Source organism: Periophthalmus magnuspinnatus, chromosome 10 (assembly GCF_009829125.3).
Source record: "Periophthalmus magnuspinnatus isolate fPerMag1 chromosome 10, fPerMag1.2.pri, whole genome shotgun sequence".
NCBI lineage: Eukaryota > Metazoa > Chordata > Actinopteri > Gobiiformes > Gobiidae > Periophthalmus > Periophthalmus magnuspinnatus.
In genome coordinates this window covers 26,293,278-26,420,847 of record NC_047135.1, presented here as the reverse complement: position 1 = coordinate 26,420,847, position 127,570 = coordinate 26,293,278, and the positions used below count along the sequence as shown (strand labels likewise).

The 127,570-nt window shown below is 40.2% G+C and overlaps 3 protein-coding genes across 5 annotated transcripts; all 3 read left to right on the top strand.

The window, feature by feature from the left end:
- The first annotated feature begins 23,515 nt into the window (after positions 1–23,515).
- Positions 23,516–44,585, top strand: tlx2 (T cell leukemia homeobox 2). 3 transcript variants are annotated; one of them, XM_033974694.2, is made up of 5 exons: positions 23,518–24,536; positions 35,979–36,191; positions 36,469–36,706; positions 42,466–42,646; positions 44,092–44,585. In XM_033974694.2, exons 1-5 carry the CDS (start codon positions 24,035–24,037, stop codon positions 44,101–44,103), a joined length of 1,146 nt encoding a protein of 381 aa, XP_033830585.1. In that variant the 5' UTR covers positions 23,518–24,034; the 3' UTR covers positions 44,104–44,585. The 3 variants fall into 3 exon arrangements, with proteins under 3 accessions (XP_033830584.1, XP_033830586.1, XP_033830585.1); XM_033974693.2 differs by lacking the exon at positions 44,092–44,585 and having other exon boundaries at positions 23,516–24,536; positions 42,466–42,969; XM_033974695.2 differs by lacking the exons at positions 35,979–36,191; positions 44,092–44,585 and having other exon boundaries at positions 23,516–24,536; positions 42,466–42,969.
- Positions 44,586–49,052: 4,467 nt separating this feature from the next.
- Positions 49,053–66,940, top strand: npm1b (nucleophosmin 1b). The gene is made up of 11 exons (XM_033974633.2): positions 49,053–49,138; positions 49,409–49,494; positions 49,834–49,953; positions 50,040–50,133; positions 50,311–50,402; positions 50,633–50,691; positions 50,823–50,895; positions 56,541–56,624; positions 60,690–60,785; positions 60,881–60,955; positions 65,081–66,940. Exons 1-11 carry the CDS (start codon positions 49,090–49,092, stop codon positions 65,132–65,134), a joined length of 882 nt encoding a protein of 293 aa, XP_033830524.1. The 5' UTR covers positions 49,053–49,089; the 3' UTR covers positions 65,135–66,940.
- Positions 66,941–89,794: 22,854 nt separating this feature from the next.
- On the top strand, positions 89,795–102,723 carry fgf24 (fibroblast growth factor 24). The gene is made up of 5 exons (XM_033974682.2): positions 89,795–90,268; positions 90,436–90,472; positions 96,138–96,315; positions 98,801–98,907; positions 100,859–102,723. The coding sequence occupies exons 1-5, from the start codon at positions 90,237–90,239 to the stop codon at positions 101,129–101,131; spliced, it is 627 nt and encodes a 208-aa protein (XP_033830573.1). The 5' UTR covers positions 89,795–90,236; the 3' UTR covers positions 101,132–102,723.
- Positions 102,724–127,570: the final 24,847 nt, after the last annotated feature.

Below are 127,570 nucleotides of genomic sequence, written 5' to 3'. Positions count from 1 at the left end.
GAGACAAGCCGGGGCCACCGCTATGCCAAATTACAGGTCAAATCCATGGAGAGAGAATGCCTGTTTTTCACGGTAATATTACGGCAATTAAAACACCTGTAACAGAAAAAAATGCAAGCAAGATAGATCAGTTTAATGCAGTACTGTGGAACATTCCCAGCAAAATATTAACATCACTGTGGAGACGAGCAGTTGGTGAACCTCTATCAGAAAAGTTACAACGTGCACCTGTAAAACAACCAATAGAACACACATGTGATTATTTATGATGGTCCTAGTACGAGGACTGTAAGATTTGACCTGTTTTTTAGCTTTAGGTTGTAAAAGCATTCTCAAACTTCATTGTTGCTGTAAAGACCCTGAAAATGGACCATACACCTCTATACCAGCAAATATGGCTGAGAAACTCCATATTTATAATGCATTTTTGCCTCTTTTTGCTAAACCTACTGGTGCCTTAGGAAGAGTCCTTTTGCTGACTAACCTCAAAAGTTATTCATTCAATCAATTTGAGTGTCAAATATAGTCAACTACTATAATAGTTTTACAGCAGTGGGAAATAAAATATATAGCCTGGATATAAATGGAAAGAGATCTTGTTTACTTTTATATGCATTCAGTGCTGTCTCGCTGACTAGGCAATCTCACAAAGGCAGTCAGCCCAAATAGAGAGAGCATCTTTAAATGTATGGACACAAGTCTTTCCTGTACAAGAAATACAAAGTGCCAAATATGCAACAATTGTATGAGAATTTAGTTTATTTTGCTCTAAACTTTTCAATATGGCATGTTTTTCAGTTGACTTGATGGTTCATACACCATACACTCCATGTTCATACGCCGTATCAGATTTGCCTTATACACTTTGCTTTGAAGACAGCAGCTATTGTTTTTAGCCTAATTTAAACTACTTCTCATTACGACATCTGTTGACTTTCAAATCTCTGAAAGAACTGAATAATTTAACTGTTCTTTCCATGCAGTTGAACGTGTCCAAAAGTAATTCTGAAATCCACAATAATGCATACTGGTCCTTAACCTTTCACAGCAGAAGAAGAATAATGGCAGATCTTTGCAAGTTTAATTTTCAAATAAACTGCAAAAGATAAGTTCAACTTCCAGAAAAATAGCTTTCTTGTGGGTACATTGTCCTTGCATTTTTCATGGGATATTTGGTGCTGATGACATGAGTAGAGGTATTCCATTGTAGCGCTCACTTTTCTTCACAAATTGCCACTTAACTGACGTAAAACTATGATACATATTTACTCCAGGTACTATCCCACCAAACCAAGTAATTATTAGAAAAAAACATGAAATTCTGTCATATGCACTGGAGCAGAGCCACCCATGCCTGAAGTGTATGAATGATGGTACTTAGTGAGAAGGGCCCATCCACACTCCATTTAGCCCCGTCCCTCATGCAGGAGATGGCAGGATTATAGGCCCAGTCACTGCCCCTATGCTCCAGCCTGTCTCTGCTCTGACGGAGATGATGGAGGATGATGCTGGCTGTCCGCGGTATACTGTGGCATAAGGGTACTTCCTCCACATGGGTTGCATTTCCTCCTTATCAAGATTCTCCCAGTAATATAAACTAGTGTTTCAACTGTCAAGAAGTCCTGATAATGTATATGCTGTGAATTAATTTGTTATTTTTTCTAGAAATGCATGCTTGCTATTTCTGTATGAAGACTTAAGAGGTTGTCTGCAAAGTTTACTTGCTTCAGGTTATATTAGCAAAGTGGTTAGCGCTCTCACCTCACATAAAGATGGTCCTAAGTTCAACTTCTGAACCTGTCATCTGTATGGGATTTGCATGCACTACACCTAGCTGAGTCTGTTTTCCGCACAAGTACCTCAGATGGGTCAAATGCAAAAGACACATTTCTGTATTTCAACATTGTTTAATTAATCAATCACCAATCATCACCTTACAATAACGTAAAGGCAATCCAAGACATACACATGCAGTATACAGGCTTGAGCTTTACCACCTGCATGTGATCGTTTTGCTTGGAATGTTTCACAGTATGGTATTAAAATCTCTATTGCATTAATTCAATTCAGTACAGGTGTTTTTTATCACTACAAAATACATAAAAAAACATGGATTCTTCACATCAGCAGGCTTGCCTTCTTACAGATCTTACATGTAACTTCACCTGATAGTGTAACGTTTCTCCATTGAGTAATGCCATATTGTGGAACATTCAATAACATCACCACTGTAAGCAGAAATATCATGTTCAGATTTGTCAAAAGCACATAATTACCGATTGGACACAGTTGCTTTGACGCACTAGCTGACCGCATCTCCTCAGTTGACATGTACAGTACAAAGGAACGGGCGCGACACAGCTGTTTTATTATTAGTGACACGCAAAGGCTGAGAAAAAGGCACTATCTCCCCTCATCAAAGCCTCTTTACAGTTAATATCCATTAATCTGCAGATGTGTCATTGAGGAAGGCTGTCTCTGTACCCGATGAGTCTCAAGCACCAATACAGATCGACAGATAAACTCAACACTAAAAGGGCTTTATCTGAGTGCATTGAAAGTGGAGCCATGCTGGTACAGTATATTTATATTCTACCGCTCACACACACTTAGCCCTCTCTCCATAGTATTATTATGGGCCAACTTCAAGGCTTGGTTCTCATACATCACCTGTGTGCGGACCATGCGGGCTCCTTCACGCGCTTTGAAAGAGACATCCTGTGAAAATACACCATTAAGATCGCTATCATCAAGTTGTAATGTTATCTTTTTGCTCTTTATACAATGCCATGCCATATACTTCAAAATATTTTTTGGTAACTTTAAACTTTTTTCTAATTTTAGAATCATTTAGAGTTATTATTATTAGCATAAGTAGTCTGAGGTGGACTCACTATTTTTGAAAGAAATATCAAAACATATTATTATTATTATTATTAGTTAGTGGTGTTGTCACAATACTAATATTTCAAACTGGATTTCGATACTAAGGAGTAGACGTGATACTCAGTACTGATTCCAATACTATAAAGATAATTAAAAACTCTTTCTTTTTATATTACTATGTGATCTTACATCTGTGTAATCCCTCAGTCATCCAGGTATATTCCATAGTGGTCCATGAGCGTATACTAGTCTATAGTCTTATACTTGTTCTGATACAGCTCAAGATCATTCTTAAGATGTTCGGGAAACATTTCTGTCCTATGAATGACTTTTTTTTTCCATCTATACCTGCTGAAATGAGTATCTAGTTTCGATTTTAGTTTTAGTAAAGTTTTCAGTACCTTTGACCACGCTATTAGGAAATTCTAAAAAGACAACACAGCACATCTTTGGGTTTGAATAATGGCACAATGTTATTTTCATGTGAATAGGCCCAGTAATTACAGATATAAACCAAAAAACAGGTGTCCAAATTTGACAGTTTAGCAAAAAATTGACAGTTTAACAAATTCAACCATAGAATTCATACCTGTCCTCCAGATGTTATGATGTTACATAAATGCAACCTATCAGGACAAGCCTCCATTTTGACAGTTCTGTAATTAGTTCATCAGTGACCATTCCTTTCCTTGTTGAATTTTTGTATTATTGTATGAAAAATACTACTAAAAAAAAACAAAAAAACAAAAACAAAAAACAAATCATAAACTCTAATAAAAAAAACATTCTTCCCATTTCTATGTCCATCACCACCACCACTCCATCTGAGCATCTTCAACCCAGCACCAGGTCAAACTTATTTCCCTCTTGACTTCCTAACGCTAAATCCTGTCCTGTTCATTATACCTCAAATATCTGATGATGAGATTATAGACATTATATCTGCCATCACGCTGCGTTATAGGTTGCAGTTTTGCCCCTAATTGTCCTTCTTTGATGCATCGTCTTTCCACCGAGGAACCATGGCAAAAACAATTTGCTGTCACCTGCAGAGCGACTGGCATTAAAATTTTGCTTATTCTATTTCTAATTATTCCTACATGGGACATTTCAAATAAGACTGCCATGTAATGCACTTTGTTCATTACCCCAAACTTCTAGATTTTGCAGTTAAGCTACTTTAAGCTGGTAATCTTTTGGGCTAAAATGGCACCCATGGACATCCCGCACTGTCGGACATCTTGCCAAGCGCGTGTCAACCAGATTCATACCAGCAAACTGCCCCCCATTTGTACTAATTGAAATACTCCGCACCCTGTTGCCCAAATGTAATTATAGCATCATGTATGGGCACTAGAGAAAACAGCAAGAAACAAATTGAAATTTAAAAGTGAAATATAAACTGTCTCCAGCAGTGAACAAATGCTTATTGCACCCACAGGACCCACGCAGTGCCGTCACGTGACCAGACATATTCGGCTTTTAACTTCGACAACCAATTACATTAAACAGGTAAGATGTGTTAATTCACCTCAGAGGAAATAATGGAGTTTAATATAGTAATGCAAATTAAGATGTTTTTCATACACTAATCGATGAAAAGCATAGTTTGGCAGTTGTCCCCAAAGAGTCATTTCAGTTAAGAACTTGTGATAGTTTTAGACGCACGTTGATTGATTAACGAATATTAATGCTCTGGAAATTACTGCAGGAAAAAAGGAGATACATTATGCAAAATCAACTTTCATAAGTTCTTAATCATTGTATATTTGTGTTTCTATGTAACATTAAGCTGTATTTTCATTAATTCATGCATGTTTTGGTAATCATGTGTTATCCTGTATTTGAGGTTTCAGTGCTTAGACAATTTCTGTAATACACTGTGAAATTCCACTACGGCCTATCAGTTCCCCTGGAAGTCACCGGATTGGTCATTTACATACGGACATTGGTTTTAGATCAATGTTGCGGTTTACCTTTAAAAAAATGTACAACACCAGGTTGATAGCAAATGCAATATGAGCAAGATTCCAAAGTATTTAAAATCAATGTGTCCTGTAACACTGATTTCGGAACATTGTAGATGCTGATCTGTGGAAAGAATCCGCAACAAATCTATTTTTCCCGGACGCTGCAGCACTCTGCAGCAGTTTTCAGGTAATAGATTGGGTTCACGTGACATCACAACATTGCAGAATCCCTATAGTTTAGAATTGAGCAGGAGGGCAGGTCAGAATTCGATGTTGGAACTGTAAGAATGCAGATTTGTTGACCTGGTTTGTCTGTAGTTACATGACCTATCTACAGAAACTGGTACAAAGTTCAACATCCTCTCTCTCTCTCTCTCTCTCTCTCTTATTCAACACTAAAGACGTTAAGTGTTGTCAGTTAAAAGGACTTTAAGACAATTAATATTGCAGGTTGGTGGACCCATTTTGGATATTTCTTTCAAAAACCGCAACTCTCACATTGAGTTTTATACAGGCCCTTGCCCACCATCTGAGTTTATGACATAATTAAATTCTAGAAAATTAACTATTAGCGTGTTATTGTGTGAACCCACTTGAATCTCAGTTGCTTTTGTCAAATCCGCTTCGCAATACTGTACACTGTAGTTGGTGTAACAGGCAGTTCGCAGGTAACCCACTGAAAATACGTCGCAAACTGTATCGAGTGTAAAGCAAGGTGTAATACTAAATACCAAAAAAATCACTATATATCTTTGTTGAATAACCTTGTTTTTGTTAGACCGCACAGTATAAACTTTATTCGTGCAAAAGGCCTATAATTATGTATATTGGATGGCATTAAATAATCAACAATGTAATTAAGTAGGTTAATCTTGCACCAATACAAGTACAAAAAGTTCCTTATACGGTCTATTTTATCTCTCACTTATAAAACATATTGTCTTAAGCACTGTGAGTATATAAACAGACGCTATTTCAGTTAAAAAGATTAAAGAGGAACAGTGAAACTAAACACTATAGCTTATACTTTTCTTTGCATGTAGAATTACTTAAATATGCCTTACCTCATGCAAAATATTGTGACGTTCTGTTGCAATCTGCTTAAGTATCGTCAAAAGGAAGCAGGCAACAACATTCAGACATAAGTCCCAGCAGTATATTTATTGTCAGTGGTATAGAGTGTATTTTATAGCAAAAAAAATATATAATTCTATATATATTATAATGAATCAAATAAATTAATTTGTCCCTCACAGAGCACACACACACTTTCACAGTATCACAGTATATCAAAGCTAGCCAAACAGCATTTTGTTACTGCAATAAAAAACATAAGCGAATAATTGTACTTCCAAGTATAACATGTCATTACTATTAATACACCATATAACTATTACGTTCTATTGCCAAATGCTACTGCTAATGTTGCAATGCGGCGATCCATCATGTCCTACATAAACAGAATACCAAATACTATCACACCAACACAATCACTTTACCTTCTTAACTCTGTGCCTACTTCAAAGTCCTCTCACATGCTACAGGCTCCCCTTGCGTCTGACTCGCAGTGTGACGGGGTTGGCGTTCAGGGAGCTGTCATCACGTTGGCCTGACCCTCCGAGTGCAGATGACAGGTGGAAGAGCAGAGCCCGCGCTGCCGCTGCTGCAGGAATGAAAATGGCACCGGCCGGACAGCATGGCGACAACACTTTTCAAGAGGCTGCGCAGGTCTGGAGATGCTATCCAGATGCTTTCACGAGTCAACGTTTCACTCTTTCTGACTTCTCAAAGATAGAAGGGAATGCGCAGATATTAGGACAAAACTCGAAAACGTGCTCAGACTTGTCATGAGAAGTTCAAGAGTGTCACGCTCATGTCTTGATGGCTGAGTGAGAAGCGTGAGGAGGGCCGTGTACGTTGATCTTCAGTGACTCTTGTAAGAGGAGCAAACTTGTATCAGCTTGTGATGTATTTGTTTTTCCAATGTCCTCAGGCTTAGGCAATAAAAGATCATTACTCTGACTGGCATCAACTTTATGAGACCGCTAATAAGGCTGCTGTTTCTCACACAAAGTCATTCAGTAGTGTATGTCGTTATTCAGGTGTTCAGTGCTCCTGTAGAAATCTTATCCTGTGATGACCGATGATTGATATCCTTGTGGCCTAACCTTTCACCAAATTTCATTCACAATGTATTTTGTCAATTTTGATACTACGGAGGCTGTATTTTGCATCATTAGTCAGAATGCATGCATGTAGGTCTATGTAATGTTTAGAGTGCTTGGTGCTGAAGAAATTATTTAAATTATTATATTAAAGTTAACTAAATTATATTATAAAGTGTGCAATAATAAAATAACTTATTTTATGGGAGACACTGACAGCCCGTTTTCCTGTCATTTTGTCTACTTAGAATTATACGGTTCCTTACCCTCTGAGAAGTATTGTGAGCTGTATAGCAAAATAAATATCAATACCAAACCAAAAAATTTTTTATTTAAGTTTGTATGAATGTGAATATTAACAACTAAATTATGACATAAGAAAACTATGAATCTTAGGGGATAATCTGCAGGTTCCTATGAATACCAGTCTAAATAATGGTGTCATCTGTAACTTGCATTTTATTTAATCCTGGTAACTTTCATATACTTTTGTGTAATGTCATTGTTTCTTTTTTTTTTTTTTTTTTGTAATACAATATATTATTATTATTATTATTATTATTATTATTATTATTATTATTATTATTATTATTATTATTAAATGAACATATTTCAGATTTGCCCATATGATGCACAATTTAGTTATAGATTGCGAATTGTTATGAAGTCTAACTCCACAACACTTGCTTCAACATTAACATAAAAAAACAGGTTCTTTTTGATCGAGGACATAAATTCACGTGTGTCTTTCCTAATAAAGCCGCCCCTATCTGGTTTCCGTAGTGTTACCACGTATTTGGGCCTCATGCGTATCCCCTCTGCACGCACATTTTACCCAAAGGCTCCAAAATGGCCGCCGCTTCTCTTCTCGCTTTTTAATCCCCGATATTTAAATTTTTGACACTTTTATGAGCAGACTGTCCAAAAGCAAAGGAGAGTCGGAATCGCACCAGCACGAAACACAACAGTCCCCTTGGTTACAGTAGCTAAGTATTCGGATATGGAGCAGAGGCACAGATTGCATTTCAGAAGATAACAAGTTCCTGCAGTGCACAAAGGTATGTGCTTGGGCTTCCACGGACGATCAACTTTTTCTTCACCGAACCGAATTTGAGTTTTTTTTATAAGCTTACATTTCGTCACAAGTTCTTGAACCATTTTCATAGGGCGCGTCATGACAGCTGACAACTTCAAATAGCTCAACAGGCTACGCTAGCGAGTTTCCATCCACTTACAACACCCTCACCGCTAAAAATCTAGTCACCACAAGTGGATTGACCTCGCTTTGTAACCGGAGCTGCAGTTTTGCTTTGGAATTCGCAAACTTTCATCTCTCCAGTCAAAACCTTTCATCACAAACGGCTTGGTGCGTCTTGATCTGCCGTCACTTATCTGCCAAGGAAAGGTAAACACGGACTAAAAGAGCTAGCTTACAGAAACACAAGGTAAGGTTAGTGCTGAGAAACATTTTAATTGTGAAGGGATTAGGTCATGTTTTACTTGTTGAAGTGATTCACAAGTCCGGGAGTCTCTGAGTAAACATAGACAGGCAGTTTCGGAGCGTTTGGGATGACAGATTCCACACTGCCAGCAGAAGTGTGATGGATCATATCTGTGCATGCATTTAGACTGCAATAAATACTGGTTTATTCGTCGTTTGTCTTGGTAGGAATGAAAACATGACAGTCACAGTGTATGCCATGGTCAGGTGTGCTGACGACAGAATCAAAGTCTCTTAAGAAAGCAATTTTGAATTCCATATAGTCCCATTTGTCTTTTTTACTGTAACTAAAAGCTTGTTTAAGTTTGATACTGGTTTAAGCTCTGGATCGAAAACTTAACATTATTAGCCAGTGTCCCAACTCTCCATAATCATTACATGCAATTGGATGCAAAAAACAAATTTAAAAGAGCCACGAAACAACATGAGAAGCTGCGGCGTCACTACTGGTAGATACATTTATCACACTCTAGCATCAGAAAGCTTTTGAATGAACGGTAAATTTAGTAATCTCTATTTGGTTAACATAAAGCTCACTGAAAATTCTCTTGAGATGTGACAACACATTCCCAATCTCTTCAATAGTTGCACATACACTTAATGCAATATTTTAATGGCTTCCAGCATTTTGTTTCTCCACAAGCCTGCAGACACCAATCACAACTCTTAATGCAAATCTAATAGCACCTAAAGTTATCCTTCAAACTGCCCTTAACAAGAACCATTTATCAGCAGCTCGGATCATTATCTTGAGTTCATTTCATTCTCTACTAACAAACTCCTCTTAATGCTCTCCAGCCCAACCTTCCTCCTCTATAAGTCCACTGTTAAATAATGCACCTAGCTCATTTGTTGCCGACTCATTTCGATAACGACCGTTCCAACATGTCCGACGCCTTAAGACGCTTCTCCACTTCCTTCCGTTAAAAAAGGGGAGCAATCATTTCTTCATTAGCCTTTTATTTGTTTCGAACCGCAACACTTCAGGGCTAGCGAGCGCAGTTTATTTGGCTACTCTTAATTACAAAAGGGAGATTGTGTGCCCTACTCGTCTTTGCCTAGTCACTCCCAGAGGGCACTACTACCACTACATCTGATTGCATTTTGGACGATTGATGAAGTTATCGAATAGTGACCCGACTGACTTTTTTCTAGCTTGTGAAGTCTTTAACCTATGTCTCCAACCCTTGAGCTCACTGCTATTAAGAGGAGAGTAGCCTTTATTTCCTATTTGTTACATTTGGCGATTTTTTTCCCGCTTATTTTCTGCAAAGGTTGCCTCAGGGTTGGGAGAGCGCACTCCGGTTAAATTGCATTGCGGTGCTGTATCTCTCCGGATGGCCGTTGAGCAGGTATAGCTACCTCCAGGATCTTTTCATTTCTGCCGCTGTTATTAAACACAGTGATAGAATCGCTGGTCCTAGTTGATTCAGCAGTGTCAGGGTTTACAACAGGAGAAGAAATATTGCCCAGTTTGCACAAGTCTTTCTTTTGCCGCAGCCACGAAAAAAGGTCCTGAACTTTTGAATGTCCTGTGAAATTGGCGTTGATGTTTCAGGTTTTAGAACTTAAAGTAATTCATATGTCTAGAAAACAGGTTAAGTCATTCAGTTATAATATCTGCACTGTTGTTGCCAGGAGAGGATGCAAGAACCGGAATGAAAAGACTTTACAAATTGCTGCTGGCTATTAGCAAGACATGTAGAGTTGTCAAGGAAAGTGAGCGCTGAAATTATCATAATAAACAAATGTGTGCAAGTGTCTACAATGGACAGAAGCACTTGAAAAAGGAGGGCACTTCATGACATCAGCTGGTGGAACAGGGCAATTTCAGCTCTCAGGAGGGAATCATTTAAACATAATATGGGACCTTTAATTGAGCAGTTGGGCATTATTAAATTCCTCAAACAGATTCACAAGCACTATACAAATAGTAGCCTGTTTCTAAATTGAAAATCTATATTTGATAGTTTAAGTTTTATGAAGGAAAAAATAATGGTTAACAATGTATGGATATATGTATGTATATGTATATATATGGCATATATATCATAGGTTGGGTTGATTGGTAGCGGTGATTTATAGGCTAATTCAAACAGGTTTCTTATGTCAGTGTAGGTCATGGATTGATTCCTAATGAGTAGAAACATTGGAATTTGCATGCAGGACACATTGCAAATAGTTTGTAACAGAAATGAATAGTGTGGTCTATGCCTCAGTAGTACACATGCTCCTCAAAGTCAGTGACCCACCACATCAAGGTCAGCCTTAATGGACTCGGCAGTCAGCAATGGACTTGGACTTCAAAGATAAAGAGCTCTGTTTTGACAACATTGAATATTTTGACCAGAGCGATGCCAAGTGGTGAGTGATACTGTCAAGTTTTCTTTTTTGGCAAACATATAAGCTAACATACATAGCATTGTAAATAATGTGTTAGCTATCCCATATGTGCAATGCCTTTCAAGTCCAATTGCATAGAAGAACATGCCTACTCCAACCTCAATAAACCACTTATACCTTGAACATATTACATAACTTTGATGAGTCCATTTGTTATATGGTCCATTGCACAGATGCATCCAAACACTTCCAGGGTTTTCTGGATGGCCCATTCTTTAATATCCATCCAAAATCTTAGAGGGTGTGGCTAAAAGGCTTTAAATCTCATCCACAATTGATTACGAGCATCAAACTCAGTGTACATTAATTCAGTTTATGGCCATTAAAAGGAGAAGAATGCTTGGGCTTGCAAATGGCAAACTACGACTGTCAACGGCATGATGTATGGTAGCTTATTATATTGCCCTCATTATGATTAATAACATAGGAAGGGATCCTCCATTCTTGTCGGGATGGAAAATGTAATTAGCTGTCTTGGCCGGTGCTGCAGGCTGGCTTCCTCCTAGCTGCTTTCTCCTTCCATACGAGAAAGCAGCCAGTTCACCAGAGCATGAGATTTGCAACTACATAAAGATTATTAGGCAACACTTTGTAAAACCTACACCTTAGTTAGCCTTTAAAAAAGTATCAAGAAAGACTTAAATCATAATGAACAAATAGTTTATTAAAGAGAGGGGTTTTTTTTATTAACTGTTAACACATAACATATATAGATCATCACGTTACCTTGTATTGTTTTGTAAATCCTATATTCACCAAAATATCACCAGTATTAACATGTTATATAAGTTTTACTTTCATTTTGGAAGCTCTGAGTCTCCCCTCCCTTTCCTCCAAGCGTTTACTCCTCCTTCAGAGCGCTATCACAACACATTCAGCACGCATCCCACTAATGAAAATACTGCACATCGCATCAGGTTTGTCAACTTGCTGAGTGATTTTAAATTTTTTTTTTTTTTTTGATACATGATTTTGTACATTTATGGAGAATTGTCATGTGGGAGCATGGATGATGAAGACTTGTGGACTGAGGTTTGAATGGGGCCTGGGAGAGTTTGCTAAAATGCTCAATCATGTATGGATGAAAACTATAACCTCTTCAGGCATGTTTTGATGAGGCAACAATATTATAACTAGAGATCAATCGATATGGGTTTTTTCATGGCCGATGCCGATACCGATTGTTTAGAATCCAAAGCAACCAATAGCTGATAAGGCCAATTTTGATTATTTTCCTCAAATTGTGTCTATTGTATTGTATTGTATATAATTGTCAAACTTTTTACCACAAACTGTAAAGTGTATCACATTTAGTGCAGTTGTCTTTTCGTATTAGAGTGTTAATATAAAGCATTGTGTGTATGTTCTAGACAATAAATCGACCAAAACAAATTATCGGCCTGTGCTGGAGATTTGGTGCCGATAACCAATACCTTTAAAAGTCCAAATATCGGCTAATCAGTTTATCTCTAGTTATAACATGGTAGAAAGCTAAAATTTTGCTTTAAGAATGATTCAGGCTTACTTAATCCCCTTACCCCTGAACTAAGTAGTTACTAAGCCTGCATTATTCATAAAATATTATTTCATTAAGTCTTTATCCATCCTTCATTACGGTTGTAAATAGTGTAGTTATTTTGAAATTTTACTGATCATTTAAATGTTTCAAATACAACATGACAAATAAGTTGTTCTGGGCCTTTTTAGAAAACCAACAGCATTTGTGCTAATGTGCCCATTGATACTATCTTGCAAAACGTTTGTGTATTTTGGCAATTGTCTGTCAAATAAAGTCATTCTTGTTCAATTTGGGAGACTTTGACCATTGTTGACTGCTAGCTAATGTTGACAGAAAACGTGTACCAACTAATGAAACACCTTACAAGATTCTCTCAAGCCTTGGTTAGTTGCATCAGACACCCACTGTAACAAAATGGTGTTCAAATTAGTCTACTTTAGTGCCCCTGCCCCACAGTTTGAGAAACCCTGAGTGGGAGAATAGGGAACAGCTGGATGTGGTGCCGTGGCTAATGCTGGATAGCCTTCTCATCACTTCTGCAGCTGCACCTGAACTCAGCACCTATGAGACACATTCTGCTAAATATCAATTAATGCAGAAATACGCTCCCGGAGACCAGCGCTCACCTGGACGCACCTCGCTGGCCTGGAGAGTGGGAAGAAGGCATTTCACCAAAACAACCTTGTATGGAGCGAGAAACAATTTGGCGGTGCATTCTATCATTTATTCTTATAGATGTGTGCGTTACTATTTGTTCACTCCTCAGTCTTACTTGACGGTAAGTTCTCTAGCTCCAGTTGCCCCGGGGCAGACTGACAAATGAGTTCCTGCAAATCGCTACTTAAGTAATCAGTAAAAATGTTAAAATGCATTGATATTTTGTGGTTCTTGTGTCTGTAATGTCTTTTATATAGATCTTAGAAAGTCTATAGAGGTATTTATAACATACAAAGAATATGAAAGCAGTGCGAAGAGATAGGAGGTAAGTAAAAACAGAAAGAAAGAAAGAAAGAATGCAAGACAAAACATAATTACTCAACCATGCAAGAAATGAAACCATCTATCGAAATACAACTTTAACACAGTTACAACATGGTTTAAAAGCCAGTTTTGCATAATATGTCCCCTTTTATGTAACTTCTCAAAAAAATGAACCAAACCAACTCACTTTTATTATAGAACATCACTTCATTTGAAAGCACTGCTACGTCTGGACCCTGCAGTTAAATGGTTTCTAATACACTGAGTAAATGATCAAGGCTAAACTAGTGAAGACTGGGCTGTCCAGTGGAAAAGCACCATAATCAGATTACATATTAGAGCTGCTGAGTCCAAATGGTTTAAGTGGATGATTAGACTTTCACACAGGTATTCATAACTGCATTACAGCGAGAACTGTGAGGAGGAAAAGAGAAGGAAGGCAGGTGCATCTTTGTCTCCTTATGCATCCTCAGCAAGAGAGCCATTTTGTCTCCATGTCTGTAGAACTGCTTTTCACAAATATCTGTTGCTAAATTTGCTACAGTATTATTGATACTCTTAGTTGGATAAATGATTGAATGCTGTCCTAGTGCATGCAGGTGACTTTTTTTTTCTTTCCAATCTTCATAATACTTTCAAAAAACACTAAAAATGCTTGGATAGTGATATACAATGTTTGAGTGTTTGTCTGATTAGGTTCATTAGGTGTTTTGATGAGAATATAACTGTGGTTTCTTGTTATCATGACCTCTGTTTTTGCCCAGCAGACTGTAAATCGGGACAAGGGGACATACCAACTCTCTCACACCTGGGATACACTTCTAGTCAAGTTGGATTGCAAATGTCGTCCTGCTCCAACTACAAAGACAGTCCCGAAATCGATTTGGATCAGTTAACATCACCATAAAGTCAACTCTGAAGAAGGCAGAGTGCAGAAATCATAGTAAAGATGCAATGTCAGTTCTTCAAACATTTATCCACAACAAAACATATCAAAACGACTTATTTTATGACCAGAAAACAGGATTTGACATGTAAACTTCAAAATAGCCTTCGATTAAACACTGACTTTCCATGTTAGAACAAGAAATGATAGACTATTTGTATCAGTCATGTACAGCAATGAAATGTGACAATGTGATGATGGAAAATTTAACTTGTTGGCGGCTTATATTCGTCATGTGACCCCAGCCTCAAATAGAACTGAATTTGTGAGACACTATTTCTCTGACAGCATGAACACAAGCCTTTTCCAGTCTGTATGACCCTTTCTGGTTATCTGCAAGTTAAAGACCCTGTACCAAACTTTTCTTTTCCATATATTTGCGCAAAATATGTCTTGCCTCTGTACAGAGATATTTTATAAGCAGCTCTTGAGGTCAAAATAAGTCTGCTGTGTACAACCTGCATTTAATTATAAAGCATTTTCTTGTCTGATAATGAGGATGTGCACTGTTAGCATGCCAGTTGTTAGCATTACCTTGATGGCGGAACTTCGCTCTGGCTTCTGAAAGTTGGGAAAATCACTTATAAACTCAGCGTGGTGAATAATTAGGATGCTTGGAATGCATAAGATTAGTGATGAATAACTTTGAACCACTGCAAATGTTTCAAATGAACTAATTATCTTTTCATGTTTTTAAGAAAGTAAAAACTAGGTATCTGTACAGCGCTTTTTAAAACATGTGTTCACACAACTCTGCAATAGATAGTAAGAGAGAGAGAGAGAGAGGACAGCAAAAATGGCAATCAGCGGATGGCAACCTGAGATGGCACGTGCCCATCCATCACCTGCCACGTTTGCCGACGCCATATGAAAACACAAACAAGCAATCAATTGTGGTGCTCACAGCTAGGGGCCTGCTAATCGAGCGCATTTATCTGACGCCGCGGTGGTAGCCCCAGCAATACTTTAATTTGCAAGACATTATGTTGAGTTAATGCCTACCAGGTTGTGCCGTTCAACCAGAGGGACTTGGCACACTTAGCCTTGCAAGAAAAAAGAGAATCCGCCATTGCTATGTATTGAACTGGGGATGTAAACAATCTGGCATCTGTAATAACCAGTGAAATGAATTTATGTGCAGTGAAATATTGCAGTGTATCATGGGGTAATTAGCCTGCAGGAAGTGAAGTGTGTTGCCTTATATGGAAGAGGCTAACTGTTCTATGATTGGATGAACAGAGAGTGAAACAGAGAGCTGGGTGATAATGATACAGCCACGGGCCTAATGCGCTAACTCTGACGTTGTCTTTCTGCACAATTCTAGCTAGCAAAAAACACAAACACACTCTTTTGACATGTTTGGGGCACCGTACATCCACTGACTTCCTGGAGACAGAGGCTAGCCACAACAAACTTAACCTTTACCCCAGCATTGAAACCAGTCTTCTCTTTATGTAGGACTATAGAACATTGTAATGATGTTAATGTGGCCTTACATGGAATGTTGGAATCGTTTTGAACAAGGAGACGATTGTACAAAATGGCATGACCTTTAAAACTGAAGATATCAATCAAATTTTTGCTTTCTTGTCAAACTTCTCTTTGCTTTGGGTAGGAAAATACAATATCAAATCCATTTCTTCTTAAAACAAAAGTGACTTTGTGCACATTTTATATTCGGTATTTTTTATGTTACCAAATATTGTACATTTTATGAACTAACTGTACACAGCTGACTTTCTTAAGAATCTAAAGATGCAAGGGAAATGAGATTTTGAAATGATCGTTACCAGTTGTGTCATAATGGGATTTACATATTATTCTGTAAAGCACTTTGAATTACTTTGTGTACAAATTGTTCTAGTCAAATAAACTTGTCTCGATTGATTTTTACATTTGTCATAATGGGATCATTTATTCACATTTTTGGAATACATGTTATGAGTCTGATCACAGCCACGTTTTCACATTTGCAATCTTAATGTAAGGCAACCAATACAATATATCCTAATACCATAATTGTCACTATGGCCTGCAAATCCACTGCATATGCGTTTTTCTCCATTTACAAACAATACAGTAATTTGCAAGGATTTATCTCTAAGATGATCCTTCCTTAGGTCCCATCTGTTAGCAACTTTGAGAAGATTTCCCCTGTTATGCAAAAAAAAAAAAAAAAAAAGGGAAAAAAAGTGGGCAAACACATTAATAAATACATTAAACTAAAAAATAATGTCATAACAATTATTAATAAATAATAAATCGGCTAATTAATAAATTAAATATATACATAAATTAAATAAACACCCAAATAAAAATAAAAAATAAAATAAGACAACAATAGAATAAATTAAAATATATTAACATATTATCTATTGTTGCCCTGTATTATTAAAAAGCCAATATTCCCAATAATTCAATAAGCCTGCTTTGATTTTAGCCTTCAACCCAGCGTCCACTCATTATGATAGATAGCCCTCTAATGTTTCTCTTTATGGAGGAGGCAGATGTCGATTGTTGAGCCTGCCTCCCCGTGCACCTCCCCTCTCCTCTCTCCTCCGCTCATCCCCACACAGCAGCAGCAGCAGCTTCGCCCCCGGGCCACGCTCCAGGCCTGCGCGCCCCCGCCAGCACCAGCACAGCACCAGCACAGCCCCTTCCCAGGACCGGGCCCCCGCGCATGGGTCTCCGCAGTAGCCTGTACTCGGTCTGTTGTGTTGGCTGCTGCTGCTGGTGGCTCTTGAATGCGTACGGGCCGCGGGGGGAAATTGAATTATCTCTCCTGTTGCCGCTTTGTAAACAAGACAAAGCCAATGATACGGCCAATTACCCTCCAATGCGACGCGTGTTACGGTGACTCCAAACGGAAAAGGAAGAACAGCAAGAAGTGGCCTTTAATCCTTCAATAAACTCCTCGCTTTGAACAGCCAAATATTGACATTGCAGACAGTGTTATTATTATTATAGTTATTGTTAGCCTACCTTATATTACCTTGCAGACAAAGAAATGGGAATAGACTTAAAAACAGCACGTGGGCCTAATCCCTTTACGCTTACGTCAAATAAACCCAGGACGTTACGTAGCGTGCTATTGAGATATAAAAGAAATAAAATAAAAATAATAAAAATAAATAAATAAATAAGTAAATAAATAAATAAATAAATAAATACATAAATACATAAATAAATAAATAAATAAATAAATAAATAAATAAATAAATAAATAAATAAATAAATAAATAAATAAATAAATAAATAATACGTCTACATTTATTGCTGTTACTGGGTTGTTGTTATTATTAGGCCTATTAGCAGGTCTTATGTGCCATTTAAAGATCAGTTGGTAAGCTCCATAGTCTCAAAAAGCCCCCAATGAAAACTGCGTGGAAAGTAAATAAAATAGATGGTGTTTATTAAAGTAAATTAGATTGACCTAAATAGTTCACTGGAGGGGCAGAGAGCAGTTTCTGTAATTCACTTTAAGGTTCACCAACTTACTCAATAAAGCCCGAGCTCGGAATCTCTCTGTGGCCTAATCGATAGCATTATTTGAGGCAAACAGCTCCAAGAAGAGGCACAATGAATCGAGCTGCGTTTAAAAGTCTAGACAAAAAAAAGTAGCCTAACACCTGAGATAAATAAAGTGAGTGCTACAGAGGGACAGAGCTATAGCCTATTAACTGCAAATAATAGGCCTAATATAATCATCATCATCATTGCTATAGGCCTAATAATAAATAAATCAATAATAATAAAACATAAAAAAAATAATAAAATATATATATACAGAGAGAGAGAGAGATGTATTAATACGACTCTCTGTTTTGGGCTGTTTTGTCTCTTGCCTTCTCTTGTGCTCTCATCCGTCTGCTCTTCTTTCTCTCCTCCTCCTCCTCCTCTCCTCCTCCTCCCTCCGTCCAGTCAGTCGTCTGATCCGGCCAGGAGGCGCCAGGTTTTCCCCGGAGGCAGGCGAACAGTCAAGGACTGAACCTCCAAATGCACAATAATGTCATTCTACACTCGCAATAAAAAGGGTTCCACTATTAGGAGCGGTTCTGTTTGGCTGCGGCAGAACCCTGGTGATTCATTATAGCCCCACTTACATTGTCTGCTTATCTTTGCGCGCAGTTATAACTTTAAAGTCCATTCAGTTTGGACAGATGACGTCGTGTGTTGCAAACATTAAGCAGTGACTCTAAATATTTGATTATTTCACTTTGAGGGATCACCTCACTATTTGAATTAGGGTTAATTGCATCAATTGCTTTTTAATAGAATATGGAAAATCGTTCTTTAAAGTTAGGGCTACATGCAGATCAGAATCAAAAGAGTTTTATTCCCACTGTGAATGAATTATATCAGTGTAACGCAGTGAGAGTCTGTAAGGCATTATTATTTTTAGGTACTGTAATGGTAACATATAAACTATGATAAAAATGGCATGCATAAATCTTAGAATAAAATACACTTAAATATAAAATATGGGCAATAAATGATCGTAAATATAAATAGGCTAACGTTTGTATTGGTAAATGTGAATATTAATAGGCCAATTATTAAAGTTCAGACCTCTGTTCACTTCCAGACCAGACTGAATTATTGATTTTGTATTGTGTGTCTATTTTGTCCCATAACCAATGCTCATTCATCACAACATTATGCCAATTAAGAGAAGGCTGTGAATTGTTTTACAGATTTAAATCAAACCCTTGGCTGTTATAACACCAGGTCGCCATCTCGAGTGAGAAACATTCTAACATTTTTCTTGACCTTGTTTCATTATTTGTAAGCCACGACTTGATGTAACCATCCATCTCCATCGTGAACGAGTATGGGACCAGATTTGACCGTTTCTGGTTTGAAAGGCAACTCAGACACATGCGTACACCGAGAGCCCACAGCACCGGGAGGAGGAGGAGGAGGAGGAGGATGACAGCCTTCGTCACAGTAATCTCCCACATCCTTGATTGCGAAGGCATTTTTTCCTCCCAAGTCTGGCCTCATTTCAGCTGTCACTTTAAATGTGTCTGTTATCGGACAACTTAGCAGCTAGACATCAATTATAGGACGCACCTACTGTCTGCTTTGCCTTTCTCAATCTTTAATCAGAAGTTACACCAGACTGGAAAAACAACAAGCTGTCACTGTCCATCTGAAGACACTGTAGGCCTATTCATTGTAATATAGGCCTAACCTAGCCTGGGTTTCCCATCATTACGCACGTAAATTACTACCGATTTTAGAATAGTTTGAACTAATTTGGATTAAAATTGACATTCAAGTAAACCACAGTAACCCTCAAAGCAATAGTATGACGGATTAGGACCAAAACTAATGACTAGTCAGCAATATTTCTGTTTATTATTATTATTATGATTATTATTATTACAATTTGTATTACTATTATTATTATTATTATTATTATTATTTACTTTTTTAATTTTACATATAGCCTATTTTAGACCAAGGTTTTAAAAAAAAGTGTGAAGGCTCCTAGATAGAGAATATTTACCTATGAATAAAGTGTACAGTTGATAAAAATAAAAATAAAAAATCATTCTTTCTAAGTCTAAATAATGGTGCTGTTCTAGTGATAAAACGTATTTTGACATGTGTTTTACAGATAACGATTAGCAATTACTACACTATAGTTAACGATTATTTTAGTAGTCGACTAGTCACAACTATTCCGACTAATCGTTGCAGTCCTCTTAGTAGTAGTCTATTTTCACAGTCGCTAAATGAAAACTGCGGCACATTATGGTCCGTTGTCTTTTACGCACAATAGTTTAAATTAGATGCAAGCTAAATGCAAAATCCGCGTCTAATTGCGCTTCTTGGATGGTGAAACCCCTCGTGTTTTCGTCTTGTGAGCTTACACCTGCACCATTGTGTTCTTGGTTAAAGCTATCCATCAGGCTTTTTTTGCACACAGCTTCGTTGGCGCTCATCCGTAACTCGCGTGTTGCTGAGTTGACCTCTTTGTTTTAATTTTGCGTTCGCACATGGACACTAGGACCCAAACTAAAGCTAAACGAAGCGACAGAGAGCACTAATCCATCGGGGAGGCTGGTGTGACAAATTCCCTTTGTCTGCTCTGCGCTGGTACTTTATTACCCAGACGAGCAGCGTGGCCTGGAGATAACGATTCATCACGCACAGCCGGCAGCCCCTTGCGCACTACGCCTTTGGGCAAAGCAGTGGCGCAGGCAAAGACGTGTGCGTGCGTGTGCGTGTGTGAGAGGGGCCTTTCCGTAATTAGCCTGTTATTGCATTAGTAAAATTGCTGATTACAATCCAGCGCGGCTTCATCATGTCAACTTTGCATTTAAAGTCTATATGCAGACCTCCCGTTGACCTACTTTATAACCACTCTTAAATTGGGATCTCAAGTCAGGGATCTATATTTAAATAATAATCATTTAAATTCTCCGCTATAGCTTATTAGATATAGTTTTAATGACGCCCAGGGGAAGTGGGTCACGAGACGGAGCGATGCGTAAAAATAAAGCAATGAGCTAATGAAGATTCTCTAACAAGCATCTAGTGCAATGGACCAGAGCGAGGCGCCTAAATGTGCGGCATATAAGAGCGCTTTAGTAGGCCTATTTATTTAGTTAGTTATTTTCCCATTTATTCATGTATTTACTGCATTGTTCCGAAGCATAAACGCAAAATAGCACCATGCAGGGTTGGGATTAGCCTATAGTATTTTTGTCAAATATTGGACATTTTCTAAAATCGAAGTTACATGGTAGTAAGATTATGGCTCTAACTGCAAGCATCCTGTTCAGTAGGCGGATGGTGTCAAATTCAATAAAGAACAATAACCATTCGCAGGTCTTAAATGCTTAAGTGTTTTGATGAGTAGATGTGCGCCTCACTGTGAGCCAAAAGTCTGTGCTGTGAAAGCCCACACGTGTAAATTATAAGAGCGTTTACGCGCGTGAGTCTGACGTGAATGTCTCGGTTAAAAATGGCAATACCTCAGTGGATGTCTTCAGAGAGAGGTGCTCCGTTTGATGGTCAGCTGACAGGCCTGGCTCACACACACATGGAAGAAGTAAGGGTAGCGTAAAAATAGGCCAAATGTGACCTATGTGCGTGTGCGTAAAATCTGTTTTACGCACAGATCTAAACTGGAACAAACATTCCGACAGTTAATATGGATATATTACACCATTTATCTTTATATTTTAAAGAAGAAAGACTAGTGATAGGATATTGCTATTCAATAGTGCATTATCACTATCTCACAACTGTTCCAAATAGTAAATAAAAGCCATGACTTCACTGCCAAATTTCAAAGTAGGGCACCTGTTTGCAAGTGTGACAGCTTAACTCAAATCAATTTTTTAAAGTTGTTTTGGTAGCAAAAATGTGTACATTTGAATTTTGAACAAATAGCATAGGGTCACATTTTTGTTAAAATTAAATTAAAACAGTGTTGTGTTTAATATTTTATAGTAAAGGACCAATGTCTTGTTGCTGACTTAACCACAAACAAGAGAATAGTTGTTGGCCCAAAGAGCCTTGCAAACATTGGTTCCCGCCCTCGTGGCCATAGATCTTTCTGCTTTTGCATAAACGGCCAATTATGTTGTCAGTGCAGTGCTGAGGCTGCGCATCCTCTCGTCCCTATTCATTTGATTGTAACGCGCGCATCTAAACAGGCCTAATAGCAGCTCCACTCGTGCTCATCTCGTCCCGGACCGTTATTGATATGGCCTTGAATTCACACAATTGATTTTTATGCTTCCCTCTAGCCACCTTGTGCAGTGGAGAGATATCTTTATTCGCACAGAAAGTGAAATAAGTGCGTAATAAAACGGTGATATATTAAATTCGTTTTTCCCCGTGTCGCGCTTTTATTATGAGCCATTTTTCATTTTTATTGAATTGAGACCCTGGCGATCTGCGTCAACGCTCCGGGCGAAGAAAGGTGAAATCATTTGCGCAAATCAGCAACGCCACGTTTCACACTCGTGATCTGACGCCAACTTGTGTGCATCTATCTCATTTCCAACCCCGTCTCTTTAGACTATTGCACCGTATAGCCCCTATATGACATGTCGTGCGTGCGTGGGTCAACATATCTTCTTGTGATCCGATTTCTAAGACTATTGTAAATAAAAGCATTTCTTCAAATGGACGTTATTTTGGACTTAAGTGCACAATTGAGTTTATGGCTGCTTTATGCGCCGCCTATTACAGCTTCAATCAAACATTAATCCTTTCAGAATTTATAGGATGCAGCTGCACTGCAGTGCACAAGTGTAGCTAAGCTTTTGGGTCACATTTCGCGTGTTATGTTCACGCAGAGGGAACAAAACAACTGTTCTTACAACTGTTAAAATTCTGAGATATTCTTAGACTAATTGTATAATTTTATTTATTAAGCTATATTGCTACATGTATTACTTTTCATTCAACAAGGCCTATAAATATTTCCATGTCATGTTATTGATGTAAATTGTCATTGGCTTTTGTTGATCAAAACAATGAATACATATTTATCTGTGCTAGCTTTATATAGTCATTGAAGGCAAATCGTGATGACCTGTATGAATGACCTATATCTCAATGCAGTTACATTTTACGCACAAACGTGCAATAATTTTCAATATGTTTTTATGTCAGGTTAGACTAATTGCCAACATGCTTTGATTGATTGTAAAAAGGTTTCAGTGTCTGAATGACTCGATATGAATCATGTATATTCTATGAAATAACTTGGTTCAAGAGCAACTATACTTCTTTTAAAATTTTCAGTAGTAGTACCAATAGATAAGTACATAGTATAATTGCTGTTGATACCATAGACCACAATGCTCTCTCACAAACAAAGGAGGTGCATACAAAGTCGTTGCTGCATCCCTCGTGCGTATTCTGACAATGAGTGAGAAATATCTTTTAGTCCAAAATACCGTAACACCTAATGAAGAGCATATTAAACCCTTTATCTGTATCAGCTCCAAGTGTTGACAAGCTGCGGCGAAATGTTCCAAAAGCGCTTTGACCCGGGGCCCGAAGCGCCAGTGACGCTGCGGCTTCTTTAAGAGACGAGAGCAAAAAACAAGTGTCCTCGCTCCGGGAGAGGGGTGGAGGAGGATGAGAAGGAGGAGGGAGAGAGGGGGAGTCAGAGGGAGGGAGGCTCTGGCTGGATGGATGACCGAATGGCAGCCTTTACGCAGAGGCTCGTCTCACCTGCTGAAACGCACTGCTCCCATTCACGCTCCACACGTCCCGCGCGTCCTGCTCTTCAGTCGTGCTTTTACTCCATTATTTTGGCCGGTTTTGGTGTAGCATTGGGTTTATTTGTCAATGTTTTGTGCTCACCTCGTGGATTGTAGACGAACAAAGCGCGTCAAGGCTCTCCAGAGAGACACCTCGGATGTGTGAGCGCTCCGGATAAACACCTGCTCGCGCTCGTTCCCCATTCTGCCTTTTGTTTGGTCCGCTGGATACGTGTTTACGATGGATTCACAAAGTAGTCCCACGGAGGAGCTCTTCCTTTAGGGACCAGCGTTTCCACAGATGAAAATAATGGGCAGGTTTGGGGTCGCGCTGTTGGTTTCCAGGGAGTAGAATCACTGGGCCTGTGTCGGCACTTATCCTTTTACAAGTCTATTCGTTCAAATTCACTGACTGAAAATACAGGCGATGGAGCACACCGGGATAGAGGAGGTGAGCCAGACGCACCAGCAGCAGCACGAACCCATTAGCTTTGGCATCGACCAGATCCTCAACAGCTCGGATCAGTCCAGCGGGTGCATGCTTCCCAATCGGACGGGCGAGTCGGATTACGCGCTGGCTCCCAATGTGTACAGCAACGGCTACAACAGCGTGTACAACCCGGCCTGCTCCATGGCGGCGGCGGGCTTGGCTGGCTCCTACAACGTCAACATGAACATGAACGTAAGCATGAACATGAACATGAACGTTAACGTAAACTCGGGGGGCGCCGGGGGAGTGATACGGGTGCCAGCGCACAGACCAATGCCGCCGCCTCCTCCGCCTTCCGCCGCAGCAGCCGCACCACATCCGCCGCCTTCCGCGCACCCAGGGATCCCGCCTGTGCCCGCTATGGGAATGGGCAACGCGGCTAACTTCACCTTCCCGTGGATGGAGAGTAGCAGGAGATTCGCCAAGGATAGGCTCACAGGTAAATACTATGTAACTCCACTCACAACGCATCTCATTCACGTAAATCCTGCTTCAACTACAGAGCTCAATGAATCACGAGATCAATGAATTATATAGTCTATTGTAGTGAACAAGTGGCACTGGGGAAAAGGAGCATTGGCTGACTGGAGTAAAAGTAGTTGAACATTTTTTGGGGCAGTCTTTTAGCCTATTAATAAGCTATAACACCAGATAGAAAAGTCAAATCAACAGCCTAATTACGCAGCGGGGTGGTGTGTTTTGGAGTGGGCCTAACTATACAGTTATCAACTAAATATAGCCTATTCAAAGAAACTGCAGGAAATCTAAAAATAATAGGCGAATAATAATAATAATAATAATATATATATATATATATATATTTTTTTTAATCAGCTGCATATCCGATCATAGGGAGCTAAATAATAATAAAAAATAACACTACACCGTGCTTTGGTGTAAACTATTTTTTACACTCCAACAAAAAAAACCGACAATTTTTTTAACATTACACGAATAATTGTGATTATACCACTGCATTCTAAAAATAAAAGGTAAAGAATACACTGCTCCTTGACGAAACAACACAAATTAGTCACGTTTATTTGCTCTTTCTGGAGTCATAACCTACTCTCCTACAAGAATAATTACGCTATGAATTTCACTATGGAATTGTATAATTGTGTGCACACCAGATAAAGCATAAAATGCTACAGTAAAATGCTACAGTACAGCCCAGTGCTTTCTGTCTGAGTGAAACGCACTCATTGAAAACCATGTGATTCTGCACTAGTGAAAGAGTGTGTTGATCGCTGGCTCCCGCGCGCGCAGTGTGTAGTGGAACATGGCTGATGTACGAGCGCACAGATTGACACGGACGTGCTGATGAATCAGGATTGGACTATCACTCTCCATTTGCAGCGGAGCACGGATAACGACGCTGCCCAGTGTTTCAGGTCCACGGGTTCTGACTGAAACGGCCAAATGACACAACCAACTTGTATCACAATAATACTGGACATTACAGCGCATGCGTAACCCCATCGATATCACTGTTATGAGCGCTACAAAAGGGGAATGCAAAAACAATTAGATACAGCATAAGTATGCTTTTGCAGTTAATAAACCAACCCACTTCTGCTGTTGTGTTACGGATTTCAGCTGGGCCTGTACCATAAAATAAGTGTATAGACGGGCTGATCCTTTTTAAAAAACAAATGCCAACTTTATTTTACGATGTACAAAACACGTTGGAGATAGTCAATAGTCTAACAATACTGCATTAAGTTACTATGTTATTATAAATTATAATTTCTATCTATAAATATATTTTAAAATAAACTGTAATTGAGTTTTACTGTGAATGGCTAGTCTCGGCTTCTTAAAGCTCCTGTTCTGCGTTGGTGCGCAGACGGTTAAGAAACGTTTAATCTTCTAAAGACATAACATTGTATTTTGGCTCTTAAACAGTGGCTCTTTAACAATGCTAAACGACGCACAACATTATGGTGAAGATCGAGTTGTGGCCATTTTAATAGACATGTCTTGGCCATAAAAGCTCCTGCTCTGATTCTTATGAACAGGAGAATGAAGCGCGTGCACGTGCCCCTCCCTTGCCTTTCCATGCATTAAAAATTCACTATTCCGTCCTTTATACCTGATTAATTATTAAATACTGGGGGACGATATGTCAACTGCAAAAAGATACAGTGTAAATAGGCTTATCAATTTTACTCATAGGCACCGAGGGCCCTCGTTTAATTTCTCTCGGCTTTGTGTCGCTGTAATTATTTCGCATCTTATATCTCTCGACTTTATTGATCAGCAGTCGCTTCAGTTACACTCCACACACACGCACACATACTTTCAGCATTTGGCCCGCTCGGTTTCCTATAAAAGGCCGTAAATCAGGCGCACTATCATCTGTCTTGATGGCCAGTGGAGGCTGCCATTTTAACCGTCCCACTTTCGACCTGATTTCCAAGTTGAAACCGGAGGAGAGGGGATCCGCGCTGCAGCCCTGACAGCTCCACACTTTGCCTGCATGTGGCAGACAGGCTCACTGTACAGACGTCACATTTGTATTGCATTTTAGCCTTTTCTCATTTTTCACAATGGCACAGTGCTCTTATTGTCCTCCCATACATCTCCCTTTGTAAGATAAATTGCTTAATGTAAATTGATTGTTTGCTTGAATCAAATGAAATAGGATGTAGCCTATAGGCTATGCGAGGCCTTTAATGTTTAAACACTGTATCCTGTGATCTGTAACAGTGTATACATTACCCAACAAGAGGGAGCACCGTGTTCTATTAGGGGATTTTGATGTTTTAGCCTTTTTATACTATTGCTACTTAAAGTGCAAATATCTTACTTTCAGTTGTACGCCTTGTACACGTTCTTCCCTATTAAATTTGGAGATGTGAGTAAAATATCGAAGATAATATATTTATTTTTATATAGTCATATCCTTATAAAATTCATAAAAAGAAAAAAAAGTGGCAATAAGTTCCGAAATGGTCAAATAATTGCGTGCGTAAACCGTGCGTAAAGTGTGCGTTATGGAGAATGTATATCTTAGCCAATAATAATAATAATAATAATAATAATAATAATAATAATAATAATAATAATATGTCGTAACGGTGCGGATAGGACCAAAGGATGCAGACCAGAGCAGTTTTAACAGTGTTTATTTACAGCGGTGAAAATGCAGTCTTTAAACAGGTCACAAGAGCAGGTACAGGAATCGGGGAGCGGGAGACGGGTCAGGCGGGTGCGGTGCAGGTAGAGGCGGGCAGGACAGGACCAGGACGGGGATAGAAGCAGGTGCGGTACCAGGGCGGGCGGAGCAGACGAAGACCAGAGCGGGGAGCGGGTGACAAACCAGAGACCAGGACCGGACAGGAGACGAGACGAGCAGGAGACGAGACGAGCAGGAGACGAGACGAGCAGGAGACGAGACGAGCTGGAGACGAGACGAGCAGGAGACGAGACGAGCAGGAGACAAGACGAGCTGGAAGCGATACCGGGACTGGAACGTGGCGGCAGGAGCTGGGCGAGTAGAGGCAGGAATCTGGAGGGTGCATAAATCCAAATGAGCATTTGCAGGAAGGTACCATATAACAAAGCTTAGCAAGAAACATTCACGTTTTACACGCGGACGGTCTGGCACCGAGTGTAGACTGCCAAGCCTTCTTGTACTCAGCAGCAGGTGGTGGTGATTAGGCTGATGCACCCCAGGTGTGCACGGGAGGAGTCAGGCACTCCACCCAGCTCCAGACACACAGGTAGGGGAGGGGGAGAGAGCACGGGAGGACAGGGAAAACTGACATCATGACAGTACCCCCCCCCTAAGGTCCACCTCCTGGTGGACCCCCAGGCTTGTCAGGATGAGCGCGGTGGAAGTCTCTCACCATGTCGGGGTCCAGAATGCGTGCCCTGGGCACCCAGGATCGCTCCTCCGGACCGTAACCCTCCCAATCGACGAGGTACTGGAGGCCCCTACCACGGCGACGAACGTCAATCAGGCGGCGGACGGTGAACGCCGGGTGGCCGTCAATGACTCGGGCGGGCGGTGGGGGATCGGCCGGAGGGCACAGGTCGCTGGTCCGGACTGGTTTAACCTGGGAGACGTGAAAGGTCGGATGAATCCGGAGAGACGGGGGTAACTGGAGGCGCACCGCCGATGGATTTATGATCCTCATGATCTTAAACGGTCCCAGGAATCGGGGGGACAGCTTACGGGAGTCCGTCTTCAGCGGGACCGTCTTGGCGGAGAGCCAAACCATCTGGCCAGGTTGGTATACGGGCGCCGGGACACGGTGGCGATCGGCCGTCGCCTTAGTGCGCGCTCCAGCCCGAAGAAGGGCCGCCCTGGCCTTCTTCCAGATCCGGCGACAGCGCTGGAGATGGCGCTGAACAGACGGGACGGCGAGGTCCCTCTCCTCCGTGGGAAAGAGAGGGGGTTGATATCCCAGCGATGCCTCGAAGGGAGACATACCAGTGGCGGAACTCACGAGGGAGTTGTGAGCGTACTCTATCCAGGGCAGGTGAGTACTCCAGGTCGCGGGGTTGGCGGAGGCTGTGCACCGTAGGGCCGACTCCAGGTCTTGGTTGGCCCGCTCCGTCTGCCCATTAGATTGTGGATGGAACCCGGACGTGAGGCTAACCGTGGCCCCCAAACTGTTGCAGAAAGACCGCCATACCTGAGAGGTGAATTGGGTCCCTCTGTCGGACACGATGTCCACCGGGATGCCGTGGAGTCGGAAGACATGACTGGTCAGCTGGTCGGCAGTTTCTTTGGCTGTGGGGAGCTTAGGCAGGGCAACGAAATGGGCGGCCTTGGAGAAGCGGTCCACAATGGTGAGAACCACCGTGTTCCCCTGGGAAGGGGGAAGGCCCGTCACGAAGTCCAAGGCGATGTGGGACCAAGGGCGACGAGGAACTGGGAGAGGATGCAAGAGACCAGAAGGGGGTGAGTGGGAGGCCTTGGCCCGAGCACATACCTGGCAGGCGGCGACATAAGCCCGGGTGTCTGTGTCCATCGTGGGCCACCAGAAGCGTCTCCTGAGGAGGGAGAGAGAGCGACCGGCACCAGGATGGCAGGCGAAACGGGAGGCATGGACCCACTGGAGCACCTGAGACCGGACAGAATCGGGAACAAACAGTTTATCTGGAGGGCCGTTACCTGGGTCGGGGTCGTTGGTCTGGGCCTCTCGGACGGTGTCCTCGATATCCCAATGGACCGCGGCCACCACACACGAGGAGGGGATAATTGTTTCTGCGGTGACCGGGCTATCCTCCAGGGCGAACTGGCGGGAGAGGGCATCTGGTTTGACGTTCCGAGATCCGGGGCGGTAGGTGAGGAGAAAGTTGAAGCGGCTGAAGAAGAGGGACCAACGAGCTTGACGGGGATTGAGGCGCCTGGCGGACTGGATGTACTCCAAGTTTTTATGGTCGGTCCAGACGATGAATGGTTGCTCCGCCCCTTCGAGCCAGTGGCGCCACTCCTCCAAGGCCAGCTTTACGGCAAGGAGCTCCCGATCCCCCACGTCATAATTGACCTCGGCCGAGGACAATCGCCGGGAAAAGAAGGCGCAGGGACAGAGGCGGTTGTGGGGGTCGAACCTCTGCGAAAGCACGGCCCCCACTCCCGAGTCGGAGGCGTCGACCTCCACGATGAATTGCCGTGAAGGGTCGGGCTGGTGCAGGATGGGAGCGGAGGTAAATAGTCTCTTAAGCTTCTCGAAGGCTGTCTGCGCCTCAGGAGACCAGGCAAACTGCAAAGCAGGAGAGGTGAGTTTAGTTAAGGGCGAGATAACCCTACTAAAATCCCGGATGAAACGTCTATAAAAATTGGCAAAGCCGATAAATCTCTGGAGCTGTCTCCGGCTGGTAGGAACGGGCCACTCAGTGACAGCCTGGATCTTTTCAGGATCAGCTCTTACTTGGCCCCGCCCCACAATGAAGCCCAAAAAGCTGACCTCCTCTGCGTGAAACTCGCATTTCTCAGCTTTCACGAACAGTTTATTCTCGAGGAGGCGCTGGAGAACCTGGCGAACGTGCTGGTGATGCTCCTGGGGGGACCGCGAGAAAATCAAGATGTCATCCAAGTAAACAAAGACGAATCGGTTAAGGAAATCACGGAGCACATCGTTGATGAGGGCTTGGAAAACGGCAGGGGCGTTGGTGAGACCGAAGGGCATAACCAAGTATTCGAAATGTCCCAGGGGTGTCTTGAAGGCCGTCTTCCATTCGTCTCCCTCCCTGATGCGCACCAGGTGGTACGCATTCCGCAAATCCAACTTGGAGAAGATGGTCGCACCGTGGAGGGGCGTAAATGCCGAGTCCAGTAAGGGAAGCGGGTATTTATTCTTTACAGTTATATTGTTCAGACCCCGGTAATCAATGCAAGGCCGCAGGGATTTGTCCTTCTTAGCCACAAAGAAGAACCCCGCTCCCACGGGTGAAGTGGACGGGCGGATGATTCCGGCAGCCAGGGACCCACGGATATAGTCCTCCATTGACTCGCGTTCAGGTTTAGACAGGTTATATAGCCTGCTAGATGGTAGTGGGGCACCCGGCAGGAGGTCAATGGCGCAGTCATATGGGCGGTGGGGCGGTAAAGAGAGGGCCTTGCTCTTGCTAAAAACCTCCCCCAGGTCGTGATATTCAGCAGGCACCGAGGACAGATTGGGGGTGTCTGGGGACGGATCAGCGACAGGAACGGACCTCCCGGCCGGAGGGAGGGCGGACCGAAGGCACTTGGCGTGGCAATCGGGACTCCAGCCCGAAACTCCGCCCCTGGCCCAATCGAAAACAGGGTTGTGGGCGCGTAGCCAGGGGTAACCAAGGACCAGAGGAGAAGCGGAGGAGGACAGGACATGAAACTGACGGTTCTCTTGGTGGTTGCCGGACAGAATCACGGTGACAGGTTCTGTGATGTGAGTGATGTGCCCCAGAAAACGTCCATTGAGCCCCTGGGCATTTAAGGGGCGTTCGAGGGGCTCCAGGTAGACCCCGAGCTGCTCCGCGACTTGGGCATCAATAAAGTCCCTCTCAGCCCCGGAGTCGATAAGGGCGGAAACGCATAAGGTCTCTGTGCGAACGCACAGGGTGGCGCTGAGCCGCAGTCTATTAGAAGAGTCCAGGATGTGTTGCTCGCCCACCAGTACTCCCAGCGCTACTGGTGGGCCCCCCCTTTTGGCCGAACTGGGCAAGTGACCACATAATGTCCGCGCTCACCGCAGTAGAGGCAAGCCCCGGCCAGACGACGCCTCCGTTGACGCTCCTCGGCCGACACAAGGGTCCTGTCGAGTTGCATGGGCTCATCTGGCGGGGGCGGGGCAGCGCGTGGCTCCGGCGGGGCCGGTGACCGGCGTCTCTCTCGGCGACGAGCCCGTAGGCGGTTGTCTATACGGTGAGTGAGGGAGATGAGGGTCCGCAGGTCGGGGGGTTCGTCCCGGGAAACCAATTCATCTTTCAAAGTCTCGTTCAGGCCCCGCACAAACACAGCCCGCAGCGCGCTGTCCGTCCAGTCCAGCTCCGCCGCATGTGTCCAGAATTCAATGGAATAATCCGCTACCGTCCTGGAGCCCTGGCTGAGAGTCAATAACCGGGAGGCAGCATTGTCCTGGTAGTGCGGGTGGTCAAACACCAGCTTAAACGTGGACACAAATTCATTAAAATCCAGGCTATCCACAGACGTCTTCATTAGGCGCGCCTCTGCCCACTGGAGAGCTCTGCCCCGGAGTAATCCACATATATATCGGATCTTGGTGGCCCCCGAGCTGAAACGAGAAGGGCATTGCTGGAACATGAACTCGCACTGGAACAGGAATCCGCGACAGAGGTGAGGTTGTCCAGCATACGGCTCCGGATCCGTGCCTCTCGGCTCCGGGAGGCATGGTGGCGCTCCAGCTGCAGCAGGCGGGGTGACGAGGAGCGCGGCCACCTGGTGGTTAAGCTGTGCCACCTGCTGGGACAATGTCTGATTTAGCTCCAATAGAGTTCGAATGGATTGTTCGTGCTGACCCAGCACCGCCTCGGGGTGAGAGTGCGTGAGGCGGCGCATCTGGTCCGGATCTGAGCCTGCTTGGTCCATAGTGGCCAGACCGATCTGTCGTAACGGTGCGGATAGGACCAAAGGATGCAGACCAGAGCAGTTTTAACAGTGTTTATTTACAGCGGTGAAAATGCAGTCTTTAAACAGGTCACAAGAGCAGGTACAGGAATCGGGGAGCGGGAGACGGGTCAGGCGGGTGCGGTGCAGGTAGAGGCGGGCAGGACAGGACCAGGACGGGGATAGAAGCAGGTGCGGTACCAGGGCGGGCGGAGCAGACGAAGACCAGAGCGGGGAGCGGGTGACAAACCAGAGACCAGGACCGGACAGGAGACGAGACGAGCAGGAGACGAGACGAGCAGGAGACGAGACGAGCAGGAGACGAGACGAGCTGGAGACGAGACGAGCAGGAGACGAGACGAGCAGGAGACAAGACGAGCTGGAAGCGATACCGGGACTGGAACGTGGCGGCAGGAGCTGGGCGAGTAGAGGCAGGAATCTGGAGGGTGCATAAATCCAAATGAGCATTTGCAGGAAGGTACCATATAACAAAGCTTAGCAAGAAACATTCACGTTTTACACGCGGACGGTCTGGCACCGAGTGTAGACTGCCAAGCCTTCTTGTACTCAGCAGCAGGTGGTGGTGATTAGGCTGATGCACCCCAGGTGTGCACGGGAGGAGTCAGGCACTCCACCCAGCTCCAGACACACAGGTAGGGGAGGGGGAGAGAGCACGGGAGGACAGGGAAAACTGACATCATGACATAATAATAATAATAATAATAATAATAATACGCCTACTGTTATTATTGCATTTGCTTGTGTCGTATCCTTTACAGGTCACGTAGCGACGATAAAAACATAATGAAAGCGTTCGCCATACTAAATCACAGAGTGGCAGTTAATGGCAGCAGAGCCCACATCAGATTTGATTTGAGCTGAACTCGTCCTGTTTCCACCTGCTCCGTGTCTCCTCTGCGCCATGGCCGTGTCTTTCTACGTGACAAAGCACAGTGGCCCGGCTTCTGTCCCGTATAGTGTAATAAATAGCAATATATGTTCATGTTATATTTCAATATCCCCCTTAGAATCCTTCACGGCTATATTTATTAGATTGCTACAAAGGTAATATCCGCAGTGGGGAAGGGAGGCGCTGTCACAGAGAACTGTTATTAAGTACAAGTGCTTTCATTATGGGAAACGTGTTCTCTACGGTAGCATTTTATTTTGTGATAAGCTTATGCCAATTGTATTACCCAGGCAGCAGATTTAGTATCGCCTCCTGCTTTATTTTGCATTAGTGGAAGCAATACAGAATATTATTTTTGCAGGAAAAGCATAAATAGGCTATATGATTTTGCCGAGAAGTGCATTTATGAAAACTTTTCTCTTGGTCAGTATTTCAAGGGGAGCTACTTGTATCAATTAACAATGGTATTAAACAATGTCAGATTAATAGGCCTAGGTTTACCCTCAATATGGTCATTAGGCTATAACTATATAAATATGCCTATAGGTTTAAACGTATACAAAATATGCTAAATAAATATACATAAATAACCACAGTTAATAGGCTATTAAGTTGCAACGTTTATGTCATTTTGAAAAGTATTTTTGTTAAGACATAAGTTGACATTGTATGTTATGTCAGGACCAGTATAAAGAAGCCTATAAAAGACTAAATAAATGAAGTAAGAACATTGAATAGGACAATTTTTAAAACGTTATGCTTTATGTAATTTGAAAATAAGATTTTTGTAAATGGTTGTGTTTATTTCAGGACAGGTACAGGCCTACGGTGGGAAACGTGTCTCAAAAATACCTTACATTTATATGCGGTGTGTGAGTTTTACAGTAATAGCTCTGGGGTGAATGTGAGAAGATATGTGGTTCCTTAAAGGTCCAGTCAAAACAGAAAGGCCAGACGTGCCGTATCCATAGCATTTGGTAGATCATATTTTTCAGCTTTTTGGACACCTTGGGGCCCGGTTGACTGCAGTTGTCAAGTATAAGGTCCCCTCTAAATGCGTGTGTGCCCTGGTCCATTACTTAGTCTGCAGATGGCCCGAAATAGCAGTCTAATGCGGTATTATTTAGCACGAGCGTCAAAAGGAGCCGTACCAGATGAACACCGTGCGCAACCTGCAAAGTGTAGCCAAGGGGAATGAGACAGCCAAATCGTAACCTAAGTCTATCTCTAAATATATTGCCTGTAATATAGCGGATATTAAGTTGTGGATAAATCACAATGTGTGGGTGATTATGTCAAGCAAAAGGGGCATTGTAAAATATCAACTTATTTTTTTTAATATATAAATAGTTGCAGCAATACCTAGGTTGAAAATAAAACATATATAATCAAACAAACAAAAAATGAAACAAAAGTTTGTCAATAAGGATGAGGTACAAAGCAACAACTTCAACGTAAACATGAGTAATTGACAACAAAATATGCATAGGCTACTTTTGTTCTGACTTAAAAGAAATAAATAAATTAGCAAATTATACAAATGTCACACAGCTCGCTATAGTTGTGTCACTGTAAACTCATTACAAAGAGTCATACACGTCCCTTAAGCCACGTTAAAAAAGATACAATTAGCATTTTACTATTAGTGCACATCAACATCTGGACAATTACCATAAATGCAAATTACAGACAAAGATTAAAACAATATTAAAATCCGGCCCACAAATGTTACTCAAGGACTGACAATAAAAGTTTATTTCATTTTTGACATATTTATAACATCAATATTAAACGTGCTAGTGTTTATGTAAGCTTCAGTGTTTGTTTGTTGTTTTTTTTAAATTTCATTATTACATTATTTTTGCATTTTTGTTATTTTGTGTGCCAAATTCTCTTCCTTGCAAATTAATTTCTTTGAGCAGAATATTTGTAGTTGGGGGAAGTATTGCGGTTCCCCCTGGAGACACCTATATGCAGATGTTCCATATTCATTTTGGCTCATGGTGCGTTTTCCGACAGAGCAAACACAACTGAACACAGTGTCAGACAGGGCACAACAGCTCAGTGAAGAGGGAGGGGTGATAAACGCAGACTTTTCTTGTTGATTTCCATTTGGGTTCGAACAAGACTGTGGCCGGGAGTGGATCCATGGCCAAAAGCGATCCTGTTACGTTTATTGATCTTCTGTTTACCTCTGGCTGACAAAATAGACAGGATTCATAGATATTTTATGATGCTGCAGATAAGTTGTTATTAATACCCAGAAACAAGGATACAGGAAAAGGCGGACAGTGTGACAATAAAAACATAGGACAATTAGACAAAATCAAGGGATAGTAAAAAAGGGTTTTATTTTATTCGTGTATCTTTGTTTAATCAGGAATTCTGATTGAGGTTAAAGAGAGACAACACAATCAACACAAACACAGAATGTGACAAAATACTTCTCTCAAGAAAAAAAAACTTCTTGAAAAATGCAGTTGTCTCAGCCACCACAATTTTGACCATTTCTTCAGTTCAAACATTATAACATACAGAGTTGTTGTAGTATATCGAATGCTATATTTGGAAGTGGATAAATATTTTCTCAGTGTAAGAAGAAATTGCAGGTTGTGTGTATTCAGTGAATAACACTGACATGATGCAGTTAAATTGTGTGGATAGACGAGGGCAGACAGGAGCTGCAGGGTTTGGCCCTCATGTCCAGGTTTGATCCATGTTATGAGTGCTGCTGTTTGTCACTGATTCTCTGATGGCAGTTGTCCTGTATTGGCACAGGGCTGTGTATAGAGCTATATTAAACCTGTTAAAGCCTGTGTGCTCATCGCTGTGGCTTCTTCATGTGATTAGTGTCTGTGAGATCGCCGGCTGCTCCAGACAGGACCTGACTGTGTCTCCCTTTCCTTTAGGGGAGCAGGCAGAGGAGAGTCGAGCCGCAGAGGCCACAGGGGGGCCGGGAGCCGCCGCGCCCCTCTGTCCTCTCCCAAAGGGAGACATCGGCAGGGTGCCTGTCTGGAGCACTGTGGAGACACTGGCCAAATGCTATTACCCCGAGCTCGCTCACCTGCGAGACAGCAATGGCCTTCTAGCAGATTATGCTTTCGCTAAGGGGGCTTACCCAGGTGAGTCTCCCTCCCCCACTTCTGTCTCCTTTACAGTATTCATCTCACTTCATTGTTTTACTAAATAATTGCCTCCAAACATATTCATGTGATCAATCTCAAATGTTTGTGTCTCTATTTTTGTTTTAAAAAGTGATAAGGGACTTTTATTAACTTCTTAATATAAAATAAAGCTTTTGTATGAGGCCCAGTTGACTTGAATGAATTGGGTATAACTGAAACAGCAGTTATACCCAACCTGTCTATAGATCTACATAAGTCTTTCTTGTGTTTGCAGCAGCCCTGTCGCCCTTCTCAGTGACCCGGCGTATTGGACACCCGTACCAGAATCGGACGCCGCCCAAAAGGAAAAAGCCGCGGACGTCCTTCAGCCGTGTGCAGATCTGTGAGTTGGAGAAGCGCTTCCACAGACAGAAGTACCTGGCCTCCGCAGAGAGAGCCACTCTGGCCAAGGCTCTGAAGATGACTGACGCACAAGTCAAGACCTGGTTCCAGAACAGACGCACCAAATGGAGGTAAGATCAGATTTTGAACATTTAATATTAAAATATTTTTTTTCATATTACTCTGGGTGTTCTCAAAAACTAATCAGAAAAAAAAATGTTGTCTAGCCTTTGGTTCCAAACACCTAAACTTAGTAATTATGGAGATCTGAGAGGATACTGAAAATCCACCTCTGAAATTTGGTACAACTATCACAGTCGAGATATAGTCCATCCAGCATGTTCTGGGTCTCCCCTTGGGCCTCCTCCCGGTGGGACATGCCCTGAACACCTCCCCAGGGAGGCGTCCAGGAGGCATCCAAACAGATGCCTGAGCCACCTCAGCCTGCTCCTTTTGATGTGGAGGAACAGCAGCTGCACTACAAGCTGATAAAAAATGATAAAATCCCCCAAAAGTTTAAATATTTTTTGCAAGCCATCTTGTTTTTTGTTTAAACTATTTTATACCATTCATGTGGCACTAGTGTAAAGTGCTATAAATGATAAAAATTGAAACTTAAATTCATACAATTTTTTACAGTCTGGGTTTATGTTGGCATCTATTGTTATTACAAACCCTTATGTGTGTTAAAAACAAACAAAAAGCAAAAAATGTCAGATACTATTAATGTAGTTATATCTATGAGTCTGTTCCTCCGTGTCCAACCACATTCAACAACCTCCACCAGTTTAAATTTCTTGTATTTTGATGTTATATTAGATACAAAGATATACCGAGGTGATTTTGGATATCCTATTTGGTATTTGAGTAAACTATAATTATTGATTTGCCTTAATGTCTCACCTTAAAGGCACAGTAGGTAACTTTCAGGAGGTATCACATCACCTACATGATTCTATGGAAATAGTATGTTAAAACCATACTTCGGAACATTCTTCAGATAGCTATGTTTTATGCCATACTGTGGAAGATTATGTGGAACAGCATTTCCATGGAAACAAGTAGGAGACCTCCTCCAGCCCAAATAAGAGAGATGCAAGCCCTCCCTCTCACAGTAAGGACACATATGCAATAAACACAGCCAAAATGAAAAACTGTACTGTACTGTGGCTTTAAATATAGAAAGTATTTTGACTTTGCGCTAGCAGTGGGATCACTCAACAGCTAGCTTGCCTCTCCCTTTCATTTTCCCAGCGCCATAAATTGACATCATCGAACGTGTCCGCCTCTGGCCCGGGGGGGATCCAAACTGCTTACTGCCTTAAACACAACTAAAAGGCCCCGCAGCTGGGACATTAAGAGCGTCCAACAACACAACACCTATTCTGCTTATGCCAGCTGCCATCGGAGGCTAGTTCACTTGAACAAGCACAATTACCCCACTCTCCTCCTCTCAGAAAGCTGCTGTCCCAAGCAAAACCCTCATACAGGGAATGGACTAGCCCAAGTCATAGATGAAAACTGCCCCACTTCATTCTGACTGCTGTTTAGAGCCATTTGGAGGTAAACGAGAATGGAATCCGATTACTATGGCCTGCTGCCTCTAGTTAAAGGGACAGAGCGCATTTCTCACAAGCAAATTACCTACAGCGAGATTAGCTTTTAGCGTTTTAATGTGTAAATGATCCCAGGCCATCAGAGAATTAGTTATTTTAAAAATCGATGGTAAATGAGATAAGTTTAAAATACTATTTGGGGTTGACAGTTGAATCAATAAAGAGTGGTTTACATTAAAGGAGCTAAGTGTGTCTAAACAATCAAGATGAATAAATGTGTTTATTTTTATGATAGAATAATGATTTAAAAATAGGGTGCCATGTAATAACTACCTTATCATTACACCCTTATTTCATAATGAACAATGATGAAAGAAGTACTCAACTTTGTAAGTAAAAGTACAGCTACCAGAGTAAAAAAAAAAAACTCAAGTAAAAGTATTAAAGTACTTGGTTAAAAATGTACTTAAAGAGTAAAAAGTTAAAGTATTTTGCACAGATTGTGAGGTCTTATAAGGCTTCAAAAATAGTGATTTTGGTAAAGATTTGTGCGGAATTTAGTTTAATAGAAACTAATGAATCAGTCGTTGTTTTTATATGCTCAAACTATAAACCCCTCAGCCTTTTTAACAAGTCTCAAACAATAATAAAAACATACTGTGACTTTTCAGTATTAATTACAGATACCTTCTGACAAATGTAATGGGGTAAAAGTAAAAAGTATTCATATAGTTTATTAAGAATGAATCAGACTTAGTATCTTAGCTGGACACTTAGCTAGGGTAGAGTCTTAATTAAGTAGTTTCTAAGACTAAATCATTCTTAATACACTATTAGTTCATCATAAATTAAGTCTATGTTTGACCTTTAACCTATCAGAGTTCCGGTTTCTCTACCATCACCACACTCGATACTGAAAGGTATTTTTTCATCTTTTTTTATACCTCTTTGAAGAGCATCTGAAATTTAACAAATTCATATTTACGGACCTAGAAGCACTCTCAAGTATTGTTTTTAGATTGAATGATTGAACAGATTTACCAATTTACAGTAGGTTAAAGCCACAGCTAAAAAAAAGACAAAAATAAAACCCATTTTGTTTTGTTTTTTGTTTTGGTTGTGTTTATTGCATTGTGAAATGACTTGCATTTCCACAAACGTGACTCTTGGGCTTGTTATTCCTTTGGCTGTAACCTTCCACAATATGGCATAAGATTTATTTATCTACATGGAGAATGTTCCGAAGTATGGCTTATAACTTTCTGTTTCCATGGAATCGTGCATCTCCAGAAAGCTACACACTGTACTTTTAATGCAGTTTTAAGTTTAAAAGTCTTTCAGGTATAAACACGTGATAATAATTCCAAAGCGTAAAGGTAGTTCTGTGTAATTTCCAGCACTATTTTTCAGTTCAAACCCACAATTCATTCTGCAACAGCAACAAACATCACGGCAATACGTTGATGCATGGCTGAAAATACCTAATGGGATAATAGAATACATTTGTCTGAACGTAGCCAAACCGAAGCCGATAGCGTCCGCGCGGTGCAGCAGGGGAATGGTCCTAACTGGTTTTTCTCATATTCTAGTTTTGCGCAGATTTATGCCCTTCCCTATAGCGTGAGGGATGTCTTCGCGTGACGGCTACGCTAGTAACAAGAACGTGATCGAATCAGCAGGCAGCCAATCGCATTATGATAATTCTGTTAACAATAATGTGTGGCTAATGGATGGGCTGGTGTGTATGAAAGAGTGTTTAGAGGTGTGCTTCCACCTGCTTCTCTCTGCGCTATTTATATGCAAGTTGGTTAGCTATTAGCATTTGTTACACGTTTCGCTAGTTTTACGTAATTCAGCAAAGTTAGCGGGTTATCGACAAGCTAATGGTAACAACTACACTTTGGTTAATAAAGTATAAACAATAAAGACTTAAGTCATAAAAGAGTAGTTTATCAAGAATGATCAGTAACTGCGACTACGATAAACAAATAAATAAATAAATAAAAAAACTTGCAACAACAAAAGTGTCAAAATTTAGTGTGTAGCAAAAAATAAATAGTTTAGATTTACTGTTGTAATGATTTTTTTCACCAGTAGATGGCAGATGTGCAACCTGCCCCGCCCTCACCTGGACTTTCTTTACACCTGTGCGTCCCTGTGGTCTTCTTCTGTGAGGCCAAAGCTGGCAAACAGTCAGGTTGCAGTAACGTAGATAGCATCTAGTGGTGATATGCGAGAATACAACAGGGGCGGGTCGGCCAATGTAATTACAAATGGTAGCTTTAAAGTATGTTCATAAATTTTAACTAAAACAATTAAATGAAGAAAATGTGACAAAACAGGGTCATCATTTAATTTTTAGGCAAGGCAAGTTTATTTATATAGCAGAAAATAATTCAAAGTGCTTTACAGAATAAGGAAGACGTTAAAATCACAATAGGACAAATCAAAACATAAATAATCATAAATAATCATCATAAAATTTGCATTAAAAGAGAGGAGTGCAGAATAAAAACCTTTTAATTTAATTTTAGTGCACTTCATTAAAACATTTTCATTTTAACGTACATTTTTACCCCCAGTGCCATCAGGTTCACACCCACTACAGCGTGTACTGCTTATGTAAACAGATGCTAACCTTAGGGCTTAAGCTCACTGTTTTCGCTGTGCCCTCTTCCGTTACCTCTCCTTGTCTCCTCTCCTCTCTCCTCCTCTCCTCTGCAGCATCTGTCACTCGGTGGGATCACTGTCAAGTAGCCTGCAGCTCTGCTAAGTGCACAGGTGTTGAGTAAACGCAGCATAAATACAAGCTTTTACAGCACTGTTATCCATGTTTAGTGCTGCTAACTTTTAAATCTGCTGCCAGTGGGATTTGTTTTGCATTTTTGTTGTTGAATGTTTTCGTGAACTTGAAATGTAATTTAATGTGGTTCAGAAATATTTGTTTCTTTTAAATGTACATCATTACCATAAGCGTTGAATATGCATTTTACATATAGACAACATGTGGGCCCACGTAGGAAGTTACCCAGTGTCCAGAATTGTGTGCTACATCATTGGTCATCACATCCCTATGTTGTCCAAGTACCATGCGCTGTATTCACTGGACACATTCACTTTGTTGTACTGATTTACATGTAATCGCTAACACAATACTGACGCAGTCTATTCAAGCTACAGTCGCCCTGTGGCTGTTAGACAGAGACATGGCGGCCATTCCATGCCAGTGCCCTCTCCAAACACCACCAGATGCTGAATAGCTGTATTTTGTGTAGTGCTAGTAGACAGATGCAATGTTTTTGTGTGTCTGAATTTAGCATCTTTGGACATATAGTGACTTTATGACCTAAAAGGCACTGTGCTCATTTTTTTACCATCTGTATGAAATGTGAAAAAAGACTAGTTCATTTGAAAAAGTGTCTTAATATTGAATAATTAATATTGAATTGTGAGAAATCATGCTTGTCCGTGGCATAGTCATTTAAGGTGTTGCCCACAGGTTACCACATTGGAGTTGTGTCTTTGCAGCGAATGTCTCTACCTTAGACTATATATATAATTGGACATAGCTAACCTGCTAGCCGCTGCTTTCCAAATAGAAAGTGAGCATGATCGTGCTTCCAGCTCTATCGACTCTGGCTCCAATTCACTTTACATTGAAAAACTGTCATCCCTCTCTCTGTAACTGCTGCTGTCAGGCTGGTCATTTTGGTCTTAAAATGTTCGTATTTACCCGCTCTACATGATCCTGTTATTTTTAGCTTGCTATTATGTTTGTAAATCAAGATATGAACATTAATAACAGACAAATTCTTTCCCAAAACCTTCTTTTCCCAAGGTTGCTCCCGCTAGCAACAAGTTTGAATGTCAACAGCTAAGCTAAGGGGTGAAGAAAGGGCATTACCTTTAACAACCTCACTCCTGATTGGCTCTTTGGTTGCTATGATACTCGCAGTTGGAATTCCAAATATGGAACTCGACTCCAAATTCACCCCTATAACTGCTAGCCTCGATAAGCTTCATTTGACTGGAGCTGAACGCTATGGGTGACTCCACACTCCTTTAGTCCACTTCTATATACAGTCTATGGTCTCTAGCCCTTTCAATACACATTTCATGCCACAACTGTCCTGAAAATAGTGAGAAGTAGACAGTTGTTTTTATGTCTCTGAAATTGGAGCTGGAATATCAAGTGAGTTTATGACCTTAGCTTTAACAAATTGAACTGAGACATATCATTTTGTTCTAATCTGTGGTGTGACTCATGTTATTAAGTGCCAATAAAACCAGCCAGACTTGCCTTCACTTTCTCATGCCTTTTCTTGTCCTTTCAGAAGACAGACGGCAGAGGAGAGGGAGGCCGAGCGACAGCAGGCTAACCGGCTAATGCTCCAGCTGCAGCAGGAGGCCTTCCAGAAGACCCTGTCCCAGCCCCTGCAGCCGGACCCCCTGTGCCTGCACAACTCCTCCTTGTTCGCCCTGCAGAACCTCCAGCCCTGGGCCGAGGACAATAAGGTGGCCTCCGTCACCTCTGTGGCTTCTGTAGTGTGACTGCGAGTGTGAATGGACCAAAGGGGCAGGCCGAGGTAGTGCAGAGAATAATAATAGTACTTGGAAGGATTCGAAACAAGGCCGATGCTAATGGGAAAGGGACGGTTGCTTTGAAATATATTTGACGGACTTGGTGCTTCCATATTCTTGTTACCAGCAAAATATTTGGGTCAGAATCTTGATATGTCCTTGCACAGAACGAATTGTTGTATTGTGGTTCTCTTTAATATCTACAGCTCTGGACAAAAATAACTGCCATCTAATCTTGTCATAGTTTAATAACCACTCCAAGCCACAATTTCATTCATTCAAACACATTACTCTGCTTTATAAGCTTGCACGCGATTATAACATTGGTTTGTTCAGAAAAATACCCAAAAGGTATCTAATAATGATATGCAAGAGGTAAGGGGTCCCAGGTCTTGTTCGCCTAGGACTGTTTTGCAAATGGTTGACCAACTCAGAGCTGTCTTAAGGTATCAGTAGAGAAATCCTAATGGCCCCCCCTCACTCAGCTCAAAAAGGAATATATATAAAGTATTTAACCAGTGCTGAGATATTTGCAATTTACATTCAATAATACTGTAGCGTTCTGGTGTAAGGAAACATGCCAGATTTCTTCTGATTGTTTATTTTCTGAACAACCAGATTGTAAAACATAGGCCATAACCCACGCTAAAACAAGAGCAAAACAACGGCAGTCTCAACTCACCAGTCTCCCAAAACAAACCAATAACTGACTCATAACCTTTAGATCAACTTGTTGGCATAGCAACTAAGTGTCACATACAAAAGCAGGTACATTAACAACACATAAAGAGTTACAAGAACAACAAAAGGTATCAACTCTGAACTAAACATAAAATATCAGATCATTATAAAAGAGACATAAAGAGGTGGCCAAATGAAATCAGTAAATAAAAAACAAAAACAATGCTATGGTTGTTCAAATCAGGTTTGATGTTAACATATTTTTAAATGAAAATATAAATGTATACTCTAGCTATGGGGAAGTGCTCTATAAGAAGTCACTCAAAACTAGTGAGGAACTGATCACTAACCCAATTGCTTAGTGATTTGTTTACATTAGTTTCTGTGGGTTTAGCACTGTACACCTCATGCTTCAATGCTCAGAACGATTCATTAAAGTCATACACACCTTCCAAAATATGTAATATGAATATTTTGAGTTATTCTAAATGTGTCAGCAGAGTTAACTACATTTTAGGTTTAGCTGTACACTTATGTCCTCGGGAAAGTGCATAGCAGCTTTGATGACCTATTCCTAAAACACAACTATTGCGCACATCAAAATTTGCTTATTTGCAGTAATCATCCTCATTTTTTGTCCAGAGCTGTCAGTTGAATAATACTCCTGCCTTACACCACGTTTCCGCTTTCCCCTCCAGCTCACGGCCTAAGACAGAGGAGGGCATCTGTGTAACTGCTCCGACCGCCAAGTCCGCCCCGTGCGTACTTTTGCCTCCGGACCACACGAGGCAGCAGAGACTTAACGCTGGCGAATGCGTCGGCGCCTGTTTTTCCCGCTTTTGACTTTGTACAATATTATAAAAAATTGCATGTTTCGACATTTTCCTGTGATGCCCTGATGAAGACAGCTGTGGCGTTTGCATTGGCTGGAACCGAACCCAGAAAATGTCAGATTTCAAAGTGTTTTATATTAAATGATATTGTGACTTTTTGAAAAGATATCGAAACCACTGTTGTTTTTTCTTGTCTCCAAATGTATTATCTCTCCTCACCATGCAATAATACTTGATGAGTACGTTGAGCTGGGGGGACTGCGATTGATTACAGTTTCAAACCACCCAAAGGTAAGATATAGTTGAATTGTACCAGGACAGTGCAATACGTTTTTGGTTCATAAAAACTGATGACTACAGCTCCCCTGTGCGGACGTGAAGAGGAGGGTAGCCCAAACACAGCGAGCCGCAAAAGGGTCCCTGGATAAATAAGGCTTCACAAATAGAAGGCAGGTGAAATTAGAATCAGAGAGGAAATACTGGTGATAGTGGTTAGTTGTTAAGGCGATGTTGTTAACTGCTAAGATACCTAAAGGTACTGCAAATCAAAAATACCGTTCTATAGTGCTGAGTGGCATCGGTGATTTTATGTTTCGATCTGATACCAAGTAATACTATGGCAAATACATAGACGTGGACTAAGGGAGTGTGATGTCACCTATAGTATTGGGTCAAATAAAGCTCATCGAGGTTTGCAGTCGACTTTGGAGCCAAGTTGCTTATCAAGAATTCCAACTGCATGTATCATAGCAACCAGAGAGCCAATACGGAGCCAGGATGTTGAAGGTAATGCCCCTTCTCGTGTACACCACTGGTTTAGCAAGGAGTGGTCAAACAAAGCTGTTGCTAACACTAGTGGGAGCGACCCTGGTGAAAGAAGGAGCCTGATTTGTCTGTTATTAATGTTCCTATCTTGAGATACGGACACAATAGTGAAATAAAAACACCAGGATCATGTAGAGAGGGTTAATACGAACATTTTAAGACCAAAATCATGAGCCTAACAGCAGCAGTTATGAAGAGAGGGGTGACAGTTTTTCAATGTAAAGTGCATTGGAGCCAGAGTCAGCGGAATCGCAAGTGCTCAATTCCTATTTGGAATTGAGCAGGAATTGAGCAGCTAGCCAGTTAGCTATGTGCATTTATATATACAGTCTATATGCAAGTAACATGATATCGATCCAATAATGATATCAATGAGTTTTGTATTAAAATGCAAACTAGCCTACTTTTTAGAGTATAGACTATAAACATGGACATTATGGTTTTGACATTTTTAGCATATATAATTTCATTTGTTCCAACGCTTTATTTGATATCCATTTTTGATTTTTCAGAATAAAGCATCCAGGAGAGATTTTGGTTGATTTGGCAAACATAAAAAAAACAAACAAAAAAAAACAACAATAATAATAATGTTGTGTATTGTACTAATTAAGTCCTTATTTGAGCTACAAGTCCCTCCATACAGCTATGCACTGGTTATCAGTGCCACTGTCACATCATGAAAAATACTTGTGGGTCACGTCATAACAAAAACTGCCATATCTGAAATCACAGTATACACACAGCATCCCTTCAAAATACTTGTCTCTCATCTAACCCCCGCCCCCTTTTGTTGACAGGAAGTGGCTGTGGTTCACCTGTGTTAGGACAAGTCGGCCTCCTTATCTCATCTTTTCATTCTTACAACAAATACTTACACATAAATGAGCCATAGTTCACATTCTCTATAACCTAAACATACACTCCAAACTAGACTCCGTTGTGCTGAAATACCAACATTTTGTAAAGGATTACTATCAGTCGAAATGTTCACACATAAATTAGAATAAAAGAATGTGCATATGCGCTGAGAACATGTACATAAAAATTAAGAAGATCCAGGACTTCTGGGTCATCGTGGTTTGATTTTGGTAAGTGATATTAGCACGAGTCATGAGTTGGTGTAGGCACAGACTGGGAGAGTAGTTCCAGGCAGTTGTAGGAAAGGCTACAGTAATAAAACTATATCGTTATAGCAGCCGGAATCATGCAGTAAGTTGTGTCATAGCAAGATAGCAGTACAATATGCAGGATCCAAAATATCTTTCCTGGGATACTCGACATCACATGCTTTAAAGGAACTGTATTACAATCACAATTGAACCTGAGTTACCAGTGCCTTAACATGCATATAGAGTTATATGGAGCACAGATTAATGATTGGCCGTAGGTGCTGGGGTTTAAGTAACATCAGGGAGAGGTATTTTATGGTTTACATTTGGATTTCAGCACTGAAACTGACAACTTGTGTGTGGCTCATTCTGCAACATGACCATCATAATCAAGAAAAAAATCAGCATTACAATTGTTATCAGTAAAAGTGATATGTGATTTGAACATGTGTACCTCATATGGGGAAGATAAAATAAAATTCTTACTTACAGTTCCTTTAACAATACTTAACAAAGACATATGATCTGGAACCATATCCTGTCTCCATGCATTCTGATGGGCGCAACTGACAGACGAATTAACCAATCAGACAGAAGCATTGTGTCAAAACAAACATAGCTTACAAGTAAAAAACAAATACAAAAATAGAAAAGAGAACTGAAAAACACCAGAGTAAACTCTTACATCTGTGGTTAGGGTTAGTGGTCATACTGATAGACACAAACATATTTGATAAGAGACGTCTTCCGCATTTGAGAGACAGTAGAATGTATACAAAATGTACAAAAAAGTTCCTTCCTACTGGATTTTTGCAAATGAACTCAAATGTAGCACAAGTTTGAAAACCATACCCATGTCATGCTATCACTAAATGTTCACTGTAGTACGTACATGAATTACTTGAAAGAATGAATGCTTTAGCTGCCACCCCCTCCCCATCGGTCTTATAAGCATTGATTCCTGGGACGTCCTGCCTGGCTGGGATCCTGTCAGTGGTGGGCTGTTTTCCAGGTGACACTCCTCCTCCCCCATTTCCTCCTCTCCACGCGGCTTTCATCTCCGTGTTCCCAGGACGTGACTTGGCCCCGTTTACACAAATTCCTCCCTCACTGTTTTCTAAACTCGCCATTGTGCTATGCTGCAGGTGCTTCAGACCTTTTTTCTTCTCCCCAAGTGCCCGCTCCTTATCCAATAAAATGTCACCACACAAGATGAACAAGAGAGGAGGGAGGGAGGGATGGAGGGATGGAGAGAGAGAGAGAAAGAGACAGAGAGAGAAATCTGCAGAATTACACATTTAAGGGGCCCATATTATGGTATTTTCTGATCTATGTTATAATGTTGTTTCTTCATCACAAATATACCCCGGAGTTGTGTTTTGTTTCATTCACACATGTTTAACACTCAAAACTTTACATATTTAGGCTGAGTTCTTCTCTCAAACTAAAAACACTCGTGGTAATACATGAAGTACTTTTCAGCAGGTTTTAAACAGTAATAAAAATACTCTTGAGTCCAGTTAAAAAAATGTATTTGAGTAGAAAGTACAGATGCCTGCTGTCAAATATAGAGAAAGAAAAGTATAGATATCTAAAAATTGTACTTTACTACTTTTACTTTGTTACATTCTACCACTGGTGTTAACTAAATAGGTCAAATAACAATAACAATAATACAAATTTGCAATTAATCAAGGGCAAACTGTAGTCTCTGAATGATGAATATTCTTAAGATTCATTGTTCTAAAAGACGTGTGGTATTTTCATGCTGAGATGAGTGTAGTTAGAAAATGTAGGAGGAGTAAACTTCCCTGTATTAATATGCTTTTCAGTGCAAAAACATCCATGTCTCATTTATATCAGTGGCTTCAGCATTTGAATTCAAAGAGGGGACAAAAAAAATCCTAAGAGTAATTTCAGGTTAGGGCTCTGTGTCTTGACTAACTGACACAACTAACTGCTGGCTTCACCTGCCAAGTTCAGTTAGAGCTGCTAATGTGCTGACATGTGATGCTATGTTGACAAAAGATGTTACCACTTCTCGGCTTAAAATGGAAACAAACTTTATTATGAGATGCAACAGTGGGAGCATTCATCATCTGAAAATATTGTATCACATTCCATACTGGTCTATTTACACTAGAAACCATATAGGCCGGTCTAGTATTTCTGTATTAGGTGGTTTAGACAAAAAGTGGACCACTGGAGATATACCAGCTCTTATACATGGAAATATCACAGTTTCAAATGCAGTTGATTTCATATCCATGTAAAAAATCAATACATAGGGTAGATGAGTGAAGTAGTAGCCTACAAAAATATCAAATAGGTCTAGGCTAATTAAATTGCTATCAAAATAAATGACCCTGATCAATCATGCTTTATCTTTTGAATTAAAATGCAATAATTTTAATATATTATATATATTGATATTCCGTTATTTTAAACAAAACAGTTCCATAAAGTTTCTTATTGTTATTGAATTTATGAAAAAAAATCTTCTTCTTCTTCTTCTTCTTCTTCTTCTTCTTCTTCTTATTATTATTATTATTATTATTATTATTATTAGTAGTAGTAGTAGTAGTAGTGGTAGTAGTAGTAGTAATAGTAGTAGTAGTAGTAGTAGTAGTAGTAGTAGTAGTAGTAGTAGCAGTAGTAGTAGTATATCTTTTAAAAAATGTGCTTTAATTTCAGCATTGCATATTACCTTTTACAAATCTAAAAACAAAGATAGGATACCACAGCCAATACAACAGCACCATCTAGCGGCTGCTTAATGTAACGTGCATTATAGTTCTTTTTTTTCTCAAAATCTCAAATTTCATTGGCTCACGCTTTACTGACGTCTCCTGTGTTCATACTTGCCATTGGCTTTTGGACATGTCAATCAAGCTAGTTGACGGAAGTCGTGCTGCCCCTTTCCAAGATGGAGGACAACATGGCAGATGCAAGCAGACCCCAAATGTTTTTGTTCGGTGAGCTCGTGTTTAATGGCACATCCTACAATTGTTTATTGCAAAACCTTTCTCGATCAAGTATGATAATGTACAAATAGTCTGTTTATGCAATTAGACAGTTAAAATAGTATAAATCTGGGATAACTTTGGGGTTCCTATCGCGCCAATTCAACTCCATTGTTAGCGATAGCGCAGTAGAGGCATGTAGCCTCTGTGAAACTGTTTTTCAGCACACACGTAGCCTGCTTGTGTTAACCTTATGGCTTGTCTGATGTTATCTGTTGCTAGGCTGTACTTTAACATCAGCCAAACGGGAGCATAAAGTGGAAGTAGATGATGATGATGAAACGGAGCAGCAGCTATCCCTCAAAGCAGTAAGTGCACTACCATTTGTGTATCGATCTTGTGTTTTAGTCCACATGGCATCCTACCAGAATACCATCTTGCACCGAGTTGCTTAATTCACCTAGATCTGTGTAGACTGTGACTCTACAGTCACGAGTTATTACTCGTGCATGTGCTTTAATATTATGTTTGCTCGGTTAATTGAAAAATAAATAGTTAATAAAACAGACTCAACTAAGTATACTTGAAATGATAAATAATTATAATGCACTGGATATTTATAGTGCCTTCAAGATACCCAAAATGAAAAATTTAAAAGAAATAAATAAATTTAAAAAAAAAGATACAACGTATTATGTTTTTTGCAGGTGTGCCTTGGAGCTGATGTAGAGGATAAGTTTCACATGGTCGAAGTTGAAGGGCTCACATTTGATGGAAAAACAACTACAGTTCCACTGGCAGCTCTGAAACCTTCTGTTTTACCATCTGTATGTCAAAATAACGATTGTCACTATCAGTTTCTTACAGTTTTAATAACAGTTTTTGCTTCTTTTGCATTGTTGTTTTCACTCAGGTCTCACTCGGTGGGTTTGAGATCACCCCTCCAGTTACCTTCCGACTTCAGTCTGGCTCTGGCCCTGTTTATATCAGTGGGCAGCATTTTGTCGGTAGGTTTTCATATAGTGTAGTTTTTTTGTTTTTGGTTGTCTTGTGTTTGTCTGTGATGCCATATCAGTGTGGTTTTATTGATACAAACATACAGTACATATTAGTCTTCATTGTCCAGTTTTAAAATTTTCAAACTACTCTCTACAATCAAACTACACTTTTTTTTCTTGATGTAGGTGTTAAGGAATCAGATGATGAAGACGAAGAGGAGAACAACACATCACCAGTAAAAAGACCTGCTGGACTCTCTGGGAAGAAACCTCCATTGGTAACTATGTGTTGATTACCTTAAATTACTGCCATGAATTTGCAGACCTTTTCAGAATAATACCTTATTCGGAAAGGCTATAATTATCATATGAATGATCTAATGTTGTTTAAAAGCATGTCACAAGTATACACAGAGAGGATAATTCTAGCATAACTGGCACACTACATTAAAACAGTTGGTCAGAATAAATTATGTTTATGAATATATGTTTTGGGATTTTTTTTTAGAAAAAGTTGAAAATGGATTCTGATGAAGATGACAGTGATGAAGAGGATGATGATGATGAGTAAGTCTCCATTCTTACCAAAGCAATGCACTTAATTTTTGAACATTTACTGTAATTTATTATTTATTTACTGTACATGCACAACTTATTCCCACAACTTATGGTTTTATTATTTTTTCTGCCTTTTCAAGTGAGGCTGATGATGATGACAGTGACGAAAATGAAGCAAAGTTACCAAAGCCCTCCAAATCCGACTTTAAAAAGGTACATCTCAGTTGTGTTCATACTTTCCTAAATGTTGAAAGTCTCAAACTAATAAAAAAAATGACGCTAGAGACAACATAAGACGGGATTCTTGTGTCATATTGGCCACCAGATGTCAGGATAGGCAAACGTTCAGGGACATCTTTTTGAGAGAGAAGGTACTATTTTTACTTGTAACCATTTATGGTTTGTCTGTTAGCTAGGACAGGCCACTGCTTGTATCATCCTAAATTAAAGCTTAACTAGTCAAACAGCATAAAGTAAGGTAGTTATGATAAAAAATTACATTTTTTAATTTAGGAGTACCCTCCTTTTTATGGCAGGTTCCCATAGTTTGTATCCTCTCTCCTCTAACATTCTGTTACTACAGGCCATACACATAAGGTTAAAAATGTTGGGTAACAAAGAAACACCTTAAAAACTGCTAAATGATCATTCACTGCTTGCTATGATGAAATGCTTCAGAGAATAAGTTCTGTAGTCTTGAATAGAAAGTCAATGGATTTGTTTCTATTATTAAGACTGGTCATAGAATTAGACAACAAGCTGTTTCAGATCAATTATACAGCAATTTACTAAATCTAAAATAATTATATTCTCCTTATTCCTCTTTTACTTCGGACCTCTTTTGACTTGTTCTTGTTGACACTTCCGGTTAAGCGGGAACCCATTCATTGAAATCGAGAATTAGAGAAAACTTTTGCTATTAAAATGTAAAAAAAATATAAAGTAGGCTGATTGAGTCAACAACGTACCCTGTCTTTGGGTGATTTGTAAACTGTTTTGTAATCTATAAATAACTGTAACTAAACTATACTTTGCTCTATATGTTAAATCACAGAACCAGCAAGAGGATTACAATTAATGGTGTTGCCCATGTTAACTTCCTCAATTAGATGGATATATGTATGTAATGTGAAAAAGTATGATCCTTCAGTCATAACACATTTGCATCATTATTGGCTACTGGGGCTGTCAACCATATCGGAAATCGATACAAATCAATACTAAAACCGGTAAGGAAACTAGATACTCATTTGAGCAAGTACTGATAAAAAGTCACAGGACAGAAATTAACCTTTCCTGAATAGCTTTAGAAGTGTCTTGAGCTGTATTAGAACCACATATTAGTATTGAAAAAAGGTTGAAATTTTTATATTGTGACAAAATTGATGTGTATGTGATGTGAGTTTCATTAACTGGCAGTGAAAGAATAGAATGTATTCTTGTATTAGCTGATATTGTAATAATAGTGATCAGCATTTTGCCTTTGTACAGCCCTAGTTCCCATACATGCAGTGCACCCAGTGACCATAGACCTTTAGCAGCGAGACAAAACAGTGCACGGTTTAATGCTGTTTGCTTGTGTGCCCACCTGTTTCCCCAGAGTAAAACACAGGGTGGGAGCGCTGTAATGATCGGATTTCTCCTCTGTAATCTGCTTCTATTCTCACCGTCTCACTAGCATCGAGCTGCTCTGACACACTCTGCACAAACACAGGCTTTTACTCACAAACAGCCCAATGGGAAATGGACACAGCTGTGTTTTTGCACACATAAATAATGTTAAAGGTGAAGTACACTATTACACAAATGAAATTCACTTTTGCTTTGTCATGGTTAATGTTGTCACGATACAAAAATTTCAGACTCAGTTGACAGACTTGTCAAACTTGATATCCAATACTGTTTCCGATACCACAATGATAATACAAACACTTTCTTTAGACAATATGATTTTCAACCTTAATTAATAGTATAGTACATTATTGTAGTATAGTATAGTTATTTTACATTACCATGTGGCTTTATATCACTGTAATCCCTCAGTCGTAGATTCCATAGTGGTCCATGGGTGTATACTAGTCTATGTGATCTTACTTGTTCTGATGCAGCTCAGGATCATTCTAAAGCTATTCAGGAAAGGTTAATTTCTTTTCATTTTTAATGTCAGTACCTCCTCAAATGAGTCTAGAGTCACACCTTTTGTTGTGACAAATGGTTGAGGCTTATCAGTCACTCAATTGAGAAGACTAATGATTTCAGAATTAGAATCAGAAGACTTTTATTGCCATCGTCAGTGAACGCAGCTGACAGACTACGAACTTACTGCAGTGAGAAAGTGCAACATAAAAACACACTGAATAAATACAAATAAGGGCATGCACAAAGTAAAAAAAAAATGCTTAAAAAGAAAATAAAATACTTGGAGGTAGAAAATATATACAACAGCAGCATCAGAACAACAGTGCAAACATGGCTTATTAAGGTGACACTGACACATTTACCTTGAGACACACTTATTGTAGATGTATTTCACTAAAATCAATATGGAAATTAATTATAGAAAAAATTAACACCATGCTCTATGCAACTTTTCTGATGTATGTCCTTGTGCTTGTCTCCATGGAGATGTCATTGCTTTGCCTTGAATGTTTATTATTATGGCATTCCATTTATCTAGCTTGCATTTTTTTTCATTGCAGTGTTTTCATTGCTCAAAAATACCTGCAAAAACATGCATTCTTTGTGTCAATGGGGCCTACTTGCCTTCCAAGTAGATGGATATGTGTAATGCCATACTTTGGAACATTCCAGGTAAAGCAATAACATTCTCAAGGGAGACAAGTAGATGGCAAACCATCCACCAGAGAAGTTGCATAGTACATATTTAATCCTTGTATCCTTAATATCCTGAATAATTGTAATCACCATTAAATTGATACCTTGCACAGCACTATAGTACAATTTATGTATCCTATGTCAGTGTAAATATTGAGCATTTGAATAGCTAATGTAATTGCAGAGTTGTAACTCAAATGTCCAGTACAGGGCCCGGCGTACTAGTTTGCTTTATTCTTCTTGGATTACGTAATGCCTTTTATCACTGATGCTGCATTGAGCTCATTCACTTGTGTCTCACAGAAGACATACACTCTGCTGATTGTGCAGGGCCATCAGCAGATTAGTTCACTGTAAGCTGCCCACAAAGCAATGAGGCAGTTAGTTTACTGTGGATCGATACCTACTGCTCCTCTTGATTCTCTTGTTGGATGATATTAATAACTACACTGACAATTTCACATATGTATGAATGAAACGAGGTAGAGTATACATAAGTTGACTACATTTGGCCCATAATTAAAATCTGAACTATACACACTTTAGTAGCAGGGCTGGGTGATAGGAAAATATATAAATATAAAAAATTGGTTTAATATTAATTTTAAGTCAGACTTTTAGTAATTGCCATTTAACACAAAAACAGTTCCTCCAGAGTCTGAAGTCGCATACTTTTACTGGATTGGGCTGTTGCCGCAGACTGGAAGCCACATTTCCCTTACTCAGCCTCTGGGCGACTCTAACAACAGATGTCAAAAGTCATTGTGGGAGTCAGGTGAATGATCACTGTATCTACTGCAGCACTTTGAGAAGCTTGTCAAGTCTGATAACATTTGTCACAAAACATTAGACTAGGCCTTAATCTGTTGGTCAGTCACTGTCCTCACAAGGGTAGGAGAGCAGACTTTTACACACAAGCACAGTTTTGGGAAACATATTCTCTATTTTTTCTGTAACTGCATATCTTTGTCCCTCTGTCATCCCACTGTTAATATGATCACTCCTTTTATCGTCTCTCGTGCCATTTCAGCTGTGCACCTGGCTGCTGCCTTTGAACACTTGCGTGTTAGCACAATAACTTAGCCTTGCATGTGTGTGTGTGTGTATCTGGTGCATTTTTATGTGGGTGCGTGTGCGATTGCCTTCTCTTTTCTGAAGCGTACCGTCCAAGCGCAGACTGTGCCAGGCCAGAGATCAAAGCAGGACAGATGCGCCGCATACCTGTGACATGAACGGAGAGCAGAGCCGCAGGCCAGAGCAGAGCAGTTTGTGTGTCACCTGTTGATTTATTCTGTTGTCCTCCCCTCCTGCTCCATTAGTCTAAATCTTTGTCTCCTGCACTTGTTCTTTGCTCTCTCTAATTGCTCTGTGTCATTTTATTGTAACAAACCTGGGATCAATTAGCCCTTCACTCACTAGTGTAAACACTTGTTATCATACAAGTTCACAGATGTGGCATGACGGCACATTCCTGAATTATGATTTAAATCATTGGCAAATGTTTGAAAAACTATTTTTCATACTCAAACAAACCTCTCATGTTAGAGCATTTCACTGGCTCCATGAGGAATGGTATTTACATTTTAGTAGTTTTAGAATGAAAACACCATCAGAATTGCAGTCTACTCCAGTAGTAGTGGCACAGTGGCCGAGTGGCTAGCACTCATGCTTCACAGCAATAAGGCTCTGGGTTTGATCTCTGTGCTCTCCGGGCCTTTCTGTGCCGAGTTTGGATGTTTCTTCCCATGTCTCTGTTTCCCGATCAACCCAAAGCATGTATAGTAGGTTAACGCCTCCAGGTTAAGTAGTCTAGACCAAGCCTGGCTCTAGAACTAGAGATGGGTCTCAGAGGGCTGTACTGCAGCAGCTTGCGGCTCCTCACAAGTTGCAAAAATGAATTTCTCTCTCAGGGGACTAATAAAATATTCCTGTGATTTGTTGTATTCCAGTTATTCTCTGGTAATGTCACTGGAAATTACCGAGTTTTGACTCCAAGATTTGTTTATTCTTTATTGTGGATTGATTCCCATTAGCTCAGTCAAGCTGTCGCCACTAGAGACAACTTAAAATAATAAATATAGAAAAATAGTATAAATGTTTTCAAACTGTTTAGCTAATGTCTATTAGCTACTAATGATTTAACTTTATCACTTCATAGTAATGTGTTAAATCCATATAGTGCTTCTTTAGACACATGATGGCTAATCTGCACTGGTATCCTCTTTGACCTCAGGTAAATCACATGGTCACTGAACACATATAAGATGATTGACATGTGCTGCCCAATTGCACAGCAGCAGTTTGTGGATTAACATCTTGATCAATGGAACTACTGCTTCCTTGCATGTCTTACTTCTAGATGTAGTACTACTGACCTTCTGACCCAGTTCTAAATTTGTATTTTGATACTCTAAAGGAAGTACTATCATTATTCCCCTGAATCTTTACTGAACTTCTCCTCTCTGTTCCTCTACAATAACCATTATTTTTGCTCATTACATTGCTCATACATTAATGAATGACTACCAGTAACTCTGTACAAGATCACTATCAGTTCCTTGATGTTATAATTAGCAGAAATGCTTTGTCACCTCACTGGAACAACCCTCCATCATCCTCCATTACAGCCACTGCTTGAGGAAATTGTATGTGTAATTGCCTTGTAGCGGTTATGTCAACACAGGCAATTCCACAGCGTGCCATAGCAGGGTGAATAGTAGTGATTTTGAGGACAGGGCCGGCGCGCAGGAAATGCAGGTACTTGCCTCTGCTATTACAGGTTAATTACATAGGTGAAGGAGAGCTATGGAAACACCATAGGAACCCCTTCACTCCAAAGAGCTACTGCAAGACTCCAGTTGTATGTTACTTCAGTGCGAAAATGGTTTTGATAAGAATATTTCAATTGTTTATTCTGATAAAAAGTGTGTGTATATGTATATATATATGCATGTGCATGCATGCAAATGATGCCAGTCTACAAACAATTTTGATGTAATCTATTAATATTATTTTTTCCTCAGGGCCAGCAGAGCTCAGGAAAGAAGCTGAACAAGAGTCCAGAGAAATCAGGAAAATTTGGATCTTCAGCAAAACCACAATCAAAGGTGGGTCAAGACTACAAAACCTTTTATTGACTATTGGTGTTTTGGAATTTGTCCTTGTGTAAGAGGTTCGACTCTCGGGCCATTAAGTCCTATAATGGAATGTCTTTAAATACCACCTCTCCAACCCAAAGTGTGAAGGGCTGGTGTGGTTAAGCAAACACAGCTGACCTCACCACAGTTTCCTAGGGCAGGGTTTAAACCCCTGACCCTGAGGCCTAATCCCACTTTCTTAAGCCTCCATCTTCTATGACACTTTCTCACACCTTTTTGGCACTGTTTTGTGAAAGCAAACATAATCTGTGAAGAATATTACTGACACTATTTCACAATGCATCACGCTCTGATGAAATAAAAAAGTCAGTTTAGATAAGTGCATGTGTGCAAAGCAAATAGTGGTGGTTGCTGACATGCTGATGGAAAGCTCTGTGATTCTTTGTCATGTCGAACACTAAGCCACTTGGTTGTCTTTTTCCTGAGGGGAGAAACTGAATCTCTGTGGGCCAGAGCTCGTCTTGTGCGGGAGATGTGTGTGGCTGTTGTCCAGACATAACACAGCACCTCTCCAAAAGCTCCAGGATTAGGCCAGTGGCAACTACTGCTGACCACTTCTCCAGTTTACTCTCTGCTGAGCCCCTCAGGCCACCTCTGTCCAGCTAGTGCACACCTACTGTGGTGTGTCAGCTGAAATGATGTACAATCTTGTTGCAAAATAACTTCACCCACTTGATAAACTGTTCATTGGAGTCTAACATTCAGTTTAGGTTTGTGCTTGAGGCAGTCTGTAAATTCCCACTCTTTGTTGTGTTACTTACACTTGTGCCTGTTTGGAGGTAAAAGGAGACTCGAGGCAACAGCGCTGTCGCTCCTTGGTTAATTTTGGATGTAGATTTGGTATTGAGTGTCCTTAAAACTAGTGATGGTAGACAGTCACTGGCTGTCCCTTTTAATGATCAGCTGTTTACTAATATGCTTTTATAGTCTGAGAGTCAGTGTCTGCAGAGGACAAGGAATGAAGACTTGTGGAACTTTGTCCGCCCTCTTCTACATTTCTTCAACTTCTCCACAACAACTGTTCGCTCTTGACAACCTCTTCACACCCCTCACTTCCTGGACACACCTTCTCCCAATTGCTCCCATTACAGAGTGTTTGATGTCTGGTGCAGCTTGTGCTTCCAGATGCCCCTGAGGAGCAGGGAGCGGGCGTGGATGTCTGTTTTTCCCTCCTCCATTCGTTCCTTCAGCGCAGGTGACTGGTCATTACATTGGCCTGTCAGAAGTGCTGCCAGCGCCGCTGTTCTCACCTCTCGCAGTGCAGCATGGAACTCAACCTTCTTGCATAACAGGCTCAGTACGCAGAACGGCTAACTCCATGGCTGGACTTTATCCGCAGCTGGTGTTTCCTGATTGATGGCCGTGTGGAGATGTCGATGCCTTCTGGCACACGTCATGGTCGTAAACGTGTTAACCACTCCATTCAGGCCTGTCACAAAAGGGTGTGAGTCAGTGTGTTAGTGACTGATTTACATGTGTCCGAGCAGGTGCCTGTCGATCTGGTTCACGTTTGCATATATAATTATTTTTCCTTTGAATTTTATGATGTTTGCTCCTGACTAAGTCTATAAATGTTGTAAATGGAAAACAAATGCCAAAAAGCCAGGTCCCTGTAATTGCACTGAGGATTTATAGGATTAGAATAATGTCCCCAGTGAACTGTCTCACCCCCTCAAAGCTCTCATTCCAGCTAAATAACACTTGCCATCCCTGGACAGAGCGATGAGAAAAGGTGTCACAGCCATGTGTTTCTGTGGATTGAAGACGAGGGCTGCATCAGATGATGGTGTGCTTGTGATTAAGTTCACGTCTCATGGCATCTGTAATCAGCGTCTGGGCCAGATGAAAAAGCTGGCTCTCTTTTGTGTTTATCAGCTGTTTGGAGTCCACAGCTGTCCTTTGGAAGTACAGAGCTGCCAGTAAATAATAAATACGTAGTGCATTTGTCTGGCAGCCTGCCAGTGGCATATGTTCCCTTTTTAAAGTGAGCTATGCAGGTTTTTAATACCTTTTGATCTTTGCTATAAAGTGCACGCTTCTTAGGGACAGGGACAAGTGATTATTTTTTATCATTACTGACCCCCCTTCTCCAGGTTTAACCCTTTTTGTGTTTAAACCAACAAGGCGTAGCACCTGTTTGTTGGACTTTATCAAAACATTTTTTAAGTATAGCTTCTATATCTTGTTGCTTAGATTGTGTCCGTGTTTTCATTGTAACCTCATCACCTAATCACCCATAACAACCTTATTTGCTGAGGTTGAGGTTATTGTTTTTATTTTTGTCTGAACTTAGTCATTGAAAAAAATGCATATGCTGAAGAAATAAAATATAATATCAAAAGTCCTTTTATTAATATAAATAAACTAGTTGTAAATCATTTCTAAGCACTTACTGGCAGGATTTTTGTATTTCTCATCTTGTCATCTTATTACTGTGTGTTAGGGTCCAGTCCAGTTTTTATATTTTCCAAGCCCAGAACAGATACTTCTGTTCTAACTATGTCTGTGGCTATCAATGAAACCCTGCAATTTCGATGGATTCCTCACTAGTTTTACATGTAGCGACAGGCTCAGTGGCTTGTGTAACACTCTGTCACAACTTGAGGAAAGTTTGTCAGTTCTTACCGGCAAACCATCTGAAACCTCATCTGGCCAATGTAGGCACCCCTCCTCCAGAGAAGCACACCACTGGCTTCGCTTGGAGCTTTGTCTTGTCATTAATAGAAAAATGTAGAGCTGGCACGTGCCCTCTCTCACTTGGACAACAATAAAAGCATACTTGCACCTGATGCATTAGTAAAATGATGTAGTAATTAGGATAGAATTTGTTGTCTTTGCGCACGCTTTAATCTGCCTCCAGCTGTGCTCTCGTGCCAGGTTTCAAACATGTGTCCAAACTTAAGTCGCTGGACTCGTGGTCAGCCAATCATCAGGTGGTTTCGGATCAGTCACTGTGCTTGCATGCAAATCGAAAATGATTGCCGTCAAGTCAACTATGAGATTTAACGTGTGATTTATAAATCTCACAATCTAATTATATAGTGTTTGCCAATATAACAGCAACAGTCCCTTTTACTGTTTTTTTTTTTTTTTTTTTTTTTTTTTTTTTACATTTGATCAAATTGGTAAACAGTGTGATGAATATTGATAAATGAAACACAACCTGATCAACGTCCAGCAGTCTACAATGATAAATACATCTTCCAAAAATAATAAACCCCTATGTAACTCACTTGCAGGAAATTACTCAGTGAAACAAAAAAAGGTAATTTAGTTTTTTATTTATTATAAGTAATGCTTATTTATTATAACTGATAGATAATGGATTATAGTCTGTCCTCACATTTCAGTGATGAGGATATAACAAAGGTACGACTGCAACTACAGTTCTATGAATCCTGGATGACTGCCAGAGGCAGCGCTTCAAGCACTGAATGATCTTTGCGTATACGTAGCAATGACCATCCAGTGCTTGAAACACCACCTCTGGTGGTCATTAAGGTGGAAATGGAACCATTTCCTCTCTACTAGTGTGGGTGTTAGCAGGGTTTGTAAGAGCACTGCAGCTAAAGATTTGGGTCTTATCTAATGAGTACAAATACTTTTAATTCACTAAAGAAATGGTCCATCACTGTATAGAATGCATATTTGCAAATATTTTATTAAAAAGCTCTCTGCATGAAAACTTGTGGAATTCTTGAGATTGGATAATGTAGCTTTGTTATTGGCATTTGAGGAAACCTAAACTTGCATAAACAAATTGGTGTATCCAGGGATCTCTCTATAGTTTATTACACTGCCTTTTGTAAGAAAGGTAAAACGCTAATGAACTAGCTTGATTTGTTTAGTTTACAATATCTCAATTGATCTATATGAACATACATCATCAGTGATTTGTTGTAGATACACTCTGGAATACAGAAGTGTGTTATCATTGTATCTACAAGGTTCTAAATCTCTTTTTGATTTGACATATCCATCAGCACTCCTTATCTGCCTGACATCTGTTTACAGTCACCTGCCTCGGGGAAAGACAAAGCCCAGGCCGGGTCTTCTAAATCGCCTTCTGTGGTTGAGATTAAGAACAAGTTGTCTGCGGCTGTCAAGGAGGTAAGGCTGTCATCCACTCTGGCAAATGACCACTCGTAATTGAATGTGCGACCCACTACTAAGCCCCTGATTTATTCTATGGTGTTTTCTATCAGGGCAAACCCTTACCCAAGACAGAGCAGAAGTTGGAAAATTACGTCAAGAATACCTTTAGAGTAACAGACAAAAATGTAAGTATGTTTCTGGATGTTCAGACTAGGGCTATACAATTAATTATCAGTTATCAAATAGCAAAGGTTGAAATTATTTGGGTGTTACATTGTCCTCTACAAGCACGAAGGGCCCCATCTTTTTATGTGGAAAACTTGCAACCCCTATAGTTTAGACTCCAACAAACATGTTCTGAGATTTGTTATTTTTGGCTTAGTTTAGTAGTTTAGTTTAGTAGTATTTCAGTCATATGTTAAAGATGCACTATGTAACTTTTCTGGTGGAGGGTCTGCTTCAAGAAGATGTTATTGCTTTGTCTGGAATTTTCCACAGTATTAAACTTTTCAATCTTGCAATTATTTCATTATGCTTTTTTAATGCCATACTATGGAACAGTCCATGCATAAGGATAATATCTCCAAGGAGACAAGCAGTTGGCAGATCCTCCAGAAAATGTACATAGTACACCTTTAATGCTCCTGGATATACACTGCCTGGCCAAAAAAAAAGTCACCACCTGGATTTAACTAAGCGAATATGTACGAGCCTCCTGCAGTTGGTCAGGTCTAGGTTCAGCAACAGTCTGTGCTCAAAGAATGAGGTCAGCTGACACCTGAATATACTGAATGACCGGATTATTCCATCCATGGATTTTTTTCTTCCCTGATGGCACAGGCATATTCCAAGATGACAATGCCAGGATTCATTCAGCATAAAATTGTGACAGAGCGGTTCAGGGAGCATGAGGTATCATTTTCACACATGGATTGGCCACCACAGAGTCCAGACCTTAACCCCATTGAGAATCTTTGGGATGTGGTGAAGAAGGCTTTGTGCAGCGGTCAGACTCTACCATCATCAATGCAAGTTCTTGGTGAAAAATTTATGCAACACTGGATGGAAATAAATCTTGTGACATTGCAGAAGCGAAATCGAAACAATGCCGCAGCTAAAGGCAGTCCAACGAAATAGCCAGGCAGTGTATTTATACTGTGAACTGTGGAGTTAAAAACATAAACTGCAAAACGCATAGATTTTTAAATTTCCAGAACTGCAGTAGCAAGTAGTAATCATAGTAGCAAGGATTCCCACACTCAGAAATGTGCACTGCCGATGACTTATATTCATTCGGTGTCAGTGAGGAGATGGAGTGGGAGTGCACCTGCCATGGAGAACTCTTTGGGGCTGATTTAGAGCCGAGTGTGTCTTTTGTATCCTTAATGAAGGGACTGATGGTATGTGGATGGTACCAGCCTCTCTCACATTCAAGGCCTTTTACCCAAACCAAAAGAGTGTTATTCTAAATGGAACACCTAAATCTTGCCTATTGCTCCTTCTCATATCGGGGGAGAAAAACAACAACTCCTGAGTTTTGTTTCGTTTAACCCGAATGAGTCATAATGTTATATTATACACTCGGTACATCACATGCTGTTAGTGAGCAGCCAGTTATACAGCTGTAATAATCACTTGTACCACAAGGTCTTCCAAGAAATAGAGAGAAGGAAATTGGCAAATGTTAAATTGAAAGCACTATTCAATACTAAAACTAGTATCAAATGATACGCATTTGAACAGTCAATCAATACTAAACACTAAACATTCACCAGATTGAAATAAACCTTTTCTGAATAGCTTTAGACTGATCTTGAGCTGTATCAGAACAAGTATAAGAGACATACACTAATATACGCCCATGTACCACTATGGAACCTACCTGGACGACTGAGGGATTACACAGATAAAAGGCCAGATGGTAATGTAAAAGATGCTATTATTTAATGTTTAAAATTATATTCTAATGTCTAAAGAAAGAATGTTTTTATTATTATTGTGGTATTGGAGTATTGAGTCTATTCCTTAGTATCAAAATTGAGTTTCATATTTCAGTATTGTGACAACATTAACTACTGGCACAGAAGTACAGATGTTTGGATATGCAGTGGGTCCTTTGACTCCACTTACAGAGTGTTACAAAGCAGTTCTGGCTTAAATAAATTATAGAAAGTACAGTTTATTTGAACTACTTTGCATAATAAAAATCTATTAAAGGTCCTATATTACGCATTGAGCTTTAAGCCATGTTAAAATGCTGTTACGTCATCAAAAACATACCTAGAGTTGTGTTTTGTTTCCATCCACGCATGTTTGAGTAACGCTTTATTATTACTCTGTCTACATCTCCAAGGCTCAAAATGCTCTGTTTCACCATGTGATGTCATGAAGCGATAATTTTCAAGTTAATAGCTACCTTTGACCTTTTATTTAATAGAGATCAGCAATTCCCTGACTGAAATTATCCAAATGATTTCACTGAAGTGAAAGTATGGAGTTTAAAAACACAGTAGAAAAAGTCCTGTATTACATCACAAGGTGGAACAGAGTGTGTTCTGTTTGACAGAACTCAGCCCAAATATGAAGGATCTGTGTTTTAAACATATGAATGAAACAAAACACAATTCCAGGTATGTTTGTGATGAGGAAACATTAAAACAGATCACAAAATAGCTTAATATGGGCCCTTTAAAAGTCAACACAATCAATCAATAAACCAATGAACCAATATGGTATAGCAGATATTGTTTAATTACTTTTACCCAGCCCTAATTACAATTATATAAAAGGCTGATGAAACCTATTTTCACTTGGAAGAATAGAGATAAAAATCTAGTGCTTGGCTATACATTTGCCAGGACAGTAGGTGTGGTGTGTATCTGGTGAATGCATTGACCTTTTGAATTGGAAGCAAATTAAATTTCAAGAAGAACCTTTTCATGGGTTTCTGCTTCTGTTATATGCAGAATTTGGAGGATTTTTTTCAGATTCAAAAGTGGTAATAATTTGTAAATTTTTTATCGATATGGCAGCAGTCCTATTTTACATAGTTGGATGGACTTTGCGTTGTAGCTTGGTAGTTCAGTTGCATAAAGCCAAGTATACTGGACAAAATGTTGTTGTAGTGAAGACATTTCGCTGCTCATCCAAGTCGCTTCTTTAGTTCTGGTCAGATTACTGGTGGACACTGCCTTTTATCTATCTGAAGGGAGGAGCTAACTATACTGAAACTGTAAACTCTGTTGTTTACAGTTTCTGTTTATAGGCTAGGTCTATTTATTTTGTAATGGATCAGACCTGGAAGACTCGGGGATTACACACACATATAAACCCATGTAGCAAGCAAATATTTACTTATGTACTTTAGTTAACATTATAACCACAATTTGTTACTCTCAAATTCTCAGTTAAAACCTTCCAAACACTGTTATCTCACCAACCCCATTTCATCCTTCAAAAATGCGTCATATCACTCCAGTATAACACGTTGCTATGGTGTAAAACTATGTACACGCTAGCTAGACGCTCCACCCTCCACACCCTGCACCTACGCCCTTCAGTATCAGAGGGCTGCCATTGCAAACAGGCCTGCACTGACCTGAGGTGTACCATAGGGCCAAATGACTGTACAGCCGGGCCTAAGTGTGAGGAGCGGGGCTGGTGAAAGAGCGGAGGCAGCGGGGGTGGAGTGGAGGTGGAGCGGGGCCTTGTTGATCCCAGTGTGTAGAAACATCTGTGCGAGCGCTTTAGTTTCATCAGCCAAGGCCGAGATCTGTCAGACCTGGAGCACCTAGTCATATACTCTGGTATGTAGCGCTGCCTGCCCCCACCCACCCAGACCCGCGCCACTTCACAGCAGCAGCACTGATGGTAAAGGACCTATATGGTGCATTTCTCATACACCTTAGCATTAGCCTTTTAAAATTTCCAGTAGCCCTAATTTCTGTGCACATAGAATTCAAGTGTTACCAGCAGAGGGGGCAAAGTCCAGAGTGAAGCAGTTTAAATAAGGTTAAAAACACTTGCTGCTAGCTCTGCAGGACATCCTTTATGTGCAATATGCTGACCTATAAAGAGTATGGACCATAAAAAGCCCCAAAAGTTTAAAGATGGCCACCCTTTTGAGTCAATGGGTCATGGTGGGTGTTGCCAATTTAAAGCTGGGCATGTCCGATGGCTGAGCAACCCCGTTAAAAGAGACTTGAATAAAACAAAGCACAATTCCTGGCATGTTGTCCTTCTTGGGTCTGTGTAGGACTATATAAAGATAAGTAACTAACCATGTGCTGTGTTGTCACTGTCATCCTTAGGTGGTCAAGGAGCTCTGGACTCATGTACAGACACTGAGGACGGCCAGCAAATAACTACAGTTTAGTCAGTCCAAACGTTTTGTATTCTCATTGGTTTTAAAGGCACACTCTGTGAAAGATCTGAAAATCTGTATTACCCCTTGATAACTTCATATGTTTTTTGAAAAAGTAGCTTCTTCTGAGCATTCAGTAGGTGCTATATAAAATAATATTGTAAGGTTGAGAAGGTGTTGAGGTTAAGAGAGTAAAATAAATTCCTTAGCCCGTTTTAATATTCTTTAACATGTAGTTTTAACCCAGTTTGTAACTTTTGATAATTTGCTTCTTCTGATGTCCTAATGACATATATTTGGTTCAATATTTAATTATTGCAGCATGTGGGAGCCTAATTGAAAATGCACTGAAGGAGCATGTTTCAACAATAGACTGTATGTAGACGTGGACTGTGAAAATGTGACATCACTCATCAACCAAAGAGCCAATCAGGAGCAAGGTTGTTGAAAGTCCCTTGATAAAATCTAGTAGGTAACAAAGTACAAAAAATGGGAACTAATGGCATAACACATATGCAACTTTTTGGGCCCCGTGAGATTGTTGATTGATTTTTTTTTATGAACTGTCCCGTACCGTGTGTTGTGTGGAATGTGTAAAATGTTAATGCAGAATGTGCCTTTAAATATAAATACTGTAACTGTAAACGGAATCAAAATCAGGCAACTATTTGTTTGTTGGCTGCATTCACATTGCAAGCTTTGTCACCATAAATTATGTTTAACCTTTTGCCTAGTTCCCTCCAATGTGCATCATAACTGACAGCTGTCTTTGCAGTGTGAAAGTTGAAAATAACTCTTAGTAATATCATGATTAATTACAAAGACGATATGTGAAGATTTAAAGTAGAAGTTGCATTGTTTTAAAGTGGTGTTTGTCATTTTTATACCTTTTGCCTTGAGCAGTTGTATTTTGTTGTTTCAAATACATACCTAAGATAACTAGCTAAAATTCTAAATACATTTCAATCCCTTAAATGTACGTTATAATATCAGTGTTTATGGCAAAACTTTATACAAATCTATTAACATGCAGTAATTTGACAAATAGCGTCTAATAAAAATGTAAAGATATGGGATGTTAACACGCTCCATAAAGCAAACTAGTATTTACACACATTGTTAATTATGAATACAGCTAAGACGTTAAGGAGGCCTGTCTCATGAGGTCATTACATAAAGTACTCAAAGTCTAGCAACACATATCATTAATGTCCCACGTTCATGTGTTTATGATCCTGTATAATGCATTTTATGAGCCAAATGTTAGCCAAAGTATGAATTCTTTTTTTCCAACAAATTGCATTGCTTAAATTGATTTTGTCCTTTAGCAGTTTAACAACAAACAATAATTAACATTAAAGGTGCTGTACCAGATTTTTTCAGTTTTTAAAAAGAGAAAAACAGTTCATTTTAAACAGTTTGCAATGGTCCAAAGTGACGGTAAAGCTAGCATAACAACTCTCATGCTCATGTCCATTTCCTAATTGTCAGAAAATGCGCATAAGGCTTATTTTGACTTCAAAAGCTGCTCGTACAATATATCTGTACTGGGGCAAAACAAACATTGATGAAATATATGGTAAAAATCATGTATTCAGCCTTTTAATGGTCTCAAAAAAGAAAAAAAAAAAAAGTTATTGTTGACAAACACAAAATTTAAAAAGATCGTATTTTACGTGTTGGCAGCTGTCAGAAAGTTATGCTATTTCCGCCCATGTTTTCTTGCAGCCTCTCTATTGTTATCAAGTTTAATTAGTTTTCCTGTTGCATCGATGTTTTTTTTATTAAAAGTTCTTTTCAAAATGTTAAATGTTTAGTGCCTTTGTCGTGGTGTTTCTAATAGACATTTGACAACTGCAGACTAAGCCATCACGAGTTGGAGCCAGCATATATGACATTTATATAACACGCAATACATACAACACAGTTTATAATCGAGGATTGAGAAGCAAATGGGTTTATGTTACATTCTAACTTCACAAACTAAATGATCATTTTTAATTGGCCATCATTTATATTGAAAATTGTCCTAGAAGACTTCACAGACAAAGATAGTGCAATGTAACTTTTCTGATGGAGATCCACGCGGATGAGTTTGAGTTTGAGTTTGGATTGTTCGATAGTATAGGATTATACTTATCTGTCTAGCATTTATTAAACTATAGCTTATTTAACTACTAAAAGATCACCTTGAAAAGAGCAGGGTTGCCTCTCTGCATATCTGACCTGTAACTATGGTAATGTTTTTAATGTCATACCATGGACCTTTCCAGGCAAAGCAATAACATCACCTCTAAGACAAGGACATGCCAACAAAAAAGTTACATAGAGCACCTTTAAAGTAACTCAATTTGGCCATAAATGTCACTTGTACCCTTGTGATACAGATCCATCAATTTTAGCTTGGTCAGGAATGTAATTTCTTTGTCATATGTAAGATAACTACATAAAACATAAAACATCCCATCATTCAGCTCTACATGATTGCATTGTACTTTCAACTTGCTTTTGTTCCTTTGTTCTGTGACGTTATTCCATATCTCAGAGATGAACCAATGATATTTCCCTTTTCAAGTGGAGGAGAAATGCAGAACATGCATGCATTTTGGCAGCCCACCTCTGCTCCTATTGCCAATAATTCTGGCCCATCTGTCTCCCTAATTAAATGCACTCCTCTCTCTGACACTGTGTTATGGTGACCTACTCAATTTTGATGTTTGAACCTCAACACAGCGCACAGAAGAAAGGCCGAATTAGCCAGGGTGGGGGTGTTTTTAGATTTGGAGTACTTGAGTTTACTTTAATGTTTGGATCACAAATCTAAAGTGATGATATGTTCACAGGACAAGCAGATGACATCAAGATCAAGGCAAGAAAAAGACAAGTGGAGCAGATGTCAGAGAAGGCTTAAGAACTAAGAGGCAGTACAAGGCTAAAAATAGGGATGTAATGCGCATAAGGTAACAATAACTGAAATGTTATAGCTCTGTATCTGATTATTGCACTTTAAAATGATTCTATAGTGATGCGAGATAGGGATAATCAAGGTGATAGTACCTCCAACCACAAGGTGTCAGTAAAGTAGTAAATTTATTCATTGATCTCCAAAGGTTCGTGGTAGAGATGGCTCTGGAGGAAGTATCGTTTTTTCCCAATTATCAGTTATACTAAGTTATACTAAGTTATACAAAAGCCGGATACAAAGCAACACACTACAACTTCACAAACCTAATGCCGTGTGCTCTAGTTTCCTATCACAACTGATTGTGTTGTGATAATGTTTTAAAGGGAGAGCGACTTAACACGGAGAGCAAAGGGAAGGGGGGCTCAGAGCTTTGAAACTGAAACTTGTTTTTGGCAAATATAGCATTTTCAAAAACAATAAAAGGAAACATTATGACCCAAATATATTATGTGTTGGCAATTAATATACCCCATAGAAGTGTAATTGCACCCCCTCCTTCAACTTATATAAAGGGTATTGTAAAAGCAGGAAAAAAAATCTGTGGCATCTAATTAGAAAGCATTTAATCTATTTCAAAGGGCCATGTGAGACACTATATGGCGCTTTGAGATGAGAGCTGATTGGCTGCGCAAAAGTGGTCCACCATACCTCACTTCTTCATCTGTTGTTCATCTTCAATCTGTGCTAGAGTCCATTTAATCCATTCTTGTATATACTAGTGTTATGCCAACCATGGGCCAACCTACTACAGCCTACTGCCACAGTCTGAAAATCTGGCACCACAGCTTTAATTACGCGCGTTAATTATGACCACTAGGGGGCACTGAAGTCAAACCCTCCACTACTTAACACACTTTGATATTGATACAAATTGATTAGCCCTTTACCTGTAGTGACTCAGCCTTGCTCCGGTGCCAGCTGAGGAGGCAGAGGAGTGTGGGCTCCGGATGCAACCACGCGATGACGCACGCTGTTCGACAAGACTGCGAGAGGCACGTGGAAATCCCCCCGCTGTGGCGCACTTGGATTCCAGCGCGGGGTTTGACTGAAGCCGCCTGAAGGTATTGACACAGAACACACACTCCCAGACGACTGCAGACTGAGGAGAGCGGCCGACAAGGTTCTCTGCGGGTCCTCTGGAGACTGTACGCAGTGTTGGCATAACAGGCCTGCGGACTTTAAAGTGGTGCGCAGGTATTCGGTGTGTGCGCATGGGTCATAAAACTGTTCAGAATCTGTGTAGAGTAGCTGATCTGATTTATATGACAAATACTCTAAAAATCTTCAGTCTCCAATGCAGGTCTGATCTGTTTAACTATTTATTTTTTGCACATCGTAACATAAATAAGTTGATGAAATAATGAAATGGTCCTGTCTGCGCAATTAATGTGTAATTATATTGTACTCTCTAAGAATCATGATCTGGTCCTAGTGAAACTCAGCTATTTTAGCAATTGGCACTATAGTCACATCCTGATTCACTGCTTTTTCTGTTAAATTCAATTCTAAGCTTTAAACACACTTTTCCCCCACCCCTTCCTCCCATTGGTCAGAATCCATCATGCTTTGAGTGAGTGACAGCTGGAATTAACCAATCACATTGAAGTATGATGTCTCAGGTGGCTTAAGTGACTTTTTATGGCATGTATAAAGATGCTGAATCTTGATCTAAATTGACATTTAGAGGTGGACAGGTTATCAAAAATAATAATATTGTCAATGCTGGTTGAAAATATGTGCAATTTGAACTATGAATATATCGTTTAGAATAATGATAATTATATATATGCAAAAAATCTGATTAGAAAATGAAAAAAAAACAACAAACATAGATGGTAAATTGCACTGTTATGAGTAATTTTACTGTCCTTTCACATAACTGATAAATTAAAGATGTGCTTTAGCTTGTTGTCTCTTGAATTGATTTAATAGTCTCAATTTTTGTATCGTATATTCCAAAAATATCGACTGAATATGTTTCGACTTTCATCCAAGTAACTTCTTCAGTTCTAGGCTCTCGAAAATTATACAATACTTTTATGTTGCTGTCACACAATGCACTTTATATCATCTGATTTCTGTCTATTATCTTCATCTATATCTATTTTTAACATAATATTACCCAACTTCCTTTTGCATGTGTCTTCAATTCAACCCACGGGCCGATCCCAGTGACTTTCAGACAGAGACAGTGAGAGAGGTGAAGTGGAGGAGCTCTTTCTGTCAGTGCCTTGTTTTAACAGTAGCCACACAGGTGAGTAATCCATGTGACATCATAGACCACGGACTCTTTGGGCTTGTCAAACACAACATTAAAGCTATTAGGGAAATGTCAGCCTCCCCTGTAACTCTGCAATCACACGAAAGGCCACAAGACAGGGGCAGACTATGACCAAGTTCACTGCTGTATTAGTGGCTCATGTTCTGTAATTGTACCTATTGTCATCACGCATTGCAGATGTGTAAAGTGATGGATGTCTGGGCACCGACAGAAAAGAACATTTAGTACTAGAGGTGTGTGATATTGAGTTTACAAGATGATAGATGAAGTTGTTTTTGTAAAGCCACAGTATGTAACTTATTAGCCAAAAAGTAGGCAAAATACATGTTTTTGTTTACATTTTGGTTTTGTTTATTGCACTAAAAAACATTTGTCCCTACTGTGAGCGGGCTTGCATCTCCACAAACCTGCCACAAACCTATCTTCATGGAGAATGTTCTGAAATATGGTTTTAACTTTCTGTTTCCATGGAATCATGCAGGTGATGTGCCATCTCCAGAAATCTACCTTTAAAGTTACTCAAACTATCAAGTATATAGTTATATAATTGTCCACAAACAGTCAAAAATGAAAGACTCAAACATGCAGAAATATCATTAAAACCTGAGTATAAGGTAATATGTCTGCACTTGTAGTTAATGTGCCTGTATGCCCCCAATTTGTTCAGGAAAATGCCCTACAATATCATTTTAAATGCATACCTGATATCCTTCAGCTATTTTTACAACATGAAAATAGATATGTTACTTTTCATACTGTGTAACTTTCCAGGCAAAGCAGTTTGTGTTTGTGTTTACTCCATACAGGCCACACATCGTACTACATCATACAATCTGACTCTAAAGCTGGCTTTATCCAACCCCATCCACCCTGTGCAGTGCGGACTGCCCCAGGGAACACTCACACTGTCAGAGCACATCAAGTGTCATTAAAGTAATTACACCACAACTTACTCATCAATGCAATTTCAACTTCACTGTATTAAAGACGAATAATGTGTTATACTTGTCTACATAGAGGACACTTTAAAACAAAAACGGTAATGTTGTATATGCGGATATTAACACAATATGCTGATACAGTCCAGTGACAATCTCATAGACTTGAAACATGGCTATGTTTTGATCCAGTTATTATCTGTTTAAAAGTGCACTATGTAACTTGCTTGCCTGTATGGAGATGTCACTTTGCCTGGAAAGTTACACAGTGTGATATTAAATTTATCTTGCATTTATTTAGTTACAGGAGTTTCATGTCACCTCTCCACAGATGTGACATGTAACCTGGTGGCGTCACCTGCATGCTTCCATGGAGATAGATATGTTTAATTCCAGACAAAACACTTTTAATGCAAACTCATGTCTACTTTCAGAAGATACAGATAGCTATAGGGAAATCTTAAAGACAAAAAAGCTACTCATTTTACATAAATCATGATAAAACAAAAATTGAAATTGTTAACCATTCTCCTTTTTTTCCCCACGGTGTTTTTGAAAGTTATTGCCAAATCGGCTACGCCAGCAGCTGCTTTGTATGCGTCACTGTCCGATAATTGACTTAGCAGTTTCATTGTGCAATTTGAAAATCGTTGCCAACAAATCACTTACTCCTCAGTGTAGTTCGTCAAGGTGTCCAACCCGCCCCCTCACACAGGCTCCACCCTCTCACACTGGCTCTACCCCCCCTCCTGCATGTGACAATGGCTTTGACCTTTGACCTCCTCCGCTCGAGATGTGACAGGTTGGCCCATCACCTGGATACGAGCAAATAAACCTGCCTGGGGGAAGAAAATATCGAGTCCACATTTCAAGCATTCGCCGAGCGCTTTCAAAATGGAACAATGCCTGCGCCCCAAGGGAAAAAAGTGATCACGCTGGTATGTTTATATTAGATCTGGAGGAAGCCATCATTGTCATCACTAGCGATTTGCGAGTACACGGCTCCATTTTGACAGCCAACTGTATCTTAATAACAGCTCCTTCTATGCATAGGTCAATTGTCGCCGCTTATGTAAACATAGTTCTCTAGAGAAAATACAAGAAGAAGATGCCCTTGCTTGTTTTTATCCCGACTGGTAAAGTCAGTTGAATTGTCGTGAATGGAAAAAGAGTTATCCACAGGCAGTGTATGAAATAATACATTTAATAGTAATAATAAATGTCTTTTTACAGCACTTTTCATGCACATAATGCGTCTCAAAGCACAGTACAACAGCCGTAAACTTAGTGAACCTAGGAACCACCAGCAAGCCTGCATTTTGTGAGTAGAATGCAGTAGATTCATAATGTAGGAAAGAGTGAAACCATGTTAAGGTAAAAGTAAGATTTTGTTAATGTATTATAGCTTGAACTGGCAGCCAATGAGGGGAAGCCGCCAAAGGAGTTATGTGCTCCCCCGTGTCTTTGTCCTTGCAGGATTTCGCATTTTGCATTAGTTGGAGACCTGTCGCGTGTGCTCCTGCTCATTTAAAAACTACTACAATCATAACTTAACCTAGAATGCAATTAGCTGCCATTGAATCTGTTAGACCAAGCATGGAGCTAGTTTAGCTTTCTGATTAAATAATTTGCCTGAGGGGAAAAAGCAAACTCTAAACACGAATATCTACTATTCATAGATTTACAGTTGTTATCAGTCATATCAATATTTGATTTGAACATGTTTACTTCTTCACTTTATTATAACTACACTTTAGTTAGCCTTAGCATGATCAAAGACTAAATTCAAATTGTTTAATAAGAATGATTCAGGCTTAGTAACTACTTAATTAATACCCTTACCCTAACTCCTAACCCTTTCATTAAGTATTTACTTCTATTCAAGGACATGCACAATTGGATACACCGGTGCCACTAATGCATTTTAATAATCTGGTGATAAACATTTATACTCACACCTGCACCTGTTTTTAATGCTTGAAATGGTCCTATACAGTTATTGGTTTTGTTTGTTTTGTTTGTATTGTATTGTATTGTATTGTATTGTAACAGAGTGCTCATGGGCGTTTTTACACTCATACTTTTACCATGACGTGAGCATGTATCCGCAGTGCGCCCAGACGCTAGCAAAGCGCTGGTGGAAGTATTAGTGTAAATGATAGGAAGAGGTGGAAGAGTTCATCATTTATCTTCCCGTAAGCCTGGCCTTGTAAAACACAGCCATACAACACACTCTTATTAATACAGAGGAGGGATGAGCCGCTCTAGACAAGTGCCAACATGCGAGCACATTACCTGGACCAGGCTGCTATGGCAGAGATGTGAGCTGCATTCCTCTGCCCACCAGCACACAGCTCCCCTCCTGCTAATGCTGCTGCTGCTGTCGACTGTACACAGGGTTAGAGAGGGAGAGAGAGAGCTGAGCCAGGGGATTGTCAGGGCTCAACTACTGGGAGGAGAAACGCCACTAAAGATCATATAGGCTTAAATATGGGCCATAAGAATAATAAGGGATTTGGAATATGAACGGAAGTGCATGATTCTAACCGCTTAGGCCAATTAGATTTTGATTGCTTTTAATAATAGTTTTGGTTTTATAACATGCTTAAAGGCTTTAAAAGTTGATTATTCCTATTATAAAGTTAAAATTTACCTTTTATCTAACTTGGAAATCTGGAATCTCATTTTCAGGGGAATCCTGGCCTCAGAGGCCTATTGTGCATGTTTAAGGGGAAAACCAGAGCACCTACAGGCAACCTACGTAGACACTAGTAGAACATGCAAACACCACCTTCCTGTTGTGAGGCTAAAATGCTAACCACTGTGCTACAGTTAACGCAGAAGGTCAAAAAAGTACTGCTGCTGTTGTAGCTGCTGGCAGGACACCAAACTTACCTATTTTGTGGTTAGATGTAAAAGTACACTAGGACGTTAAGAATGTACAGAATGGCATTCACAAGGTTAAATGCCAACTTCGCAAAACATTATAGGCCTTTGATCTACATTGTTCATTGAAATTAACAATTTAACTGGAAATGGAAGTTTATGATGACTGGGACTAAACCAGGACCAAACCTAAAAGTAAACCTGGACTAGATCAAGACTAAACAAGGACTAGAACAGGACTAAAATGACTATTTTTCATTCTTCATTCTTAAGACCGCTGCATAACTATATAACTATAATTATAACTATAACTAACTCTATACTTGCTGCCCATCAATAACCTTTGCCTATCTCTACTCCTCTGTTACATATTTTCAAACACACATAGCTATCATATTAGTACATCACATCATATCTTGTTCCCACATTCTCGCCCCCTCCCCCACCGTCAGCAACAACACCTGGACTACATACTGACATGTAGAGACCCAGACCTGGACACATTCTGCTTACACGATTGCAGATATTTCAGTTCAAATCGATTCATGCATGTAGTCACCAAAAAGTATTCATGTTTTTGGCAACTTGAGCAGTGCAGGTGGTTGCGAAGGACTGGCATCTCTTGTATCTATTGACCTGAACAATGGTGATATTAAGAGCTCAGAGTTGTCAAAAATTCTCAGCTTAAGCTTAAATCCCGTGCTTTGACACTTGTCTGTTAACTCGACAATAGTGCATGGATGTGTTCTATAGATATCTACCTCACTGATTGGCCCTAGGCAGCAGCTGCATTAGGATTCTGACAGGCAAGCCTCACTCAGACCTGTGTGGTTAGACAAGGCAATTTGTCAGAACCTAAACTTCAAAAAGCTGAGAGCTGTAATGACTTTTGCCCCTAGCTAGTTTTGTGCTTTTTCCCTCGCTAGTATGACTTAGCATTGAATTATGTGGAAGTCATTAAAGGAGACAGAGGTGTAAAAAAGGGAGATTGCCATGTTAATGTCTGTATATTTTTTATTATGCATTATTTTTTTTTAAGTACCCTGTTAAGAAAGTAGGGCACCACAATGGGTACAGCTATTTATTTCCATAATTTTATTTAAAAAAAAGCTTGTGAGAACTGTTTTAGATAAAGATGTTGTGTTGCCTGGGGGTGTGATGCTAACTGTAGGCATGCTCTGTCTGAGGCTTAGTTCGACTTTAATCTGAGCTTTTTAACACAATCTGACCAGAAAGAACTGACTTAGTTAGAACTATAACAGGCATGTTTTACTGTTGAACAAGTCACTCTTAAATAACATTACAATCACAAATCACAAACGCTTAAACAGGACCATGAACGCTTGTATTGATCGCAGGCCTCTGAGAATTGTTGTTGTTGTATTGTTGTTTAAATCCGTTTGTTTGTTTTTTTTCTTGAATTTTCAGCCAATTTTAAAACTGTAAAACTTAATATTCTAGAAAACCCATAGCTAAACACTGAGTTAGTGGACAGGTCAGAATACTATTGTGGAATTTTCTGTTTAATTGTGAGATTGCAGATTTGTTGACCTGGTTTATGGTTAATATCTCTGTAATCACTGGGTCTATCCATGTTAAACAAAAACTGGCACAAAGACTTGATTATTACCATTTTGTACCTAATATATCTGCCCCTGTACAGATAACCTATATATTATATAAGCAGCTCTTGAAGTCAAAATAAGTCTGCTATGTGCTGTCTGCATCTAATTATAGAGTATTTAACTGTCCGATAATCAAGCATGTTGGCCTGCTAGCTGTTGTTAGCTTTACCATCACAACAAACCTCCGCACTGGTTTGAAAAGTGCTTAAAAATACATCAGGGCGCACATTTATAGTCCATGTACAGTGCATTTAATCCGTCTTAGTCTTTAACACTTTTAACACAGTTCAACATTTGAGAATCATACTTTTGGATATTTCTTTCAAAAACTGTAAATCTCCCATAGAGTTATACAAGAGCCTATCCTCCATCTGAAATGATGATATCAAATATACAATTAGCACTGTGGTGTCAGATTCATTCTTAAAGGTCCTATATTACACAAAACTGACTCTTGTGACCTTTAAACCATGTTATAATGTTACCTCCTCAAAGACATACCTGGAGTTGTGTTTTGTTTCATTCATATATGTTTAAGTAATTTATTGTTATTGTGTTATTCATATATGTTTATTTATTTATTGTAAATCATTTATTGTTAGTCTATTTACACCTCCAAAGCTCAAAATGCTCTGTTGCACCTTGTGATGTCATGGAGTGGTAGTTTTCAAGTTAACTGCTACCTTTTACCTTTTTTCAGTAGAGATTCCAGATCTGAAGGCATCCAAATGATGTGAAGGTGTATGGCGCACTCTTGTATTATTACATAGCATCACAAGGTGGAACAGGCGGAACTACAGGTATGTTTGTGATGAGGAAACAACATTATAACAGATCAGAATATAGCGTAATACTGGCCCTTTAAACACTCATTTTGAACCATATGATCTTCTCACATTGGCAAGGCAAGACAAATGTATCTGTATAGCACAATTTGTACACAAAGTAATTCACACTGCTTTACAGAATAAGAAAGACATGACATGCAAAACAAATCAAAACATAAATAATCATCATAAAATTGACATTGAAAGTCAAATGCACAGTTAAACAGAACTGTTTTGAGTCTGGATTTAAACGTCGTCAGAGTAGAGGCCTGTCTCCCATCTTCAGGAAGACCAGATTTCTGGATATAGTAACTGAACCGCTGATTCACCATGTTTAGTCCTGACTCTGGGCATCAGCAGGAGGCCGGTCCCTGAAGTCCTCAGAGTGGGAGATCGTTCATATGGCAGTAACATTTCGGAGATGTACTTTGGTGCTAGGCCATGGAGAGACTTGTACACAAGCAGAGCTGCTTTAAGGTCTATTGATAAAATTACTTTATTACTTAAACTGATAGGAAATAGTTGAAAATTGTCAGAACACGTCACCAAAACTCTGAATACACAATTGTCTATTCTTCCCTTTCAAGTTCTTGTGGGCTGTTGAGCAAGATGACCAAAACTCAATGAGCGAATACACAAGAAAGCGGCTAATAGTCCAATATACAAGCAGGGATCAAAGTTAAACAAGCTATTCTAATGAGGACATGTGTAGTCTACCACTAAATCACTAGAGAATACACGATACTTTGCGATACGCATCATGTGAGTATTTTGAGAAGTCTGGAGAGAGTTTCATATACATAGGTTTAAGGATAATAAAAATAATGAGAGAGTCTTGTATACCTTATGATTGATGACAGCTATATGTGTTTTTGTACAGTATTAGTTAGACTCTGTAGACTTTGGTGCAGCACATCTGTTTGTGACTTAGGAATGTAACAATTTCCAGAACTCAAAGTAGTATCATAATCTTAACATTGCTGTACAATATTTGCAATACTGAAGGAATGTTTTTGGAATTCTAGAAATTTTTTCTAAATGCCTTAAGTAAGTAGGGTAACCTTAAGTAGGGTCATTATTGTCACATTTCAGTACATTATGATTTGAGAGGAAGGAACACCATGTCTCAAGTACATTTTTTACAAAGTCAGCCACAAACAATGCATTTTAGAATTTAGACCCAAAATCATACAATTGGATTGAAAACATGTAGTACATAGTTTCAATTTTGCGATACCGCCAGGGTGGAACAGAGAACTTTGAGCTTTGGAGATGTAAACAGACTAATAATGCAGGATTACACAAATATGTGTGAATGAAACAAAACACAACTCCAGGTATGTTTTTGATGAGGTAAGAGCATTATAACATGACTAAAGGCTCACAAGAGTCAATTTTGCATAATATAGGACCTTTAACAAACACAACAAGATGCAGGTTGAAAGTTAATATCTTGTAAATGTATTTGTTTTTGCTTTTTTTTAAACCACTTGTTATTGACATGTCCGATAATTATCTTGCTGTTTTTACTGATAATCATCCATACATTTTCTTCCACTTATCCGTGGCTAGGCCGTGGGGGCAGCAGTCTCAGCAGGGACACCCAGACACTTCTTCCAGCTCCTTTAATGGGACCCAAAGGCATTCCCAGGCCAGCCAAGAGACATAGTCCCTCCAGCGTGTCCTGTGTCTTCCCTGAATGGGACATGCCCGGAATGCCTCCCCTCTAAGGGAACACCCAGCTGCCAGAGGAAACTCAATTTCAACCGCTTGTTGTCCTTTCAGTCTTTATCCAAAGGTTCTTACTTACCGTAGGTGAGAATAGGAACGTAGATTGACCGGCAACTGATAACCAATATTTATCCATATTTACCAATATTTCCAAATATTTCCATTATATTGATATCAAGACTTTAATATATTGCATTGCCCACTTATTTTTTAGTAAAGTTTATAAAATAACCTTTTACTCACGTAAAAAACATTATAAAATGAACATATCTGTTTTTAATGTTTGCCTCTCATATAAGTTAATGTGGAGCATTGCTGTTCTAGTTCCATTTTCACTCATTAGTCTATTCAAAAAGAAAAATCAAATGCACTTAGGACAAACTAGGAATGACACATTGAAAAGACTGCAGCAGCTTAAAAAATGTGTTCAAAATATTGGGGAATTTGTCAATATTGAACCAGTTTATGAAAAATCTTCCAATATGACAGATACCAATGTTAGCTCCGACTGACTGTCACAATGAGTAACCAGAGCTACAGAGTATTTCACTTACATTATCTACAGTGTTAGATTTCATTTTATTTACAACCATATGTGTTACGAAAAGGACACCACCGACTCCTCAGATATCACTAATTTCTTTCCACAAGTTTGAAGCCAGATAAATATGCATCCATCAATTTTAATGAGGAATGTATGCTGTTTAGATTATTAGAATGTACATTCTGGTTCCAAGTAGTAACAGTGATGTCATGTATCAGACATGTTTGAAGGCCACATCTCTGAGTAAAAACAACATCGGAGTGGATTAGGGCGTGGGCCGGTGGTGTCTGGTGGGTGGAGGTACCAGTCTGTCCTCCTCTACAACTTACATCTGGATGGGGCACATTGGACCAGCAGTGGAAATAAGACTGAAAATTTGTACTAGTAAAAGTATAGTTGCATGAGTAAGTTTTGCTGTCAAAATTGTGCTTAGTGTGTAAGACAGGTTTTCATGTTTTTGTAATTATTCATTTGGTTTGGTGGGATAGTACCTGTGGTAAATATTCATCATACTTTTGCATCAATTAAGTGAGAAGAAAAGTACAAAAGTAGTGGTGCGAAACAGAATACCTCTCCCTATGTTATCAAATCCAAAATGCAGGGACACATTTTTTTCTGTCAGTTTAAACTTTCATTTAACAAACTAAAGATGTTGTTATTCATTTTTTCTTAGTCTAATTATGTCTATTGCGCAATTTAGACATGTTTTGCCCATTGTTAAAATTGTGTGTTATGGAATACCTCTACATATGTCATATCTGCTGTCTGTGTCCAACCAGGAAGTAAAATTATAAACTCTTAAATGAAATAAATAAAATAATAATAATAAATAAAATTATAAACTACTTAAATGAGGAAAAAAAAGGAGATACCAATAACCTAAATCATGCATTTAAAACATAAAACGTTTGCATGAAAAATACTACAAGTTTTTAGTTACTTTTCAACACAATTTTAAAGGCATTTTAGATCAGGCTAACGATTTATTACAAATATTTATAAATCAAAAAGTTTAAAACAAAATTCTCCTCAGACCAGGCAGTTCAGTGGTGTTATGTGCATTTGTTGCTTCTGCTTTAAAATGTAACTAAGTACAATTACATGGCTGGAATTATACTGAATTATAAGTCCAAGTACAGGTTTTAAAATCTACTAAAAAATACAATCAACCCAAAAATCTACTCAATTACAATAACGCAAGTATTTGTAATTACTTTCCACTCCTATATTTGACTAGCTCACCATCTGTGACTAAACCTAGACAAGTAGTTAGCCCTGATTGGTTATAGATGGATTTTTTCGCTCTTTCTATGTTGCCCTCTCTCCTTCATTTTTTCTCTTTTTTCCACCGAGGCCCAGGGGCTAGTATTTCACTGATTACAGAGTGGCTCAGTTTGAATGTGTGTTTGTGTATTGTCAGTACAAAGGAGCGAGCGGCCTCTGAAGAGGTGCTAGACGGGAATGGATTGGGTTGTGCGATTAGCGGCGGCGCAGGTTCGGGCTAGCTTCACCATCTCAGACCCTTCAAGTGCACTGGGACTTCTTATACCCGAGCAGGACACTCAGAAGGAGGACTCTCGTTCTACTACAAAGTGGGTGAAACCAATTGGAATGCCCCAAATACACAAGAGTGCCATGAGTGGATGGGCTCAAACTTCTCCAAATCTATAGGCCCCAACTTTTAATAAATTCAAGCAGACATAATAAAATCGGACTTTTGCCTCTGTTTAAGTCAATCCAAAATTAGTAGGGGATTAGTATTAGTAGAAAAGGTGATCACTGTCAAGCAATAAAATGGAAGGACCTACAAACCTCCACCAAGCCTAAACTATTTAGTATTATCTCACAAGGGTAAAACATCAAGTACCTCCCCAGAGTGCTTTGGACAACACACAGTTTAAATTCATCTTTAATAAATCTTATTTCTTCTCTCTAATCTATTCTTTAAAGAAACATGATACAAGGAAATATTTTATTGTTATTAATCAATTCATTGGTAGACATCTACATAACATTGTGATATACTGCAACTGGTTTGTCAGTATTTTTGGAGCAGCGTACACACACTTGTAATTTAATATGGCAAATTGTTTAATATCAATCACAGACCACTCATGCAGTATTGTGATCTTAAGGCAGCATCTTTTGTAATATTTAATATTGCCAAACAGTGCATTGTGGCTCCTTTGAATCAATGTATACGGAGACAAAATTCAAGTTTTATCACTCAAAATATGAAATGACATAAAATGACATGTAATCTAGAAATTGAAATTACACATTTTAAGTAGTAGTAGTATCTTAAAATACCAATTTAGCTTTTAATTAATATAAAAAAAATCAAAAACAGGTCATGACATTGATGATTTATATAAAAAACTTTGTAGTTTCTTTCAGTCTGACATGACAGACTGCAGTATAGTGAATAATAAATCTGATCATTTGACCATTGATAGTATTTGCTTGTTGATGACCCAATTGAAACTGCAGAACCGTTAAGGAGGTCTGCCTATAGGTGAGAGGCTAATCTGATAAACATGTTCCTGACAGCTTGGGCCTTTGAACACTCACTTAGTACTTCTCACCCTGAACACGGGAGTAATGAGCCAAAATCAAAGTCCTCATCAAATGAACAGGAGCCTCTGGGTGGCTCACTTGGTGGCCCTTCACTTCCCTTTCATTCTGAAGCATCACCTTTTCAAAGCTGTTTCCAAGTTGTTTTTTCATTTGCTCCGAGCCTTTGTGTCCCTAATGAGACCTTTAAACCGCCATGGGTCTGGGGCTGGAGGACCTCTTCATCTCAGCAGGACAGTCGGGGGGAAAGTAACAGGTTAAGAGCAAATGACTGGAACTTTTCCATCAGTGAACATGGTTTTATGTTAAAATACATAGTACAGGCAAGTTTGTTTTCTGTATTACTCCAACTCTGAAAGACCATCGTTTTTTGTTTTGAGACTGTGAGGCAACACTAGTGGAGTGGGTTAAAACCTTGCATAGTTCTACACTCTAATTGCTCGCTCCAGTTGTGATATTTAGCTGGTTTCCTCACGTGGATACTCTACTTAACATGGCACCCTCTGACCAATAAGAGATCCAACACATAGTAGTCTTCAAACAACATGTTAGAGAAAAGAGCAGTATCAGAAGACTGACAACAATGTGCTGTTTTTTGGGGATAAGGAAAAAATGTCCCCGAACCATTTTGAAAGTGAATATGTAAGACTGTTCTGTTGCTGTGTAATCAGCCTCTTGGAGTAATGTTCTGCCACTTCACAAACAGCCATGCCTTTGATTAGGTAATTATGAGTGTCAAGCAAACCATTGGTTTTGTTGAAGGAGTAACATCTTAGGGCTGACAAATAACACTTACATCATTGCACTTCCCTGCTCTGCACAGCAGTCCGCCCTGCTCCAAAGGCTTATTATGTTATTAGGACGCTCGTATTGTTCAATAACAGTCCGAGGGCCTTTTTGATTACCTCTGCTTGTCCAAGGGAGTTGACATTTATCTGTCAAACATGGGCCAGAACCCCAGAACACATGGGGTCCGCCGGCCCATTCTTATTCAATTGTAGCACTGTGACACTTTCTGGCACTGGTTTGAAACTGAGCAATGGCCAAAGAATCCATGTGAGCAGGGATCATTTAGTGAGGTCCTCACCACCATGCATCATACAGAGTTATGGCATGTGTTAGCGCCACGACTTCTTATACTTTTGTTTATGTTTTGGACATTTGGACTTCCCACAGGACCGAGATGGAGCAAATCAGCATTAATGTTAAACAGGCCACTCAGGCTAGTGGGAACGCTACAGACCGCCAGCAAAAAGTCATTGTACATGTGTGCAAACCCACACGCATCTAAAACATTACATGATAGTGTATGTTACAGTGCATGTCAATGGCAAAGATGCAAATTACTCAGGACATATATGGTGCTTTATAAAATACAATTTCAGTTCCTACTAATCTGTGTAAAGTTATTTTGTCTGCTGTCTGTGGTTGCAACAGGCAACCACTCTGAACCCTACCAGAAGATGCAGGTGCTTACCAGCCTAGATATACACGTTATTGACAGCTTATGATATTTCAATTCATTTTCAGCCTTCTCCTTTTGTAACACTGTAATATCGAACGCCCATGGTCTCAAGCAGGTTTGGAGCAGTTTCACATTTCTTAAACCAATTTAGATTAGGCTCCGTACTTGTTATACTAACCACAAACACTAGACACTTGACTCGTTTTTTAAATTACTTGATAAGCCGGGCCAAAACCAAAGCAAGCCGCCGCAGCCCGAGCCCACAAGAGGTGAGCTTTATGAATGGGGAGAGCTGTTTCCCTGTCCAGTTAGCAAAGCTGTGGAGGAGCGGAGCCGAGGAGGGGAGGGGGGCAGCACTCCAGATAAGGTTACCCACAGAGATTAGCAGACAAGAGAGGGAGTGAGAAAAACAAGCAAGTTAAAGGTCTTGGTTTACCTGGCAGCCTATAAAAGAGCGGTGAAACTGCACATGCAAAGAACGTGATCTGAAGGGATTGTTCTCAAATCAAGTATGACAGAGTTTGACAAGCCTCGGTTCTGTTTGAAGCTTTACATTTGAGCCTTGTCACGACAGTGCAAAGATGTGTGTCTGCTCCACCAAGTCAAGCCAAATGTCTGCACCTTTATTCTCACAGAATGAAGCATATACGCATTTCTGTTACTACCACCCACTAGCCGCTGTGTTCCAAATAGGAAGTGATCATGGGGCGCTTCCGGCTCCATAGACCCTCGCTCCTCTCTGTATAACTGCTATGTCAGGCTTGTCATTTTGGTCTTAAATTGTTTGTATTAACCTGCTCTGCACAATCCTGGTATTTTTATTTTGCTATTTTGTCCGTAAATCAAGATATAAACATTAATAACAGACAAATGATGCACGACCTCGAGGTTGCTCCTTTCAGTGCAACAGGTTTGATTGACAGCATTGCTAAGCACCTTCTTCCTACTAAACCAGCAATGTGGACGGGAAGGGGTGTTATTCTCCATGCACTTTGAGCAGTTTCTTTTCATGTAAAGATTGTACAGATCCAGAGCCTCACTCTGGATTGGCTCTTTGGTTGCTATGGCACTCACAGCCGAAATTCCAAATATGGATCTCGGCTCCAAATTTGCCCCTATAACTGCTAGCCTTGATGAGCTTCATTTGACTTGAGCTGAACACTATGGGTGACATCGCAGTCCCTTAGTTCACTTCTATTCCGTCTATGGTTACTACGGTTTATTCAATTCAATTCAATTCAAGTTTATTTATATAGCACATTTAAAAACAACCTCAGCTGACCAAAGTGCTTCACATAAAATAACTAAACACATAGAACATCACACAATGAAGTATAATTACATTATACAAAAGAGCATAAAATACAATAACAGTGCAAGTACCAAGACATTCTATCTATACAGTATTAAAAGCCAGGGAGAAAAGATGAGTTTTGAGCCGAGATTTAAACTGAGTAAGAGACTCAGATAATCGGACAGACAAAGGGAGACTGTTCTACAATTTGGGCGCTGCCACAGAAAATGCCCTGTCACCCCTAGTTTTGAGCCTAGCTTTAGGCACAGCAAGCAGAAGCTGGTCAGCTGACCTCAGAGCTCTGGGAGGAGTATAAGGCTGCAGCAGCTCCCTAAGATAGGCTGGGCCCATGAAGTTGACATTTAAAGACAATCAGTAACAATTTTAATTTCACCCGAAAAGCAATAGGGAGCCAATGTAAAGTGCACAGAACAGGTGTAATGTGCTCCTGTCTCTTAGTTTAGGTCTGAAGCCGAGCTGCAGCATTTTGAACAGTCTGCAGACGCTGTATAGAGCCCTGGTCCAGACCTAGATACAAAGAGTTACAATAATCCAGGCGCGATGTGACAAAAGCATGTATAGCTTTTTCAAAATCAAGTCTCGAGTTTGAGCATGGAGTCCACAATCACTCCTAGATTCCTAAATATTACTCATTGTTTTGCTGTTTTTCAGTACAGGCATAGTTAATGGAATATTAACACCCCTCTCCAGGTGGTTAGCTTGAGAGCTGAGAGTTTCCACGGGGCACACAGTAACTTTTAGAGCACCTGGCAGATTCTACTTCTCACCTGTACACCCAACTCTTCATTTTCAATATTATGTTGAATTAACCAAGTTCAATTGTATCTCTTTCAGATGATTTGTTTACATCACATTACATGGTTTCCAATAGGTCAGTGATGTTGCAAGAGTTATCCTACTTTTTCTGTTTTGTTACTCCGTAGGCTCTATCTACAGGACATATTTTAGTGTGAAGCAGGGGTAAAGAGAGGGGAGAGACATTCAGCAGATTGCCAGAGCCATGAACTGAACTTGTGATGCTGAGTCCTTCATGGCATTCATGCACTGCAACTTAGATCTATAGACTATCATCCTTCACTTTACTTAATCATGTGCATTTCCACACTCAAATAATGTTACTGTGTCCTTGGAAAATGCTTTCCACAAATTTCTACTCCACTGTCTAGTTGATCCATTGAGGGAGAAAGAGCACCTGAACTATATCACAGTGCCAGCTCCAAAGGCAACAAGAGTTCCAAGATAAAGTAACTAACCAAGCCTACCTCAACCTTGGTGACCTTAGTTTTGGAGAATGCTAATAGCACTAAACTATGTATAATCCTGGTGTAAAAGTAGCTGCTATATGCATTGACAGGAGTGTGGGAATTTCACAGAGGATATCTCATTGAGGCTATAGGAGGAGGCGGGATAACGCTCAGCGCTTCAAAGGGCCCTAGCAGCCATTTAAGACCTGACAAAAGAACTTGGCAGATCAGTAAGTGAAGCCCAATGTACTACATTAGTGTCAGGACCCCCTCGGCGACCCTCCCACTTTGCACTTTCATCTCTGACACCAACATATTGACTCGGAGCAGAGGAGGGGGGCGGAGGGGGTTGCCCGCGTCCTATTCAAGACCCCAGGTGAGGCGATTGAAGCCGCGGGGTGACCACTGGCTCATATAAGCCACCCAGAAGCCTTTAAACTGCAAGTCACAGACGGGCGAGCGTGTGAAGAGCCCCACAGGACGGCCCTCTTCCTCTCATCTCCCCCAAGTCAGCCTCACCCCATTAGTGCACACTCACCCCCCCACACACACCCTGCTCCACAAACCCACCCAGCACAGGGCTACCAAAGACCAACCTCCGCCAGTGCCACCGGGTCGCCACGGGGTCACGACACCTTGACTTTGAAAAGGGTGGCAGAGAGACAAGCCACTAGCACCCAGGCCTTTCAAGTGTCACCTGAGGGAGAGGGAGGAGAGCCGGAGCGGGAAGCGTTGTAGTAATTTGTCCTCCGTCACACGTTGTTTGCATGGAGTCATTAAGGCCATTTAGAGGTTTGCCTTGAAGGGAAGAAGAGCAGAGCGGTGTTTAGAGAAGAGGCTGTGCTGCTTAAAATGTCCACCTTTTACAGATCAGCCAAGTGCAGTCTTCGGACCGATTTACTGTTTGTTGAAAGCATGAGCTGTCCACGCGTTTTGGAAGTGGTCCTCCAAAATACACATTTTTATAAGTAGTGATGTCACACTTTGTATTTATTATTTCAATATTGCAACAAAATTCTCTCAGCATCTGATTTGTGAGTGGAGGGCTAATCAAGTCATATTTTTCATACAAGCATTTCTTTTCTACAAACTTCTGTAAATGTTTTAAGAATATGTAACTACATATACATGGACTGTCAGAAAGAAAATCTCTCCTTATAGAGGCATTTCGTGGAAAACATTTAACGGTGGCATAGAGGTCTGGGCTTCAGTCTCATATCAAAAAGGTTGTAGGTTTGATTCTCATACAGGGTAGGGCTTCTCAGTGTGGAGTGTGTTGGTTAGATTCTGTTTTTTTTGGGTTTTTTTTTTTAATCAACACACATTTAAATGCAGGCGAAATTGTGTTTTTGTTGGCATGGATTCCAAATCATTTTATCATGTTTATGCCACTGCCATGACTTTTTTCCCCATTAAATGTACTGTAGTATCATTAAGGTAATAAATAGTAATTCCCACTGGGGATGTATACCACAATGCATCACATTTTATGTTGTTTTTTTGGAAACTGCTTCTATTTTTACTTGCTGTCCATTACATGATGCATTTGTGGCGTAAAAGCAAACAGTGCTCAGGTCAGTTAAGGCCAATTTTCCATATTTTATGCAACTGATATCATTTTTGAAACAAGCTCTTTACCATTGACTCCCATTGGTCTGCTGCCAGAAAGAATGAACTGCACAACCACAATTTATGCCCTGCAATCATACTTACCTCCCCACTTTAAAGGTAAACTATGGAACTTTTCTGGTGGGAGTTCTGTGACCTGCTTGTCTCCATGGAGATGTTGCTCTGCCTGGAATGTTCCACAATATGGCATTCGTTTAATATAAATTTATGAAGGTCTGATATGTAACCTGGTCTGGCGATGTGATCTGCTTGTTTCCATGAAAATACATAAGTTAAATGCCATACCGTGGAACATTCCATCCAGGCTAAGCAACATGGAGAAAAGCAGATGGGGGATCCTCCGCAAGAAAAGTTATGCATTGCAGCTTTAAGTCGAATGAAACATTCAACATAAGGACCAAATTAGCCGTTTTATCCACGAAGAAGGGATGAGTCAAAGGTGGCCACATCCAATGTACTCTGCCACCTCTCTGTCCCTCTCCTCTCCCCCTTCACTCTCCCTCTCCTCTCCCCCCTTCTCTCTCCCTTTTCTCTCCCTCTGGCTCTCTCTTTCTCGTCTCCCTCTTTCTCGTCTCCCTCTGCTCTCTTTCTCCTGTCCCCCTATCTGCGTCCCTCTCCTCTCCCTTCTCTCTCCCTGTCCTCCCCCTTCTTTCTCTTTCTCCTCTCTCCCTTTCTCTCTCCCTCTGCTCTCACTTTCTTCTCTCTCTCTTCTCTCCCTGCTCTCTCTTTCTCCTTTCCCCCTTTCTCTCTCCCTCTCCTCTCTCTTTCTCCTTTCCCCCTTTCTCTCTACCTTCTCCTCTCCCCCTCTCCTCTCTCCTTCTTCTCTCCCCCTTTCTCTCTCCTTCTCCTCTCCCGACCCCTTCTCTCTCCCTTCTCTCTCCCCCTCTCCTCTCTCTGTCTCCTCTCCCTCTTTACTCTCACCTCTCCTCCCCTTTCTCTCTCCCTCTCCGCTCTCTTTCCACTCTCCCCCTTGCTCCGTCCCTCTCCCACTCCCCCGGATGTACACTCATGCTCTACTGTCCCAAACCTGTGCTTAAATCAAAGATGACTGACTTGTACAGCGCTATAGCCCAGTATCACTCTCCACTCTAATTGCTGTTTATCAGGCTGCTCTCCTTTCAATCAGTTGTCAGGTGTCCTCATGCTGTAATCTTTATAGCTGATCAGCTGCATGGTGTGGGGAAGAAGAGGGATCAAACGGACCAGAGCCCTGTTTTGTCATAGGATTGTCCAATTATGTTAGGGATAATTACTATTTGGTTATGTTGTTGTAATATCGCTCCAAAACCCTCAGGCAGGCAAATTAGTCATGCTAAATGACATTACGTGCAGGGGATTACTCCATTGCGTCTTGGTTCAAAGAATCACAGTTTATGACTAAACATTTTATATCTTTTTGTTGAAACCAAACAGATGTGCCCTTTAAAAGTTAAGCCATAAACAAATGATTCTCGTGTTATTATTTTTTTCTGGATGATTAGATTTTGTGCGCAAGCAGCTGCCTGGATCTCGAGTTGAAATATCCGCTTCGCTCGGCTACTAACGCCCCTGCAGGAGGCCTTTGAAATGCCCAAGATGGGAAGTGTTCTATGTAATTATTTCGGATCATTTTGAATATCAATGGCGCAGGAATCCCGAGTATCCAGTTTTAATGGGACAATAAAGACGAGCCACAAAGCATTTTTTTTATTCTTCTTTTTTTATAATGTGTGCTCGTTTTAGTGTTGCCAGCTCTGAAAAGCTCGTAAACACATTCACACCTCCCTTTCATTTAAATGCGGATAAGTTATAGCGTATTACTGACGAGAAGAAGAAGGAGAAGAAAAAAAAAAAATGGAGGATGACCAGTACGCGCATTTGAATAGTGTCTGGAAGATCGCAGGCCAATCCACAAACGCGCGCAGCTTAAAAGGGGCAAATAACAACGAGTGGTTTCAGTGCGTTTCGACACCACGTCTCACTCAAATACGCATCTCCAAATAACATTGACAGAGATAATTAAGTAAATCGAAAAGCAGTAGCAATAATAATAATAATAATAATAATAATAATAATAATAATAATAATAATAATAATAATAATAATAATAATGTTATGTGTTATAAAAGTTTCATCATTTAGAAATTATTCCAAATAGTCATGTATATTTTAAATCTATTTGTCCCATTGGATTTAGCCATTCCAATGTTGTCTTAGTAATTATGAATAACAATACGACGCTTATCCAAACTTACACGACACACACACTAAGTATCACTGAAGACAAACCAAAACGCGCATAATCCTCTTGCGCCCCTCTTGTGCGCAGCCCACTGCCCACTGTGAATTGGGGAGAAAAAAGCCTCCTCGTTCTGATGGTCTCTCAGTCCCAGATTACCCTATCAGGTGCAAACCGCTGACATGTTTCCACCCACTAACAACAAGAAAGCCTCACTGTGCCCAAATGTGCAGCCGCAGACGCACAAACACCACTGACAGGCGGTGCTGCGCGTATCACCAAGACACAGCAGCGAGCAAGCGAGTGCTCCCGGGGGATCCGCTGCGCACAAGCTCCTAACTTTGGATTAGATTTTTGGCACACATCTTAAAGGCTTGTTTTAGGACGGAGTTTAGAACGGGCGTCTACATTCTGCGGAGCACTTGGTGGAAGAAGATGTCCCGCGCAAGGTGTAGAAATCCCCCGCAGGTACGGACGGACTAGAAGAGGCTCTGCGCCCTGGAGGATTCGGGGGACAACTTTTTCATAGTTATTGAAGGATTCTCTATCTTTTTTGTAATTTTGGCAAGTTTGCGCACAGATAGACTACTGGGTTGGGACTACTTTTACGGAGACATTTTTGTGGATTTCTTTGGGGGCTGCAGTGGATTACTCAGCCTTCAACAAGGAAGCGCCTGATGTTGCTCCCAGTAACCGTGTCCGGTGATCTATCGTCACTTTGGGATTCAAACGGCTCCTTACGGCGGATCTGTGTGCGTGCGTAAAAGGACGCGTAACGGCGGAACGCACGGACTATAGGCTTTTTTAACGTGGCTCTAATTCAAGTGGAAGCAGGTGTACTTCAGGTGTTTTTGAGTCATCATGTCTCCGTTGCCTTCGAGGTTTCTCTATCTGTAAGTGTTTTTATTTTCCAAAAACATTCTGGTACATTCTTACCAATAGAAGCCGCCATACTCTCAATATTTGCGCGTAGCTGTCATGCAGGTATTAGCTGCGTGTATTCTTCATGTAATCGCTTGTGATTCACTGTCTCCTCCTTCTCTCCCCTCTCTCCACATAGGTGTTTACACTTTCTGGTCCTCTACTTCCAGCTACAGGTACGTCTACTCTTATGATTTATTTTACCTTGCATAATGCGGTGTGCCATTTTAACACCAAATAAAACATTCATACTTGGTACAGGATGTAGATTTTGTTTTGAAATTGCAATACATTATTATTGCTTAGCAATTGTATGGCATAACTGTTTCATATTTAGCCGAAAGATGTTACTGGATAGCGACAGGTAACTTCACTCATGCAGTGCGTAATTGTGAGTCCCTTCGTGGAGAAGCAGTTTGGAACAAATTTGGTGCTATGGATGATTGTTAATTGGACTAGCTAGTAAATACACTTTTGTCACAACTAACATGTCAGGAGATGAATAAATAGGCCTGTGATATAAATAAAACACAAACACGCACGCTATCATTTATAATGAATGTTTGAGAGACACGCGTTTTTGCATAAGGCGTATCAGAACATTTACGCCCCTTCCATCGCTAGTGAGATCCAAATTCCTTCACATTATAGTGGCATTGCTAAGATATGATTAATCATTACGTCACACTTCCCATAAAGTTGCCAGAGCAGACGGAGTGTAATTGCCTGCAGCCCTGAAGAACTATAGCAGCATTAGTAAATCAAAGTCATTCATATTGCACGGCGGGCTAATCTCCTAATAGCCTATTAACCACAGTGGTCTCGAGCCTTTACAGTAAGTAGCCGTTTTATACGAGCATGCTGTAATAATAAATATTTGTTATTCTTTGAACACGTCGTTGGCGCTTGGTGCCTCGTTTTTGGAGCAGTTTCTTCTTTGAAGACTAATGATTTGCAGCCGTCCACTCCGCGCTAACGAGAGAAGATGGACCCGAGCACGCGCCCCCGTTGCTATAGAGCCGTAGATTTACTTTACGGCTGACGTGACAGAGCTTGTCCCTGGCATAGGCAATATTTAAAATGAGCATGTCCTTGCAATGAACATAAGGCAATTAGACCTCTTAACAGCAAAAGGGCAATTTATGACACCCTACTCAATTAATCCTCTACCGTAAACCCCTTTGAAAATAAGCAACAGTTGGACACCTGGCACCTTTTTATGTGATGAAGATTTGTGGATGCCATACAGCCCACTTGTGACTCTTTTCATTTGCATATAAAATATATTTACGTAAAAAAAAGAAAAAAAATAGCATATAACGCATTTATAAATAATATTAACACAAAAGCTATTAAGCCAATTAAGCATATATTCCTAAATGTTCTATTATGAAAGTCTCAAAATAATGCACAACAGGGTAATTATAAAGATGAGACACTGGGGATTAAATAATATATACAAAAAAGTTAGTATTTTTATTTATTTATTTATTTAAAACTCAGAAATAGCCATTTGTCCTAATCTCAGTCCACATAAATTGTACACGCTCTACATTCTTCCCCTGCATTTGGAATATTTTGTCTATGCAGAAATAAATGAGTGTTTTGGACATGCTGAAGTGCATAAGTAAAACATTCAGTGATATTTCCTGGTTTGGAGATTAACATCAGTTACTTGTATGTTTGTTGTGGTTAGGAAATGCAAGATTGCAGATAGAGATTTGAGAAGATATGCTGTAAATTTGTTGGCTTCGTGGTTTCACAGAAGAAGATACATATAATTTCAGGAATAGTTATGTGTCTTGATGCTTTTTCAATATTCCCTGCCCCACATAACTCTCAAATGTCACACAAGGGTGGGATACACGCTGAAAAACAACAGAAGCCACCGCAGTCGGAGTTGGCCTTTGAATGCACCGCCGGGGTCTCCTCCATAGCTGTGAATTGGAGCGTTTGACCCTCTCCTTTGTGTCCATGAGATTGTAAGGTGTCTGTGAGATGCCTGCGACAACTAGGCTTCCTCACTGGAGCAGAGTGCCAGGCGTTTGAAGTTTCAACCGTATCCGTTTCCATCCCATCTTTGAAGAGAGCTGCAGACGGCTTGATAAAAAATGTCGCTATAGTGTTCGCCCCGGTCATGTGCTTAGGCTTGCCCACTCCCCCCACGATGCTGAACCCAACTGCCTCGCAAACGCACCTTTATGTTTGTTTAGTGATGAGGAGATTTGGGTGAAATCCTTGTGCAGTTAGACCACAGGTTGTAGCGTGTGTGCGTGCGTGTGTGTGCGCGCTGGGGTTTTGGGTTCCTTGTGACAGGGTTGACAATTCGTGGGCTACAGCTTCCTGTTCTCTGCAATACTTTGGAATCTTTTTCCCATTCAAAAGATATATTTTATTTTAAGTGGTTAATCGCTATGGCAACAGTCCTAATTTCTCATCGTTCTGAAACCCAGGGTTAGATGGGGGCTTGACTGATGTTGTACAATTTTGGAATACGTGATTATAATAGTAACGGTACAAACATTTCAGGCTTGCCTTTGATATTGATGAAAAGGTCGACACAGATAAGAAAACATAATCATAAAAACACTCTCTTCTATCCATGGCTTTCAGAATGAAGAAAAATTAGGACTGTCGCCATATCGATTAATATTTGAAACAAAATTATATCTTTTGTGAAAAGTAATCAAATGTCCTTTATAACAGAAAACCAAAACTCATTAATGCAGTGCAATGTCATTTTCAATAAAAAATGAGTTCCTTTAAAGGCACTTTGTAACTTTTCTGGTGGTTAGTCCTCCACTTGCTTCTCTTTATGGGGTTATTTTTCTTTTAAAATGATCTAATGGTGGCACAAGCAGGTCTTTTTTGTCCTAAAATGTAACTTCCTCAAAATTGATACTAGCTAGTTTTGATTCTTGTTTTAATATTCATTAGTTACTGGCTATAAACCTAAGTACAAATATGATTTTTCCAACAAGTTGCACATTGAAATAGTAATTAGATCTGCTATTTACATATAAAATCAAGATTGAGCACATATGAAGTCCTTACGTTGTGAAGTATTAATATTTCAATTATTTTGTATAATTACAACATGTACTTTTTTGATTGTGTGGTTCATCCAGTGTAGTGCCATACAAAGGAAAATCTAATATGGATTCAGTTTGTCACTCAAAATATCAATGCTCTAATATTATAAATTCAATGGTAAATCCACAGGTAGACCTAGAAAGCATCAAAGCTTACAAAGCAACATCGAAAAACGTGGCTTGCATTAGCTGAATAATCAAAGCTCAATAAAAGTGCAGCGGGATAGTTACTACGCCTATAAAACCCTAATGGGAAGGTGATAAGATGTAATAAGAAGTCATTAGATGTATGTTTACCAACTGTGGCGCTGTTAAACGTTTTATCAGTTGACAGTGATTTGATAGTCAGTGGTAAATACATTGTCTCATTCCTCTCTGCAGCTGAAGCCAAAAGTGACATGACCAGAGTTGGGAGGTAACTAAATACATGTACCGAAAAATTTCAGAACACAAATTTTGAATAACTGTAGCCTATTCTGGTAGAGATACATTTTGATTTGATGGTAATCAGAATACAGTTATATTTCTAACATCATAGAGGGACATTGTGGTATATGGTAACACAATTTTGGGTTTAAACTCAACGGTATTAGTGAGAAAAATATAAAATTCAGCTAGTGGTGAGTGCATGGGCGATTTTTCATTCTTTCACTAATGGTAAATAAAAGCATAACAAACAGAAACAATCATAAAACTGCTGTAGTCCTCTGTCACATTTTTAGATATATATTTACACTATAATATAATACAATTCAATGTGAGAGTATACACAATACAGTACTCTGATTGGACAGAATATGTTATAGGTATTATAGGTATTAATATTCTATAACTAAATACATTTTCAAGCATACACGTTTTTTTCCCAACAATGGACATGACGTACATGCTTCTACCGCTAACGTGATGGGCGTGTTCTCTAAATGTCAAAACTACAGAAGCCCTGGCCCTGCAGTCAAGGCGTCGGATCCTCTAAGGTCCGCATATCTGGACTGTATACGTCATAGCGGTCAGCCAGACCAGCCCCTCTCGCTCCAATGACTTGAGCAGATATCGGAAAGCTACAGTCCACACTATGTTCCCCTCCGATGGGACATAGTTGAAAATCAGCCCTCAACTGGCGCGACACCTGCTTCAAAAGAACCGCGTTACGAGTCCCTAAGGAAGTTTGTATTGGCCATTTTTCTGTTCAATCGTGGTTGTGACTGTGCTATTAATTCACAGAAGTTAAAATAACAAGGACCCGCTCGCTATGTAATATGTGTATAATTAGCCACCTGAGAACGCCTGCATAAAAAGCCATTACCGTGCAATTACCAGAGCGTCCAGCTGGGAAATGGGATCTTGGCGTGAACGGAGATTCCAGCAGACCATCTAAAGTATATGTTGGCCTCTCTTCCTCCAAATGTTGGGTGACATACTTTCGGCGTTGCAAACTAACTCGGCGATTTCCTCTGTTTTTACGCCGTGTCAAAGGTGACTCGTAAACAGCCGCCTAGTCATTTTGGAAGGCAGTGTGTAAACGTAGATTAAAAATTGTTGCAGTGATGAGAGTCTTTCGAATTCATTCATTTCAAAGAGATATTCAGTAGGCTGGCTCATGTTATGCTAATGTACGTTTTAGAAGGTACCTAGATTGAGTTCCCTTTGAAATAATATTTAAGGTGAATCAAAGTTTGTGCTTCATCAAATGTGCACTATGTAACGTCTTTGGTTGTCATTGTGATGGTATTTCTTTAACTGGAATGTTACATAGCATGGCATAAATTTATCTCTCTGACGACAAGCCGGTTATATCACCAGGTAAAGTTACAGGTTGGAGCTGTAGAAAGGCAAGCCTGCTCAAAAGTCAGAAGAGATTCGTGTTAAGGGACTTTTGAGCAATGAAAACGGTAGATCGGTAAGTTTAAGGTCGTGCTATGGAACTTTTCAGGCTAACATCTTCCTGGAGACAAGCAAGTGGCAGACCCTCCACCAAAAAAGTCACATAGTGCACCTTTAAAAAACACACAACTTCAAAGCCAAATAGGTTTTAGTATAAAAAGCTTTAACTTGTGTTGCCTCATCAGCATCCACACATTTTCTAATGCTAGTCCAGTGCACAGTTGCGTAAAACCAACACAAAATATTCAACTCTTTTCCACAAAATTGATCTACTTTGAGTCATTCACACCAAAGAGTCGTTCACAACATTGGATTTGGTCGTGAAAGTCACATCTGAACTGTGTTTGCGCAGGTTAGGGGTGCCACTTGTTTTACTCCCGTCTTCCGCCTGCCGCATTGGTAATTTATGGACTGCTCCGAGCCTGCGGGCAGATATTTGTTTGATGATAGTGCAACAGGGCTGGATGCTTCAGGTGTATAATTGCTGGTGGCTGCTGGCCTGCTCGTGGAAATGGGAGACCAGGTTGCCCAATATCGCCCTGGGGCCTTTTGCATACATACCGTTGCGTCAATACTTAAGACTTTGCACTTGCCGTGAGATTTTCATTCACAGGTTCATTAACGCACTTGTAGCATAGTTAGCAGCTTGTAAATGCACTGCCTAAAATGTGCAGTTGAAAGTGAAGGGAAAAAAACAACAAAAAAGCCACATGCCTGCTTGTTATATCAGTTTTTAGCCCCCCGAGCGTCATATTTTTGACACAGAGCCCGTAAAAATAAGAGCGCACGTTATTATCAACACCTGTGCTATGACGGTATGTTTCTTCATCCTAGTTCTTTCTCTCTCTCCCACACCTGTGCGCAGGAGTCCCAGCAGAGTTCCACAGATTTCAGGTTTTACATCGAGAACCACACCAAGCACCCGGACGAGGTGAGCCGAAAGCAGGTGCGGATCTACCAGCTCTACAGCAGGACCACGGGGAAGCACGTTCAGATCCTGGGCAAGAAGATCAACGCTAACGGAGATGACGGGAGCAAGCATGGTATGGGTCAATGTCTTTGCACAATTGCATTTAAAATCACTCTACAAATATGAGCTGCACAGTTGTTGCTGTTTTCTTTGTGGTTTGTGGAATTTCTTCTCCCCAGACAAGTCTAGAATTCATGGGGGTAAACAAAAACTTCCCAAATTCAATGCAAAAAAATTAAAAAATCAGCAAAGCGTACTTAAAAGTGCACTATGTGATTATCTGGGTATATCTGCCCTTGTCTCTATAGAGATGTTATAAACTTGGCTTAGAAAATAACACAGTATAGCATTAAACGTATCTATCTCAATGGGAACAGCCAGGCAATGCCACCTTGCCACGTTACAGTTAAGAATTTATAATTATTTTTTTTCAGTTTTGGCAATAAAAACACCTGTAATTAAATAAATGCTTAGTGCCATACTATAAACAATTCGGGCAAATCAATAACATCTCCATGGAGACAAGCAGGTGGTGGACCCTACACCAGGAAAAAAAAATTCATGCAGCCTCTTCTCTTTAAATGAATAACTATATTAATTAGCAGTTTTCTACCAACATTAACATCTAGTGCCCACAGTGTACAGTGTCTACAATGTCATCTCCAGGGACTCAAGGGATTGGAAGTAATGGGATTTGAACACATAGTCTTGGTTGTGTGAAGTTAGTTGAAGAGTACCAAATGATCTCAGGTGGTCACTGTCATCCAGAACTAGTTGTCAGTAAACGGTTTTGAAAAAGAAAAAAAGTGCCAAAGTTTAATGGCAGACGTAGCACTTGTTGCCCTCCGCTGCACGTAGCTTGTCCCTCTCTGCTAACTGGTGGTGCTAATTTGAATGAGCGCGTTCCGTCACAGATGCGCCAGGGCGAAGCTTCCTCACTGCTTGTTAGAGCTTGAGTAGAAGCAGATCCAACTTTTTTCCCATGAGGCCTTGCCAATTCTACCCTCCTCCTCCGCCTCGCTCGCTTGCCCTCCCTCTCTCCCTCCTACCCATCCAGCTGCAGTACCTGGCACCTGTGAACTCTTTTGCACTTTCTAACGAAGCTTACGAAGACAGTACTATTTAGCTAACCAGCACTTAGCACATCAGACATGACGTATATTTCCATTTAGCTTTTGTGTTTAGCTTAGGATCTGCAAAGTTCACCTACTTTTCATTCAGGCGCCTCAAAATGGCAGCTCTCATTCTTCATTGGTTTTATTTAAGCATATTTATTATCTAGATAGAATTTTTCCCAGCAACAAATTTGTCTTAGCAATTGCTAGCAGGTCGGCCACCTAAGGCTTACAAATGGATGCGTTAGCTATAATTAACGTAGGAGTTTAACAAGAACGCTTCTTGTCAGATGACCCTATCCTAAGGTTAATATATACGTCTTTGAAAGCACATATTACAAAAAGGTGGAAATTTCTCATTGTACAAAACTACTATTGATAAAATAAGCCTTTTGTGAGGGTTGTTGTTTTACCGTTGGCACATACCACAAAGCATATATGTACTAGGAAGTTTTCCAAGAGATTACTGAAGTGTAGTGCGCCCACGTTTACAGAACTGTTCTAAAGTCATGGCTTATGCGGATTACTGTTTTGAAGTGCTTGTACAGTACTGCATTCCCTCCTTTGTAAACTAAATGCCTTTCGTTAGTGGTATTGATGACAGAGATTCCACTTTAGTGATTGTGTTGTGAGGCAAGGTTCTAATTAACTTAAAGCCCGCAGCTGCCAGTCCATTCATTTTTAAAGGATATTTTTGGAGGCTCTAAAAAAGACGGCAACAGTTTTATCTATAGATTCATTCCGCCGGTTGGGTCGACTTGCTAAACCAGTCGGCCAAAATATTGTCAAACGTTTGCCGATTCGGGCTGATGACTCCAAGTCTTTTAAAATGTCCCGAAGAGCTTCTAAAAGATCTAGAGGCAATCTTTCTCCAAACACTCACAAGATGGACTGGTTTTCTACTTCCCACTTTTGAAGGCTGAGTCGTGGGGAAGGGGGGTAGGGGGGTAGTTTGTCTTCTGCCCCCAAGCCTATCCCATCCCCTGGCCTATTCTTTCCCCCTGCTCCCTTGAGCGCTACTGAATGGCCCTGTGTGTTAAACAAATGGATCATCTTAACTTTTTGATTGAGTGAGCACAGACTAAGGGCAACTTGAAACCTAATCCTGAGGGGCACATAACCGCTCTGCAAATGTTTGGTCGATCTCTTTGGGTCTTGACAGGCGAGCACAGACAAAGGTGACCTGGCAGGGGTTAACATTTGGGAGTTGGGAGGGGGGCGGGCGGTGCGGGGAAATGAAAGGGCCGCCAGGATGCGTCTTTAGAGTGGATTAGTGCTGTGTCAGGTTTAAGTGACGCCGCCATTGTTGTTGTTTTAGCCCAGATCACTTCATACCATTATCACTTTTACCGCTCACTGTCAAGCGCATACAGGCTCATAATGTGGATGTTTGAAAGATTGTCGGACATGTCAGTTATAGTTTTTTTTGTTTGTGTCTTTCAGCTCTTCTCGTGGTGGAGACAGAAACTTTCGGAAGTCACATCCGAATAAAGGGCAAAGAAAGTGACCATTACATATGTATGAACGAGAAGGGCAAAATAGTGGGAAGGGTAAGTATCAATGCATAATATTAAATCATCTTAATCATATCTCCATAACTCTAATGAATAGGGCTGTAGGCCATTAGTCGTTTAGTCGATTAATCGGTCAACTGTGTCTTAGTCAGCCAAAATTTGTAATAGTAGAGTAATTGATTTATTTAGATTATAAGGTATATATAGGACAACAGTAGAAAGGAGAAGTTAATGAGTGAGTTAGCTGATGATTGGTACTTATATGTAAAATGGTAGATTAAATTCATGATTCACAATTATCTTTATATAAATATATTGCTTTTCTCCATAAATAGTTGGTGTTGCACAAACTCTCGTGCAGTTTTAGTCTAGTGCAGTTTGGGTCAGATTTATAGAGGTACACATTACTTTTACCTCATCCCCTTTTTAGTCGACTAATGTATTTCCAGGATATGCCCTACTAATGAAAATACTTGGTTATACAAAATAAAGGCATATGGCTAGTACAGAGATCAAAAATGAAAACGTCTATTGCGTCACATTTCACTTTGAGATCTTCTACAATCAGCAACTGGCTTGAATTGCACAATATGAAAAGCTTGTAAATTCCACAGTGTTTGCATGTTATGTAAATGACTGTAAACAACATGCCATTTCTAGTTGACTAACTGTTTTGGGTGCTTGTCCAATCACATAACTATCATGAATCAAAAGAAATTCCTTTGGCATGGCTATGTGTATCAGACTATGCAGTCAGCCAGACAAAAGTTAAATATTATGTTTTTAAACCTGTTTTTGATAGCATAATAGACTTGAAGGTAATCATTAGAATGAACACATTGCATTTTTCTATTGCCTCAGGGCACAGGTTGACCCCAAAATAGAGGTCTTGTAATTGCAATGGAAAGTCTGTGTTCTAAAATCAGAATCAATATTTGAAAGGCGCCCCTAATCCACAGTGAATTGAACACAACCCCAGATCTGCTTTCTCCTGCTGTTATTGTACACCCAACAAAACCCCTTTGATAACTCCCAGCCATTCTTCCATTACGTAATGGGCCTACTCCTTTGACACTCGATCAGTCAATTACAGACTGCAATCACCACAATGCATTGAGAGACTAATGGTCACTTAGGAGGAATGCCATTGGCGTTATATCACCTAGTCACACCAGGTGGCCATAGGAGTGAGCGGAGAGCAGGACCACGCCGACAGCAGCAGAGGCGCAGTGGACGCACACGTGTGATTCTGTGGCATTAATAAGTCATGCTGTCAGCGAGAGGGGCTGCACTCATTCACACACGCTCCCACTCTCTCTCAGCGCTCCTCTGTCCAAAACATGCACTTTCCCTTAGCGCTGGCCTTTACATTGTGCTGGGACATTACAATGCTCTGGGAAAGAATCGGCATGGGCGGGCTCTTTAAACAGCCACTTAAACTATGCACACAGGAAAATACCTAATTCGTTTTTCGATTAGTTTTTGTTGAACTGACCAAGTAGTATAGTAGTTTTATAAAACATGATTTAAAGGTGCACTGTGGAACTTTTACAGTAGGGACCCATCACCTGCTTGTCACTATGGAGATTTTTTTATTGCTAAAAGAATGTTCTGCAATATGACATTCAACATATCTATCAAGCAGTCATTTATTGGTTTAATTGCTCGAAAAGGACATGAAAACTTTAATTCTTACTGTGAGCCGGGTCACCTCTCCACAGCTCTGACTTGTAACTTGATTTGTTGCCACTACCTGCTTATTTTCATAAAGATAGATTAATTGAATGGAACTTTATAGGCAAACCAATAACATCTCCTTGGAGGTGGTAGAAGATCATCCATCAAAAAAGTTAAATAAAAAGCATTGTACAAGACAAAGTTGCCCATTGCAGTATAAATATTGTAGTATTATAAAGTACGAGCCAATACAGTATCTACCTTCTCAAACTAAGTACATTTAACTAATCCCTTGTTTGTTTTCTTTCAGCCTGATGGAAGGAAACAGGAGTGTGTCTTCGTGGAGGAGTTCCTTGAAAACAACTACACTGCTCTAGTGTCGGCCAAGTACAAAGGCTGGTACCTGGGATTCAACCGAAAAGGACGGCCGAAGAAGGGCTCCAGGACCACGCAGCGACAACAGGAAGTCCACTTCATGAAACGCCACCCAAAAGGCCGGGTAGACCCTGTGGAGGAGTTTAAATTCACTACGGTTACTAAAAGGACACGTAGGGCACGCCGGTTAAAAGCCAGGAGGAACTGATGGGGACAATGAATGGACAGCACTCACTTTTCTTGGGATAAGAAAGTAAACTGTATCAGAGAAAACGCCATGCTTCTTGTTGGGAAAGAATCACTTTAAAGACTCTTGAGACAGGCTTGCAGAACAAAAAAGTCAAAGATGTTTTATTTTTGTATTTCGAGGATGACTGAATATTTCCTAACTCTTGAATTCCTCTGGGTTGATGTCATGTGCTCACGTGTCTGTTATGTTATTTATACTGGATAAACTAAAGGACCTCTAAGGAAAAAAAAACTGTCGCCATCGTCCTCGGCTCTATTTGAACTGCCTTTTTGACAATGGGGATTGAAGAGCTGACGCAACGCTATAAAAATCAGCCAAGTAGAGATTCATTGGAATACCTGTCGCGTTTTGTTTGTGTTGCCCCTGACAACGCGGATCCCATACTTTCCACTGGAATCAGACACCATAGAGATGCAGCAGAGAGGTGGCCAACGCAGGTGTGACACTGCCCTGTGGAGAAACTGGGGAGCTTTGAGTGCAATATTTTACAAGTCTCTCTCTATCTCTTCCTCTTGTTTCCGTACGTCTCTTGGAAAAAACGGAATGCGCCAACTCTTCTTGAGATTTTCTTGACGTTTCTATGCAGCCTGTGATTCAGCTAAAACATGACATGCTTTGACTAGTCAGACATCAGCCACGGCTTAAGTCCCGTTTAAATGCTTGAAAAAACAAAAACACCACACTCTGGCTTGTATGTGATTCAATGTTCCACATGGTCTTCCAATTTTTTGAAATAAGGAGATGGGGAGGTGGTCAGTCCCATGCAATGCTAGTTTGGTCAGCCAGCCACTCACATTTAGTCCCTACTCTATAGAATTAGACATGCTGTTAAAGCTACTATTTATAACGAGATTGGCCGACCTGTTGTATTTTCACATAACACCACTAGATGCTACCTATGTTGCTATTGTCTGACAGGCTACCTTTTGCCTGACAGAAGAAGACCAGAGAGCACAGGTGAACAAAGGCCAGGTGAGGGGCAGCTTTCACATCTGCCATCTACTGGTGAAAAAAATCAAATAAACTTACTGATGATTGCGCTACTTGCCGCTGTGTGAAACTTGGTTATAATTATACTTAGGACTTGGTGGTCAGGGATTTTACAAATTTAGCACCTTCGTTGTGCAATTTGTTAGATAACGAGAATCATTTAAAGAAATTCAAAATGATCAGTTGGCTGGCCAGGTTAGGACAATGTGCTCTTGTTAAAGTTGCCCTGTTACTGTCTTAATGTGTGAGATGGAGCTTGTTGGGTTGGGTGATGAAGACTTCTACCTCTATGTTCTATGTGTTGTTGTGTCCACGTTTCCTCTTTAACTGAATGACAGGTTCAAATGCTTTTGGAAAAATCTGTACTCACTAGACATCCACAGCTCCTTTCTGTGCCTCTCTCACCACTAGTATATATCCACCTGTCTGCTCGCAGGACTTTGTATGAGTTGCTACTAACAACATGACACATGTATGACTTTTTTAAAACAAATGTAAACAAAAATAATTTTATGACTATTATAAGATATTTATTGCCTCCCTTTGTAAATAAAATGTGCTGAGTTTTATTTGGCCTCTGTTAATAAAATGAGGATTATATTTTAAAAGTGAATATTTGTGTGTTTCTTACTCTCAGAGCAGTGACAGTGACATTGGGCTGCACTGGGGACGTGCGCATTCCCATCCCACATAAGACTGATGGAGCAGGTAGACACTGGTTGGACATAAAGTACATTCCTTTCTGTGCATTCTGCCAAGGTATGCATTTTATATACAAAGCCTTGCTTTTAAGGTCAGTGGTTAAAAATGGAGAAAGAACCATTCCAGTATTTCCCTGAAGGATTAGGGTTATGGGTTGGAGACTTTGTGTGGGGCTGTTACTGCTATTTTAGTGATCATAAACACAGTATCATCTGACACATTACATTACCTTTCCGCTGAACAGATCTGCAGTTATTTGCATTTGCATGCTTCCACCGTGTTATTGGATTGCAGTTGTTTTCATGGTGCAAAAGGCTTGAGCTACTACAACTGGCTGCTCTTGAACTAGCTCCTCCAGAGCAAGCCAAGCCTACAGAAAGCAAGATACATGTGAAAAATATTTTCATAAAGAGGAGATCAGTAGCTTTTTGAGAGTTGGGTTGTGTATATTTCACTTAATCCACATGTGTCAATCCCATTTGCTTACCTGTTTACATCTGATCTAAAAGGTGCACAGTTGTCTGGATGTTTCGTGGGGTGCAATCATATTTCCCAAACCTCCTTACACTTAAAAACACAAATTATTCTGATATAGCCACTCCGTTCCCCAGACCAATAAACACAGTAATTCAGACGCCCTTCCATCTTTTAAAAGCGCTAAGAATGCAGAGTAGCATGCCTTATAATGCTGTTAACCGGAATGATGTTTACAGCAACTGTCAACCTGAAAGATGGCAGCTTTGAGGGAGAAAAATACTTTTGTTTAAATTCCTCGCGGTACTATCAGCCCCCCGTTTAGCTACCTCGAACAGATCCTGCAGTCTTCACCGTCATGGACTGTGGAGATCTGAACTGCTTTTAAAAGGTGCAAACAAATGGCTTGATGCGTGACCCTGCAATTTAGCATTAGCACGATGAATCAGCACTCAGGAGCTCAGCGGTCTGTGAAGAGGAGCCATGTTTGATGTCCACTTGTGTCTCAGAGCTGTGTATGCTCCTGTCCCAACAAGAGCTATGGGACTACCCAAACCAGCAGCCACTACTGACACTGCTGTTTATTCAAGTGTCACTTAAAGGCAATGTAGCCTTACAAAAGTTTAAGAAAACTCAGGTTATTAATGACAGCAGTGGCCTTTGAGTGAACTGCAGTTTCTCACGCTGGTGTCGACTTTAGCATCACTTTAACAATACAAAATTGTCTTCTTTAGAGATACATTAGGCTTTTTTTATAGTATTGCCTTGGTAGTTGCAGTTGCCTCAAAAGCGCAGGTCTCCCCATTATATCTGTATGGGAAGTTTGCAGAGCCTCACTCGCAACAATCAGCATTTAAAGATCCCGCTGCATAGAGCAAGTTATGAATGGATGGTCACTGGCAGCATGTTAAGAGCTTTACATACAGCGTAAATACTTCACATCTGTGCTTATAAAAGCATTGTGGTAGCATTGTGAAATGGTCTATAGCCTGTTTGATGAAGATATGAACATATAATTCACTTTTAAATGAGTTTTTTCCTCATGTTTCCTCATGTTTACTTACATAAATAGAAGGTTGGCCTTCTATTTATGTATGTAATACATAATTAAATAATACATTCTATAAAAAGCAGCTCACACTTGACAAATCAATTAATTAAAGAAAATATGTTATGGCTTTGTCTGCTATATAGTTATAATATATGACACCATATTTTGGACATTTTAAATTGCAATATTGATCTAGAGTGACTTAATAAAAGAATCAAGTCAGCTGACTTCCAGGTTGCAAAATTGTGGAGCGCAATGGGAGCCATTTCATGCCTGCCTCTTTACGATACGTTGCTGCAAATACCTTAACAACATAGTGCCGCATGCTGTCGGCCCCTCCTACTAATAGGACTTTTAACAATGTGTGCCAAAATGGCTATGTAACACTGCCAAATCCTACAAGCATCAACGATTAACAAAATAAAATTAAAGAGCAGTGAGTGTGGACCCATAGTGGTGGTACTGGCTTGATTGGAGCAATGATGTCTTGAATACAGGAGTATAAAATTACTCAAACATGTACAAATTACAAAACTTTAAGTGGGTAAATGAGAATAGAGGTCAGTCTTGCATTGTAGGTCTCAAACTCTACTCAAAAAAATTATCCAGAATTTTAGTTGAATTAATTTTGTCAGCAGTTGTGTAAAAAAAGGTGGTCTGCTAAATATATCTAAGGAATTCTTTTTCCATCCACATACTTCAAACTTGACCAAGCACAGCCAATCCGTGTTTGGAATATTGACATTTAAACAAGCGCCAGTGGTTTCCAGCAGGTCCTATTCCCAATAAGAGATGACATTTTTGCATAAGCCTCCCGCTAGGCTTTTCTCTGACTCAACCTTTGATCACTGGACTTTAGATGGTCTTGGAACTGGACCAATAACTTCCAAATGAAACATAGGAGTCCCTTTTGCATGGGCCACCCCTTCTCAAAGGAGGTGGAATCTTTAAATGCAGTCCTGCTTGCCAAGTAGTTTATATTCTATTATTAGAAAGTCTCCACAGCTCTCAGACTGTACACAATGGATACTGTATGACCCACTGAGCAGTGTCAACTCAGAAAAAATCCTGTGGCTTTGTATAAGTTATACACATTTTAGTGGAACAACCCAAAGTGGCTCCTTGGCCCCAAGATCAGCAACCACACACTTAACAATTAGCCTTGTCAACAGAAACATACCCTGTGGAGACATGAAACAACTTTTGTCTGTGAGCGACTGAAATGCTCTCTCCTGGTCAGTGAAAAACAAAACTCTAAAGCCAAGCACAACACAGTCCAGGCTATAATAGAACCTTACCTAGTGCTATTAAACGCACTCTCATGTCACGTCATTTACTGTCAAAACAGCGCTGCCGCCTGTCTCTGCATAACCGCAGTGGACTGGTCGTCTACATGGAATCCACAGCGTGATCCTCTGTGCAGCTCCTCACAACACAGTGGTTGTTTTCACACCATTACAAATGTGCCTACGTGTACTTAATGCTTCTGTCTTCAGTACATGTTCTCAGCATGTCAAGAACATGGGTTAGTGAATGAAGATGACAGAATTGTCATGTAATAAAATTACAGAATCTTAGCATTTTGTAATTTACACCTTTGTAAAAAAAAGCAATCCATCCATCCATTTTCTTCTTCTCTTATCACTTATCTGGAGCCGGGTCATGGGAGCAGCAGTCTAAACAGGGACTCTAAGACGTCCCTCACTTCCTTCCTACAGTTCCTCTGGTTGAACCCAAGGCATTCCCAGGCCAGCCATGAGATATAGTCCCTCCAGTGTGTCTTGGACAGATGCCTGAGCCACCTGAGCTGGCTCCTCTCGATGTAGAAAAGTAGTGGCCCTACTCTGAACTCATTTCAACCGCTTGTATTTGCGATCTTGTCCTTTCAGTCATTATCCAAAGCTCATGACTATAGGTGAGGGTAGGAATGTAGATTGGCCGGTAAACTAACTCAGCTCCTTCTTTACCACAACAGCGACCACATCACTGCAGACACTGCACCGATCCACCCGTCAATCTCACGCTCCATCCTTCCCTCACTTGTGAACAAGACCCAAGATACCTGAACTCCTCTACTTGAGGCAGGGACTCTGCACCCACCAGGAGAAGACACACCACCGTTTCCTAGTCGAGAATCATGGCCTCAGATGTGGAGGAGCTCATTCTCATCGCAGCCACTTCACACTCGGCTGCAAACTACCCAAGTGTATTTTGCAGGTCCTGGTTCGATGAAGTCATCAGAACAACATTCAATTCAATACAATTCAATTTATTTAAGCAAAATTGCAACAGAAGTTGTCTCTTAGGGCTGAACATGATAATTGACCAACAGAAAGTTAGAAAATGAACAAATAACAGACATTGGACAATAACAGGCAGGCAAATTCATTAACAGAAACAAGCAAAAGGATAACTGGGTAACATCATCAGCAAACAACAGAGACGAGAAACTGTGTTCCCTGAACCGGACCCCCTCTGGCCCCTAACTGCAACTAGAAATTCTGTCCATAAAAACAATTAACAGAAAAAGAAACTAAACTAACTTAATCAACTCCCTCAACTATCAATACATTTAGCAAAAATTTGAACCATTGACTCTGATCAGAGGGCAAAACCTTAGTAACAGCACCACCGTTACTCCAACTGAGGAATGCAAATACCTGTAATAAGACAATATAGGTAATGAGCAAAGATTTCACAATGAATGAGTATGTGATATGTCAGAGCACAAACGGTCTTCCATTGTTGACCGTGTGTTGTGCAGAACATTGGCTAATGACAGAGGAGGACAAGGGGCATCTGCAGACGAAATCTGAGCCAAGTCCTCCTGCCACATACACACATGCACACATGTATGTTGGATTTCGATGCGCACATACATGTGGACACATATGTGCACACACACATACATACACAGAGAATTGTAGTGCTCACATGTCCACACACACTCAGCCAGGCCCGGCACCAGCAGATGCCAGGTGACACAGCTCATTAACTTCTCTCTCCTATTCTTTGGGCTCCTCATTGTCTTGAGATATGAGATGAGCCTTTGTTGAGAGTTTTGCCCCCTTTTCTCTCAGGCAGGCAGGGCCCATAATTAGTGCTTTGCGCTGGGCGTACTTTCTCACAGGCCTATGACACAATTAATCAGCACTTTCCCACCAGTGGGCACAAGCCACTTGATTCTATCAAGGACAAATATTTAAGTTGTGACGCCTTTTTAGTTTGTGAAATATTGGGGACTGGATAGTTTAGAACAATACATGTTCACAATACTATTAACCGCTTTGGTTAAAAGTATTGTGAACTTCTGTCCAAAAGCAATAAATTCATCAAATGCATTTGATGTGTTAGTGAAATCAAGCAGTGTGTCATTTCCATGAAATTATGCCAATGAACATTTTCATTTTCATCATTACTGAGGCCACAGCCCCACAGGGCCCTGTGCCCGGTCTCTATTGTGCTGTGGTCCCATCAGTGTGCTGCTCATAACAAGCATGGCACCTCTCTGTGTGCCAGGTGAGGCGCCAACACTGCTCCACTGAACTGGGACAGCCTCCATCAGAGGTAGGGGCCAGCAGGGTTCACTGTTTGAAAATACAGAAAAGTTCTGGAATCCAGTTTGTGGCCTCAGCTGTGATGTAAGGCCTTTTTGTTTGTGACCAACCAAAATGTTACGGCAATGCGGAAATAGTATATGTTCGTTATGCTGAACAACTGACATGAACCTGATGCCTTTGTGGAAGATGCAAGTTTTGGCTTATTCATTTTAACATTTCAACAGTTTGTTGCAGTGTTTTTAACAACTTCAATTTTGTCTGTTTATTTTTTAACTCGACTGTTTGGATTGTGCAGTGTTTATGTTATGCTTGTGCTAGAGGCAAAGCTTTAGGGAAAATCAAAGGCCAGAACAAAGAACAAAGAACAAAACGGATGTGGACCTTTCACCTGAGGTCGGGGTCCAGGTCCTGTGCTGCTAATCTGACATGTGTTTTCATGAGCAAAGACAAGCAACCCTGCCATGGTGGCCACTCTCCAAAACTAATGATGTCAAGTGATTCCTCCAACAGAAGCCTTTTAAAACAGAATGAAAGAGGCAGTGAGGGAGGGCTGTGCGGGGGCTCGGGGGTCCACCGAAGGGAGACCGCTCAAGAGCAGGGGCCACAAAGACACTGAAGAGACCAGCCCTGCACTTGCTGCTCAAAGACTCTCCTGGCTGCTTCCTGTGCCAAACTTTACCCCTCGCTACTATCATATCAGTGTACGCAGAGAAAGGGGCTCACTTTTTTATTTACGCTATTGTTATTGCCAGAATATTGTTTTTAATTGCTGTCCTGGATTCCCCGCTGTGGTATAGGACGAGTCTGAGACGATTACTCAAAGTAATGGAGCATAATGATGTCTCCGAACAGCCCCTAAAGCTCAGGTCAGGGGTTGGACAATGTGAACATTCAGCTACTTAGCTTCCTTTGCAACTTTGTGACAAAATCTGTTTGCCCAACACCAATTAAGATGCCTCTCCCTGCACTCTGGTCAATGGGTTTGACGGAGGGGGTCGTCCAGCGAGTTGACATGTCCCTGAGCACGAACAAGCTGGCCTGTGTCTTTGCCTCAATAATTGGTGTCCCTTGCAACGTGCCGCTTCCCAGGGCTGTCCTTTGTGTCCCTATGGCAGTCCTAAATGAGGGGAGTCACAGCTTTAATGGGACTCCTGTTAGTTTTAAACAAACACAGGGCGACCCCCTACTGTTCAGCATGGTGCATAAAACAGCTGGGAGTCCATGGGCACTCCAGGAGCCCCCAAAGGCCTCTGGTGCCCACTCCCAGACTGGGCAAAGGCGACTTCCAAGCACTAGTTCCAGAGAAGAGGGATGTTACACTAACAGCTCTTTCCAGAAATGGTGCAACGGTGACACCACTCTGAGATTAGCTTTGTTCAAACTGCTTCTTTCTTCAAGGTACAAGGAGATTCAGGTCTTGTGCACTGTTTTGTTTTATAGACACACTTTTAACTAAGGCCTATAGGTGTTTTATTAACAAAAACATTACTTAAAGTGACAGTAAATTAAATACCAAGGCTACAACAAAGTACAATGTGAATAATGCATAAAATATGATCAATATGCATTATTTGCCTCCCCTATAAAGGCTTGGGATGTCACTTACGCCCTGGTGAGCTGTCTGTGCAGACTGAGAATGTCTGTTCACTGTGACCTGTGATTAGCTGGTCAAGTTCATGCTCTGTTGTGTTATTATCTCGATGACCTATTTGCACTGAACATCTGGCCTCAGGCTGAAGGAAGTCACAAATGAGTGACACTTCACCTCACTGTTTTGTACAGAGCAATGTTTCCTAAATGTGGTTCATGGACCACTAGCTGCAGTTACAGTGCATGTCCTTAATATTTCTTTCTGACATAATCACATTGATGGTTGAATATTAAACATTTTCTAAAAAGTCCATGGGCAGGAAAATTGCAAAATCAAAAGACAGCTAGATGAAAAACCACTACACATCACTAGAAACATCAATGAGAAATTTGCATGTTTTCAATTTATACCTTCTTGAACCACATTCATTACATTTTAGCAGTTAATTTGATCCAAATTGAAAAGCAGGACACTATCTACTTAAAAACATATGAATTTCAGAGTTCTAAATTACAGTTTTACTGGGTTATTACATAATAAAACAGGTTACACTGTTTGCGGAGACCATTCTTTTACTTAAAAAATTACAAAATGTTCAATATTGGACCACTCCAATTGTGATTTTGATTTATTTGTAATTAATCTCACCGCTTTTGTCAAAATGAGCGTGTCTTGATGTGTGTTTTATCCATGGGAAAGAGTAGCATGAACCAGCGCCTACCTTTCATTGAGAGAGAGGGTAGGATTTGTCAATGGGACTCTTGAGCTCAGTGTTGATGCTGTGTGCCTAATGTGTTTGCATTGGCTGTGATGGAGGGGATTAGCTGCTTTGTGGTGGTCCACCCGCACCGCAGACTACTGGACTTTGAAAGCATACTTGCCAACTTAACTCACGACCGAATCAGAGCTGGTGAAAAATGGTTCCTTCGGCACCTAGTTGACTGTTGACCTCACTGGCTGTGGCATCAGTGAAGTCTGGGGCTGCCATGTTTGTACAAGCACCGAGGGTCAAGGTGACAAATGGCAAACACCGAGTAAATCTCTTCTGAGGGGATGACCTGGAAACTGCAGACAACAATGAGACCGCCTCTGGATATGCTGCCACACTGATAGGGAGTTAAATATTAAATCGATATTAATGATGCTGGAAAATATGTGCCTTTCTAGGGATTAGCATTATCTTGAGTAAATCACACAACTGACTTTTTTTATAGGAAAGAATGTAGTAATTATTCTAATAAATCCTTATTAATAGTAAAAACACCAAAACATGCACAATAGGTCTAGCTCAGAAGATGGGTCCCACTCCTCCTTGAAGGATCAAATACAGAGGAAAATTTCTCTACGGTGATTATAAAGTGTAGCTTAACCTTTACTGGAAGATAAGATGTAAGTTTGGACTTCAAATTACAAGGCTTCAACCAGTTGATAACGTGACAACCTAAAACATAAACTTTGTGGAGTTTGCATGTTATTCATATGTCTGAATGGGTACTCCTGTACTACAGTTACCCCCATCACCCAAAACATGTATTAATCCTCCAGCTAGGCAGTCCAAACCAGGTCAAGATCTTCCCTTAGTACTGTACTTTAGCTGCCTACTGCTCCTGACAGATTGCTCTGCAACATTAAAGGATGGACCAAATGCAGATGGTCAATTAACCAAGTTTAATAAAGTATACTTTGTGCTTACAACAAAGAATTCAAAATTCCATCATCTTGTGGCACATTTACAGTTGTCAAGCAAAAAATTCTCAATCTCATTCTGCAGCGGACATATGGCTTAGCTCTTTCCCACACGACTGACCCCTGCCCTGTTTACTGTAAACTGCTGGGGTCCAGAGAGGAGCGGCCTACAGTCTTTGTCACGGCGCACTCCCAGCAGACTCCCTGGAGCACTGATGTGAGAGGCTAGAGTTACCTCTCTGTCAAACGTATCAACAGCAGAGATCTCCACTGCACACACTGCCCATAGCACGCTGCCACGACCCACTGAACACAGAGCTCAATGGATACTTACTGACATGTCTCAAAACAGTGTCGGGCAAAGCTTTTCCTTTTTGAAATGGCCCCAGTGAACTCTGCTTTGTACATGCATGGAACCACTCACGCATGAGATTCTTGTTGCTACTTTTGTCTGATTTAAAAATGCTACCATCCATTAATGAAATTCATAGTTGTTATCTTCTGTTAGATAACTTTGTGTGTTCTTTTTTAAAGTCAAAAAAGTTTTGTTTTTCCCTTAACATGTTTTGGTGAGCATCTGTCACCATCCTCCAACATTATCCAACTACTGTGACATGTCACTTATCAGCTGATTTTCCTGGATTTATATTGAAATCAGGATATCGGGAACAACAAGGTCCCTCAGGCCACATCCTGAAAATCTGTTGATAAGTGACTTGTCACAGCATTTGGATGATGCTTTTAAGGAAAGGTGACAGATGCTCACTGAAACATGTCACTTATCTTGACAAGAAATTAAAATCTGGTGCAGGCCAACTCATATGACCATGCCACCATGTTTCAACACAAACTGGCCATTCGTTTTTCTGATTGGTACATTTTTGTTGTTCATCAAAAAGAAAATAAATAACACAGGGCACTGAAAGACATTATAGATTTCTGCAGTATTAATATAGAACTAAATGCTGTTGATCAGAGAGCAGCAATGAGCCCCTCTGTTTCCCTTGTCTGACTGAAATAATCCAATCCTTTTGTACAGCTCGGCCTGAGTTTGACCGGCTACAGACTAAATGCATGGCTATTACCAAAAAAAGTCTTATGAAATAAAAGAAGATGATGTAACTGATTCTTATTTTCAGGAGCATGTGCAACATCACACTTAAAACATCTTACTTTGGTGTGTAGGCTAAGCTCAACTGGAGATAATTTGATAGCGTAAGGAATGTCCATGTTTATTTTTGGAGCAGCTGAAATATTGGAAAAAATGTCTTTCCATTTTCTCAAGTCAAAACCTATGTACATTACAGTTATGTGGTTGAATACTATGCTCTGATACAGGGCTTCTTTAGGGAATTTCCCACACAATGCTGAAATCACAATGCATTTTAATGTTGAAATCACAAAGGCCTCTACACGAATAGACCTATTCCCACCTGTGGGACAAAACCGCAAGAGCTTGGAATGATTTTTCCATGATTGACATCCGATACTATGGAAATATACACCTGTGTTCTAAGTACTTTAAAGCAGCCTATTGTGCTAAGCTGACTTTTTTTTTTTTTTTTTTACTTTTAATAATGTTGTATCCTTATCACACAAGGATACAAGGACATATTATTTATTTTTATATATATATATATATATATATATATATATATATGAGGCTTAAGCCATGTTCTAATGGTTTATCCCCATCATAAACTTACCCAGAGTTTTATTCTGATTCATAGATGTTTGAATAATCCCATATTGTCTCATCTTGAGTGCTCAGTATCTCACTTTGCACCTATCCCTATCCTCCTTGACCTTAAAAATAAAAATAAAAATACAAATTTATTGAAAGGCTTAGGAGAGCCTTTTCTGGAAGTGTCTCCAGAGTTCAACTGGCTACCCTTGGACACTTTTGGCTGTATGTATCTATCTATCTATCTATCTAAATAAATAAATACATATAAAAGAATTTTGGTCATTCTGATGGCTTTTTAAAAAAAAAAACAACAACGTGGATCTGCTGCTTGTTACAGTGAAATGTGGATCTGTGTCTATTCTCTATTCAGGATTGTGACAGATAGCAAGCTAAATGTAAAAAATAAGGAACTGCATATGGGATAGTTCATAACCAAATACCAGAAAAAGCATGAAGCATACAATAATAATAAAACAATACAGTCAAATGAATTGGAGTTTATATGATGATTAATTTCATTATCTAAGTTTGTTTTCCCAATGGACTCATATGTTTCCCTCCATCCCCCTTGTTGCCGTTAGTTACCTGAGCAACCGAGTTAGATCCCTGATAAGCGGCGCATGGTGGGAACTGCAGACGCGGCTGGAATGCATCACCCGTGCTGCCGGTTGTATAAGAGGTTTGTGTGGTCTCGGCGAACATATTAGGCTTCATAAGGGAGGCAAATGGCTCTGAAAGTATGAGGAGTATGATAAACTTTTCTCTAAATGCAGTCCAGTTGGAATTCACGTCTAAATAAAAGCCAGACGAACGTGTTGCCACAGGTGACAAATAAAATAAACTCTGCAAAGATGACAAGCTTGTTTCCAAACAGCCTCAGATGAAGTCATGGTTACTATCAAAGGAACCGTGGCTCGGAATGCACTGCTTTATAAGACGCGACGTGACTTCATACTGGTAAATGACAAAGAATTCTACCTGTGGATTGTATGATTGCAGTCAGCCAGGCCCACGTGAAGGACCATTCAGCCAGTACGTTTATGTGCATGCTAGGAAAACCAATTACATGGCCTATCCAATTTAAATCGATTGATGAAAATGCATGTAAACCCAGAATCTACCATCGAGGTGTCGTAGTTTGATTCACCCAGATCCCAATGACACATGGAGACACCCATACATACTCAGATGACCACTGCGTGTAACCGCACAGTCCTATTACATATAGGCGCAGGTTAGGAGAGGCGTTCAACTGCACAGCATAAGAAACAGACAGTTTTTTTAAAGTGATGACAAACTACATCAGGCCTACCCAAAGTCCGGCCCGGGGGCCAATTGCGGCCCATGTACAATTTTCCACTGGCCCTCAGCATCTGGAATAAAAAATAATTATGTGTGGCCCGTCAGCACTGTTGACCAGTGTAAAATATACATGTTCAAGCTCACTGACTTTTATCGCCAACTGGATAAAGACAAGTTCAAAGAAATTCAAACTTATATTTGTGTGAGAAGACATTCTTGGTTATGAACTTTAACAAGAACTGTGTGAGGACAAATCTAACTGACTCTCACCTGTGTGACACGTTGCGCATCAAAACCACTGTCTTTGAGCCAGACCTGGTTTATTTACTACAGTCCAGATCTCAGTTTCACCCTTCACATTAGTGCAGGGAAGTTATTTGTTGTCCTTCTGAGGTGAATAAATCCTAAAATCTCAGTGAATTTATTTGATTGTGATTATCAAAACCACAGTTTAAATGTTTACTTTTTTACATTAATTTAGTTTTTGAAAGGTGAAAGCCATTTGCAATAAAAAGAAAAAAAACAATTAAATAATTAATTTGCATTTAATATTAATAGTTCAAAGAATGATCGGCCCCCAAACACTTTCACCTCACCAAATCTGGCCCTCTTTGTAAAAAGTTTGGACACCCCTGAACTACATCTCCAATGCGGTCTGGCACATGTGGGTTTGTTTAGATCCACTACGTTAAATTGAAAGTGAAAACTACTGGAGCTTCAGTGTGTTTACCTGTGTTGAACTCGCACTTGTTGGCTTCTTTGACCTGCATGTAGACTGGGACAAGAGTGGCTTGACGATTTAAATTTTGTTATTATTTCACTCGGAGTTCTCTGTGGATGTAAACGTTGTAAGTGAGTGACAGAGATGATGCAATAAAAGTAGACAAAGGATAGATTTGTATGAGGGGGAAAATCTCTCCATGGTATGTATAGATGTAGGTAATGGTGGAGAAGAGGAGAAGGAGAGGCAGAGGGGTCTGCTGAGAGTGGGGGCATGTTGCTTAAAAGATAGGAAGAAGGGAAGAGAGAGAGAGGGCATATATAGAGGCAAATGTTTGATTGACAGGTAGCAACAGACAGGTGAGAAGTTTAGTCTTCCAAGTTTAATTTAAGCATCAGTTTGACAAAAAAAATAAAAAGGAATTGTGTCAAAAAGTGTGTCAACTACTTGATTAGTACTGGAACACTGAGAAGAAACTCAAGGATTATTAATAATAGAAACCCCAATGACAAATTTGTACAAAATGTAAAATGTACATAGACTGAAAGACTATCTGGGCGCCAGGTTCCAAAGTCGTGATATCATTTTATAACCTTAGATTAGTCAAAGACAAATTAGACAAATTAGTTGATAACCAAGAATTTCCATTGCCTGAATTTGCAGGACTATCTATGGTTATCTGACACTTGCAGGGGCATGGTGGAGTGGGGGTGTGGGTGGGGGCACTGTTTACCCAGAGCCCAACAAGGAGGGGCCCCTTACAAAGTCTGTAATATGCATTTTTCATAAGACAATATGTAGTGCGGGTCTCCCAAGATGACTTTTCCTTTATGCTGACAATGCAGATTTTTAGGAATGCCATTTTATCTGAGTAAATATATTCAATGACATTTGTTTATCCATCTGTTAATAGTCTCATACAGCCATACTGTGAATACACCTCTCATGCCGAATAGTTTTCACATTTCATAATCATCATCTGTTTTGCAATTGACAGATATGACCCCTTTATAGCAGATGTTTTAACTGGTTGTAGCAGGTAAGTGCAGGTGAATCTAATAATTCTATGAGTCCTAGTAAGACAGCAGGCTCAGTCAATGGAATGCTATTGTAATCAGTGGAATTAATGCATCTGTGTTTCCCTGCAAAAACATGTCAAAATGTCTTTCATAAAAAGGGCTTGTTGTACTGAAGAATCTCTCCGACACCCACGGACTTGTGAGTAAGCCTCTGTTGTTTGAGTTCAGATTTGTTGGATTTAAGAAACAGAGGAGGGGCTTTAAAATGAGCTTATTCTTAGTTTAGACTTTACTGGAAAGATATATTATCAGTATCAACAATGAATTTGGTATTGCTGGTAGTGACAATTCACTTCAAACTAAAATCCTGGCTCATGATTTGTTGAGTCCCTTGACCGTTAAAGGGCCCATATTATGCTATTTTCTGATTTATGTCATGATCTTATTTCCTCATCACATACATACCTGTAGTTGTGTTTTGCTTCATTCACACATGTTTAACACACAGGCCCTGCATATTTAGGGTTAGTGTTATTTTCCTCCTTGTGATGTCACGTACAGGAAGTGCTCCATTGTATGTTTAAACTCCATACACCTTCATTAGAATCATTTGGGTGATTTCAGCTGTGGAATTGCCAATCTCTACTGAACCAAACGTAAAAGTTTTGTTTTAACTTGAAAACTACCACCACATGACATCACATGGTGCAACAGAGCATTTTGAGCTTTGGAGATATAGACAGACTAATAATAAAGGGTAACTCAAACATGCGTGAATGAAACAAAACGCAACTCCATGTATGTTTTTGAGGAAATAACAACATTATAACATGGCTTAAAGCTCATAAGAGTACATTTTGTGTATGCCTTAAACTTACCTTTAAGGGTAAGGTTAAGGTATTCTTTATTATCCCTATAGGAAATCTTGTCCTGTGCATTTGACACTGGGCTAACTTGCATTGACAGTCACACAGATGAACAAACTAACTAACTAAGATTACAATATTGTTATGTCAGTGCAAGATGAATGACTCACGATGCACCAGTTGCATGGTGATTCAACAATGGAGGCCCTTCCCGTAACCGGCAGCATTACGTAGGGATGTGCAACTTATTGTTTTACTTGCAATCATAATCCTTTCTCCAATCAGATACAATAATAATGTCATAAAACACACACACACACACACAATTTATGAGTTCTTAAATATATGGGGCCTCGGTCAATCCAACAAAATGTGGAGCAAAGCCACTAGTCCAAACTACGGTAACCCTTAAAACATTTACCACAAAACATTGCTAATAAATGATAGTAAAAATATGTAACTCCTCTGAGAACCTAAACTTAAGTCTAAACATAAATTATTGTTTGGAATAATCATTTTTTTTTATTCTTAAATTGAGCAGTACTACAAGTTCAAGACATATGTGTTTGAAGCCAATTGTCTTAACCTAGATAAATACCAACTTGTGATATTTTTGCACCAAGCTTAAACTGTCAGAGAGAGGAGTGATGTTGCATTAGAGTTTCAGGTTCACATGAGGGGAGCGGCCTGTCTGCGTATCAGCCAACCGAGCAGCGCTGAACGCCAGGACACACATGAAGAGGCTTTTCTTCACTACAGCGCTAAACAGAGTCCTTCCAACCTGTCTGTGTGGGACTTTCCACCGGGACTGCAGCTACACTCATTAATCAGCCCCAAAAGCAACGTCAAACCATATTTGTCACATTTGTATGATTCATTGCTTTGAGGGAGAAGGTGAATTTATCTAGCCCCGAGCTGGGATTTCACCTACTACAAGTCATTCAAAGCTAATTTGCGGCTTTGTCATGTACCTAAGGGTTGTGCAGATAACGACAAATCTCTCCTCAGTGTGTTTGTTTCTCTTGAGTGTGCAGGTGTGAAAAGGGGGGAGTTCAAAGATGAGATGATACCTTACTGATCACTGTTTTGGTTTATTATTGAGATTACTACTAATTAACTTATGCTACTTTTACTGTAGAGTTGCATCATTATGGGTTTAATTGGCTTTTAAAATGCTTTATTAAAGAATAGATGTAGAGAAAACACTGTAAAAACTATAGCGCTATTTTCAGCACACTGTCTAGGCATTGTAGCGCCCTCCACTGTCAGCAGTGAGAATGAACAATGAAAAAATAAACAGATGTAGCAATTTAGCTGTGATGGCATGAGTTTGTTTTCTACACACTCAAAAGTAGCTTTACAGTTTCAACTTCATTTGCTTCCCACTTGATGGTGATAAGCCACTTATAGCCACAGCTACCCTGAAATAGTCTGACATAAGGGAGGCTGCAAGTCTACACAATCTCTGACACCAACAGTCACTTACACACCATATACATACATAGTGTTTCCCAAGGACACGTCACATGTACTGGTCCAAGTTGGGATCAAATCACTGATCTACGAGTTTAGAACACTCAAACCTCATATTCATTTCACATTACTCATTCATTGTTTTGTATGCACTTGTATCTTAAGGGAACCACTAGCATAGGGATGATGCTCTGACTGTAATTATACCCAAAATGCATTTGTGTAAAACTTTATTCCTCAATGATACCTTAAGTAGACTGATGACAACTTCCTTTCATTATTACACCAACACAACATACAGTTTCTGTTGACATCATCGTGTCTGCCCCAGGAATGTATGGCATGTTTTCCCTCACAGATTCTTTTGCATTAATATCACCCTTATCATAACAGTGTCTTCAAAATGTTACAGTGAATCTGCCTCAAACTTCATGTAAGATGTTTATGTTTCATATTCCCATGTCTAAATAATCCAAATATGAACAAGCTCCTTGTTAGGCTACTTATAAATGCGTCATAGCTTTCCCCACAAATTCTCTAACACTGTATTCTATTGCATTTTCATTAGGTCATGACCATTCAAAGTGAGAATTCAACCACAAACTTTAAAGGCACTGTAGCCTACCTCATTTTTACATCTTAAAAACGTAAAACTAGTTCATTAAATGGTTTTCAGTGGTCTAAAGTTATTCCTCACTTACTGTATTCATTTTGAGCATCATAATTATTTACAGTGATGAGTTTATCAGCATGTTTCACCACTTTCAAAGGCCAGAGTGGAGTTTTGTAGCAAAGCTTTAAACTACTACCATCTTAAAGGCATACTGCGTGATTCTCAGACAATAAAATAAAATTGTGCAGATCCCGAAAATGCACAAACTTATTTTGACCTCAACAGCTGCTTATACAATATATCTGTCCTGGGGCAAGATGAATTTTGCTCAGATACATGGAAAAAAAATCAGGTACAGGACATTTAGTGCTGGGATCTTGTTATTTTGTCTGTTATATATGTCATAAAGGGATACTGTATGCCGACAATGAGAAAAACACAACTTTCTATACATAAAATACATGGGTTTTGGCAATCGTGCTTCATCTGTTTTACTGTCTTTAGGAGGGAGTAGCACGATTACACAATAAACAAGTCCCAAACACTGACAGCCACTGTGCAAAAAAGGTAGGTTCCTCCGCCTAATAACATGTGAACAATTGCCAGTTGGGGCTTATAGGATGGGTGATGTAATGTTTATACAATATAGGGATACTTCTCATCTCTGTCAAAAGTACAACTCACCTGCGTTGATTCAATCCCCAAAGCATCCAGACAAGAGAAGCAGTGATAGGTCTGTCACTGAGCTTGTATTCAGTCACTAATGGAGGAAGACGTAATGTAGGTAAATGTAATAACAAGCTGCGAACAAGAGAGCCAACATTTCGGAGATGTGGGGTAACACAAGCTTTTGTCTTGCACAATATGTCATACTGTTGTTGTGTATTCCCTATGGGCTATACGTAATCGTGTAAGCATTGCACCACTGAGCTCCTGTTTTTCAGATAAAATAATTGGAGGCTCATCTAAATTTAGAAGTGTTTTATTGTCAGAGAATCAAAATTGTGCGGTTAGCATGCTGATTGTTGGTATTCCCGTCACTGCAAAACTCCGCTCTGGTCTTTTGAAAGTTGTGAAAAGCTCTTATAAGTTGAGTTTAAGTGAGAAATTACTTTGGACTACAGCAAACCGTTTAAAATGAACTAGTTCTGTTTTTCACGTTTTAAAACCAGGTACAGCGGCTTTAATAAAAGAAACCGACTTCTGGTTCAAAACCGCAGAACTGACTCTTGGATACCCCTTAACGCTACGTCACTCAGAGCGTCATCACATCATCCGCCAACACATACCAGCAGTTCACAGAAGCAAGCAGTGGATTTTTGTGCACTTTGGAAAAATTGCTTTGTGAGCTTGTTGCATGTGAAAAGTATACAAGTTACACAAAAGGTCCAACTTTTGCATTTTTGGGAACTATTGTGTTAATGATTGTTATGACTCCTGGCTCTCAGGGACACAACATATGGAGACTCACAGGAGAAGCGGTACAGCGTCCTCCTTGGGTGAGAAGGACACAACCTCAATATCAGGACAGCCTCCATTTATTGATGACGGACACTGCCTCCCTCTCACTATGTCTCGAAGGTTCATGTCCGTGGGTCTCGTACTGATGGTAAATAAACTTCTCCTGCATTAGATATTGGTATATGAGGTATAATACTCCCTACATAGCCAGACTGGACTGGACTACAATGGACAACAAGATCACAACGCCTTGAGAGTTCGTGTCTCTGGTTTGTGGGTCCCAAACTGATAAATAAACTTCTCCTGCATTAGAACACCAACCTCATGTCTCTCTTTCCAGGTCTCAGCTACTTCAATTTATTCAACTACAATGTCTATATAAGGATTTCACAAAATGGACTCCAATCGAGAAATTTTGGAGCGATAGATATTTTACATGTGCGCAAATGTGTTTTGGGAATGTAAACAATAGACCGAAGGTATAGTTGTTAGTTCATTGTTTAGATATAATGTTTCATATATTAAGTCATATTCCCAGTGAGATACTACGTTCTGGGAATATCAATCCCTTTGTACATCTACAACACATGAGGGTACTGTATGTAAGTTAGTAAGTGTTCTGAGGACACAGGTAAACCCGGTGCACCTCCATACTGTTTTGACAGATTCCAAGGTGACTCAAGTATTCTGATGAAAGTCTGTGCAAAATATTTGGATAAGCCGAACGCTCTGATCTGAATGTAAAGACACCTTGTTGAGTAGCTGTACAGGAGTCTTTCACTGCATTCATGTCAAATATTTTTATAGCTCTCTTGTAGACAATTACACTTATTATTATTTTTACAGGGGGAGTGATATGAAGTGTTTCTGTAATCATCTAGGTTGATATTAGAATGTGCAACTGAGGATGTTAAATCAGAATATTGAAGTGCAAATTGTTGAACCATATCTCTGCTTTTTATGTAGTGGTAGGTCGTGCCATGGAGCCCAACACTGATCACCCTCTATTTGGTTTCAGAAGTAAATTTCCCAATAATTTTTCCAATAGACTCTCTGAAAAAAATAAAATAAAAATAATGTGATATTTTCTTTTTACTGAAAACATCTGTGTTATGGACAGTAGTTACTCCACTTTGCCTTTAAACTATTTGCATAAAAAAAAGTCTATGGAAAAAATTCACAGGAAATTTTCCGGAACCACGGCAGGCTTTGAAGTAGGCAGGACTGTTGAGTTTCATCGGGCAGCCAGTTACAATTCTGCAACTGGCCAATCAGAGTTCACAAAGTTTATATTTTTCCATGCATAGTTTCACCAAGTGTAAAATTCACATTATTGTTTTTTTAATTTTTTTTTTAAATTTTTTTACAGCTTTGCAAAGGGCTATGCTTGTTGCTTGGGCACATGTAGAGATCAGGTCTAAGTCATTAGTGTAGCAAATATTAAAAGGAAGACACATGCCATCATGTGGGTAGTGTCTGGAGTTTGGGAAAAGCGCCAAGTTGTGTGCTACCAGTCAATGCACATTGTAATGATAAGGGCTGATTTCAGAACACAGCTGATCCAGTCCATGTTAGTCACATCATTCGTGACTTTTACAGCGATTGTTTGATCTGTTAAGTTTTTAAAGCACTTACACAATCTTTTATCTTCAGCCTATAACACATGTCAAGGATTGTCTTCATGTCTCTCAGATCAGTAAATGTTTCCTTCTCGAGCCCATATGCTCCTAAAGGCTTTAATCTTGTTGGTTACAGATTAGAAAAGACTGCCAGCTTTATTTCATTGAGTGACCTTATCACAGCCCTGTTTTCACTGGAGCCTGCGTCTCTGGGCAGGGCAGCACATGATTACAGCAGCATGTGTAGGACCCACCCGCCTCTCCACATTACACTTGTCAAAGATCACAGTCTATATGCTGATGAGTCCACTTCCAGCACCAGTGATGTCAACAGGTGTCTATTGACTGTCTGTCAAGCACTCAGTTCAAGGTCAGATTGGACCTCTAAATGTTTTTGAAATCCATGTGTGAGTTACAATTAATAACTCATAAAGAATCACATGCAACAGAACAATTAATATTTCAGTGATGTGGACTTCCTACATGGTTCCTAACTGGGTTTGTCCATGGGTTCCATGTGGGCTCTACAGGGATTTACCCGCATGGGGCCCACATAGACTCTGAGGTTATAACCCCTGGGTAAGGGTTAGGGTTGGGCTGCCAAGATAGGTGTGTCCTGAAGATTTCTGGGGTCTAAAGGCTCTTTTTTCAGCGCAGCAGCAGGCATTTTGTCCCTGTAAACCATCTTCATGGGGCCTTTTCAGTATTCGTGCTTCTTTGGTCTGTTAAGACAAACAGTCACAGATTTAAAAACACAATCTTCACATTTAATGGCTAAAGAACTGTAATATTGACTTAAATATAGCATACAAACAAATAGTTTACCATTTATTTTACTCACTCAGGTCAAATCCATTCTGGACTTCCCATGTCTGCACTCAGAGGCAGCGCTAACATTAGGCAAGAGTAAGCAGCCGACTAGGGTCCCCGAACCTGGAGGGGCCACCAAGAGTCACAGCTACCCATCAAAAAGTCTCAATGTCAGAATCAATGTTCTGGCCAACTTTTAGATAAACTTAATGCATGAACAAGCAATGACCACACTGGATGTGTATTAATTACCTACATAATTGTGCGTATTTGCATACTAAATGGAGAAAATCATTTGTGCATATTATGGTCTGTACCTGCGTAAAAACAGGACTGGGAGGCAGGCAGAGGATGAGCTGTCGAACCTTATGCACAGAAAAATAGTCACACTTAAAAAATACATTTAGACTGAAACCATCACTTAAGCCACTTAATAGGCTATAATTTATTTCTGGGTCAGGATTTGTACTTGAAGATATTTAATCTGTTCCACCCCAGACTTTCAGCGCTCACATTGACAGACTTGAGCTCATTCTTTTGGATGTGACTCGCTTCTCTCTCTCTCTCTCTGTCTCCCTCTTTCTCTCTCTGCATCTTTACCATAAACTGTATATATAAATAGACGTAGCTAACCTGCTAGTTGCCGCGTTCCACATAGGAAGTGATCGTGGGCTGTACTTCCAGCTCCGTCAGCTCTGGTTGCAATTCTCTTTACATTACATTACATTATTTCGCTATTGTGTCTGTAACTCAAGATATGAACATTAATAAGCAACAAATGAGCTGCCTTTGTTCCCCAAGGTCCCTCTTGCTAGCATTAGCAACACGTTTGATTGACAGCGTTGCTAAAGGCCCACCCCCTGCTAAACCAGTGGTGCGGAGGGGAACCTTCGACAGCCTCGCTCCAGATTTGCTCTTTGATTGCTATGAATTTGGAGCCTGGCTTCACATTCACCAACTAAGTCACACTCACTTAGTCCACCTCTTTATACAATCTATGGTCTTTACACACAGCAGGAGCGAGCTCTGTTCGCAGTGCAGGGCAAGCACATGCTCCTGACTCCTCTGGTCAGCACAAGTAAGATTGAAGGAGGCAATGAATGAAGCAAGATGCCAAAGCACATTTAAAAAATTAAGAGCAACTTCAAAGCGTTTTTGTGTATACTGTGTATAAGCACAAAATCTTCTTCCCTAGTTCAAGATGAAAACAGCTGAGTGAAAACCTAGAGACACTGACCGCTCTTTGTCCACAGGGCCTCCTTAGAAAAAGTGAGCAGGCTACAGAATAATATTTAATGTGCACAGAAGGTTAGCTTTTTATTTTATTTATTTTTTATTTATTAGAAGGACAATGTGCAGATACATTTAATAGATGGCTGCACCAGATTTAGCAAAATGCTAATTTCCATCCATAGTCCTTGGTGTCACAAACATTAAAAAACAATTCACATATAAAAAGTGCAATACAAAAGACAATGTACAAGTGTGCAAAATTTTCAATCCATAGTGCAAGCTACAAGTTATTTAAGTGCAAGACATAGAAAAAAAACAACAAATGCAACAAATATCACCTAAATGTGACAGTGAATTTTGTTCACACTCGTCAGCCTCAATGTTAAAATGCATCAGAAAACTATCTCCTGGCAAGAAGGGGAAAACAGCCTCACCCAAGTTTGAACATAATTCAATAAAATGCCTGATGTACATTTTACATTTATCAAGCTTTTCATTTGACCAAATCAATCCTGGTGTGCGTCTCAAGAACAATGGGGAAAAAATGTCAGAGCTGGGAATCAATCTCAGGTGCTGAGGCCAGCATAGAGTCTAGTAAATGTCCTGCGACCAGACCCTTGGCAATACTGCTGCACTGTAAAGTTAATTTTTAGCCTTCATAATTTTAATAATGATTTTTGGCACGATAATAAAACCTGCATCTCGAGAACCGTCTGGGAAAATGAAGATTAGTGCCTCCTTTGCCTTGCCCATTGCTCCATCCCTTCTGTTCCTAGCTTATTTGCATCCTGGGTCTTATCATTATCAGAAAATGGGTGATATACTGCTTGTCTAATAAATGTTATCTGTTATTAAAAAAAATGTTCATAGCTCAAGGTTACACCCCAGCCCCGCCCCAGAGACCATCTACATTAAGATATGACATGGATATGATTTCATTGCACAAAGGATTAGTTCATTATCAGCAGTTGATAAGTACCAAGTCTACCACTATTTATCCAAATGGTAACTTGATTGATGGCTGCTAAAGAAAGTGCAGTGGAATGCCCATTACCACTACTTTCACACCAGAGCCAAGCCCCCCTTCACCGGTGAGTTGAAGGTTCTGCAGACAAACTAAATACCCCTGGAATTTGCACTAACTCATGCATAAAAGCACAGGGAGGACCGGTGTCTCAATGTTTAGAGAAAATATCTTCCAGTTAGTAGAATGTATTTGTTTTTTCTAGAATACATGTATTTTTAAAAAGAACATGTTTGCTACCCTCCTGTACTACAGCTCTGGCCCAGAAAGAACTCTCCAATTAAATGCAATGTGTTTTTGTGAAATCAAACTGCCTATGTTCATCTGACAGGGCACCTACAGCTTTCACAAAGGTCAGATTTTGTAGGGATTCTTCTCTATTTTCACATCATGATCTGTTTAGAACTTTCAAGTCCTCAAAGCACTTAAAAGATAGCTCTGTGAGATTTAGCCTAGCCCGAGATCAGTCCCTGCTAGCTCCACTCTTGCACTCTGATTGGTGAGAATTGAAAATGCGTCAGTAAGCATGGGCCAGTGATCTACTATCTTTGACTGATCTCCCATAACAAGAACAAATTACTGCAACAAATCAGTGACCAGACAACTAGACAACTAGACATTGCAAAAAACCCTAACATTGCAAAACTCCCACGCAAAACTGACTTTTTTTAGCTTTTTACTTCATTTGTTTCATTAATGCAAGTCATCTTTTTTGACCACTCAAAAACGCTCTGTTCGCATTTTGCCGGTTTAGTTATGTCACAGATAAAACTTCTTACTGGACTCTTCCTACGTTCAAAGTGTGATCACAATCAACACATGGCTCTCTTAGCAAAGCATTCGCAGGGGTTAATTTCTTTATTTCATGGTTGTTCATTCTCCTTGCTGACAACAGAGGGAGCTCTGACATCTAGATGCCTCATTGGAAACAGAGGTGTAGTTTATAAAGTTAATTTTCCAAATGGAGACAATATTTTAAGAGAAATTCTTATCCCAACATGAGTATAAGCATTAAAAGGGAATTAAAGCCACAAGAATGCATAATATGTATTCTTTAACATATCCAAATAGTGAGTCTAATCTGTACCATAAGCCTGGGACTAAGGTCATTGTTTTGGTAGTTCACATGTCGTGTATAGCACACAGTAAGCAGAGCCAATGTATTGCTACTTGAGCCATACATTCTCCCATGGGTGCCTCTCCTCTGAAGTTCACTCACAGTTATTATTCTCATTCTACATCTGCAAATAAACAAAGTAAGCCTCTCAGTGATGAATGCTAATGCCCTGGGCTTTGTCCGAGATCCTCCGCCTGCTGTTAATTAGCACTCAGGGGGCTGGCCATGACGTGATACTGCTCTGATGTCATGGAGCACGGCCATCTCCCAGGGCACGCGCCACACTGCACTCACAGCTACGATGCTAGAGGAGTTATGCTGAAGCTACAGTTGTTGAGGTTTTAACCATACGATATAAAAACAACTTTCATTGTAAGTATGTCCTGTTTTGACAGGTTGTTTCTTGAACTGAAATTCTCAGTTTCAGTTTTCATAAAGAACTGAAAATACGATCTGATTCTGTGTTTAAAAGTATGTAACTTCAACAAGTGTTTGGTGACGGTGAATACTTTAAACACAGTATGTAAGCATACTAGATTGCTGAAATCTTGGGTGGAAATAATTAAGTTTTGTATTGTGTTTGAGTGACTGTGATTGGTATTTGAGAGAACAATGGAGCTGATTTTAACAGAAAACTTAAATTCTGTCAACTGGACAAAAAGTTTGAAGACTTGAAGACTTTTCGCTGCTCAACCAGGCCACTTCTTCAGTTCTGGACACTGCTGTTGGACACTGCCTTATGTCTGAAGAGAGAAGCTAACTGCACTGAAAATAAGATACCTGTTGTTTACAGTTTCTGTTTGTTGGTTAGATCTATTGTTAAATGTGTCATATTTTGCATAATCATTCACGCCCATAATGGGTACTATCACACTTTTTAGATGACTGGATAGCACTATTGTTTTACTTGTTTAGATTTAGGTCTGAGGATGGAGTTACAACCAGAACTGAAGAAGCAGCTTGGATGAGCAGTGAAATGCCTTCACGCAAAACAACCTTTGTCCAGTTGACAGATTTGAATTTTTCTTTTACTATTGATCATACCTGAACAACTGAGGGATTACACAGATGGAGCAGATTGGCAGCCACATTCCAGTCAATCTGCCGCAGAGGAGATATGACAACAAAAATATTCTAGTGTGACTGAGGAAAATGCATGTGGGGATCTTAAATAGGAACTGTAAATCTAATGCATGACTCTCTTCACAGTAACAATTAGCCATGCTGCTAATATTCACGCTTCCTGTGTTTCCAGTAGAGAAACGCTCCAAACGCTCAAAAAGGCAGAAACTCAAAAGTCAGAAACAGAACCTTAAACTGAAGAATTAAGTTCAACAAAGTGCCATTTGAAGAAAAAATGTCTGCTCTGTCTAGCAGTGTTTTCAAAAGCCAAATACA

Bases quoted from the DNA above. Each gene is read 5' to 3' on its own strand.
- tlx2 (XM_033974693.2), top strand. From the start codon at position 24,035: ATGGAGCACACCGGGATAGAGGAGGTGAGCCAGACGCACCAGCAGCAG. The intron at 36,192-36,468 runs GTGAGTCTCCCT...TTGTGTTTGCAG, and splicing joins CGCTAAGGGGGCTTACCCAG to CAGCCCTGTCGCCCTTCTCA. The intron at 36,707-42,465 runs GTAAGATCAGAT...TTGTCCTTTCAG, and splicing joins AACAGACGCACCAAATGGAG to AAGACAGACGGCAGAGGAGA.
- npm1b (XM_033974633.2), top strand. From the start codon at position 49,090: ATGGAGGACAACATGGCAGATGCAAGCAGACCCCAAATGTTTTTGTTC. The intron at 49,495-49,833 runs GTAAGTGCACTA...TGTTTTTTGCAG, and splicing joins AGCAGCTATCCCTCAAAGCA to GTGTGCCTTGGAGCTGATGT. The intron at 49,954-50,039 runs GTATGTCAAAAT...GTTTTCACTCAG, and splicing joins AACCTTCTGTTTTACCATCT to GTCTCACTCGGTGGGTTTGA.
- fgf24 (XM_033974682.2), top strand. From the start codon at position 90,237: ATGTCTCCGTTGCCTTCGAGGTTTCTCTATCT. The intron at 90,269-90,435 runs GTAAGTGTTTTT...CTCTCCACATAG, and splicing joins CCTTCGAGGTTTCTCTATCT to GTGTTTACACTTTCTGGTCC. The intron at 96,316-98,800 runs GTATGGGTCAAT...TGTGTCTTTCAG, and splicing joins AGATGACGGGAGCAAGCATG to CTCTTCTCGTGGTGGAGACA.